Raw genomic sequence first — 144179 nt, 5'->3', positions numbered from 1 at the left:
AAAGAGAACACTTACTGAATACTTTTATTTTCAGGTATTTTATATTTTTCTCTTTCTAAATTTTATCTATAAGGAACACTATAGAATATATACACTGAACAGTATAGTCAGAAAAAATAATCCATTCAAGATGATACAGTTTATAAGAAGAGAGGTGCAAATTCATAATTTCTGTTTTTAAGCTAAGGCTGTTATTCAGTAGTTGGCATTTCTCAAACATTAGTAGGCTGCTGTAACAACTACAGACCAGTTAAAGCACAGATTCCAGAGCAGTGACATCAGCATAATGGTGGAGCAGATTACTCCCAAGTCTTATACTCACACAGAAACATCAGAAGAAAAGAAAAGAGAAAAAACAGAAATGTCAGAACCAACTTTGATGGAACCCTGGAAAACAGTTAAAAGTTTGTCACAACCAAGTGAATGCTGAATCAAAAAAAAGGCAACTTGAAAACATAAGGAAAGTTTTCTGGTGTTTTAATTTGCCCTTGCCTCACTCCTTCCCTGAAGCATGCCAGTCCTAAATCAGAGGCAGCCCTCTTCTCAGTGTGGGATGCTAGTTTCAGGTACCAGAGTGAGGAGTGCAGATCTCATTTGCAGATTATTGAGTTTGCCAGTTCTGCACTGTCTGGGGCTACTGGAAGGAATGTGCAAGTGCTCGTATCTATTTTGCCTACATCAGAACTCGAGCCATAGAAGTGGTAAGAGTGGCTGGAAAACTCTGCAAGGTGAACTAACAAAACTGCAGATGCCTGGGGCAAGAGATTATGTATAAAACACGCAATTGACCATCAAAAGCATAGGAGGAAAAGCTGGGTGAGATTATGTCAGAAATTAGGACATTCAAAAGCACTTGTGTATACAGAGTGTTTAGAAAGCCACGTGCAACAAACAACAGAACACCAAAAATATATAACACAAAAAATGACAGAATTGTAGGGGGAATAGACCTACAATAATAGAGACTTCAGTATACCACTTTTTAATAAAAGAACACTTATATAAAAGATCAGTAAGGAAATAGAGTATAATATAATAATTTATAATATAATATAATATAATATAATCAGTAAGGAAATACTATAAACAAACTAGACCTAACAATGTACAGAATGCTCCCCACAACAGGAGCGGAACTCCTTCTCAAGTGCACGTGAGACATTTCCAAGATAAATCATATGTCATACCACACACAAGCCTCAATGAATTTATAAAGAATGAAATCGTACAAAGTATCCTCTCCAACAATAAAGGAATGGAGCTGGAAATCAAGAACAGAAGGAAAACTAGAGAATTCACAAATATGGGGAAATTAAACTACACTCTCTTAAACAACCAATAGGTCAAAGAAGAAATCACAAGGGAAATTAGAAGATAGAGACAAATTAAAAAGAAACACAACATACCAAACTAATGGGATGTAGTAAAGATAGTGCTGAAGAGAAACTGGTAGCTATAAATGCCTGCATTAAAAAGGATCGCAAATCAATAACTAACTGTACATCTTTAGGAAATAGAAAAGATGGGGGCACCTGGGTGGCTCAGTCGTTAAGCATCTGCCTTTGGCTCAGGTCATGATCCCAGAGGCCTGGGATCGAGCCCCGCATCAGGCTCCCTGCTCTTTGGGAAGCCTGCTTCTCCTCTCCCTCTGCTGCTCCCCCTGTTTGTGTTCCCTCTCTCATTGTCTCTCTCTCTCTCAAATAAATAAAATCTTTAAAAAAAAAAGGGAAATAGAAAAGATGAACAAACTAAAACCAAACAGTAGCTGAAGAAGAGATATAATATAGCCTAGAGAAGAATTAAAAAAAAAAAAAGGGAATAGAAAAACAATACCAAAAAACAATAAAACCAAAATTGGTTTTTAAAAAAATCAACACAGAGAAAGGAAGAAAGGAAAAATTAATTTGCAAGTATTAAATAATCAGAAGCATGAAACAGGCTTCTGCAGGACTAAGTTTGATAAAATGTGTGTAGTTTAATATAATGTAAGACCTATATCATTTCACACTTATATCCTTGGTGAATATCTTAGAAAAGATCACCATGAGCATCAGTGGAGGAGATGGACTATCTTAAATGGCAGAACCTTGGAAATTTAAGACCAAACTAACATTTCATTGTTTATCTTTGATCCATAAAATTATTTGGAGCAAGTAAAACAATATCTTAGCATGGGTTGGATAGGGCATAATATTTCTCTGCTGAGTTCCCAGTACCTTAATTTCAAACTTCTGAAGACATATGTTATGACCTTTAGAAGAGGATGTAAATTCCTTATGAAACTAGTAAAACTGAAGGGAAAATTGTTTAAATCTTTATCTTTATAGAACCTTTCCTCAATTACATGTGCAATATAAAATATATGTCTTCTGGGGCGCCTGGGTGGCTCAGTCGGTTAAGTGTCTGCCTTCGGCTCAGGTCATGATCTCAGGGTCCTGGGATCGAGCCCCTCATCGGGCTCCCTGCTCGGCAGGAAGCCTGCTTCTCCCTCTCCTACTCCCCCTGCTTGTGTTCCCTCTCTCGCTGTGTCTCTCTCTGTCAAATAAATAAATAAATAAAATATTTTATAAAATAAATAAGTTAATTAATTAAATATATGTCTTCTTAACCCATTCAGGCTCTCTAAAGTAACCTGTCTTTGTTTATCTATGATATTATTTACCTCTTTAAAATGTTTCTGTTAAAATCTTCATGATACCTCCTGAAATTGAAATTATTTATTTATGTATCAACTGTGTATCCAATATATGTTTTCTCATTAAGTGTAAACTGCTTGAGGATTTGGGCCTCTTCTACATCACCAGCTCCTGTAACAGGGTTTATTTATTTATTTATTTATTTTAAAGATTTTTTTTATTTATTTGACAGAGAGAGACACAGCGAGAGAGGGAACACAAGCAGGGGGAGTGGGAGAGGGAGAAGCAGGCCTCCCGCGGAGCAAGGAGCCCGATGCGGGGCTCCATCCCAGGACCCTGGGATCATGATCCGAGCCGAAGGCAGACGCTAAACGACTGAGCCACTCAGGCGCCCCTGTAACAGGGTTTATAACATAGCAAGAGCTCAAGAAATATTTTTTCAATGAGTGCTAAAGGAAAATGTTATTATCCTCTTTACCCTAAATACGGAGACTTTTCTTCCAACAAACCTATTTCCTCGTCCACACTTACTGACTATTCTCTTTGTCCTCTTTTTGTTCTGCCTGTTCCAGGATTTTTAGACACTTTCCATCTGATTTTTGTCACTAATCTTTTACCTATTCTAGGTAGATGCCAGATGTTCCCAGTGACTACACTTTAAGCACCTACGTGACCATACCATTGCTATGCTCAAAATTAAACCAATAAAGTATTCAAGGCCTCCACACTTCAACTCTATCCTCAGTTTCTGAACACACCAATTTCCTATCAACTCTGGCTCACATGCACCAAAGTTCTCACTCTTTCTTAACTCCGGCAAGAATGACAGCTCTAGTCCATAGTTCCTTGCACACCAGGAACTACGTTAAGCGCTAAAATTCATTATCTCATATAATCTTCACAACACGCCTGTAATTTATATGCCACTGTTACATTCATTGTTATTTGCATGGGACAGGAACTTTGTCACAGGGTGCAGAGGGTCAGAGCTGGGATTCTAGTTGCTATTGCTCTGGCAGAAGATCTGCCCTCCCTGCCACTGTTCTTCATGCTGCCCCTGTTTCCTGCTCAGAGAGGTGTTTGTATGCTTGCTCCCCAGGTATTTACAATGGATCTCTCAGCTTCAAGGTGCAATTCAAATGCCACATCCAACTTGATGCTCTGAGTTGTAATTAAATTCTTGTTTTTCTACATTTTCTTATCCTTTTTATACTTATATAGCAACCTTTGTGTTTTTTGCTGTGCTATAGTCAGGCATATGGAAGTCTACTTTTATAATCCCAAACATATTTTTATACTCATTCATGCCTGGCCTCCAAATGCATTCATTAAAAAATTTCTGAAATGTTTTTCTTAACAATCTGAACAAAAAATGTAAACAACAACAACAAAACTCCCAAACATTTCCATGATATTTTTCTTGGTTGTGTTTGTTAAAACAAAACAAAACAAAAAATCAAAGAGGCATATAATGAAATGTCAGAACTTAAGGAGAATAACAAGAGGTAATTGTTCAACTCTACTTCTAATAGATTTAGCTGAATCCCAGGAAGGCAAAAAGGCAATTTGCAAGTTAAATTGCTAATAAACCCAAACCCAATTTTGTAATCACTTTTCCTGAGCTGATAAGCTGCGGGTTCATGAGGGAACACTGACTATTTCCTAGAAGGCACCAGAGAACACCCGAGCTCCTGTCACTTCCTCTTCCAGTTTATCTCCTCCTGCTTAAATAAGCTAGAATCAGTAAAACAGGTTTATCTTTTCCAAAAAGGAAAGAAGGGAGAGAGGAAGGGAGGGAGGAAGGAAGGAGAAAAAAGGGAGGGATATTTGGAATATAAGGATCAACATCAGAAAAATGAGGGAAGAATTAACTTATATTTTAAAAATATTTCTTCTTTCTTAACATAGTTCTTTTCTGAATATGTTAAATTCCAGTAAATCACACAGCATGTTATAAACTTACAGCGGTTATCAAAATACATAAAACCTGGTCTCTACATGTGTGAACAAGTCTAAACAAGTATTTTCTAAAATGTATTGTGTGGACTATCACTAATCCCAAGTGATAGACATTGAAAAAAGATATCTCCAAGAAGAATCCATAATGGCATTTTATAATGTACACGTGTTCTTGATGAAGGACATTAAATATTTTAATAATTCTAGAAGTAAAGTACTTGTTTAATTCTGGCTGACCATGAATTTCTCAAATTAATTTGAGCAAGTTACCCATCCCCTTTAACATCTTTTTACATTTGAAAAGAACCTATGTAAAAGACTCTCTTAGCACCCCAGGTTATTGCTACATGACCCATGGAGAAAAGCCTGTCACAGAGTATTTTAAGTGAGTTTTATTAATGTTTGGGAAAAAGTCTGAGTATTACAAATGTCATAGGACACCTCAAATAAAATTGTTATAAAATCCATACCTTGATTTTGCCCTACCTATTTAGGGTTATACTACTGGACAATAAACTAAACACAGAATCTCTCATTTTAATGTTCAGATAAATTATTTGGCCTTCTATTACTTGTAAAGAATTCCATCCTGGAGAAAAAAGACTATTTAATGATTTTTAAGTGTCATTTACCCTACCAGTGCCCAGAAAATATTGCATTATCATGGGTCCATATAATTGAGTTAAAGATTGCCTGTTAACTAGCTAATTCTTTCCTGTGTAATCAGTGAATACAGGGTTGGATGATTGCCCAAGAATTATTTGCACTATTTTCCTATAGAGGGAGAGAAAGGCATAAAAAGAGGTAGGGGTCTTTTTTGGTATATCTTGGGGTCACTCTCCTGTGAGTTTTGACACTGGGATATGAGAGTATAATCAGTTACATGCTGATGTTACCTAAGGAAAGAAATCCATCTCCATTTTGAGGAAAATGTCTATATTAGCGTAATGTCATTCTTTTCTTAATGATAGATTGTTTGCAGTACAGTAAAGATGTAGCTGTCTTTCTAGTTTGCTTAAACATTATCAGTATTAGGTGTTGAGCTTTATTCAAGGCCTTATCGGCATTCGATTTTCTGATATAGTATTTGATATATTGAATGCTCTTTCATTCCTGAGATAAACCTACTTAATCATGTTATTATGTTGCAATTATTCTGTGGAATTCAAATCGGTAGTATTTCATGAAGTATTTGTACATCCGTATCAATAAATAAGATTGTTTATGACTTTATACTCCTCTTCCACATTAAGTATATGCTTGTTGTACGATTAACATAGAAATGATTTTCCTTTCTTTTGCTTTCTGAAGGAGTTCCTCAGTTTAGATAATTTGCTGATAAAAATATCTGCACCCAGATTCACTTTGGGAGATAATATTGTAATATTTTATTAACCTCTCATTTGGATATTGATGAATTTTACTATTCTTGGTCTTCTCTGATTAATTTTGGTTGCTTATATTTTTTAAATAAGCTACTGCACAGAGATTTTTCAAAATAAGCAGACTTCTGCAATACTCAATGTCTTTGTTAGTATTCTTTATTTTTATCTCTTTTTTTGGTTCAACTTTCCAAATTTGTATGTATATTTATTGCCATTTTAAAAAGAAATACATCTAGTATTTATTAAGTCTAGCTTTTTTTCTCATTTCCAGTTCATTCATATTGACCTTTTTCTTTATTATAGCTCTTTGTGAAGATCTATTTCTTAAAATGAATATATGGCTCTTTTTTTTTATTCATATAATACTCCATGAATTTAATGTTATATGTTTGCTAACAAATGTATCTAGAATATACACTGTAGATTTTCATTACATGATTGTCATCTTATTAGTTAATAAAGAATTGGCAACTTGAGTGTATATTTCTTCTTTAACCCAAGAATTATATAAGCTATTATTTCTCAAATTAAAAAGTAACTTTGTCTTGCTTATTAAAATTTGCACATATTATCAATATCAATAAGCCTTTTAGAATTCTTATGTTGACACGTTAATTTGTCATTCTACTTCTTGTTCTTTTTCATGTGTATATATATATACATATATATACACACACACAAAAATATATGTTATATTAAATGATTACTATAATGTATGCCTGATGACTATAAAATATAAAATTATATGGATATTAACTTTAATTCAAACCTTAAATTTTTCCCATTTTACTGGTGATTTTAGCCCATTTACAATTTTAGGATATGAAGACGTTTTTGAAATTTAAATCACATTTCATGTTTTATATCTTTGTTCATTATAATTCGTTATTATCCCTTTTGCTTACTCAATTTTTAAAATTTTCCTAGAAATATGGTGTTTGCATATTAGACATTTTTAATAGAGTGTTTTACTTAGAAACTTTTGACAAATTATTTTGAAAAATGCTTCCTCATTTCTGTAAAAAAAGTACATATTGTTTTGTTCACAACGTAAAATGAAAAATGTATATTTATTTTTCTCGACATCTTGCAACACAGTTCTGTTTTCTGTAGTCTAAAATTGAAGAATAAAATTTTAGAAATACAATCAAACTTTGTAAATAGGTATAGTCATGAACAATGTGGTCTTAAAAATTAAATATTTATAATATATTTATATAAGGTTTATAATGTTAACAATCATATGTATGTGTTAACATACCTGTGTGTGTTTTTGTATGCATGTGTGTTTCTAATACTACTACTTATGGATTATTGACCTATCTTAATTTTTAAATTATAAATATGAGTGTTGTATAGTCTAAATTAGTTAATTGTGGTCAAATATAAATTAATGAATATGTTTTATATGTTTATATTTCATTAAACTATTAATTATAATTATGACATAAGCACAATCTTAATAGGTTATTTTAGTTTTTAAAATAGTTACATTTATAGAAAAAATCTGCAATTTTCCCATCACAATATCACAGAGTATTTTGCATGTCCATATGTCTAGTTAATTATTTTAGTTGCTATGAAGTATATTTCCAGTGTGGAATGGATATAGCATATTTAATTTAGTTAAGCCCTGCAAGTAGGTATAAAGGGTTTTAATGTACAATTTAAAAATAATATGAAATGGATATTCTTGCATAATCTTCCTGCGTATGCACAACTATTCTTGAGGCTAGAACAGAACTAATAGATTGCAGGGTGTGTGCATTTTTAATTTTCATAAGGTTACTAAATGGACCTGTGATTAGCTTTGCCCTTTTATATACTTGTCAACAAGTATGAAAATACCCATATCTTCACATTCTAGCTAACTTAATAACATGAATCTTTCTAAAAACATTTTTAATCTAATAAAATATAAATTCAGAAAAAGGCATGGTTGTAAATTGTTACTAATTAGGAGGAATTTTTCAACTCTTTTTACCATTTATCAAACTCCCAGTTCACTAGCCATTTCCAATACAGATAGACACTAATCTAATTCTAAAAGCATAAATTAGTATTCCCTATATTTTTACTTTATATAAATGGAATTACATAATGTTAACCCCTCTGCTTGCTTCTTTTGCTCAATCTTATGTTTTTGAAATAATTTCCACTGTCTGGGAAGTTGTAGTTTATTTACTCTCACTACTTTGTAGTGTACCCACTGTGTTACTATGCCTCAGTATATTTACCTATTGCACTGCTGATTGGCATTTGAATAGTTTCCAGGTTAAGGTTGTTGTGAATAGTGCTGCAATGACCATTCTAGTGTATATATATATACATACATATATATTTATATTTTTATCTTATATTTATTTATTTATGTTGAAAATATATCTAGTAATTAACTTGCTATGTCATAGGCATGGGTATATTTAACTGTAGTAGATACTGTCGAACACTTTTTCCAAAGTGGTTTTACAAATTTACTATTCATACACTAGGTAGAATAAATGTAGACTAGAGAAAACAGAAGAACAGATCAGCAACCTGGAGGACAGAGTAATAGAAAGCACTCAAACTGAACAGAAGAAAGAAAAAAACATAATAATGATAAATGAAAATGGACTAAGAGAACTCAATAACACCATCAAGGATAATAACATTTCCATTATAGGGATCCCAGAAGGAGAAGAGAGAGAAAGAGGGGCAGAACATTTACTTGAAGAAATGATAGCTAAAAACTTACTAAATCTGGGGAAGGAAACAGAAATCCATATCTAAGAGGCACAGAGAGCCCCCAACAAAACTGACCCAAGGAGGTCCATACCAAGACACATAGAAATTAAAATGGCGAAAAGTAGTGATGAAGAGAGAATATGTAAAGCCACAAGAGAAAAGAAAACGGTTACATACAAGAGAAACCCCATAAGGCTATCAGCTCATTTTTCAGCAGAAACTTTGCAGGGAATGACATGATATATTCAGAACACTGAAATAAAAAAACAAAAACAAACAAAAAACCTGTAACCAAGAATACTCTATCCAGCAAAGCTATTATTCAGAATAGAAGGAGAGATAAAATTTCCCAAACAAAACTTAAAAGAATTCATCACCACTAAAGCAGCCCTACAGAAAATGTTAAGGGCGCTCATTGAGTGGAAACGAAAGACCATAAGTGGGAATAAGAAAAGTAAGAGGCACAAAAACAGTAAAATCAAGTATATCTATAAAAATGAGACAAGGGATTTACAAAATAAAAGGATGCAAAGTATGATACCACATACATAAAAGGTGGGGAGGAGATGAATAAAACTTTACTACTTTTAGAATGGGTTCAAATTTAAGTGACCATCAACTTAATATAAGCTGCTATATGCAGAAGGTGTTATATATAAACCTAATGGTAACCACAAATCAAAAACCAGTAATAGATATGCAAAAAATACAAGAGAAAGGATTCCAAGTGTATCACTAAAGAAAGTCAGCAAACCATGAGAGAAGAGAGCAAGAGAAGAAAGGAACAAAGAACTACAAAACCAGCCATAAAATAAGTAACAAAATGTCAATAAGTACCTGCCTACCTAGAATTACCTTGAATGTAAATGGACTAAACACTCTAATCAAAAGACATAGGGTGATGGAATGGATAAAAAAGCAAGACCCATCTATATGCTGCCTACAAGTGACTCATTTTAGACCTAAGGACCCATGCAGATTGAAAGTAAAGGACTGGGAAAGCATTTATCATGTAAATGAAAGTGAAAAGAATGCCAGATAGCAGTACTTATATGAGACAAAACAGACTTATTTTTATTTTATTTTTTTTAAAGATTTTATTTATTTATTTAACAGAGTGAGACACACAGCGAGAGAGGGAACACAAGCAGGGGGAGTGGGAGAGGGAGAAGCAGGCTCCCCGCTGAGCAGGGAGCCCGATGTGGAACTCGATCCCAGGACCCTGGGATCATGACCTGAGCCGAAGGCAGACGCTTAACGACTGAGCCACCCAGGTGCCCCCAAAACAGACTTTAAAACAAAGATGGGAATAATAGACAAAGAAGGACACTATGGAATCATAAAGGGAACAATCCAATAAGAAGATATTACAGTTGTAAATGTTGTAAATATTTATGCACCCATCATGGGAGCATCCAAATACATAAAGCAGCTAATAACAAACATAAAGGAAGTAATTGATAGTAATATAATGATAGTGGGAGACTTTAACACCTCATTTAAAAAAAATTACCATTCAATCGATTTCTTCACACCTTTGCCAACAGTTGGTATTTTCTGTCTTTTTATTTGAGTATTATTGTGGGTGTGTAGTGACATCAACTAGTTTTGATATGCTTTTCCCTGATGACTAACATTCATCTTTAGTTATGTTTAGTGGCCATTAGGAAAACTTTTGCTCATTTTTCTACTGAACTGTCTGATTTGTTCTTGTTGTTAGTTTGCAGTTTTAAGGAAGAGTCTTTAGTAGGATGCAAGTAGAGCAAATAATTTCTCTTACTCCCCTGATTTTATTATATGATTAAATGATAGCTTTCTGGGCGCCTGGGTGGCTCAGTTGGTTAAATGATAGCTTTCTTTCTCAATGGCTATGCTAATTTGCATTTTAATTTGCATTTTCTTAGTTACTTCTTGGGAGAAGTATTTTTACGTTTATTGGCCATGTTATATTCTCTCCAGTGAAATGTCTTGTAATGTCAGAGTGATTATTTTGAGTCATTGTCTTTTTCTTATTTATTTTTGGTAATTTAAAAATTGTCCCTGGATATTAGGTTTCTTTTATTTTTTTCAGTCACAAGCATTTTCCAGGTTATGCTTGTTATTTAACTTAGTTTAATTTGCATATAGCAAAGGTATAAATTCTTATTTTCCCAGCTTTATTGAGATATATTTGACATATAACATTAAGGTATGCATTGTGATGATTTGACACATGAATATATTGCAAAAGGTTAGTTAAAATCTTTATCACCTCACATAATTACCTTTTTTAATGTGGTGACAACATCTAAAATCTAGTATCTTATTATATTCAAATATAATAATACAGTATTGTTAACTATAGTCACCCTACTATACATTAGATTCCCAAAACATTCATTTCATAATTGGAAGTTGGTATCCTTCAACCAACATCATTCCATCATCCCTTACCTCAAACACTTGGAAACCACCATTCAACTCTCCGTATCTATGAGTTTGACTTTTTTACATTCCACATATAAGTGGGGAGATCATACAGTACTTGACTTTCTGTCTGACTTATTTCACCTGACGTAATGCCTTCAAGGTTCATCTATATTGTCACAAATGGCAGGATGTCCTTCTTTTTTATGCCTGAATATTATGTCAATATATGTGTGTGTGTATATATGTACATAATAATATATATAGTGCATATATAATATATATACAATATACATATATACAAACATAATATATACACATATAATGTATATATAATATTTATATATATGTATATATATATATATATATATATATATATATAAAATCACATTTTCTTCATTCAGTCATCCATTGATGGATACTTAGAATATTTCCATGTCTTGGCTATTATGATTAATGCTGTCATGAATATGGTGGTGTAGATAACCCATTAAGATAACAATTTTATTTCCTTTGGATATATACAAAGAAGAGGTTTACTAGATCATATGGTAATTCTATTTTTATTTTTATTTTTTAGTAATGTTCGTAATAGTTCCCTTAGTGTCTGTAAAAATTTACATTCCCACCAGTAATGTACAGGATTAGTTTTTCTCTACACCTTTACCAACATTTCTTATCCATTCTTTTTGATAATAGTCATTTTAACAGCTGTGAGGGAATACCTCATTTTGGTTTTGATTTGCTGTTTCCTGAAGATTAGTGATGTTGAGCATCTTTTCATTTACCTGTGGGCCATTTTTATGACTTCTTTGAAAAAATATCTATTCAGGTCCTCTGCTCATTTTTCAATTAGGTATGAGTTATTTTATATTTTGGATATTTTCCCCTTATCTGATATATGATTTACAGATATTTTCTCCCATTCCATAGGTTGCCTTTTCATTTTGTTGTTTTCTTCTTTCTGCTAATCCTGGAGTAGTTTTTTTCTTCTTTCTCTAGCTCCTTGAGGTATAAAGTTAGGTTGTTTATTTGAGATCTTTTTTTTTTTTTCTTAAAGACATTTATCTCTATCAACTTTCCTCTTCCAGCTGCTTTTGCTGTATTCTGTAAGCTTGGTATGTTGTGTTTCCATTTTCATTTGCTTCAAGATGTTTTTTATTTCCCTTTTGAATTTTTCTTTGACACATTTGTTGTTCAGGAGTGTGTTGTTTAACTTCCATATATTTTTTAATTTTTCAGTCCTCCTCCTATTATTGATTTCTAGTTTCATACCATTATGGTCAGAAAAGATACTTGGTATGATTTCACTCATCTAAAATTTGATAAGGCTTGTTTATGACTTAATATATGATATATTCTGAAGAATGCTCTGTGTGTACCTAAAAAGAATGTGTGTTCTGTTGCTGTTCAAAGGCATGCTCTGTTTATGTCTGCTGGAACCATTTGGTACAAAGTATAGTTTAAGTCCAATGTTTGATGATTTTCTCTCATTTAATCTATCCATTGTAGAAAGTGGAATGTTGAAGTCCCTGCTAGTATTATATTGTCTATTTCTTCCTTCAGATCACTTAATATTTGCTTATATATTTTGGTGCTCCAGTGTTGGGTATATATATATTTATAATTGTATTGACATAAAGCCCACCCAAATATTTCATTATTTGTTTCAGTTATGGTATTTTAAATACAATGATTTTTGTGATGTAATAATGCCCTTTAAAATATGGAGCTTAAGAAACCTCTTGACCTATAATTTAACCTCTTTGATATTATTTGAGTGCATCTTCCCCTCTCAATCATAAATGTCACTGCCTTTGTTCAAGCTCTAGTAATATCCTTCCTGAATTATTGAAAATGACCATAATATAAAAGTTTCAGCCTTTTTGTTTGTTTGTTTAGGTACAATTCAAATCCAGCTATACAGTTTCGTTATTTAAATTTTTATTTCCGTTCTCACTGGATCTAACTTATCTGTCTCTCCACTTTTTGTGTGTTAGCCTTCTTCCATTCTACGCTTCCACATAACAGACTATCTTCAATATCTCAAAGGTACCATGCATTTTCATGTTATGTGTGACTTTAACTTGAAAAAATTCTGACATTTCCCCTCCCCACCACACTTTTTTTCTTTATCTAGGTAATTGTGTTTTGTTTTTCTTTTTTCCCAAAACTTGTTTAGCCATAGCACTTACAATCCAAATGGGAAGTTTGACATTAACAAGTAAGGACAAAAAGCATGTACCAGGACTTTCCCAAGAAAACCAGGTATATGGTGGTATTATTTCTATAAAGACTTACACCTTCTTTATGTTTACCCCCATATAATATCTTTTCCTTCATCTTGTTTTGTGTAATTTTTTGTTCATATCCTCTAACAAACGTCAGTCTCAACCAGAGTAAAATCTTACATGTGCACTGCTTAATTCAGATATTACCACATAATTAGTATTTGTCACATTTTTAATATTAGATGGCTCTAGACAATTCTTGGCATATGCTACCTTTACATGACTTCAAGCTTATTTTCTTATTCTTTGATTGATGCTACTTCTGTTCTACTTACCTGTCTATATCTTAGTTTATTAATCTTAAACTCTGTCACAGGTGAATTTACAACACAGAAAGCCTACCAGGTTCTGTAGAAATATTTTTAAGAAACATAATATCTTCAGTTTGAAGTAAAAATATCTAAAATGGAAAATATTTTCCAGAAGCCTGTGGTAGAACCATTTTTAATTTATCTCAAAGAAATGTGGAACTGCCCTTGCTGGTATGAAATGTAAAATCCTTGGCTATGACCAGGGCATTTCACTATATTTGAACATACATTGAGGTTTCAAATTCTCTAGTGATCAAAATGAAGAATAAGCAAAGATTGAAAGCAAAGCCTCTTAAATGAGGGAGATTTGAACTTCATTATGTAGTTCTATTAAGATCTGTGTGCCTAGGAAAGATTAAGAAGGGTGCTTACCACTAAAAAGAGAAAATGTACATTCCCTGTCATTCAAGAATATACCTTCACTAGACAATTAAGAAATGAATGATAGCGCCTGCCTTCTTCTCCATCAGTAAATTGCATTTTGGGTGTAAAAAGCACCTAATTGAACTAAATGTCCCATTTTAACCTCTTTTCTAACCAGATTTAGTAGAAATTCTCTAATAAGTTTAACTCCACATGTCAACTTCACAGATTTCTGAGCACATGTTCTTATTTTATATAGTTGCATTGTTTTGAATTTGATGTCATTTGCTAACAGTGCAAAAAAGACACACAGACTTGGAGGACATTTAGCAATCCATCAATTCCTTATAAATCATAGGAATAAAGCAGATAGAGCACAGTTATGAATGAATTCCAAACTTGGTAAAATTCCATAAGCCTTATCTCCAAGTGAAGCAGTTAACATTTGAGGAATGGATTTGATCTCAGTTATGATTTACCTGGAAAATAACCTAGCCATTTTAAAAGTTACATTATCACTTACCTGAATTTGTGCAGTCAGCAGTTATATGTGAGGTGGAGATGGTCGATTTTATACACATGAACTAAGACTTTACAGGGAGATAACATAGGCTGGAAGAACCCTTGTTGGTAGAGTAAGATTTCTCTAATTTGAAAAGAATTAATATCTCAAGTCAAATAATGTGGATTTATTCATCTACAGGGAAGATAATTTATGCTTAAGATCTAAGAAATAATTTCTCTAATGTTCTGAAATTAACACAAATCCTTATTTCAAGATTGTTATATTTATAATGGCAATAACCATTCAAATAAAGTATTAATTTTTAAGCCATTAAATCTCAAATCCTATAAAAAGAAAGATAATTAGAACAACAGATTTCTGGTCTTCTTCTCATATTTCCTTTCATGACAATCAAATTCTTTCAACATGGGCAATTCCAGGATATATGGAGTGGAGAGGTGAAAGAACTATCAGGCAGGAAACCTACCTATTCTGTGACTTCCATTTCCAGCTTAAATCTTTGAACTTTAGCTTCCTCATCTGTAATATGAGCTGCATGGCTCTAACATTTATTCTAGCTCAGGCATTCTGTGATTACAGGGCATTCTTGTTGCAATTTGCTTGGGCTATATTCCATTAATTCCAGAGTTCCTGTACCACCAACACATTATTTCTGCCTGATGCCTTCTTCTCATAGGTTAATGTCTTTTTAGAATATAGGCTTAAAGATTCTTAGATCTCGTTTTTATTTTTAATGGAGCTGATATAAGAAGTCCAGGGACGCTTAGAAAAAGTCACTCTGAAAGAAATAGGTTTAGTATATACAATCCTGAAACATACTGATAACTTAGTCTTGATACCACTTTGAGCACAAGCAGTCGAATTGTTTCCATGGAGTGGTTCATTACAACAGCAAATCAAAATGGCAAAATGGCAATAATCAAAATACAAGGATTTCTTCTGATCATCCAGGTAAGATTTTGTGCAATATTATCATTAATAAATACTTATAGCACACTAGTTGTATTATGCAACCTAACATCTATAACCTTGGTATATGGGAGTATATATTAGAGCAGTGGTTAATAGATACAGAGCCCTTTCATCCCAAAAGGGTCAGAATAATGTTCTTCACTCAGGAATTATCTCCTCAATTTCCATATCACCTTTGCAGGTTGGAAGAAAAAATTTTAATAAAATTGTGTAGAAAATTATCTATGTATATTCATGCCTGGGAAAATAAATCCAGAGAATTAAATGATTTCCTAAAGATCCTATAGAAACTAAAAAGGAATAGCTGATATATATTAAGGGTTTTCTGTTTGTCAGACCCTCGTTTAAGCCATTCACACACAGTATTTCACTTGCTACTGAAGACAGCCCTCATGTTAGATACTATTACATACATTATAAAAATGAGAAAATTGAGTCACAGACCATTTGTATAACTTGTGAAACTTAGATTGCACTGCGGGCAAGACTTTATCTTAGTGTTGTTTTAGTTTACCAAGTGTTCTGCCATCCTAATGATAAGAAGTATTATTGTTTATCACTTTATATAACATTCTACTACAATATGATGTTTAATTTCTTAACTTCATTATAATGTTTTCCTTATTCTTCCATCTGTATTACTTCTCCTAATTTCCACATATCTTCCACCAACATCGAAGGCCTATATATTTATATCTTAACATGTTTCTGAGTTGTAAGAATAAGAATTTTTCTTACAAGACCTAACACCCTAGATTTCTATGTAGCAGAAGGATTCCAAAATTTAAGTATAATCAGAGAGAGCAAACAAAGCAATGACCAGGAATGGAAATTAAATATTAGCTGAACAGGGTGCCTGGGTGGCTCAGTTAAGTGTCTGCCTTTGGCTCAAGTCATGATCCCAGGGTCCTGGGATCAAGTCCCGTCCCGCATCAGGCTGCCTTCTCAGCAGGGAGTCTGCTTCTCCCTCTGCCTCTCACCCTGCTCATGCTCTCTCTTTCACCCTCTCTCTCCTTCTCTCTCTCAAACAAGTAAAATCTTTAAAAAAGAATATTAGCTAAACAATAGGTATCTAAACCTGAATAAAGGAGATAATGATGCTCTTTCCTGATGATCTTTCTCCAAATTCACCTCCTACCTCAAATATTTTTTCATATTACTATATGTTAATGTATATAACTTTCTAATTATAAATCAAGATAAAAGGAGGCCAAGGAGAGAGTGATGTGCAATTCTCTTTGACTATTTGTCAAATGGCCGTCTGTATTCTTACTAAGACAACAAATACTTATGTAGGACTGACGTCCACAATGCAGGTCATACTATAGCTATCACAGGACTACCACTAAGCAGGAGTTTGATTAGAGAATAAATTATTCATGCTAAGGATCACTTTAATTCTTAGGTGGAATGATAGATGTGTGTACACATTTTATTAATAGAATGTAAGATTACATATATGTTACATATATACTCTTGCATATATCAGATACTATATTTAGAAAAATATATTTATAAAAATGAATAATCCATTAAAGCCTGAGGCCAGACTATCATTTTATAAGTCATGGTGGAGAAGCCAAAATTGTCAAGTATCTGTAGATTTTTTAGATTGAAAACGTAAGCATTTCTTTCTAAGATACTCAGAAGAGTCAGAATGATTTGAATAAAGGGATTTCTTCTTTTTCCCTAACTTCCATTCATGAATTGACAACAATCCAATCCATGATGATCTCTCTTCACATCAGCTATCTGTGACTAGAACGGGGAGGAACACTTGAAATACTGCTTGTCTTGGAAGAGCCCTCTTCTATGGAAAGAGGCTACATGATTTTCCTCTACTTAAGACACCAAGCTCTACTTTCTCACCCCGTTGTCCTGGTCACAATCCATTAAACTCAAATCTGCAACTGACACAAAGATATTTATAGACCTGATATAAGGAAGTACAGCAGGCTATGAGTTTTGTATAAAGACTGTGCTCTGAAAGAACATTTCATGTTAAATTGTGACTCAAGTAGATCTTAACTCATGAAGAAATTTAAAATAAAGCAGTTTATGGGTAGTGGAAACAGAGAGAGGGTACCTATAGAAATGTCAGGGATCATATCAGAAAAATAAGTAAACAATGAAGACTATATACAGACAGGTACAAACAAAGAGAAGATAGGCCGTGAGTGGTCCATCATTGGAAAAGAGAGAAGTGGAAGCTCACTTTGTAGTGAACACTAGAATATTGACTTGAGAGCTGCCATAAAATCTTAAAAATAAATAAAATAAAATAAAATAAAATAATAAAATAAAATAAAATAAAATAAAATAAAATAAAATAAAATAACATAAAATAAAATAAAATAATAAAATAAAATAAACAACCCTTGATAGGGGTTCATGGCTGGCTCAGTCGGTTAAGTGTCTGACTTCAGCTCAGGTCATGATCACAGGGTCCTGGGATCTAGGCCCGAGGCCCTCGTGAGGCCCCCATTGTCAGGCTTCCTGCTCAGTAGGGAGTCTGCTTTCCCTCTCCCTCCACCCCTCCCCCTTTACCCCCACTTGTGTGCATGTGCCATCTCTCTCTCTCTAGCTCTCTCTCTCAAATAAATAAATAAAATATTAAAAAAAATAAAATAAAATGACCCTTGATAAATTTCATATCATTAGGTTTGGTTTATTTTTCTGTCTGACAAGTTCATTTTGGATGCTAATACCCATTTGCTCCTTAATTGGGTGTGGGACATAGCTTTGTTTTGTTATTTTTTTTCATATATATTTTTATGTAAGTCCTCATGTGGCTTATAGCTGTAACTAGTTTATAAACTTCGTCCACTATGGCTCCTAATACAGTATTGCGTATCTTGCATATTTTTAAAATACACTTATCAGTTAATCAATAACATTGAATATATGACTTGCTTTTCTAAATTTTAAATACAGCTTGATATTTTCGGTAAAATTCAGGTGAAGTTTTATTTTATCATCTATTTATCACTTTACCAAAGGAAAGCCCAACCATGGTGCATTTGGATATGAGTTTGCATGTTAATAATAACATGCAGTAATTTGTCAGATTGGTTAAAATGCATATCCAGTTGGAAGATGGCCAGTTTTCATGTACTCTCTAATTGATGTTGAGCCTTATCATAAACCAATTTCCTGATTAGACAAAATGACAGGTTTCTGACCAAATCTGTATCTACAATGACACAAGATATCTTTGTCTGTTTAACTTTACCTCTTACCTCATTGCTCCTGCCATCTGATCAGCATTAAGATGTCAATAAATGCCAGAACTAATTGTTTCCACTTCCAAGGCTTCATGGACACCACATTCATCCTGTGTTCAATTAGTATTTGTCTGATCACTAAAAATATATAATTTGACATTCAAATTATTTCAAATCCATGGTAATGGAGAGAATATAGACTTGGCATAGCATATCTTTTTCTGATTTAAATAAAACTAAATTACTATTTAAATAGTTTTTAATATTTACAAACATGATTATTACATTCTCTTGAAAACATTTAAATTTTTTTTTTTTAATTTATTTATTTGACAGAGAGAAACAGCGAGAGAGGGAACACAAGCAGGAGGAGTGGGAGAGGGAGGAGCAGGCTTCCTGCGGAGCAAGGAACCCGATGTGGGGCTTGATCCCAGGGCCCTGGGATCATGACCTGAGCCAAAGGCAGATGCTTAATGACTGAACCACCCAGGCACCCCTATTAAAAACATTATTGTTAAATTATTCAGTCATGGCTTCCATAATAACCTGTACTGACACATAAACTACACTCAGCTGCATTGAGGTCTTGGTCAGTCTAAACCTAGAATTCCCTGTAATTTCATCTTTGACCCTTAGAGACAGTCCTGGGAACGCTTCACAGAAATAGAGCATTGAAGTATAGGATGGAAAGATTGTTAATATGATGTAATTTTATGTAAAAGGATCTGGTTTACAGAGGTACATAACACTAAGTATACCATTCTATTTAACATAAGACCTTTTCAAAATGCTATCATTTCTTCAGCTATAATATTTTAAAGGAAAAATACAAGTAAATCCTATATACTTATCAGTTTGTTTGTTGTTACTGTTTTTATAAAATAAACTATTCTTAAGAAGTTTTTATAATCAGGAATTTGCAACACTAAAGCCAGAAACACTATTTCACTGTATTAACAAAAACTTCAAAGGAATGGCCACCATCTTACTTCTGCCTTTCAAATTTCACAGGGTGCTTCTAACTGGATATGTAAGTCTGGAAAGTGGATGTTCTGCTTCCAGACTCTACCCAGAAGAAAGATATCCAAATGTTTGCTAACTACCAATCCACTAAAACCATCACATTTTCTTGAAAGGCCCTTAGTATAGGGTATAGTATATAGAAGGAAACCAACAGTAACTTTTTTTTTTAAAGATTTTATTTATTTATTTGTGTGAGAGAGAATGAGAGAGAGCACATGAGAGGGGGGAGGGTCAGAGGGAGAAGCAGACTCCCTGCCGAGCAGGGAGCCCGATGTGGGACTCAATCCAGGGACTCCGGGATCATGACCTGAGCCGAAAGCAGTCGCTTAACCAACTGAGCCACCCAGGCGCCCCCAACAGTAACTTTTATCATTACAATGTAATAATATGTAAAATGCCTAAAAAAAATGAAGAGATGGAATTATACAGAAATGGAAATATTTTTACAATATATGATGAACTGAGAAAAATTTGGAAAATACCATTGGTGAAACAAAACTTAATATGAAAAAAAAATGATATATGTATATGTTGTAGAAGTGTCAGACATTCAAACACTAGAATGTTAACACTGATTATCTCTGGTAAATGAGGAGTGATAATAGATATCTTTAGTTATTAGCTCATACATTACAAAAATACAAAAGCCAACACAATATGTTAAATAAATATATACCTTTTTTAGAGCCATCTTGAACAATTTGGTACACTATCCCCTGTGATACTGCAGAATAAGAATCAGTTTGATTCTTTTCTTTTTCTTCTTCTTCTTCTTTTTTTTATTTCTTGGTGAGAAAAAAAAAATAAATCATTTTTTAAATTAAGAAGGATTTAAAATGAAAACAGGAATGAAAAACTAAAAACAATTAATTAGATACTGGACATCCCAGAAGACTACTTTTAAAGTTCTTCCCCAAGATAATTTAGGCTTCAATTTAGAATCACAAATTTGATAGTGGTGATTTTTGACAATTGTTAAATTTAGAGTCATACTTATATAGATCAATTTTATTCAAAAAAGGAAACATTATAATTCTGTCAATCCTCTCTGTACCTCAGATTGCTTTGCATATACAATTTATGCAATTTAGCATCTTGATGGTAGTTGTTGCAATAGCTTAGAGAGAAGTATGTTGATCAGGGAAAGATGTAATACAATCATTTTTCATCCATGCTAATTTTTATTTTTTTTCCCTTATACTTAATTTCCTCAGCTATCCAAAGAACAGAGGCTATGAAACTGTCATGTGTTCTTACATACATTGAACTTAAAAAATAATGTAGATTTGATAAGTGGAATCCATATTTGGCTGCCCTCAATGTGACATGTTCATTGTATGATTCATTTAAAATGCTGCAACACTATTCACATTAGAGACATTTTCATTCATTTTGAAGTTATAATGGCTAATTTATTAGGTAATGCCATTCAGATATTTTAGAAAAACCTTTGTAACTATGTTTTCATAAGACTTCCACTTTTATTTTTCCTTCTCAAAATTTGACTTTTATTTCCCTTATTTTACAGTCTGGCTAAGCTTAAGTATGCCACTAAAATGTGATATATGGAACCTACATTAATAATGATCATGATGGTATCTTTCCTCATAGCTGTACTAAATATATTTTCTTCTTGACTTTTTGTTGTTGTTTACTCACAATTTTAGTTCTTCTTAACCTTTTGTCATTGTTGGTATTACATGTTCTGAGTATCAAATAATGGGAAATTAAAAGTGAGGAAAAAGGAGGGGTGGGAGTAGTCAGAGTTGCTGGAGCCCTAAAAATTTCACTGAAAAGTAACAGACTCTTGAATTTTTGTGGGTTTTACTTTCTATCCTTTTGCCCACAATTTTCCTCCCAATATGTCTTGAGTAATTGCAAATTCCTACTCAACAGGTCCAATCAGTGTAATATATTCAATGATACAGATTGGCATTATGTCCTGTTGAAGGGAAAGGCAAAGTCCCTGCTATCCAGATGTGACATAGGACTGAAAAGAGGATATTTTTCAAGATAGACTATGAAGGTATATTGTAGGCCTGGTCATTTGAAAGCAAATTGCTCCTGATAGTCTTTACTATCAATTATATGAGAAAATGAAAACATCTCCTAGATCAATGGCTGTATACCAGTTACTAGGGGATTTCTTGATTTTTATTCAATAAAAAAGTTCTAATTCAAACAGTTGTAATTGGAGTCTGTAAATGAATTCTATGATAATCCATTGTCATTCTCCTAGATCCATTTATCTTTTGCCATGGTCAAAGTATGAGTTGAAAGGGATGTGATAGGAACCACCACCCCTGCATATTCCAAGTGATTGATGGTGGCAGTAATCTGCAATTCTCTTAGTATGCAGGACTGGTTTTGGTCTACTATTTTCATATGTAGAGGCAGTACTACTGGTTTCCATTTATCTTCTCTTAACATAGTAGTCCTCACTTCAAGGGTCAGGGAGGTAATGTGAGGATTCTGCTAGTTGTTGGGTCTGTCTATTTAAATTGTGCATTTCAGAGTTGGAGAAATAACCATAGGGTGATTTTACAGAATTGTGTGCTCACTGTGAGATATACCTCAGCTGAAACTCCGTTGATCATCTGACCTCAAAACCTCCTACTCAAACTAGTGGACTACAGTGAAGTTTTGGGTCTCCAGATATTTGAGTCCATTGAAAGACAATGTTTAGTTACCTTCTAAAATTATTTTTCTTTTCCCCAATACACAGTCATATTGAGTGAGACTAGCAGTATACATATTTGGCAGTGTAGCTCTTCTTTTCTGAAGATGACTCAGTTTCATTCAAAGCACTCAAGATCTGTTAACTGACTAAATTCTTGGACTTTGTAGATGGTCACCAACTCTATTTTAGTGGTTCAAGTTAGACTTCTATTCTCCAGATCTAGGGCTTTTCTTCTTATACAGATCAAATAAGACTACAGTAAGATTTCCATCTATTTTAGTTGTAGAGACACTATGATCAACTAACCAATGCTAAAAATATCTAACTCAGATATTTTAAATAATCTTTTGGCCCCACTCTTCATTATAGTAAATACTCCATTACAGAAACCACACCCACCTTTTTTTTTTTTGAAATTAAATGCTACCATTTGAGCCTTAATGGCTCAAGACCCCATCATTCCCCTTGAGTTTATAGATCCCAGGTTGATAGCATTAATCTCCACTGTGATTCTGACCTATATAGAGAATAGGTCAAAAAAGAAAAAAAAAAAAAAAGGAAGAAAGCAAGCAAACAAGAAAGAAAGCAAGAAAGCTCTTGAAAAACTATGGAGTTCTGGGGTGCCTGGGTGGCTCAGTGGGGTAAGCATCTGACTTCAGCTCAGGTCATGATCACAGGGCCTTGAGATCAAGCCCCTTGTGGGGCTCTGTGCTCAGTGGGGAGTCTGCTTCTCCCTCTCCCTCCCCCCCACTCTCTCTTGGTCTCTCTCAAATAAATAAAATCTTTAAAAAATATATAGAATTCTGCTTGAAATTTATTTGTCAAAGTTGTGATTAAAAGAGTCTTCTTGATGCAGCGCCTGGGTGGCTCAGTTGTTAAGCATCTGCCTTCAGCTCAGGTCATGATCCCAGGGTGCTGGGATTGAGCCCCACATTGGGCTCCCTGCTCCGCGGAAGTCTGCTTCTCCCTCTCCCACTCCCCCTGCTGGGATTGAGCCCCACATTGGGCTCCCTGCTCCGCGGGAAGCCTGCTTCTCCCTCTCCCACTCCCCCTGCTTGTGTTCCCTCTCTCACTGTCTCTCTCTCTGTCAAATAAATAAAATCTTTTTAAAAAAAAGTCTTCTTGAACCTACTGGAGTGTGTAAACATGTCTTACAAGCTAAATCCACTCTATCATTTCAATCTCCGTAAGCTTTTGGAGAGCTACCTGTACAACACACCACGGAAATTCTGACATTTAAGATATATTTAGTATAAGTCACTATTGAATGCATGTTCCAATTAACCCAGAAGAAAACTATTAGGACCATCCTTAACCATGATCTGAAACATTGAATCTTGAATCTCTGCTTAGTGAACTCACATCAATAAATTTGGTGTGATCCCACTCGAAATTCTTTTCCACATGGTCTCTTGATTGTAAGATCTATTTCCACAATATTTCCTAGGTTTCTGTCAATATAAATGGGCAAAATAAAGTAATTATTTTAGTGTACATTACCTCTCCTCATGGGTAACACTTGTACATTACCCTGGGACATGAGTCTGGTTATGTCTAGAAGCAAGATTGTGGAGTAGGTCCTAAGGCGGATCAGACAGTACCATGCAAGACAGCTATTTCAGGGGAGCCCATTATAAGTTCTTCATGAAGGAAAAGCTAACCTCTTAGGCAGGAGTAGAAATGTTTCAATTGGCAAAGATGGCTGGGTGGGAAAATAGAAATTCAGAGCCTCCAGCTTTATAAGAATCTGCTATATTCACAGCACCTAGGTAACTCCCAGAGAGTAAGTTATGCCCCCTTGGAAGTTGCATTAACAATTTCAGGCATCATAAATTTTATTTTCCAGAGAGTTATTAACAAGAACAATACTGTTTTATTGACTTGGCAAGTTACTCATCAAAACTGCCTGAATTCAATCAAACTATTAGATATTTCCCAAAAGTACTTGGACTCTGGATTTATATATTTATATAGTGGGTAAAATTAGTGAAAATTATTTTTTTTTGCTGTTACTGAGTCTATAACAAATGAAACTATCACTACATTTACTATAAGATGTCAGAACTAAGTTTTAAAGGAATAATAATTTAGTCAACAGTTTTTAAGGATAAAATGGATAATATAGAATAATAGACAAATTTCAAATTTTAAATATGCTTATCTTGAAAATATTGGAATAGAAAGTTTTAATTACATTGAAATTATGAGATAGTCCTCACCCATCTAAAAGCCCCCTATCCCCCATGGATACACATGCTTCCTACCCTAAATAATTTGTCAGGAAGCCAATGTTCTTGTCTATCTAGCTAGGCAAAATTCTAGCCTATCATGGTCATCTCAGAAGTACAGAGGGGAAAACAATCAATAGAAAAGCCTCATAATAAATTCAAGAAAATATAATGCAAAATAACATTGAACATACTAAAATTTCCAATTTATATACTTAAACAAGTTCTATGATTTCATCTTTGTTGTCACTTCATTAAAAATGCTTTCTTCTTAATGTGACATCGAATTAGCATCAATCACATCATCAAGACATCATCATGTCTTGCGGATGGTAGTTAAGGCACCATAAGGCTGTTCACCAGCAGAGATTCAAGGTCATGGACCATAGTGATACCCCAGCAAATTTCATAATTCTCTAAAGTATCAAGGAGATTTTTTTTTCTAGTAAAGACTTTCAGAACTTAAAAATGTGTATTTGTTACTCTAAAAAGGTATATAATGGTATTCTTATTGTTAATAAGCTTAGCCAAGAGATTTATTAAATAAACACTTTGAAAGCGTTTACTCCTTTTCCAAAGGAGCATATGAAAAAAAGGCTGTTGTTAAAGTTACACTTTGGACATTGTTCATGAAGGAAGTTTTTTAAGAAACAAATGGCTGAGGAACTGTCCCTTAGCACTTCAATTGTGTTTTATTGTATTACCTTTGATTAATTGATTGATTGATTTAAAGATTTTATTTATTTATTTGAGGGAGAGGGAGAGAGAGCTCAAGTGGGGGGAGGGACAGAGGGAGTGGAAGAGGGATAAGCAGACTCCTTGCTGAGTGAGGAGGCTGACATGGGGCTCAATACCACAACACTGAGATCATGACCTGAGCCGAAATCAAGAGGCAGATGCTTAACCAACTGAGCCACCCAGGTGCCCTTTATTGTATTTTAAATCTCTCAATGTCAATTTCATAAATAGGAAGAATTATCCCATTAAATAAGGTAAAATGTTTTCAAGAGTGAATATAGTAAGGAAATGCATTTTTTTTTTTTTTAGAGTGAGGGAGAGAGGAATGGGGGAGGGGCAGAGAGAATCCTAAACAGGCTCCATACCAAGCGCCCAACACTGGCCTTGATCTCACAGCCATGGGATCATGACCTGAGCTGAAATCAAGAGTTGGATGCTTAACCAACTAAAACACCCAGGTGCCCCAGAAAATGCAATATTTAAGGCAATCTTGGGAGTCGTTAGTAAGACAACAACTGTCTCTTTCAGAATTGGCAGAACATGAGAATAGAGTCAAAGATTTCAAGAATTTAAAAATTAAATGGACTGTTATTTGATTCAACCTCATCAATATTTTAGGTGTAATGGACCATCTACTATTTCTCTTCTTTTTCTCTGTCACACCAACTCTCTAGACCAGGGTTTGGCAAACTTTAGCCCACAGCCCAGCCACTTGCATTTCTAAGGAAAGTTTTATTGAAACATATTCACACCCATTTACTTATTTTCTCTCTGCTTTAGCACTGAAAGGGCAGAGTTAAGTGGTTCAACAGAGATCATATGATTTGCAAAGCCTAAACCATTTATTATCTGACCCTTTAAGAAAGTGTTGGGTGATCTATGCTCTACATTCAAGATATGCTGGGCTTTTATATTTGGACTATTGATCTATTACTAGAGTTCATGACTACTGACTTCACTAGTCTTCCAAACCAAATGATCAACAGCTAGTACATTCATTCAAAAACTATCTGGTCAGAGACATCTCAACAATGCATCACAGCAAAGGATCCATAGTCTCATTAATGAAATTATATGTGAGTTAAATGTGCTATATCTTTGACTTCATGAAAAATTTAAATATGTACACTAATTAGCTGCTAAGTTTTATTTATTGGTCACCTCATCACAAACTGATTAAATAGTCTAGATTTTTCTTGAAAGTTTGAGAAGCTCAGGGCCCTTGAGTGGCTCAGATGGTTAAGCATCTGCCTTCGGCTCACGTCATGATCCCAGGGTCCTGGGATCAAACCCCAGGTCTGGCTCTCCACCCAGTGGGGAGTCTGCTTGGTATTCTCTCTCTCTCCCTCTCTCCTTGCCTCTCCCATTGCTTGTGCTCTCTCTCTCAAATGAATAAATAAAATCTTTTTTTAAAAAAAAGGAAGTTTAAGAAGCTTAATTATTTCCTATGTGGTCATATGCATGATTAATACTTATTGAGAAATCTCTTTTTATCCCATATTATTCAAAGCAACCTTTGCACTGCCTTCTAAATTAAAGGTAATTTAGAAATCAGGTTTGCTTGGTTTCTATTAATGAATATTTCTTATAATATTCACTGTGTTGTTTTTCTTCCAAGGATCTTAGAATGTTTATATATTCATGTAGGTCTTTGTCATAATCTCACACTTTCTCTGTGTTGGTCAAGTTCCTCTGTTTTAACATATCATCAAGGATGCAAAAGTTTAAAGTTAAGATTAAGGTCAAATAATATGCAGTAGAGCTTAGGGCAGGACAAATTCAGTTCTCCAAGATGGTAACATCTGTTTTGTCAGTACAACTCTTATTCTTCTGTACAAGGTAAAATTCAGCATTTTAGAGAATAATTGAAATTGCCAAGAATATAGCATCATTTCTAAAATTTTACCAGCAGCTCATCATTTACTGTATATTAAAATGTTTTGCAATCTTTATTTCCTGGAATTCAGTCACTGCTCATACACTAGTTTAGGGCAGATAGAATTTATGATATCACTTGCCCAAACACAAGTGGCAGCTAATCACTAAACCACCAGCCACTAACCTCCAGTCAGAGAATAGACTAAAAAAGTAAAATAGGGACTGTGTGGCTGGTCTGTTAAGCATCTTCCTTGGTCTCAGGTCATGATCCCAGGATCCTGGAATAGAGCCCTCATCAGGTTCCTTGTTCAGCAGGGGGTCTGCTTCTCTCTCTCCCTCTGCCCTTCCTCCCTGCTTGTGTTCTCTCTTTCTCTCTCAAATAAATAAATAAATAAATAAATAAATAAATAAATCTTTTTTTTTAAAGTAAAATAATTCCAAGATAAACTATTGAGTAACAGCATTAAAATAAATTTGCCTGATTCTAATTTTCTTAAGATGCACATATCACTTACAGGTGGACATTTTCTTTCCCAGGACACAAACATGGAATAGTGCATGTATTGCATCCTTTTAAAGTTTGTTAAAATTCTAATTATGCTTAGTAAAAGTATTTCATTGGATTAAGTCAAGATACAGCTTTTCTAATATGTCCTTACCAGGGTGTGGGATAGGAAAGTTGATATTTAGGATCCTGATTGCAAAAAATCAGCAGCAATAATAGCATAATCTAAAAAGGTATTGTAAACTCTTTTCAATTTAGTGGAATTTTCAGTCAGACCAGGTCCTGTGAATTTAAGTTCCATATGTTTACTACCTACTGTGCAAAATAAGTGGTTACTCTATAGAGTTACAAAACCTCTACTTTCAGTTCCAGGAGGTCCTTTCTAATATTATGGACTTAATGAAAAATAGAAGTTTACTGTAACCTTTCATTCATATGTCACATTTCAGAGCTAAAAGTACATTGAGAAAACACAGAATTAAATTATCTTATTTTTCAGGAGAAATTTAGCCTTATAAAATACTTTGTCTAAGTATCAGAGAATAGTGATGTATGTATCCTCTAATAAAATATCCTTATAACTCTCTAGCCTACCCATTCCTATCTTATTTTGCTTCTCAATGATTTCCTTACCTCACCAGGTATTCAAAAACAAATATTTGTAAATATTTGTTGAAAATATAGTAGTTGCCCTTTTAAAGTCTACATTAGTCGGGAAGAAGAAATAACAAACTATAAAACCAATAAATACATAAATTATATAGTATGTAAAGATATGATAAATTCTACAGAAAAATTATAGGGCTAGAATGATGTAGTGTGGAATTTTAATAAAATAGTGATAGTAAGCTTCATTAACAAAATGACTTTTGAAAAAAGATTCGAAGGAGTTGAGAGAATTAACAATGCAGATATCTATGCCACAATGCAGATGGCAGAGGGGGTCAGGGGAGGAATTCAGCTTACTTGAGCATCAACAGGAGACCAGTATGGTTGGAGTAAACTGAAGAAAAAATCCAGAGAAGTTATGAAAATTCAGATAATGGGGAGTCCAGTAGGCCATTGTAAGAAGTTTGGTTATTATGCTCTAGGAATGGAAAACCACTGCATGAGTTTGAGCAGAGTAAAATTATCTGACTAATATATTAAAGGCTTGCTCTGGCTATGATATTGAGAATAGACTATAGACCACAGAAAGCGAATTATAAAGAAGGAAGACCTTTTAGGAGGTTATTGCAGTAGTGTAGGTAAGAGATGATGGTGACCAGGGCTGTAGAAATATTTAAAAGACTTTTAAAATATATATTGTTTAAGAACAGATAGAGTCAAGAACAATTTATTCACTCATTCAGGTGATACTTCAGTCTCTATGAGCATAGCTTATTGGTCATGATGGTTAAGATTTGAATTCAAGAATCAGACATGCTTGAGTTCACTGCCACTTAATGATTGCTAACTTTGGACAAGTTAATTGACTTCTCTAGATCTTAATTTCCCCATTCCTGAAGTTGGTAGTAGATATAAATTTATAAATTTATCTTTTCATTTCTGATCTCTCCTTCAAGTTCTATTTCTATATTTCTAAATGTCTTATTAACCTTTCAACTGATTATACCACAAAAGTTGAAGTTTGATGTGAATTTAAAAAAAATCATGTATTATGAAAACTAGAGGAAAAGGTAGACAAAATATCCTAATGGGGGGAACAATGGAATCATAAATAAATAATTGTATAGCCCACAAGAAGGCAAGAAAGTATTATGATAAAAGACAAAATCCTACTTTCTTTGGCAATATTAGAGCTACAGATACAGATGGATAATAGGATGATTATATTACCAGGGAAATAAAAGGATAGTGACAGGAAAGCTTGAAACACACTTTTTTCACTGTACAGTCAATGGCAAAAGAATACTTGGTGAGGGAGGTAGTAAAGTGATCAAAGAAATAGAAGAAGAAACAAGATACTCGTATGATTGAGAACAAGGAAGCGATATGTCAAAAAAATGAGTAACTAAATGTATTGAGTGAGTCAGAAACATTAGTGAATAGAAAAAAATATTTTGTATTTAATGATTTTTCTAGACAATATTCTCTATTAAAAAGAAGTTGGAAAGAAGCCAGCTGCATGAAAATATGTTAGGGGAGATGGGTTTATATGTGTTCTGGGAAGGGTGTTGTTTTAAGTTATAGAATATAAATAGAAAATGGTGATTCTATTTTGAATTTTCATAGTGCCTTTTCAAAGCATTATCCCACCAGCTATATTTTCTTCACAATAATCCCAAGAGGCCAGTAAAGCAAAGAGAGAAATAAAACAGTGAGAAAAAAAGTACATATCTAGTAATACAGGGTTGATTAGTAGAAGAGCTGAACTAAATCTACGTGTCTGGAACCTTAGTTGAAAGTATTTATCACTAGATCCTATAGTTAATGGCCTTAAAGAGGGAAAATATGTTACTCAAAACATTTATATCATTGCTTTAATAAGAATATAGAGATAAATATTTTCAGCAGCAAAAATGTGCCCCATTCTAAATAATTTTCAGCCTTGGATTGGGACCACAGTGACTATATCTGACAAAATCCTAACACAATAAAAACAACTTTCAGGATGGGTCTATTCAGGCTCCCCAAGGATTTATAACACATAATTTCAGAGAGCTGGGAAGTTCAAAGGGTCCCCAAGAAAGAAGTAAATGGACTAATGATGTAATATACAGTGGCTAACTGAACATAAAAAAAAAAGAAGAAGAAGAAGTAAACGAAGAACACTGAAAACTACAAGGACAAACCAACCACCAGCATGGTTCTCAGTGGGGACTGTGGTAGTCAGGGTGTTCTCCAGAGAGGGGAAGATAGATGTTTACATAACACATTACCTTAACTCCACTCATAGAAACCAAGTGTGCATGATGGGTTTAGGTGGGGAACAGTTTTAGGAGGTCTCTAAACATTATCTCTATACAGAAGCTTATTTGCATAATAACATTAGGTAACACTTCCCCATGGGCAGAAGGACCTGTGCATTAAGTGAATAAACTTTTTTTCAGATGTCAATTTATAATGTATTCTGAGTATTATTTGCTGCCAGGAGTGGTGTAAGTGAATGTGTACAGGTTACCCAACCATTGCTTACCAGAATACTGATAAAGGATATATAAAGATGGCAAGTTTATTACTCATGCTGGCATGAACAATTTACTAGTACCTGGAGGTAAAATGTCAAAGTCTACCGAAACTATCTTGCCAAAATTGAAGTGGTAGAGCATTCCCTTGAAATCTTGCTAAACTCACTCATATTATTTATTTAATTTCAAGTAGGGGACAAAAGGAGAGAAATCCTAAGGCTAAACCAATTTCTGTGCAGAGTGAGGCTTCCGCAAGTATAAATATGGTGAAAATTGTTATTAAAAGGGACTGGCAAATGAAACTATCTTGCTAAAAATTAATAATAAACAAACAATCTTTCAGATGAAGAAATAAGATTAAAGTTTTGGAATGCCAATTAGGCAAGCTTTGAAAGGAGTCCTCCCCTGTTTTTTTTTTTTTTTTTTTTTTTTTTTTTTTAACTCAGAGATACCACATTCAGCTTCCAGTTTTTTCCTTCCAGAGACTGCCTTTGGCTTAGAGGTATCATGGGAAACAAAGTCTGGTCAGTTCAGGGAAGACTGGCCTACACTGTATGAGCCTGGTGCTGGGTCAGTTTCCCTACCTTTATGATGTATTCAGGAGGGACCAGTAAAGAAGTAACAAATGCCGAACAGAGCAGACCTGACAGTGTGTTCTCATGGAGAATGTTGTAGTGAAACCTCTGTCAAATAAAAGACTTGGAGTGGTTTTGTCATAACAATGTTTCTTGCATGGTGAAGGGTGATGGAACTTAAGTCTACTAACCTTTATTAAGTGACCCCTATGGGTATGCCATTATTAAAGAGGTGAGATTGAATTCTAGCACCAAAGCAAGTAAACCAACAACCAAGTATAACCTACTTATCAAAATCTAAGTTTGGGTACTTCTTTCCACCAAACTGGATTTTCCTCAGAACTCCCCATCTCAATAAATATTTCTAGCCCCTAGACAAAATCCAGGTGTCATTCTTGACATCCTGACAATGACATTAAACAATATCTACAGTTTGTAAAGATGGGTGGGTGCAATGAAATTCCCACCAAGGTACCTTAAAAAGCTACTTAACGGAGAATTCCCAATAAGGTTCTTAAAAGGGTTGTGCTGCCCCGATGTTTATAGCAGCAATGTCCACAATAGCCAAACTGTGGAAAGAGCCAAGATGTCCATCGACAGATGAATGGATAAAGAAGATGTGGTATATATATATACAATGGAATATTATGCAGCCATCAAAAGGAATGAGATCTTGCCATTTGCAACGATGTGGATGGAACTGGAGGGTATTATTTTGAGTGAAATAAGTCAAACAGAGAAAGACATGTATCATATGATCTCACTGATATGAGGAATTCTTAATCGCAGGAAACAAACTGAGGGTTGCTGGAGTGGGGGGTGGGTGGGAGGGATGGGGTGCCTGGGTGATAGACACTGGGGAGGGTATGTGCTCTGGTAAGCGCTGTGAATTGTGTCAGACTGTTGAATCTCAGATCTGTACCTCTGAAACAAATAATGCAATATATGTTAAGAAAAAAAAAAGAAGAAGGTAGCGGGAGGGGAAGAATCAAGGGGGGAAATCGGAGGGGTAGACGAACCATGAGAGACGAAGGACTCTGAAAAACAAACTGAGGGTTCTAGAGGGGAGGGGGGTGGGAGGATGGGTTAGCCTGGTGGTGGGTATTGAGGAGGGCACATTCTGCATGGAGCACTGGGTGTTAGGCACAAACAATGAATCATGGAACACTTCATCTAAAACTAATGATGTAATGTATGGGGATTAACATAAGAATAAAAAAAAGGGTTGTGCTGTCCTATATCACTAAAAATTTTTCTATTATATATGTTGTATTCATAAAGATAATAAAATAGATGAAATTGTTCATTAAGGGGCTCTACTTTGATTGGAACAGATCTGAGATATCCAGAATGTCTTAAAGAAAACACAAAGCCCGCTCTTCTGGAGTTGAAATCAGACTACCCCTATTTCCTCAACTACATTTTTTGCATTGTTTCAAATACACATCTTTAAAATGGTGAGGGTAGGTTCATAACTTTGGTGGCTGTGTGAAACAGTCTAAATTCTTAATGGAAAAGGTAGTTGGAAGTGGCAACTGATATTCTAGTATTGAACTTGAAGCATCTGTAAGTCGTATTTTTCCATTCATGTAATCTAATAATTGACTGCTGTATCAGTGAGTAAAATAAAATTTGGTGTTGATGGTACTCCACTAGCTACACTGTAAATTCTGTAAAGTCAGAGATATTGTCAGTTATGTTTATAGCTGTATCCTGCAATAGTTGTACCCAACACATAACTTCAAAAAGAATGAAAGAACTCCCATCTCCAAATCATCACCCAGTGTTGTTTATCTTATCTACTAAATAATTGTTAGTCTTGATAAATATATGTATTTATCTTGTCCTGAAAGCAAACACTAGGTCTTCAACTGAGAGGCAGAGTTAGTATTACTTACAGCAATAATCAGATTGGTTCCCCACACCCCATTCTCCCCTTTCAGGGTTGTGTGGTGACAGCCAGATGTCACCCTGCACATATAAAAGGGATTTTTTTTTTCACTGAAGAAAGGAACCCTGAAATTATGACCCTGGGAGCTTATATGGGAGCTAGACGGCTGCTACTCCTCTCCCTCTGTGAGTGAGAGAGAGAGAGAGAGAGAAATTTGGCTTTCTAACATCTTATCATCCTTTGGAATGGAAATGGCTCATCTGAGTTTCATTGCCCTTTGAAATATAAAGATATAGCTCTAGGGAGATAAATCTCTAAAATCTCTCAGGTGGTTTCTCACTCTCTCAGCCTTGCTATTCAGTTACCTTTAACTTCTAAGGATTCTCTTTTAACTGAGATTCTTTGCTCAGAAAACCCAACCATGGAGAAACATGAAAACATGCATATTGCTTACCAGAAGTCTACAGATTTCTACCCTTCTACCCTGTCTTCACTACCATGTTGTCTTATTTTCTTACCTAGACTGCTGCAATAGCCTTCTCCCCATCTTCCCTCAGCCCATATTGATTTTTTCCCTCACCCAGCATCTGGAAAGTAATTTTGCAAATGCAAAATGGATTATATCATACTTTAAATGGAACTTAGGTTATGAACCCTCTGATTCAGTTTTTGGTCTCACTTGCCCCTTTAGCTTGGGTCACCTGCCATGCTTCCCTGCTAGAATAATCACCACTTTCCCAAGGTCCTGATGCCATCATTGCTCATCTCAGCACCACTGTTGGTCTCAGCAGCCCTTTGGGGTGAACACCAGTGTTCTGCATGGCCACCATCCTGGCCCTTGTTGAGAGGCACTGCACTACCAGCTCCCAGTTCTCCTATCAGATCCAGGGAAACTTTGTCTTCTCTGGAGGCTGCATGGGGCAAGGTGGGGGGCTGGGGGGAGGCAGGTAGAGAGTCACTGACATGTGCAACAAATGTTAACAAATGAGATTCAGGATATCACATGAATCCAGGAGATAAATTGATTATTTCTTATTCCAGAGAGAAGAGAATACTCCTAGACTTAGTGACTCCATATGGCCTCTTGGGAAAAGTCTTGTGTGACCAAGAAATTGGAGGTGTTTTCTTTCAAACCTGGGGCCAAATCACTTACATACATCTTGTATTGACTTTTGTGGTTTTCTTCCCTTGCTTATCTTTTTCCTTTCCCCTTGCTTCTTTTGGATTGAAACCCAAAGGAAATATTGGCAGATAAACTTGTTTCAGACTCTGGGAAATTCAGACTATGATACACTGCTCTTTAAAATATTTCATTATTTATTATTTTAATAAGAGAAAACACTGGGATCTTTCACATGGCCTTTATGGTCATGCAAGGCCTGGTGCTTTCTTCTCTTGAGACATTCTTTTCCTTGCTTTTGAAACTCTGTTTTTTGTTGTGTTGTTGTTATTGTTTTGTTTTTTTGTTTTGTTTTGTTTTTTTCACTTCATTCACTGTATTAAGATCTTTAAAACCCCAGGCTTCATATGCACCTGCCCTTTCCAAAATGGCTTACCCCACTCTTACTCTTGCCCTTTGTACTGTAATTTATATTTATCTGTCAGGTCTCAGATAAAATATTACTTCTTCATTTTTTCCCTTTTCTTACTAGATCTAGATGAAGTTTCTTTGATGTATGATTATATTTCCCTCTAAATATTTTTCAAAATTTCCACTCAATGTTAAATAATCTGTGATGCAAATATTTGTCTGTTTAATATTTGACACCCAGTTCATTCCTCCCACTGTAAATTCTATGAAGGCAGAAATTATGTTTTTTTTTTTTCCATTGTAAACACAGTGCTACACAGAGTCTGGCAAGTAGTATGCATTCAATTAATATTTATTGAATAGGTGAACAAATAAGTGGATAACTCAAAAAAGCCAAAAACATTTTCCCCACATTTTGAAAGTGACATGAGTTGACCAGTTGTTTAATTACAAGAGTGCTTGATATACTGTAAAATAAAAAAGCACAAAGAAAGTAGAGCTTTGTAAGAATTGTAGCATAAATTGGAGAAAATGTCTGCTTAAAGGTCTGTTAATGCTTTGATAATAGGGCCCAATGGGGTAGTACTCTATTTGTTTTACCATTTCTTAATTAGAAGATAAAGTTTTCCATTCCAAACTCATTAAAGCAAGAATACATTTATGTATCTGAGCTGAACTTGTGAAAGAAACACACATATATATACATTTAAAATGTGTCTTGACTTTCTTTTCATATGCCAAATCCCAAATTTTTATTCATTCAATTATTGTGAAAGACATAGTGAGTATGCAACAGTCAGGAGTTAGGAAATAATTTTTTCAGGTTAGCAACAAATTTTGTTTGGATTTCATTTGATTATCAAAAAGAAGAAAGAAAGGCAAAATAAGCAACATTAATGATTAAAGGTATGGGAAATTGAACATTTAAGAAAAAAAGGTGATTATTTATATTCCAGATTTTGGCTTCTGTTTTCAACTTTGATTTCATTTTGATAGGCAAGTTTCTGTCTTGTCTCAGACTCAGCATTTGGATGAGAATGCAGACATTACTTGGCAGGGCAAATGTTGCTGTAGACAGGAAAATAAATAATTATCATAAAAGTATGTGACTCAATATACAATAGAAAAATAGTTTGGTAGGCAGACTATTAAGATTATCCCCAATGGCATTCACCTTTTTGTAAGCCTGCCTCTTGAATGTATACAGAAACTTCGAGTATGCTATGACCACCATGATTAGATGGCAAGGGGATTTTTCAGATGTAATTAATGTAGTAGATCATCTGACTTTGAGGAAAGAAAAAGGGGATGAGGATATATCATGAATAGTAGATTGGGCCAGATTTAATCGCCTTTTAAAAGCAGAGATTTTGTTTGTTTCTTTGTTTCTTTTTTTCCCATTTAGTCTAGAGGAAGAAAACAGTCATATTGCAGACTATATAGAGATGTGGCATCTAGAAGCTGAGAGAAGTCTCCAGTGAACAGTTAGCAAGAAAACAAAGATCTCAGTTATATAATCATAAGGAACTAAACTTGGCAGGTGCCTGGCTGGCTCAATCGGTAGAGCACATGACTCTTGATCTTGGAGGTGTGAGTTTGAGCTCCATGTTGGGTATGGAGATCACTAAAAGAATAAATAAACTTTAAGAAAAAAAACAAACAAACAAGAAGGCACTGAATTTAGCTAACAACTTTAAATGAATTTGTAAAATGACCTCAGCCCTGAGATGAAAACTGTGACCCCAGCTAACTTCTTGATTACAGCCTTGTGAGATTTGAAGGAAAAACCCAGCTAAGCAGACTGTAGACTCCTAACTCATAGAAATTATGAGATAATAATTTAATGTTGTTTTAAGTTCCTAAGTTTATGGTAATTGTTACACATCAATTGAAAACTAATATAAGGAGCACAGTCCGTTTTATTTATTTTTTATATTTTTTTTTCCCCACAGGCAAGAAAGAATATGTCAATTTTAAGAAGTAGTGGCTGCTACCCTCAAGGAACTTATAGTTCAATTAAAAAAAAAGTTTTTTTTAATTAATCAGGATTACACAAAGCCTTGCAGATTAACTTGATAAAATCCTCCTTAACCACCTACATGATTCAACTGAATTGAACATTGAAAAGTTTAAGTATTTTATAGAAGACAGTCCTCTGATATTATAGACAAACACAGAAATAAGAAATTAGTCCATCATCCTATCTTTCACTCCTTCTTCCCAAATGTCACACATTGTCAAAAGCTGAGTTCGGGATAAGTATGACTGGTGGTGAATATGATGTTAACTATTCATCTTGGTCTATGACTAGGCCTCTGAGTATTGAGTTTTGAAACTTTGGATTATTCTTAAGGGGGGCTGGTGGTTAGGGGTATAGCCATATCTTAAAATTTCACATGAGGACTCCCAGAAGGCCCACCCACAAGAAAAGGCCAACCTTTTCTCTACTACTCAGCAAAAGGAAACCCATTTTCAACTCATTCATTCTCCTGCAAGCTCTTACATTAGCTAGAGAATTATCTGGCAAAGAGTTGGTTCCCCGAGTATATGCCATTAACAGTAGTTAGGAGTTTAATCATTGCTTAGTCATGTTAATTAGTACTGTTGAACATTTTTGAGGCCATATTTTGCTGTCCCATCAGGCTATCTCAGATTTATTGCACATTTAATACAAAACATGGGACATACCATATACAGCCAGATCTTTTTTTTTTTTCTTTCATCTATTCATAATATCTGACAGAAGTGGTTAAAGAAGTAGATGGAAGGGGTGCATGGGTGGCCCAATCGGTTAAGCATCTGACTTCAGCTCAAGTCATGATCTCAGGGTCCTAGGATGGAGCCCTGAATTGGGCTCCCCACTCAGCGGGGAGTCTACTTGTCCCTCTCCCTCTCCCTCTTCCTCTGCCCCTGCTCATGCTCTCTCCCCCTTTCAAAATAAATAAATAAATAGATACTTCTTAAAAAGTAAAAGGAAAATTACATGGGATTGTCATGTCCATAAGGGCCCTAATTTGAGTGAAACAGCACTCCCCCTCCCCTCTGTAATGAACTTTAAAGTAGATGGTTCACCTATGGAAAAGAGCAACGCACAATTTTCTTATCAGATTCCATTCACTAGGGCTCAAGACTTGGCTATTGAAAAGAATGTGGTCTGGATTTCAGGACACATGAGCTAGTCTCATTGGGAGCCCTGCAGAGAAAGAACACCAGGGGCATGTCACAGAGGAGGTGATATTTGAATTTATTCCTGAAAGCTAAATAGAAATATGGATGAGGGAGATGGGAAATCTGTGTATGTCTAGATAAAGAAAAAATATCCAAGCTTTAGGATATTTGAAAGAGTTAATCACACTCCTGAACGTGGGGAAATGCAAGTAGTTGACTATGGCTAGAACAATTTTTTTTTTCCCCTGGGATAATAGTAAGGTATGATGCAAAAGACATGTAGGAAAGGCATAGTTTATGCAAATCTGTCATTTGAGATTTATACATATCAGTGACCATCAGATGTTCTAGATAGTAATTCAGTAGGGGCTGATTTGTATATAAAAGCAGAATCTCTCCTTAGAGAGGAGGAGAAGGAACAGTAAGGAAAGAGAGAATTCTAAGTATTGGTTCCAACAATCAAAGTGGAAAGACACTTTTTAATGGAATATAGTAATAGCCACACTAATTGTTCATGCCTGAAATTATGATACAGAACATGAAAAAGCTGAACTATCCATGTATGGTATTAGTAGACTCAGTACCAGTGGCATTTGTAGCAATAGAATATCATAATCTATATTAACAGCCTTTAGAATAATTATCACAACATAGAAGAAGAGAAACGTGCTTATTAAATTACAGATTTCTGCTTCACAAATCAGCCTTAGTGAATTAGAATTTGGGGGGATAATTTCAGGAAATCTTATTTTTAACTGTCACCTCAAATGATTTTTTATAATTGCAAACCATAGCTCTATACTACAAATTTTATGAAAGTTGGAGAGTGTCATGTCTAACAGGTTTACTAGTATTTCCCCAAAGACTAACACATGCTATCTATTCAAACATATTTACTGAGGAAATTGGTGAAATCTGTATCTTCTTATCTAGATTATTACCAAATGTGCAAAGTTAAGACTGGTAAGAGAAAATTTTTTAATGATAGGAGTTTTTGATAAGTTTGTGAGAAAATCATTCTTTCATAGGTAGCCATTTCAAAGAACAATCTGGAGATATTAATAAAAAGTGAAAAATGGATATCCTTTGAATTACTCAATCCACTTACAAGAATTAAACCTAAATGAATAAGTATGAAAATATATAAACATAAGGGTGTCCATTGCATTACTGCCTATAGTAGAAAAAAAATCAGTAATAACCTAGATTCCCACTAAGTGTATATTTGGGAAATGAATTATGATGCATTTATACTTTTGAAACTTAGCAGCTATTATGAGAGTAATAGATAAATGTAGTCTGATGTAGATAGATAATAATAATATCTATTTTTTGAAAATATTAATTAACAGTGTATATATAACATAATACCATGTATAAAGTGCATTTTTAAAATGTATAAGATCTTGGGGCGCCAGGGTGGCTCAGTTGGTTAAGCGTCTGCCTTCGGCTCAGGTCATGGTCCCAGGGTCCTGGGATCGAGCCCTGCATCGGGCTCCCTGCTCAGCAGGAAGCCTGCTTTTCCCTCTCCCTCTCCCACTCCCCTTGCTTGTGTTCCCTCTTTCGCTGTGTCTCTCTCTCAAATAAAGAAATAAAATCTTTAAAAAAAATGTATAAGATCTTTATACTCATAGAAAATACCTGGAAACTTGCAAATAAAGTTGTCAGTAACAATGAGATAGGAAAAAACCTCAGTTTCCCATCCTGTGTTTTTTTGTTTTTTTTTTTTTTTTACTCTCACATTACTACCACATTCACAACACTTGTGACACCAGATGTGTGGAGTTTTTCTCCCACTGAGTAATTCTCTGACAGTGGCTGAGTGTCCTGTAATTTAACTCAATCTGACACCATCTTCAGGTAACCCATAGGTTAAGGGATCAGTGCCATGAAATGACCTACTTCAGATGCCAATCACAAGTACTGTCCCAGGTTGCCCTTGCCCACAATTTCTGTCCAACTTGGCTACAAATTGGAGGTTCCCATAATTCCTTCCTCAGGTTCAATTATTTGCTAGAGTGGCTCACAAAACTTAGGGAAACACTTATGTATACCAGTTTATTAAAAGCTATGTAAAGGATATAGATGAACATCCAGATGAATAAATACATAGGGGGAAGTCTGATAGATTCCTGAGTGCAGGAGCTTCTGTGTCTGTGGAGTTGGGGTGCATCACCTTCCTAGTGTGATGCATTTACCAACCTGGAAGCTCTCCAAATATTATACACTTGGGATTTTATGGAGGTTTCCTCACTTAACCATAATCAATTATTTACTCCATTTCTAATGCCTCTCCCCTCTGTAGGGAAGTCGGGGGTGGGGCTGAAAATTCCAAGTTTCTAACAATGGCTTGGTCTTTCTGGTGACCAGCTCCCATCCAGAAGCCATCCAGGAGCCCACTCAGAGTTACCTCATTTGAACAAAAGACACTCCTATCACCCAGGAGATTCCAAGGAATTTAGGAGCCATGTGTCAGGAACCAGGGTCAAAGACCAGATATTAAAACATAAGATACACTTAGCACTCTCTTACCACTTAGGAAATTACAAAGGTTTCAAGGGATCTGTGCTAGAAACTGGGGGCAGAGACTAAGAAATATATTTCCTATAATCTCAGTTATTTCTTTAAATGTGATTGGTAGGGGGCAAGTAAAGTATATACCTCTTACTCTTTAGAATTATTTAATTTTCCTATTTTCAACCACATATTGCTTGTATAATATCAAATTGATACAGATTTTTAGATGATCTAGACCCACATGTACAGGAATTCTAACATTTTATCATTGATATCTTCTCAGACATGGACAGATGGTTATGATAAAAACAATTCAATGTATAACTTAGAGAAAAAAGGTAAAAAACAGCATTTTCCCCATATGTGAATACCTGTTGTAGTATAGAAATAAATGGATAAATATACAAAATATTAATTTTGGGTAATGGGATGCTGGTAATTTTCATTTATGTATATTTTGTTGTGTGTCTGAATCTATGGAAACAAATTAGAAAGAAGATATTTTCATTTTGTTTTAAATAATTGATTTATATTAGTTATGTTTTTAGAATACTCTTGTAAGTCGATCTAACCTGTTTTCATATAAAAAAAGTTCAGCTGCTGATCTATTTTATTTATTTTTATTTTTTTATGTCATGTTAATCACCATGCATTACATCATTAGTTTTTGATGTAGGGTTCCATGATTCATTATTTGCATATAACACCCAGTGCTCCATTCAATATGTTCCCTTTTTAATACCCATCACCAGGCTACCCATCCCCCACCCCCTGCCCCTCTAGAACCCTCAGTTTGTTTCTCAGAGTCCATAGTCTCTCATGGTTGGTCTCCCCCTCTGATTTTCTCCCCTTCATTTTTCCCTTCCTACTATCTTCTTCTTTTTTTTTTTTTAACATATAATGTATTATTTGTTTCAGAGGTATAGGTCTATGATTCAACAGTCTTACACAGTTCACAGCACTCACCATAGCACATACCCTCCCCAATGTCTATCACCCAGCCACCCCATCCCTCCCACCCCCACCACTCCAGCAACCGTCAGTTTGTTTCCTGACATTAAGAATTCCTCATATCAGTGAAATCATATGATACATGCTGATCTATTTTTAAACTCTAGTTATAGTTAGATGAATATTAAATTTACATCAATTAACACTTAAGCTATTAATTGAAATCCACTTAAATTTACTTCAGTTATTTTTAGAAATTGAATACAGTTCATATAATTTTATCCTAAATTTAATGTGTTAATGAAAATGCATAACATCTTCTATTACTCCTTTGATATTAGGTTAATTATTTGTCAATTAGATTTATTCATGTCATAATCATTAAAAGTTAATGTATTTCAATATTCTAAAAGGATTTTGTTTCAAGTCAATGCTGAAACACACAATTGATTCTCTCTGTTTTTTTCATCTTCCAGTGAGTCAAATAGCCAACTAGGGTGGAATCACCCTTAACTGCTATCATTTATCAGTAGTTAACCCACCCACATTTTCCAAAACTATTGTTAGATTTCTGAATTAAAAGAGAACATCAGTGACTAATCACTTATTGTTCAATCACCTAATATTTTAAGAGAGGAAGAATCATATAATATAGGAAACAAAATTTAAAAAATCATGTGTTTTTGCCCATGTGACATAATTTTCATAATGCTAACCGTTAGAATATTAAGTACACCATTAGCAATAGAGAATACGTATAGCTCATATTAATTCCAATAAATAAGCATTATTGGACTTATGTATATAGTTATTATATTTCTCTGTCAAAAATACCTATTCACAGATATAGTAAATGTTTTGTCATTTGAATATTTTACAGTAAAGGAAAATATCGGGACAGTGTTTTAAATCTTTCAAATTGTGAGGCTGTCTCCCTGCTTTAAAATCATATGAGGGGCACCTGGGTGGCTCAGTCGTTAAGTGTCTGCCTTCGGCTCAGGTCATGATCCCAGGGTCCTGGGATCAAGCTTTGCATCGGGCTCCCTGCTCAGTGGGAAGCCTACTTCTCCCTCTCCCACTCCCTCTGCTTGTGTTCCCTCTCTCACTGTGTCTCTCTCTGTCAAATAAAATCTTTAAAAAAAAAACAAAAAACATATCATGAATCCTTTAACTACAGAGATATGCAATTTTCAAGAACAAAGAGAAGACCAATGAAAGATTTTATGCTTTTCTTTTTTTGTCTTTCAAGACACCATTTTAGCAACCTAAGATTCTTTTTTTTTCTTTAAAGATTTTATTTATTTATTTGATAGAGAGAGAGACAGCGAGAGAGGGAACATAAGCAGGGGGAGTGGGAGAGGGAGAAGCAGGCTTCCCGCGGTGCAGGGAGCCCGATGCTGGGCTCGATGTGGAGCTTGATGCAGGGCTCAATGCGGGGCTCGATGCGGGGCTCGATGCGGGGCTCGATGCGGGGCTCAATCCCAGGACCCTGAGATCATGACCTGAGCATCGAAGGCAGACGCTTAATGACTGAGCCACCCAGGCGCCCTGCAACCTAAGATTCTTTAAAAGCTGCTATACTCACCTCTGCAAAGAGGCAGAGGCTGGGATCTCACAGTCAAATTCTCAAAGCGTGTTTGAGTAAATGCTTCAACGGATGGGGCATTCTGGCCTTATTCTGACTACCCCACTGGATATTCACTCATAGTTCTCTTACATCATGCAAAGTATATGCAAGAATGACAACTCTCTAACCTCATTTGGTTACCAAGAAATAGATGACTGTTCTCTCATGGAATCATTAAATATGAGATAAAGATAATTTTTAGATAAATATAATTTTACAAGCAAAATTTGAAAACATATTTTTTCTTCCCTTTACACAATAGACATAATTTCTCTTTGTGGAAGACAGACATATTTTAGAAAGGTTATTAGGAAAGAAAAGGGGTTTTATTACCGTGAATATGTTAAAAAAAAAACTATTCATAATATGGTATCAGGAAGATCTTTCAACACCATAGAGTTGACTAAGGATCATCTATAGCTGTTAGATATATAGCATATTTTCTTTATTGATAAAATAAAAAAATAATAAATTAATTCATATTATCTGTAAATATTTCAAATATATTTTGACTGTGCACATGGGCAAACAGACTGAGGCTACGAAGAGGTGTAGCTTTTGCTATCTGCCCTTAGAATGTGATGGTTAAGGACAGGACATAGACAATCGAGTCCTATTATATGAATTCAGTTCTCATTTATTATCTGTGTGACCTTGGATAATTTAACATCCCTATCCCTAAATATCCTTACCTAAAGGGCTATTGGATGACTGTGAAGATTCAGTGAATTAATATATATAGTATACTTCACATAATAACTGGTAGTTAAAAGTGCATAGAATGCTTACTATTCAATTAACCTGTTTAGAAGTCTGCAGAAATATATGAAATGATTAGCAATGAATAATAATAGAATCTACTAAGCATCAGTCAAGTGGTATGGATAGGCATTTATATGTGTTCCCAGGGGAATGAAATGGAGCTTCTCATACTATAGGCTTACTATGAATTGCAGAATGGGTGGAATTTCATATAATGCATTTGTTTTCTATTGCTGTGTAACAAATTACCACAATCTTTGTGACTTAAAATATACCCAGTCATTAGTTTCAAAATTCTGTAGGTTAGAAGTCTCTAACCTTAGTTCCCTGTCAGGATATCACAGACTAAAATCAATTGGCTAGGTTGAGTTCTTGTCTGGAGGCCCTGGAGAAAATTTCATTTCCCAGTTTATTCATACTCTGGGGAAAATTCAGGTCCTTGTAGTTGTAGGATTGAGGACCTAGGTGTTATGGGAAAAAGCATGGCCCATGCCCTTAAGAAAATTAGAAGAATACTATAGACATGCATGAAATAATTAGAAACAGTATAGAGTAAAAGCACATGAGAAGCTAAATATGGGCTAATAGGATATAATACTATATGAATGCTGAGAAGAAGGAGCTGAGTTGGTTAAGATTCACCAGTGAGGGTCCCCAGGGTCTTGGGACTTAAATTGGGATCTTAAAGATGAGTAAGAGATAGCTCAATGATCAAGAATAAGACAAAAATCCATGTAGAAAGTAGAAAATTAGTGGCACAAAACTAACACGTTACAGGGATGCCTGGGGGGCTCAGTTGGTTAAGCATCTGAATCGATTTTGGCTCAGGTCATGATCTCAGGGTCCTGAGATTGAGCCCCACATTGGACTCTGTGCTGGGTGTGGAGCCTGCTTAAGATTTTCTCTCTCTCTGTGCCTCACCCTGCCACCCATTCTCTCTCTCTTTCTCTCTCTCTAAAAATAGGAAAAAAAAAATGGGGCACCTGGGTGGCTCAGTCAGTTAAGCGTCTGCCTTTGACTCAGGTCATAATCACAGGGTCCCAGTATCAAGCCCCGTATCAGGCTCCCTGCTCATCTGGGGTCTGCTTCTCCCTCTCCCTCTGTTCTTTCTCTCAAGTAAATAAATAAAATCTTAAGTAAAAACAAACAAAACAAAACAAAAAAAACCCTACTAACACATTACAGAGGATAATATAGTCTGTCTTAATATTAGATGTTTAAGTGGGGCGCCTGGGTGGCTCAGTTGGTTAGGCGACTGCCTTCGGCTCGGGTCATGATCCTGGAGTCCCGGGATCGAGTCCCGCATCGGGCTCCCTGCTCAGCAGGGAGTCTGCTTCTCCCTTGGACCCTCCCCCCTCTCATGTGCTCTCTTTCTCATTCTCTCTGTCTCAAATAAATAAATAAAAATCTTTAAAAAATATATATATATATTAGATGTTTAAGTAAGCATTTTTCATGACTGCCGGATCCAAAAAACAGTGATAGGGCAGTGCCAACCTCAATATTAAAATATAATTCACCTGGATGTTTTTGACAACATTAATTTGGTATGTAGTACATATTAATTCTGTTTCTAGAATACCATGAGAAGTCCTTTCAACAGTTGAATTAAAGAAAGACAAAATTCCAAGAACTATAAAATGAGGGCGCCTGGGTGGCTCAGTTGGTTGGGCGACTGCCTTCGGCTCAGGTCATGATCCTGGAGTCCCGGGATGGAGTCCCACATCGGGCTCCCTGCTCAGCAGGGGGTCTGCTTCTCCCTCTGACCCTCTTCCCTCTCTTGCTATCTGTCTCTCATTCTCTCTCTCTCAAATAAATAAATAAAATATTTTAAAAAAAAGAACTATAAAATGAATGTAATAGCTATAATCATTCTTATAATTTTATTTTTAGTATTCTTGTGAGCTTTCACCCAGACTGCTAGTTTATGTCCTGTAAAATCATATCTTCATGAAAGAATTTATTTTCAGGAAAACAGTTGTGGAAATACAGGTGACATTGTTCTCTTTGTAAAAATGTAGTGAAATAAAATTTATTCTGGGAATATTTGGAGATTGTTTTTAAGTGTTTATTTGTCTTGGGAAAAATTCAACAACAAAAAAGTATATATAAGAGTAAAAATTCAAGTAGGCTTTAAATTTCACATAGCATAAGAGACTCTTAATCTCAGGAAACAAACTGAGGGTTGCTGGAGTGGAGGGAGGTGGGAGGGATGGGGTGGCTGGGTGATGGACATTGGGGAGGGTATGTGCTATGGTGAGTGCTATGAATTGTGTAAGACTGATGAATCACAGATCTGTACCCCTGAAACAAATAATACATTATGTTCATACAATAAAAAAAAATTTCACATAGCAGCATTTCATGGTTAAAAAAATGGTATGTAAACATCATGAAGTCTTTTAGTGGAAAATGATCTAAAGAATCTAATAACTGTACAACTGAGTTGTTAAAATTTTAGAAACAAAATTAAAAGTACATGAATTTCAGGGAAAATATACTTTAAAAATTTTTTTTTAATTATTGGATGTCAAAATTCTACATACCAAAATATCACTAAAGAAGTCATAACAGTCATTGAATACTTTTATTTATAGATAAGGCTAAAAACTGTGAAGATTAGGAATATAGAAAAGTATAAATGTTAAAAATCTTGATAATGTAGATATTTGAATAAATGGGAGGGAGAAGGAAGAAATATGAGGCAAATGTAACGATGCTGGTTTCCTCATTACATATAATTGAAGTCTCAAGATATTTCTATGTTAAAAATCTAGCATTAGTACTTTATACACATAAAGATTTAGAAGTAACCAGTAGTATAAATATAATGTTCTATCTACCTATCTATCCATCCATCCATCTATTCAACTATCTCTCATCTATCTGTACAAAAATCTGAACAATGATAGGAAACTTTATTTTATCTATTTTAAACCATGAACAATCAAACAGATAAAAAAAGTTGAAGGTATGGATTGACTATAAGTAAATTAAATGATAATATATAATCATAATGTAGAGAATGTATCTTCTATTTTAATTTCATGAAATATTTACAAGAATGCATGGAAAGAAAAAATAAATTAAAAATAAGCATTTTATAGACCATATTACTTGTTGACACTGAAATAAAATAAGAAATTAGCAACAATTACTAAAGGGTGACTTTTTATTAAATTATTTTAATAAAAAACACACAAATCTTATTCTTTAAGTGATCAGTAGCATAAAAAGGTATAAAGATATAGTAAATCGAAGGAAAAAAATATAGCTACAGATGGCATACAATGCAATAGAATAATAGACACACAACAAGTAAACTTGAAAGTTTTGATGAAATTCATGATTTTTCTTAATAAATAGAAACAAATTCCACAGAGAGTAGTGGAAATTAAATTTTTACTCTCCTAAATGTACACCAATCTCAAATGATTTTGTGTGTGAATACTACCAGGTTTAAAAAAAATAATAATTCCTACAGTATTTAAATTATTCCAGAACATTAAAAAAAACCAAAAGACTTCCAGTTAATCCATACCAAAATCACATGAAGAAAGGACTTATAATATATGTGCAATTTCTATGTATATGCAACCATTCTTAATAGTTTCAAAATCTCACAATAAACATTAGCTTCTCCTTTTCTAACTTGAATTTAATCATCTACAGAATGGAGGGCGCCTGGTTGGCTCAGTTGGTTAAGCGACTGCCTTCAGCTCAGGTCATGATCCTGGAGTCCCAGGATCGAGTCCCGCATTGGGCTCCCTGCTCGGCAAGGAGTTTGCTTCCCCCACTGACCCTCCCACGTCTCATGCTCTCTCTCTCTGTCTCATTCTCTCTCTCAAATAAATAAATAAAATCTTAAAAAAAAAAAAAAGAATTCTATTGGAGTTCCCTGCAAAATATCTTTTGCTCACTCTTTCCTCTTTGGTTTCCACTTTCTAAATCCAAGCCGTACCACTCTGGCCTTACATGATGACCACAGTAATTTTAATAATTGGTCTCTGTGCTTCCAATCTCTCATACCTCCAATCTTTCCTACACATTCCTTTCTTTTTTTTTTTTAAAGATTTTATTTATTTATTTGAGAGAGAGAGAATGAGAGAGAGCACATGAGAGGGGGGAGGGTCAGAGGGAGAAGCAGACTCCCTGCCGAGCAGGGAGCCCGATGCAGGACTCGATCCAGGGAGCCCGATGCGGGATTCGATCCAGGAACTCCAAGATCATGACCTGAGCCGAAAGCAGTCGCTTAACCAACTGAGCCACCCAGGCGCCCCCTACACATTTCTTTCTTGAGATAATTTCTTTACCCCTTTCTTACCCTTGTTCAAAAATTTTCTTGTCTCTTCTCCAATTGGCACTTACAGTGTTCCTCCGTTTGTTACAGCTTGTCCCTACAACTTTATTTCTCAGGTCCCATGCAGACAACTCTAAACAAATTGTTCTTTTTACCATTCTCTAAAATATTCTGAGCTCTATGGATTTGTTTAATTTTGTGGTAATACTTAGAGTACTTTATTTCTCCCATTCTGGCTTTTCAAACCCTTCTATAGGTAAGATTTAACTTAAAATCCTATAATCTATGAGAAAGTTCCCCTACCCCTCAGTTGTATTGTTTATCTCCTCCATTTACACACAGACTTCTTTCTATATTAAGTATGTTTTTATTCCTCTTATATCAAAGTTGTTTTAACATGAAGCTCCTCCCTTAACACTGGGAAGTCCTGAGGAGAAGTGATCATGTCTTAATTATTTCCACAGACTTCACAGCAAAATGATTGCACAGAAAAATGATTAAGGAATGAAAGTATCTATGCTTACCATAAATCAGTCTATAATATTTATCCTTAAAGCTGATAGTTTTTGCATTAGTAGAACTAATGCTAGTAAAAGATGGGTTATTAAGAGGAAGGTAGAATGTAAGATGCCTTAGGGTTTTCTCTTAACATCCATGTTTATCTTGTTAACCCTAAATGTTTTCAAGTGTGTTTGAGGAATGTGATATTGTAATTTTTTAATTAGACAGCTTTACTTAAAATTCACTTACCATTTTCTCCATAGTCAGTGTTAGCCGATTATTTCATTTTATTATATGGTGTTTTCTACATAATACTAGAATACATTCATGTATATTTATTTTATTGAGTTCACTATCAGTTTGTATAGCCATTATGAACCATATGACTCATTTATTCAGCAAATATTTACAGGGCAACTACTAAATGGCAGAGACACTGTGTTCTATTATCCAGAACACTTGAAAACGTGTATTTGGTGCTGGGTGGAAAAATAAGGTTAGTTTAGCTACTTATCCAAGAAGGATGAAAAACCAAAAGCCACAGTAATGAAGTCCAGAAGTAGTTGGTTCAAGGCTGGCATGGCACTCTATGGTTTAAGGTTATCTTGTTGCTGTACCTTCTTTTTTTTTTTTTTTTTAAGATTTTATTTATTTATTTGAGAGAGACAGAGAGAGAGGGAGAGCAGGAGCTAGGGGGAGGGACAGAGGGAGAAGGAAAAGCGAGCTCCCTGCTGAGCAAGGAGCCCGATGCGGGGCTTGATCCCAGGACCCCAGGATCACGACCTGAGCCTAAAGCAGACGCTTAACCAACTGAGCCACCCAGGTGCCCCGTTGCTGTACCTACTTTAGCACTTATATGTCAGACTAAGTCCAATCTGGAGAGAGAAATCACATAGGAATCAAAACAGGGAAAGATGAATATAGTAAATTATTAATTATAACAGGATTGGAATTAAAAGATGTGGGCTAGTAAGAAATTAAGATGGCTCTAAAGAATATTGAATAGCAGATGTGAAATACGTTTAATATAATAGCAGATATGATATGATATATAATATGGTATGATATGTTATAGCCACTGCTGTAGAGCTGAAATAAGGCATTAAAAGAATTCCTCTCGGGGTGCCTGGGTGGCTCAGTTGGTTAAGCGACTGCCTTCGGCTCAGGTCATGATCCTGGAGTCCCTGGATCGAGTCCTGCATCGGGCTCCCTGCTCGGCGGGGAGTCTGCTTCTCCCTCTGACCCTCCCCCCTCTCATGTGCTCTCTCTCATTCTCTCTCTCTCAAATAAATAAATAAAATCTTAAAAAAAAAATAAAAAAAAAAGAAGAAGAATTCCCCTCATCTACCTGCCCCCAATGAGGGATATAATCTGGATTTTGTTGGAGAGAGCAAGAACATAGCTCAGAATGGAGAGGAAGTTGCTGTGAGGCAACACTGGCAGAACATGTTGAAAATATGTTTTCTGTAACTTGCCAGAAATCAACACTCTAGGATTCTGGGGAGGTGTCTCATCAAAGGCTCTTAGTTACAAAACTGTCTGAAGGAGGTTCCCAGGGAATTATATGGCCACTGGGTGGTGCAAGATGCTGGATACTATATCTGGAGAAGCTGCAAACACCGCAAGGAGACTGAGCCTGGAGTTGTTGCTCATATTGGAGGAACTCAGTGCTAAGCAAACCATGCTCTGCAGGAACCTGCATAGGATACTTCAAAAGGATTCTGGAACAAGATCAAACTCTTTCTTTCTGCAGTGTACTAACTTTCTTCCTCCAGCACTGTACTAACTAAGCTTAAGAAAAAAGGAAAAATATTTAAAAGGAACTGATCTAATTTTACAGAGCAGGCAAAAAGGGTGAATTTGGAGCTAAGAGGCATTAAATGGGAAACCAGCACACCCTGTGATCCAAAGTTGCAACTAGAGGAAGTATCACAATTCCAGATTTCAAGATAAACTACAAAGTTGTAGTAATCAAAACAATATGGTACTGGTACAAAAATAGACACATAGATCAATAGAACAGGACAGAGAGCCCAGAAATGAACCCACATTTACGTGATCAATTAATCTATGACAAAGCAGGCAAGAATATACAATGGGGAAAATGCAGTCTTTTCAATAAGTGGTGCTGGGAAAATTGGGTGATACATGCAAAAGATTTAAACTGGACCATTTTCTAACACCATGCTCAAAAATAAACTCAAAATGGGTTAAAGACTTAAATGTGAGACCTGAAACCACAAAAATCCTAGAAGAGAACACAGGCAATTATTTCTCTAACATTGGCCATAGCAACATTTTTCTAGATATGACTTCTGAAGCAAAGGAAACAAAAGCAAAACTAAACAATTGGCACTGCATCAAAATATAAAGCTTTTGCACGGTGAAGAAACTATCAACAAAATGGAAAGGCAATTTACTGAATGGGAGAATATATTTGCAATGATATATCTGATAAAGGATTAATATCCAAAATATGTAACAAACATGTACAACTCAACACCAAAAAAAAAAAAAAAAAAGACAGTCTGATTAAAAAATGTGCAGAGCATCTGAATAGACATTTTTCCAAAGAAGACTGATACAGATGATAAATAAACACATGAAAAAAATGCTCAACATCATTAATCATTATGGAAATGCAAATCAAAACCACACTGAAATATTACATTCTTCAGAATGGCTAAAATAAAAAAGACAAGAAATAACAAGTTCTGATAAGGATGTGGAGAAAAAGGAACCCATGCACACTGTTGATGGAAATGCAAATTGGGTCAGTCAATGTGGAAAACAATATAGAGGTTCCTCAAAAAATTAAAAATAGAAATATCAGATGATGCAGTAATTCCATTACTGGGTATTTACCCAAAGAAAATGAAAACACTAATACAAAAATATATATGCACCTCTACCATTATTTGTAATAGCCAAGATATGGAAGCAACCCAACTGAACATTTATAAACAAATAGATAAGGAAGGTGTATATATACATGATGGAATATCATGTAGCCATTAAAAAGGACGAGATTATGCCATTTATGACAATATGGATGGACCTAGAAAATCATTATGTTAAGTGGCTAACTGACATAAATCAGACTGAGAAAAACAAATACCATAAGGTTTTACCCATATGGGTTACCAAAAAAATAAAAAATCCAAATGAAAAGCAGAATTGGACCTATAAATAAAGAGAATAAACTGATGGTTGCCAGAGTGGGGGGGAGAGTGAGGGGATGGGCAAAATGGGTGAAGGACAATGGTAGATAGGGGCTTGCAGTTATGGAATGAATAAATCATGAAAATAAAAGGTACAGCATAAGCAATATAGTCAACAATATTTTAATAGCATTGTATGGTGACAGATGGTAGCTATACTTGTAATGAGCATAGCATAATGTATAAAACTGTCCAATCACTATGTTGTACACCTGAAACTAATGTAACATTGTGTGTCAACTATATTCAAATAAGCTATGAAGCTATGAAGAAGAATAAAAATGCACTTAAAACTAGAAAGCCCAATGGGGAAGGGGGTTTCTATTTATTTAAGGAGATAAATATATGTGATATATGTGCCTAAATATAGGAAAGGAGTAGGCCATTCTTCCAGAAACATGGAAGAATATTTGCAAATGCTGTGAGGTGGGGGGCATCTTGCTATATTTAAGGTCCAGTAAAGAAATCAATGTTGGTGGAGAAATTAGTGGCAACATAGTAGAAGATGAGGTTTGGGAGACAACCAAGACCAGATCATAGAGCCTCGTCAGCCATGGGAAGAAGGAATCTTTCTGATACACACAAAAAACATACAGTAACAGGAATGATTCTCATTTTTCCAGATCTTTGCTCATTATTTAAAATCCATCCTCTCTTAAGTGTCTGCCTTTCATATTCATGAACTCTGGTAAATATTTCAGAGAATAGGACTAGATTTACAAGGCGAGGTGGGTTGACCATCAAATAGGGAAAGAAATATATCCTGAATCTCCAAGCTGCTGTCTGAAAGTATCTGACCCAACAAGTGGCACTCTTAGATATTTGACTGATAAGCTCTACTAAATTTGGATATTTAGGTAGAAGGATGATATTTCACTTGTAACTTTTAATCTGAAGAAACCATTAAACATAGTGTTCCTCTTTCTCCACAGTCCTTGCATAAAGTTTTTGGGGGTTTTTTTTGTTTTTTTTTTTTACATCTTTAAGGTTTTGAGATATACATTTTGTTGCATTTTAACCTGATAAAGATAGTGAAGTGACATATATTTAGTCTTACAGTTTATGAAATATAGAAATTTGATTAAGAACTACAAGGATAGATAATCTATGAGATAACATCAGACCAAGAAAGTAACAACCCATTATGAATGGAGATGCTGTAATTTAGCCTTTCTGAACCTTGTGAAGTTGTGCCTCCAATAAGAAAGAATTACACCAAACAGAAAGAAGTTCATACTATTTCTGTTTCATTTTCTGTCATTGTAATTTCGCTGTATACACCTAAAAATATATTTTACCTGAAATTAAATTAAAGTGTTGTTTTCTAATTCTCAGAATGCCATATTATCAACATTTAGGAGTCTAAAAGTCCACAGGAGTAAATTTATGAGCCTAAAAACCTACAGAAGGAAAAACTAAGCCGCAGGGAAAAAAATGCCACCCAACCTACTTCTGTTATCCCCACAGCTGTATCTGAAAAGAAATAACTGTTCTCACAAACCACCAAAATGTGGGACTAGAATGCACTGCTTTGAATTATATTTTATGATGATAATGCCTTGTGGTCTTGTTTATTATTGTGTTTAGAGAGCCCATAATATAAACTTTTTTTAGTGGTTTTCTGCTTTACCTGGCAGCTCCAAGCCACTTTCAGAGATACTACTACAGGGGATAATCAAGATAACTTTTGATACTTCAATTCTTTACTTCCAGGATATGTTTTTCTCCATTTTAGACTACGAACCATCACTTTTTAGCACTAAAGCCTGCTTGTGTGGTGAAAATATTTTTCACAGTTTTGATCTATTCTTAGGTACCAGGATCTACCTGGTAGCTGAGTCCTTTGGGAATCCTCAGAAAAAAATATTACAAAGCCTAGGCACATGACAATGAATGTATTTTCCTCATTTATCTCATCCAGTTCTCTATAATCTCTTATATCCAAGATATATTTAAGATACCTTCTTCACCACTGTATCCCATTATCAAAAGTAGTTCCTGATACATAGTGGCAGTTCAGGAATATATTTTAGTTGCATTATTTTTTTTCATTATATTGTGTTCCAGTGGGAGTTTTTATTATTCTCAGGTAATTAAGAAACATAAAGTAAGCCTTCCTTCCCCCCAATACAACATCATGATTTTCTTGCAATTTCAATACTTCTCATAAACACTGACCATATCTTATTACCAGAAGGGAAGGGAAATGAGTCAAGGGGATAGTGAAGAGAATATTACTTGTAGAGGAACAAAGAATCATCTGCAACTTTGATCCTGTTGATGGGAAACAAGAAAAGAGCTGTGACAACTAATGCAGTTAGCTTTTGGCTGTAAGTGCTAAGATCAGGCTTCATCAGATAAGCAGTTGACTGCATCCTAAGGTAACACTTTTCTCTATTGGCTTCCACCATCACAATATATATCTTTGCATTCTTAGAGATTCCAGTTTCTTTTTGTATGTGCATGGCTCCTCCTTTTCTATGAATCTCATAATATTTGGTTTCCTGAAGATACTTGTCTGAAGTTATTTCTTCCCTCTCTCTCCCTTTGTGTGATATACGCTATGATCCTATTTGAGGATTGCTTTTAAACCTCTATTTCTATGGGTAATTTTCTTCTATCCTTTTGGTCCATTTTTCACCAGCTTCTATTTCTAAATGGATATTATAGAGATTTTAAGGGCAATGTAGTAAAATTCAACTTATCTTCTCTATAATATCTTTCTCTTCCTGATATCTCATAACTTCAGAATGGTAAGTTATTCTATAGTAGGGAGTGCAATGAATTAAAAGGGTGTCTTTTTGGTTAAAACAGTGATGTCCTCTCCAGCTCTGGTTTCCTCTACTGTACTATTCCTCCCCGCTGACCATACTGTCAGAGTCCCCTCGTGCTTGAAATATCATCTAACATGTTAAAATATTGCTTGTTGAATCTTGTGTTGCATATCTAGGGAGTAGGCAAAAAAATCACTAAATGCAGAAGGATTTCTACCTTCTGCACCAGAATTTCTATCCTCCTACTACACCCCACCCCAAAAAAACCCAAAACCAGGTTAAAATGAACAGAAAATTAAGCACATTTTATTTTTTAAATGGAGTATTTTTTTTTAATGGAGATTTTTTATTTTTTAAATGGAGACCTAGAGGTCATGAGTAATTAAAGACATCATTTAAATCACAAATTTGAGGCACTGACCAGTACTTAATATACAAAGGACTGATTTAACTAATCAAACAGCACTATTTAATTTACAATAAAAAATTCCTCATTCTATTAAATGTTTCTGTTTAAGAGTTAACTGTGAACACATTTTGATTTGATATCAGCATCTGGAACAATTCTTAAGTGATTGAAAATTGATCATTGAAGTCCAACACATTGCTTATTAGCTATTCAATAGTTTCCTTTACTAATGGCTCAGTAGTCTCTAGGAATTGAAGAAAATGTTAAACTACTTAGCATTTAATGTTCTGAGATACTATCAGTTTTTCTCCACTGAAAATAAATGGTAAGCATCAAATGCATCCACATAATAATCACTCTGTGTGTATGATATAAGTAAACTATTTTTAGTATACTATTAGAAACATATAATAAACAAATACAGAAGGTAAGTTAGATAAGAAAAATCAGATAGATGCATGTATCATCCATTGTATTTGCTAGATTTACTTGGGTACCTGTTTATCCCAAGATGCTTTTATTAGCCAACAGCAACAATTCAAAAATCCAGTAGTATTGTCTATAGAAATTGCCCATGAATCACAGCATAGTTGCATCTTGTTTACCAGGGTGTCAAGCAGAGTCAAAGCTGTGGTTTTAATTCAAGTGGGGTTAAGAAGCGTTCTTTTTCCCAAGCATGTATTTAAATGAGTTGTATAGGGACTTGGATTTTCTTGATTTACAAAAGGATACAGTGAACCTTGTAAGTGCCCTTTGCCTAGCTTCTGTGTTTTTTGCTTGCAACATATTTCACCTAGGGAGCATTACCCTGTGACTACTGGGGCCATTTTGCCCACATAATTAGAAGTTCCTTGGAATTTACATCATCTTGAGGCAGCTCTTAGCCAATGACTGACTGCTGCAGGAGTATAAAAACCTTCATCCCTTGTTTGTAACCAGGACAAACAGTGAGGCACAATTTATACCCTAGAGCTCCCTGGTGGAATCAGCTTTAACTGAAATCACAGCTTTGCTTGGCTTCCTCCCCTTTCTTCTCTTGGTTCTCTTACACTCTTAAAATTTTCTGTTTGGAATGCATACTAATAAATCCATTGCATACTAACCTTCTTCTCATGACTTGCTTCTGACATGTATCCATTTATGTATTTATTTTATGGCAGAGAGAACCAGGGATGCAGGAAAAGGGAGAGGAGCATAGTATGGCATGGTAATTCTCCCTGTTTACTCTCTTTCACTGATTTGGAATGCCAAAAAACTTCTAGAAGAAAGAGCTATTTTATGAGCTACTTTTTGAGATTCTGAAGTGTCCATGATGATTTAAGACTAAGATGATAAATTATGGGAGCAAAGTTAGCGAGAGGGGCATTCTCCAAATTCTTGTGGCAGGCTCAGTATGTTTGAATACCTCAAGGACTGTTGGCTTTAAAGCAAGAGGAGAGAATAATTTCATTGGCACTTGCAATGGAAGATTTTAGCAGTAAAGACAATGGTCGGGTACCATAAAGAGCAGTTCACAAAGAATATCTTCAGACTTGTAACTGAGCAAATGAAACACCATCTATGAAGAACAGTCAGAGCTTATGGAGAACCACAGAGAGTAAAACTGTTATACCGTTGTGAAGGCATCCTTTTGTATTCTACTAAGAGTTTGGTCGATCTACTTCTATAGTGTCTTAGAAAGATCTCATTAAGTATAACCTTACTTATTAAATAAGGATATCTTCTAAGAAACTTCTATTACATAATGTTAATTCTCATTAAGAACAAAAATAAAGAGATGCTAATTTTTTGGTGGAATTAAAAGGATTTTCCTATCACCCTAATTATAGAACTATGTGAAACTAAATTATTTTTTAAATTCCTCCAGTAAATCTGGTAGGAATATTAAGCATAAATTAGCCTTTCCAATGTAACTCTCTTAGGCCCTTTTTGGAGCAGAAAAGAATAAAGAATTTCAACTCTCTGATGACAGCCATGTACAAAAGGGCTCTGGCTTTAGATCTAAGAATAGGAAGAAGTCATAAGGTCTCAAGACACTTGCCTGAAGGTTAATTAATCAGTATTAGTATTCATTTCACAACTATATTTTTACTTGCTACCAATTGGCTGAGCAGATGGTAAAGGCTAGAAATCTGGCACATCTTAAAAAATAATCAGATCTCATCAAGTCAGTTAGTTTTGGAAACTACATTAGAAATTCTTTGCTGACTTAAGGAGAAACAGTTTCCTAATAATGTTTGTTCTGGGAACAAGATTTGTGCTGAAAACAATTCTTCTCTACTTAATCACCTCCCCGTCCCCCCCACTACACACACACACACACACACACACACTTGTTGATGGAAACAAACAGAAGGAGGCCCCCCCCCCCAAAAAAAATAATAAAGAACATTTTACAAGCTAACCTAGTCTCTGGCTAGGAGAAGGCACCAGAATTTGATTCCTTCCACTTTGGCTTGTACCAATGGCCTAAAACAATTTCTTCTACCTTTAAAGGAACATAAACACATACACAATAAAGAAAAAAGGAGAGAGAGAGAGAGAGAGAGAGAGAGAGAGAAATCCCAAAGCAGCAGAGAAGAATAAGAAAGAAACATAAGGCATATATATAAGGGAGTCAAACAGTCAGTCTCCTGCCAGCAAACCTGAGATGATTAATTGCCAGCTCCACAGAAGGTGTAAAATTTTAAAACAAGAGAAAAGAAGAAATGACCTGAGGAAACATTTAAAACATTAAACAGTTTAGCTTTCTCCAGAACTATTTGATAACCAAGTAAGAAAAGAGTATGAGAGAATTGAATTCTGTAATGCTCCTTTGGTAGCAGATCACAGATACTGATTAAATTATCTCTTAGATGCCTATGAACTGATTGATGTACAAAGGTGCAAAAATACCAAAGGAGGTGATGGTAGATATAATTGATATGCAGGTGATGGTGGCAACTATGGTGGTGGTCTTGGTTATAGTAATAGAGGAGGCTATGGTGGTGGTGGACCAGGATATGAAAAACAAGGAGGCAGATATGAAGGTGGTGGTGGAGGATATGATGGTTACAATGAAGGAGGAAATTCTGGAGGTGGTAACTATGGTGGTGGTGGGAACTATAATGATTTTGGAAATTATACTGGACAACAGCAATCAAATTATGGACCCATGAACGGGGGCAGTTTTGGTGGAAGAAGCTCGGGTAGTCCCTATGGTGGTGGTTATGGATCTCGTGGTAGAAGTAGTGGATGTGGTAACAGAAGGTTCTAAAAAAATTTCAGAAGAAAAGAGCTACAGTTCTTAGTAGGAGAGAGAACGAGGAGTTGTCAGGAAAGCTACAGGTTACTTTGAGACAGTCATCCCAAATGCATTAGAGGACCTGTAAAAATATGCCACAGAAGGAACGATGACCCATAGTCAGAAAAGTTACTGCAGCTTAAACAGGAAACCCTTCTTGTTCAGGACTGTCATAGCCACAGTTTGCAAAAAGTGCAGCTATTGATTAATGCAATGTAGTGTCAATTAGATGTACATTCCTGAGGTCTTTTATCTGTTGTAGCTTTGTCTTTTTTTTTTTTTTTTCTTTTCATTACATCAGGTATATTGCCCTGTAAATTGTGGTAGTGGTACCAGGAATAAAAAATTAAGGAATTTTTAGCTTTTCAAAAAAAAAATACCAAAGAGCATTCAGATAATACCAAAAATGTAAAGATATATAAAATAATATGGAGACCTATGATATATCTTGGCCTCAATTTATTATTGTTGTTTGTTTTAGAGAGTAGTCATTTATATATTCACATATACACACATATACACAATATGTTAGGCAGTGTTATTGGAGTTGTGGGGAAAAAAACTGAACAAAAACAGACTAAAATCTCAACTTTTATAGGGTTTACTTTCTATTAAGATAACAGATATTAAACACTAAATTCAACATATAGTATATTATAATGTGATGACTGCCTTGGAGAAAAATAAAGCAGTGATGATGAATAAGGAGTGTTTGGAAGGGTAGTCTTAACTGTATATAGGTTGGTCAAAGGAGCCCTTATAGAAAAGATGACCTTTGAGGCAAGATCTGAAGGACATAAAGGTGAGAACTATCTGGGGGAGAGGAAAGAGTAGTTGGGAGAACTAAGGCAGCTTATGCCTGCCATTGCTTGAGTTTTAAGAGAGAGATACTACTATAATGTGAGCAAGGGGAGAGTAGGAGGAGATGAAGGGAAAGAAATAAAGGAGACCAGATGATGCAATATTATGTAGATAATAGGACGTGAGATGGAGGACCTTGGAGAATTTTGAGCAAATAAATGACATGCTGTGAGTTATATATATATTTTTTAAGATTTTATTTATTTGCGAGAGAGACAATGAGAGACAGAGAGCATGAGAGGGAGGAGGGTCAGAGGGAGAAGCAGACTCCCTGCTGAGCAGGGAGCCTGATGTGGGACTCGATCCCGGGACTCCAGGATCATGACCTGAGCCGAAGGCAGTCGCTTAACCAACTGAGCCACCCAGGCGCCCGAGTTATATTTTAATGAGAGTATCTCAGTCCTCTTCCTATGAGAATAGATTAATAGGGGCAAAAGCTGAAGCATGAAGGCTGTTGGAAAAGTCTAGGCTCGATACATAAATTGTGGCATCATAAGAAACATATGCATTGATAACACCTGACAATATTTGATGATTAGGTGGGCATCCAGGTAATATATTTCTTTAAATCATCATGAACAATGAGACACACATCCTGATAACTCTTAGAATCTTAAAAATAAGTGAAAATCTCTAAGTCTGTGTTGGAAGTGTGGAGAATATGGATCTGTTGCATGAATTGCAATTATATATTTTTTGTTACTTTAAAACAAAAACTTGAAAATGTTCAATAAGTAATCCCATCTTGGGCATAACCATCACCTGGGACCTTGTTAGGAATGTAGATTCTGGTGCACTGTTCAAGACCTACTGATTTGTATGCATATTAAAGTTTGAGCAGCACTGATCTATTTTATACAATTAAATTTATAGATGAAAAAATAAAGACCACAGATGGCAAGAGAGCACAGATGGCAAGAGAACACAGACTCCCTGGATCCTTTACATTCGTGTCTTTGGTTGTTTCAAAGATGTTTTCTTCCTAACAACATAATAACCACTCTGAGGCAAGTTTCTCATGACTGTAAAATCAATGGAGATAGGGATTTTTGCTTTGCTCATCACTGTGTCCACAGCACCTAGAATGGTGCCTCGAATTGAGTAGGTGTTTACAAACTTTGAATGAATTAATTATACACTGATTGTTATGCATAGTCCTCAAGCTTACTGAAAACTCAAACCACCACACACCAGAACGGACAGGAAAATATAAGACCAAAGGATATCTATCCTGCTTGCTCCAGAAACAGACACACACTTTCTCAAGTCCCTTTTATGGGACATTTGCTAACAATTGGCCAAAGCAACTTAGATGGCCAAACTCAAAAATAAGATACAAGAACATAGATTTCATCTCCTGATTGCAGTAACTGAAGTGTAAGTAAATAAATAATGTAGATAGAACATGAGATAAGAAATTTAAGTTATTGGGGCGCCTGGGTGGCTCAGTTGGTTAGGCGACTGCCTTCGGCTCAGGTCATGATCCTGGAGTCCCTGGATCGAGTCCCGCATTGGGCTCCCTGCTCGGCAGGGAGTCTGCTTCTCCCTCTGACCCTCCCCCCCTCATGTGCTCTCTCTCATTCTCTCTCAAATAAATAAATAAAAAATCTTTAAAAAAAAAAGAAATTTAAGTTATTAGTTCGATTTGATTTATGGCTTTCATGTGCTAGACTCGTACTTGCCTCATACAAAGCTGATTCACACCCATCTCAACCTATAAAGCACCCCACAAGCATTTCACACTCTGTTCAAATAGCCTCTTCATGTAAAATTCCCTAATCTCTCTAGCAACAATTTTTCTCTGTTCTGTATGTGTACATGTTACTTTCTCCAAATCTGTAATTTAGCACTCCTTCTTGTACATTATTCTACTTACTTTGGGCTTCGTTTTGCCTATCATTCCAACCAACCAATACTGAAAAAACTATAAGTTGCCAAAATATAAGAAAATTCTAACTCAAAGAGCTTCTAGGAGAAGGGGATTCTCTGTCTTGTTAAAGGAAGGGGAGGGGGTATATGCTTATAGTTTCTATCCTTCCTCTTCAATTTTAGAAGCCCTTATGGAAATTCTGTTTTCACATATTTACTTTGGAAACAGCCTCTTGAATCAAGGGTTATTACAAACCCATGATGCTCACATAGAGTCTGTATAGTTTCTAATTTTGTCTCACCTTGATTTCCCAGGATGCTACTGTTTGACAGAGTTTGCATTTACCTTCTCCTCCCCTATCAGTTTCCTGGTTTCCCGAGCATACTTAGTATTGGGATGAACTAAAAGTCATTTTCTTGTAATTAAATACACTTGAAATAAAGTTCACCAAGCATAAAAACTCCTCTAATCTTCTGTCAACAAAGCCCAATAATGAAATCTTTAAAAAGAAATTCTTAAGTTTAAACTCCAGAGTTCAAATAAGTGGGCTTTAAAATAATTTTTTAAATCACTAAAGTGGGAGGGGTAATTTACCTACTATTAAGACATAGGAATATTATTTATGAAAGTGAAATTGTATAAAATTTCTGACTGATGGAAACAAGCCATCATTAATGGCAATAGATAAGCATTGAGCACTTATCCCAAGGCTTGGTGCTGAGGTATAGAATAGAAAGCTGAGTATGAGCAGGCATTCAATTAGCCACTTATGCTACTTATGCTCTACATGGTGATGAGAAGTGGAAGCCAGCTTTCTGTTATCACAAAGGTGACTGTAAACATTTATTTGTGTATCTATAACATCCCTCCACTTGTAAAAGTCACTTAAGCCTCTTCTATGACCAGGTATCTTTCTTTTTCGCTGAGGAGAAGCCAAAAGGGATTGATAACAATCTAACTTCATAAAGTAGCCCCTTCTTGAATGATTGGTGTTATTAAGGGTATTCATGAATTAGACCCAAATGGGACAGACCATCGAATTATACCATTTGGATGGAACTAAAACAAATTAATCTGTTTCTGAAATCAACCCTTGCTACTGGTGTGTATCCTGAGATTTAGTTTAAGATTTGAATTTTTTTCTTTTTTAACTAAAGAGATTACCATTTTTTTTCTTTTTTCTTTTTTTAAAGTTTATTTATTTTTTGAGAGAGAGTTAGAGCACCTGATGCAGGCTGCACTAGGGGCTCCACTGGGTTCAATCTTAAGACCCAGAGATCATGACCTGAGCTGAAACTAACAGTAACCCCTTAAGGGACTCAGCCACTCAGGCACCCCACCATTGTTTTTCAAAGAGACACCCTTTATGTTGATACTCATAAGAACATAGACATAAGTGGATGGATACCATGGTAGTGGGTTATCCCCAAATTAAAGATGAGCAGAGGACAATGGTTTATGTGACATGCCTAAGGTCATGATGGCAGACTTGGGAAGAAAGCTCAGCTTTTCTGACTTTATTTTTAATGTGCTTTCCAATAAAAACAACTCTAGTTACCTTTATCAATGCACAATACTTGAAAATCTAGTTATGCATTAAAGGCCTCAGGTAGATGGGTAAGTGCTTTTTTTCTCATATATTGAAGTTAACCCATCTGTCTGAATTTTATGGCAAAATATTAGTATGAAACACTGATAATGTGTATATAATGCATGTATTTTATTTGCTTTGTGGTTAACTTTGTCCCAATATCTTCAGTGAAGATTTGTTTCCACTCCTTAGGCATTTTCACAAATGAATTAGTTGATCCATGGACTGGAAGAAAATAATTTGATGTAGAATAACCAAAACTTATGTCAGACCAAAAAAAGAAAAGAATGCTTATTGTTTAATTATGATGATAAGTTTTAAGATAATGATTTTCTAAGATTAAGGGTAAGGGATGTGGAAATTTTTCAACCTAGGGCTGCTTATTAGCTGTGTATCTTTGGCTAAGTTATTAAACCTACTTTATATATTAATATACTGCTCTACAAAATGAGGACAAAAATAATACCTACCTCATAAGCTTGTAGTGGATTGAATGCACTAATACGTGTAAAGCACTTAGAACCATGTCAGGTACATAAATATGTACTCAATAACATACTTTTATTATGGTCTTAGTTAAAAAGCCTAGGGGAATTAAGTATAGTGATTTTATTTAACTGAGGCTGAGCTGTTCTTTTTCCGTATACTTTTTACTAGCTGTCATAAATCTTTTCATCAATATGTTTTTTTTTTTACTCTTGGAATTTATAAAAATAAAAAAATGTCTGCAAAAATTATATAGTTCTTTATTTTTATGAAATTTTGCTGTGAATAAAAATTTTCCAGACAGATAACTACTATTTAATATAAATGTAAAAGCTTCAAAAATATAATAAACCCAAAACTAGAGCAAGTGGTGTGAGTTGTGATAGCATTATTATTCAATGTGGGACCAAATGTGTTTAAAGATAAAGAGCAGTTGCAGAGCTGTGGAAGTGGTTGATGGATTAATTAGATGTTTATGATAAGTGTTAATACATAGGTCAAGGAAATAGAGGGATTAATGTAAGTGTTTACTAATGGTTCATAATACCCAATCCTTGATTTATCTTTGGTAGTCCTTTCCAAAGGACTTGACTTTCTCATTTCTTCCCCTTTCCTTTATATGTAGGCATCTCAGCCTCCCTTCCTTTGAGTTTCCCTTCCACTTTTATTCCCCATTTTGAATTTCATTCTTTTATATTTTTAGCTCCTTCTACATTCTTTTTTTTTATCCATTAATACACTGAAGAATAACAAAAAGTGGACGTTATTATTTTTAAACAAGTTCATTTCTTGTTCATAATTCTGTAATTTGGATACTATTGTGTATATGTCCCATTACAAATGAGTCCCTATATTTCTGTATGACTTTTCATCACTTCAAAAGGGCCTACCAGTCTATGTCATATATAACTTCCCAAAAAAGGTAAAGTCTAAATTCCCATTTAGGATAAAGGTAATCTTGATTTTACTAGTTTTCTCAGCTTTCTTAATTACTATTCTTACACTCACTTCTAGATTAAAGAACTGCTGTGATGTTCATTTGGCATTTGCTCTTTCCTGGAGAGCCTAGGAGGTAACACTTATAAAGTAAATGATAATTTCCTATATCTCTACTCTTTTTTGATCCTATTCCTTGGGGGTCAATAAAACATATGGTTAAATTGATTTTCTGAGGCCCCTAAACCTAAAGTCTTTGTTTTTCAAAATGATGTGATGCTATTATGGTTTATGAAGGCTAAATGGCATTCTTGATCTATGTCAATATTCATGCCTGGTCAGATTGTCATTAACTTTCACCTTTATTGCAAACTTTCATAGGAAGCCACATGGAGGTGACACATCAATTTGAAAATAGTTAATTTGTGGCCTGCTTCTCCTTGCAGTTCTCTCCAACAAGGGCATACACATCAACAGATTAATATTCCCATAGCACTAAGTCACCATTAAATTTAGTATGACAATTGTATTTCAATATGGGCATTGGTCTTTTCCTTAATGTGTTCAAAATGAAAAATGTGTGTGAGGCGTCAAATATTCAGCACATTAAGTGAATAATAAGGAACATGATTTAGATATTGTGGGGAATATACTAAGAAACACTTTTACTCCTCCTGCAACTAAAGTACAAATTTGGAGAAACATTAATATTCTTATAAAAATGTTAAAACAAACAAACAAAAAAAACAAAAACAAAATTAAAACATCTTATGTAAGGTATATATAAACACATATGTAATATGCTCCCCAAACTGGGTATGGCATGCTATTAAACCTATAAATTATGGTATTTTAAACATAAAAATGTGTACTTGGCCAGGAGAGTGATCTACTTCATGGGAAACTCTATTATGCATTTAGCATGTAAGAGTGTATGAAATCCACATAATTCATATAGACAATAACCAGTAATGTTCTATGTCACCACATATACAACTGTTATTGAAAATGATGACAAAATTGAGGGCGATGCATATATTCTCAAGTGTCTGATGAATTCGTTGTTTTGTTACATAGGAAATATTTTATTCTTTAAAAGTTAAAGTTAGGGCACCTAGGTGGCTCAGTTGGTTAAGCTACTGACTTCAGCTCAGGTCACGATCCCAGGGTCCTGGGATCAAGTCCCACGTCGGGCTCCCGGCTCAGCGGGGAGCCTGCTTCTCCCCCTGACCCTCTCCCCTCTCATGCTGTTTCTCTCCTGCTCACTCTCAAATAAATAAATAAATAAATAAATAAATAATCAATCTTTAAAAAAAAAGTTAAAGTTATTCTTTAAATAGTTAAAAACATCTTACAAGTTTCTCAGAGTTTGGTTAGTCTTTTATTGTGGACTTTTTGTGGGGTGTTTTTGGCACAAAAGGTAGGAGCATGAAATAAATTCATGAACACACCTGTAGAGGAAATTACGAGAAGATGACAGGATGATGGGCACAAATAGCAATAATATGGGGATTATTGCTAAAATCACTCTTTGTGCTGAGACATTATCATTTTAACAATCAGTTGCTGGTGCCAGTTGGAGGTTAGATACAAAAGGAAAATTAAATACTTATTCTTATCTTCAATATTCTTGGTATTTTGTTCAAATAAAAATATACAAGTGAGATCATTTGGTGCTTAATAACTTCTAAATTATATAGTAGTTATTAGAGACAAAATTGGATTACAGAGGAGTAGAGGTTTGGATGAGCCCAGGTAAATTGAATGATTCCTGTGACTGGTGAAACTCTCTAAATAATCGTTAACGTATGGATGTTTGTTTTCAGTGGAGAAATAGAATGATTTTATATGACTGAAAAATAATTATAGGAACAATAAGGAACTGAGAATGAATGCTTTGTGTCCTGGATGTATTATGAGAAGTACCAGTTTCATCCAAGGGAAGCTTTGATATATAGAAGAAAAAGCATGGAATTTGGAATAAAACACTGTTTGAAATTTTTGTTCTGCTACTTAGCAGCTGTGTAATATGGACAAGTTAGTTGACATCCTTTGGTCTTAATTTTCTCATTGGCAAATTAGAGTAAGTGATAAATAATTTAGAAGTATTTTTTGAGGATTGCATGAAGGAACAAATGAAAAAGGCCGGTACAATATCATAGGAATTGCATGAACATTTCCTAAAGATCCCTAAAGTGGTGAAAAAAAAGGTCAAAAAGAGAGGTCATATTATGTTCATAGATTGGAAAAACATAATAAAAATGTCAGTTGTCCTCAAATGAATATTCAAGTTTAATGTAAGAGAGAGAGAGAGATTTTTTTTCTAGATACAGTTTATTCTAAAATGTATATGAAAAAGCAAGGAACTAGCTCAACCAGTACATTCTAAAATGTATATAGAGGGGCACTTGGGTGTATTCAGTAGGTTAAGCATCCAACTCTTGATTTCAACTCAGGTCGTGATCTCAGGGTCCTAAGATCGAACCCTGTGTGGGGTGCTGCACTGGGCATGAAACCTGCTTATGGTTCTCTCTCTCCCTCTTCTTCTGCCCCTCCCCCTTCCCACGCACTTTTTCTCTCTAAAAATAAATGAATAAATAAATAAATACATAATAAAAATAAAATGTATATGGAAAGGCAAAGAAGTAGCTCAAAAGAGTAGCTCAACAAATTTGAAAAAGAAGAATGAAGTGAGAGGAGTCAGTCTAATCTATTCCAAGACTTACTATATACCTTAGTAGTAAAGGTTATGGTATTGATGAAGGGATAAACATATAGATCAGTGGAATAGTATAGAGATTATGGAAACTGACCCACAAAAATATGCCCAACCAATTTTTCAGTTTTGACAAAGGTGGAAAATTGATTCAATGGAAAAAAGAGCATTTTTAACAAATGGTGCTGGAGCAGTTGGCCATTCATAGACAAAAAGTGAACCTTAAGTGTTATGCCTTATACAAAAGTGAACTCAAATGGATAAATGTAAAATGTAAAACTGTGAAAATTTTAGAAAAAAAATCAGAGAAAATCTTCAGGATTATACTAGGAAAAAAGTTAGACTTTATACCCAAAGCATAATTTATATAAGGAAGCATTCATAAATTGGACTTTATAAAAATTTAGGATTTTTGCTCTCCAAAAACCCTATGAAGAGGATAAGAAGACATGCCAGAGGCTGAGACAATGTAGTTGCAAGCCACATATCCAGCAAAAGACTTTATCTAGAATACAGAAAGAATTTTCAAACTCAACAATAAAAAAAAATCAAATAATTCAGTAAGAAAATAGGCAAAAGATGTGCACAGGCATTTCACAGAAATAGATATACAGATAAATATAGGGGAAAATAACACATGAAAAAATATTAAGCATCTTTAGCCATTAAGAAAATTTAAACTAAAATCACAAGGAGATTACTGCACACGTATCAGAAAGGGTAAAATAAAAAAACAATAGTGACAACATCAACTTCTGGCAAAGATATAAAGAAATTGGATCACTCATAAATTGCTGATGAGAATATAAAATAGTATAACTATTATAACTACTAGTATAACTACTCTGAAAAACAGTGTTTCAGTTTCTTAGAGAACTGAACATGGAACTAACCTACAACTCAACAATTGCACTAATGGACATTTATTTCAGAGAAAAAAGGTTATATTCACACAAAAGTATTTACATAGATGTTCATGAAAGTTTAACTCATAATATGACCAAACAAACAAAAAAGTATTTTCTAAATGTGCTATTATTCACATGGCCATATTCTTTTTAAGTGTTCATAGTAGAAGAGAAGCTTCAAAATTGTGGCAGAAATAAAGAAAATGCTGAAATTACATGCTATCAATATAAGGATAAGTTCATAGTTTGACAATAAAAAATAAAGAAGTGAGTGAATGAGAAATGACAAAAATTTTTTAAAAATTAAAGTTTGTATTAAGAATGGTGAGTAATTTGGGAAATAATTTATTGATTTTTATTCTAACAACCAACAAATAACATATTGTGCTGTGTATCTACTTGCCAGAAAAAGCTTTTCAGTGATTAACAAGGAATATATATTAGACAACAGGTGAAGTCAGGCTTTTACACAGCTAAGCTAAAACACTCAAGTCAAACTTAATATAAAAATGAAATTGGCAGAATATATGAAATCCTTTCCCTTTCTATCAAAGGTGCTGCTGACTGTATTAGATGAAAATGCTGAAGGAAGTAGATACAGCCAAATATTATGGGCATAAGGGTACAAGAAAATAAATGCTAGAAACAATATTGCAGCTCAGTTTTTTTTTTTATAGAATATAAGTGGAAAATTATTACCAGGTTATTCTTCAATAGAAGGCAACAAAATCAAATGTATGTAAGACTTTTCAATCAGTCTTGGAATAAATGTCATTTTAAAGGTTGTGACATTTAATTTTCTTAAGAAAAGAGATAAGATTGTTTTTTAAATTTTAGTGAATAGAACAATTTTAAAAATGAATAACAGAGGGTAAATAAAAATGTTTTTGCTTTCTGCCTGCAGCTACTATGCAATACTCAAAAGAGTCTAAAATATCTGAGGCAGAATGAGAAATATTCTCTGAGCATATGAAAAAAAAATACATATACACACACATACACCCACTATAAACACACAAATGAAATGTTCTGTCATGTATTTACTTGCCAGAAATACTTTCAATAGCTGAAGAGAAATAGATGTGTGAGGTCTTTCCTTAGTTTAGAGTTTAGACTAAGTTATTGTTATAATCATCATAAAAGTGGGAGAAACAGGTATTATTATACTGAATAAGTAACTTCATTACAGTGAGAAATACAAGTATAGATGCAATGATACTATTTGTTTAAATAAACAAAATATAGTACACTTAAGTAGAAAAGTCTACTAATAAAATATAGAATCTCATTTCTTAAAAAAGGAATTTCAGAGATAATTATATTAATATTATATTAATATTAATTTTAAGCACAGAGAAAAATATTTTAGAAAATCAGCTCTTAAAATGTTATGAAATATCACAAACTCAAAGGGATCAAAGGTTGATACAGTGCAGTACTCTCTCAAATGTGTTATAGTTGTGAAAACTAATTATAGACTACAATTTAGCTTTAGAATTCAGTCAAATTCAGGATATGTTAACTAAAGATGATATAATATTATATACCTAGTCTTGAATCCGTTACTATCATTTTTTGAAAAATAATATTTTTTGATTGATGAATCAATCAAGATGAATTGATCAAATGAAAGATGAAATTGATCAAATGCAAATGAGAATTCACATTTATGAAGGGCTTTTAAAGGGCAATAAATTCATATCTACAATGTTATGATAAGTACAGAGTGCTAATATTTAATAAATTCCCATATTCCAAAATAAATCTTAATAGAAATGTGAAGTAGGAAGAGTTTTGCATAGCTTAGGAGAAATTCTATTCAACACCAAATATGTTGAGTATCTGCCAGAGTCAGCCTTCATGTTTCTTCTTAAATAATATTGTGGAAGATGAGACCAGATGTATGAAGTAAATTGTTCTGTTTTTTGTTCATTCCTCATTTTTATGTGAAAAAATATCAAATACTTGCTGAGCAAGCATTTGCAGCTTTGCACCAAATGCTACAAATTAAAAATGACTGAAATTTATTTCCAGGCCTCAATTACTTTGTGTATAATAAAAGGCATGAAGATAACACAAATGAAACAAAAATTTTAAGAAAAAGCAAGCATCTCTCTGATGAAGTCAGAGGCCACATCTTTTTCATCTTTGTTTTTTTGACACATGATATGAGTTATTTATACAATATATGGTTGTTGAATGAACTAATAAAAATGTCATCTGGAGATAGACCTTTGATTTCTCAATTATTGAGGGGAAGTAGCTCTGTGGAGTATTTGGAATTTTTCTATAAAGTACTGTTGTCACTTCTCTTCAGTTTATGTATTTATTCATTTGTCTATATAATTATGAACTTGTGTGTACTTATTTAATGCATTGGGTTATAATTGGCTCATATATTATTTATTTTGTTGTTCAGATTTTCCAGCTTTAACAAGTGGGAGTTCTTCCAGTTTGATTTTTGTGTCTCTGTAACATACTCCATTTTTCAGTTTTTAAAGCACTCCTTTCTTTGCATCGGGCTCATCTTACATTTTCCTTTTCCTACCATGGAATAGGTCATCTCTCCAAACAGTCCTTGATTCCTTTAAAAATTCAATAATAAGACCCTTACCCTACTCAAAAAAAAAAAAAATTCACATAGGCAAAATTTTGATCAGATACTTCTCAAAAAAACCCTCACTAGTTATCAGACAAATGCAAATTGAAACCACCATTTAGTACCACTGCATACATATGAGAATAGCTAACATGTAAAAAAGACAGACTATGGTTGTTTAGGATGGGGAACAACTCCAAATCTAGATATATTGCTTGGAGTCAAACACAAAAGACTACATGTTGCATGACTCCACTTATATGAATGAAAAACTGAACAGCTACTTTGGAACAGTATGACAGTGTCTAATGAGATATAATATACACTTACCATACTACTCACAAATCCCATATTTAGGTACTTAACCATGAGAAGTGAAAACAAATATCTACACAAAAATATTTTCTCCAGCTTTATTGAGATATAAATGACATAAAATACTAAGTTTAAGGTGTGAAATGTATTGATTGGATACATTTTCTACTGGGAAATGATTATCACCATGACATTAACTAGCACCTCCCTCTCATCTCATAAGAACATGCCTATATCTGTATATTTATCTTGTTTCCCATTTGAAGTAATCACCTAAGGCATGGCCATAGTAGGTACTCAGTAGAGATCTGTTCAATAGAAAGCTTTAATTAAGTTAAGAAAAAGTATATTTGCTCCTAGACAATCATATAAATCATATATATACACAAATTATATAAATTATATATATACAAATTATATAAACAAGAAATATATAAATAAAATATATAAAAATATTTTATATATGCATATGTATATATATTATATAGAGAGTATATAATATATATATATATACTGCATAGTAACTATTAAGAGTGTTAGAAACATTTTTTTCTAAATATAATAGCAGTTGTGGATATTATGACATGATTATTTTTCTAAAAGAAAATTTAATTTTCTCTTCCAACTTTTATGGATCTAAGGCCTGATTTTTATATTGTATTTGAAGGATTCATGTAAAATCTCCAATATTCTTTGTGAGTGAAGGTGAGGAAAATATAAGTAAGAAGGAAGGGAAGGATGATAAGAAGGAGGAAAGAGAAGGAAATGAAGAGAGAAAGCAGAAGGAATGACATAAAAAAAGGGTGCTAGTTAATTACAGTGTGTCAAAAAGTGAACATTCTTAGAATTAGAGAAATAAAAACTGATCATCCTAAATACAGGTTCTCTGGTGTTAAGTGAATTTTCTCAACATTTTCCCAGTAACCAAAAGAAAACTTGAAAGTAGTGCAAAATTTTAAAAAGAATGATTCTATTTTAGGAAAGGGCAAAGAGAAAAAACTGCTAATGTCGCCATAGTGTTGAGATTCCTTGGCAATGTACCATTTTTTTTTTCTTTTAGAAAGCATAACAGGAAAAGTTACTCATATGCATATAATTCTCCAAAATTCATATGAAATATCTGAAAATAGCACCTAGCTTAGAAAAATTCACTTTTTTCCAGACCAATGGATATGTGATTAAAGCCACCATTATACAAGCTATAATCACATTTCCTTTGCAGCTGATGTGAATTATCCTTAAAGGTTGTTGGCAACACATTCATTTGGAATAGGAATATATTCAGATTTTGAAATGTAGATTTTTCTCTTGGGCATTCAGTTTAGTTCTCCATCATTTGTCTTCCATGCTTTCTTGTATATAGATCAGAAGAGATTCCCAAATCCTATATTTTTTTTTCATATATATGTAAGAATCCTTGTCTGCAAGTGTTTGGAGACTACCCAGAAATAATATTTTTAGAATTGCATTTGTTTGCCTTAGAAGTAAAAAAATAATTTTTGACATGTTTTTCAGATAATAATTAGGAAATAGTGTTACAGGGCTCTTTGCAATATTAGCCAGAGTATATTTTATGAAAGATTATTCATTTTCTTAGATTTACTGGGGTCTAAAATTAGTCCTGTGTTGAAGCACTTACATTTTCCTTACTAATAATTTGAGAATTCATTGAAAATGCTGTTAAATAGTAGTAACCAAGGGGTGCCTGGGTGGCTCAGTTGGTTAAGTGTCTGTCTTCAGCTCAGGTCATGATCCTGGGGTCCTGGGATCAAGCCCCACTTTGGCTCCCTGCCCAGTGAGAAGCCTGCTTCTCCCTCTCCCTGCACTACCCCCACCCCCATCATGCTCTGTCTCTTGCTATCTCTTTCTCAAATAAATAAATAAAATATTTAAAAAAATAGTAGCAACCAGTGTTCACTTGATAATATTTCACTTTTTTAGTATTATCAAAGAATACTGGATTCCACTGAAATTAATTTTTCAAGCAATTAAGGTTTAGCTTTTTAATTATCAAATTTTCATTGAGAATAACATCTTATTTGCAGGTCAATTGTAATTTTTTTATTTTTTGTAATGCTCTTAAATACTGAATTATATCTAATTTATTGGAAATGTGTTTCTATACCAGTATTCCAGCTAGTTTCTGTCAGTCAGTTTTTTTATTCATGTAGTAATGGAGATTTAAAGAATTCGAAACTACCCTAATGTTTATATAAATATGCTTTATAGACTGCTACTATTACATGTAACTAAGAAACCTGTTAAAAATGTTGATACTTATGCCTGTCTCTCATAGATTTTGATTTAGTAGTCTAGGTTATGACCTAAGAATTTATATAATTGACAAATAACTCAACATGACTTTTATGCATTAAAATTAGAGAATTACCTAGCTATATTTCATAAGAAGTGATATTAATGGAAATGAGTGAAGAATGCATTCTCACCATCTCAGAGAACAAATCTGATATGCAATTTTATGTTACAAATGGTAAATAAAAGGTGTTTTAATTTTCTTTTTTTTATTATGTTACGTTAGTAACCATACAGTACATCATTAGTGTTTGATGTAGTGTTCCATGATTCATCGTTTGCGTATAACACCCAGTGCTCCATGCTATACGTGCCCTCCTTAATACCCATCACCGGGCTAACCCATCCCCCCACCCCCTCCCCTCCAAAACCCTCAGTTTGTTTCCCTGAGTCCATAGTCTCTCATGGTTCGTCTCCCCCTCTGATTCCCCCCCTTCATTTTTCCCTTCCTTCTCCTAATGTCCTCCATGCTATTCCTTATGTTCCATAAATAAGTGAAACCATATGATAATTATCTTTCTCTGCTTGACTTATATCACTCAGCATAATTGCCTCCAGTTCCATCTATGTTGATGCAAATGTTGGGTATTCATTCTTTCTGATGGCTGAGTTATATTCCATTGTATATATGAACCACATCTTCTTTATCCATTTGTCTGTTGAAGTGCATCTCGGCTCCTTCCACAGTTTGGCTATCATGGACATTGCTGCTATGAACATTGGGGTGCATATGACCCTTCTTTTCACTACATCTGTATCTTTGGGGTAAATACCTAGTAGTGCAATTGCTGTGTCATAGGATAGCTGTATTTTTAACTTTTTGAGGAACCTCCATACTGTTTTCCAAAGTGGCTGTACCAACTTGCATTCCCACCAACAGTGTAAGAGGGTTCCCCTTTCTTCACACCCTCTCCAACATTTGTTGTTCCTTGCCTTGTCAATTTTTGCCATTCTAATTGGTGTAAGGTGGTATCTCAATCTGGTTTTGATTTGAATTTCCCTGATGGCTAATGATGTTGAACATTTTTTCATGTGTCTGTTAGCCATTTGTATGTCTTCTTTGGAGAAGTGTCTGTTCATGTCTTCTGCCCATTTTTTTGACTTGATTATTTGTTTTTTGGTGTTGAGTTTGAAAATTTCTTTATAGATCTTGGATACCAGCCCTTTATCTGTAGTGTCATTTGCAAGTATCTTCTCCCATTCTGTGGGTTGCCTCTTTGTTTTGTTGACTGTTTCCTTTGCTGTGCAGAAGCTTTTTATCTTGATGAAGTCCCAAAAGTTCATTTTTGCTTTTGTTTCCCTTGCCTTTGGAGACGTGTCTTGAAAGAAGTTGCTGTGGCCAATATCGAAGAGGTTACTGCCTATGTTGTCCTCTAGGATTTTGATGGATTCCTGTCTCACACTGAGGTCTTTCATCCATATCTTTGTGTATGGTGCAAGAGCATAGTGGAGTTTCATTCTTTTGTATATAGCTGTCCAGTTTTCCCAACACCATGTATTGAAGAGACTGTCTTTTTTCTATTGGATATTTTTTCCTGATTTGTCGAAGATTAGTTGACCATAGAGTTGAGGGTCCATATCTGGGCTCTCTATTCTGTTCCATTGACCTATGTGTCTGTTTTTGTGCCAGTACCATGTATTCTTGGTGATCACAGCTTTGTAATATAGCTTGAAATCGGACAATGTGATGCCCCCAGCTTTGTTTTTCTTTTTCAACATTTCCTTGGTGATTCAGGGTCTTTTGTGTTTTAATTTTCTTAAGAAAATTTCCTTTAGAGATTATAGCATAACTCATTTAAATGAAAAATGGATGCTGTTAATTCCAAATTGGTCTTATCTAGTCATCAAAGCTGGCCTGGCTGAATCTCTACATATAAAATACTTGGCAGCACATAACTGAACTGAGCCCCTAAGGAATATAAAATGGTATTTATTTATGACCCAAATTCCTCCAAATAAATAAATAAGTTCTAGTTAGTGAGGTGGTAAAATATGAGATACCCCCCAATATTTTCCCTTTATCTAGAGAGTCCAAGGCAACAAATTTTACATGTAATATATAAAACATATCATATCAATTTTCATATAATGCCTCTATGTACTTCAATTATGCTTCCTCAACATATATCTAAATGTCTTGTACTTTTTCTATGGTAGAAATTCTATTTAAAATTATATTTAATGCATATAAATAAGTTATCCCTGTGGTTTACTAAAAATAATTGAAAAAGCAAACTAGTTATTTCTGAACAATTGTTATATAATATTTTTTTTTCTGACTTGTTTCCTATAAACAGAAAAAAATGGGGAGGAGAGACCTCAAAACCTCAAAATTAGGGTGAATGTATAACAAAATATTTGGTATAACTATTTTGAAAGCTCTCTGTAATTTATTATTGCATTCACATACACAAAATACTCATTACCTGCTGAAATACTGAATTTCTGTGGGAACATTTTAAAAAGTCAGGAAAGAAAGAATGATAGAATAAATTCTTGGGTACATTCAAAGACTTGTGAATTTCTTGTGATCAGATGTTTGTTTCTATAAATTTCTGGTAGGTTCAGTAAAAATTCAGTATGGAAAATAAAAAATATATTAGACTTTTCAACAGAAGCAATTAAAATAAGGAATCCATCATATTCCATTGTGAAATGTGCCTTGGATTTCCATGGTTGGGCTGTATACATAGCAGCTGTATAGCTGCTGCTGGTAACTAGGTGGTGGTCCTGGGTGTAGTCCAAGGATTATTGAAGAGACTTGTTATAGAAATTATAAAAATGGCAGGAGTCTACAGTCAAGTGCCACTGCTGAGTGAAGTCTAGTTTCTGCTAGTGGGGCTAATTCCTCTTGCTGGTGCCATGTTGACAAGAAAGTGAAGATTCTTCTTCCTTCATGCCTTTGAGTCCTTTTAAATTCCCTTTAGGCAAAGCTAACAAGAAATCAGATGGCAAAGGTATCTGGGAAATGTAGTTTGCAGAGTTCTAAGCACAGCTTCATAGCTCACAGAAGAGAATAGTGAATTTAAAGGTACAAGACAAGGTACCTTTATTGTCCTTACAAATGTTCAAAAGGACACTATATATATATTTATAACCTTTGCGTAAGAACCCTGATATGAAAAGAAAGGCTTTTTGTGATAGTTTCAGATGCCGGAGGGGCATGTAGAGGATTGTCCATTTACTGTAAAGGATTAAGAATATATCATTATTATACTACTTACATTTTTCTTAGTTGGTTACCTGACTGGTTTCCCATTAAAACATGATATTTCTATGGGATCTTAATATTTGTGGTGCATAGCATTTTGGGATATGGTAAGTGCTCAGAAATGTTGAATGAATCCATGAGGACATGGATTGACTCAGAATGTTACCTGAGATTTGGAGATAATAACATCATATCAGTTTCATAATGCTGAGGAAATGGAACTTTCTTCTGTTTCTTCACAACTTCTGTGTTTGATTGAAATGAGAAGTCTCTCCTAATTAGATGTTAAGAGAATTCAAAGGAATCATAAGCAATATTTAATCAAAATGAGAAGACTAGGGGTAAAAGAATGTCGTTTTATTTTCTACACATTATTCTTGATTATACAACATTGAAAACCAAATGACTTATTTTAAATTTAGTAGCAGGATTCTTTTATCTGTATATGTCCACCTATATATGAAACTTGGTAAATGTTTATTGTGACAAAAAATTAGTGTTTAGTACCTTTTCTTCAAAGCAGTCAACAGTTTCATTTTTTTTCTCCTTTTATTGTCTCCTTAAATGACTTTGCAAAGGAAATTTCATGCCTACTCCCACATATTCTACATTTAAGTTATCTTCACTGCCACACATTTTCCTTTATTTTTCCTACTGGAAACTGACCCTGTCTAAGCATGAAATCATCAGTCTGAGTTTGAAATCAGGTTACTTATCTTGAACGTTAGGGCCATATGCTCCAACTAGATGTCACAGAGATAACTGGGAATTGTGTCTGTACTATTTTAGACTAAAATTGACATGTATGGAGAAAATAATAATGAAATCATTTGTTTCATTCTCCCCTGTCTTTCTTGCCCTAGTGCTTTGTCTTTCTGATGATGTGGTCAACCACAATCGTGGTTATGTGAAGACATAGCTGTATCGTTTGTAAATACCTTACATATGAGACCATTTCTGATAATTGCTCACATAGGACATTTGAAGTAACACCTAACTCTTTCATTTAATGTATGTGTAATTACTCTAGAACTTAGTAGCATACAATAAAGATTCCTTAGGTTCATAGATCCCACCTTTTAATGAGGAAGTGTCAACCTTATATTTAAAGAGGACATGTAGGATGGAGTATTTATTGGTGTGGCTATCTTTTAAAAATACAGTCTGCCACAGGGACTAATATCTTCTGCTTAGATGAGCCAGATACTACACTAGGACTTAAGATTCGTAGTATATTAAATAATTCTCTAAGAAAGTTTTTAATAACTTTTTATAAATTGGAAAAGAAATGATTTAGAGATGTTAGGAAATCTTCCAGTTATCAATTTATTTATAATGTATTTATTAAGGCATTAATTTAGTTTATTTAGATTACTTGAAAGCCTCTATATGCCACGTGCTTCACAAGGAAAAGCATAAAATAGAGTCCTACTCAACAAGGAACTTAAAATCTGGTTGGAAAGATAAACCCTGGAAGATTGTTGTTATGAAATATAATGCATCTACCATTGAAGAAACAGACAAGGCATTTCAACTGGCTGAATTTCAAAGGTTGAATAGAAGTTAGCCAGTTAGATTAAGGAAAAGATAAGTGTGAAAAAGGAAGGAAAAAGATAAGTAATTCTGAACAGATTGGACTAAACCAAAAAGACATAGTGAAAGGAAATATAAAGTGTGTAGCATTTCAGTAATTCTAGAGAGTAATATGCAATGCAAGAATGAATAGGAAGGGAGCAGGAAAGGAAAGCAAAATTCAGTTCATCAATAGGCACATAAATAAATGGACTTTATCTCTAAAAGTGTGATGAGTTCAGATGTGTAGTTCACACAGATCTCTGTCATATCTATGTGGATAATAAATGTGTTTAAAGAAGAAGGTAATAGAGGCAGAGGGATCACTGACAAGTCAGGAGGAGCATGTGGGATCAGAGTGTGCATTTGAGGGGTGTGTGTGTGTGTGTATCTGTATAAAATGGGAAAATAAATGATAATTACATAAAACATAGAGGAAGCATTGATGATTCAGGAGGAAAGAAACAATTATAGAAATACATTCCTAGCTATTCAGTAGTAAAGAAAGTATTGCCCGAGCCAGGAAAGAGTGGACTCATCAGGAACATTGAAGGACACTTAGTGTAATGGAAGTCCTTCAAATTCTGTTCTGGGGGTCGGAGAAGCCAAGCTTCAGTAGACTGAGTGAGTAGGAAATGAGAAGGAAATTTTGTGACACCTCTTTATAGAATTTTGGATAAAAGGCAGTGTTTTAGTTCTGTGGGTCTGAAAGAACATGCCCCATAATCGTGCCCCTGGGAGGCCAGATATCTGCTTTAGCAGTCCACCAACTCCCCTCCCTCAATGGGTGAGCATTTACCCAGGGTGTTAATTCTCTGGGAGTTTCTGATCTGCCCTATAGAGAAGCAGGTCACACTCCGATTGCCCAGTTGCCTTGAGGCAGGGGGTCTCCTGGAAATTATTTTCTTTCTCTGATTATAAAGATGGCACACATTAATAGACAAGTCAAACAATTTAAAACAGTGGTATAATTTAACTTGTTCCTCTAGGAGTTACGTCTAAAGTTAGATTTATGTTCAATTTTGCAGGCAAGGATAATTTAATGGGGATGCTGCATACTTCCTGTTGCATTGTATTATGAGGCATATAATGCTTTAGAAATGAAATGATTTGGATCTTATCTTTTCCATATGTTTGTCATGTTATATTTTGTATAATCTGAGAACTACAACACTTTCCCTCGGAGTTAAAATAATTCCCCATTGGGATTCTGAGTTATACGGGAGAACCAGTATTTATTTTGTGTTGAATTTTCCTATCAAAACTCCTACTTTACCACATGTTTTCACTAGGAAAGAACTTAAATGTAATCAAGCAACAGGTCATCTGTTAAAATGGCCCTTATCCTTTTATTTCTTGGTATATGTTCTAATAAAAGACTTCCTAAAATGGAGCCATCAGAAATGATAATAATTTGAAAGTAATGCATTATGGTTTTGATTTTAAGAATATGTTCTGCTGTTATTTTAATTAAGATACACATTTCATTTATTTTTATTTCCTTATTTAGTACAATGAGGTCTTGTAAAAATATTCAGAATCCTTTCTTTGCCATAATATACTTTCAATACTAAAGGAATTATCTTCTTATTTGGAGATTTGATATAATTTTCTATGAAATTTATCAGATCTGGAATTTCTTTAAGAAGTAGGTTTTTGACAAACACATCACTGCTTTGTTTTTTTCAAGGTTATGCATCTACTTATTTCTTTCTCTCTTCTTCACCCATGTGGTACCATGGGAACTATAGGGATGCTGTATATCTAGGAAGAATACAGCTGTCATTTACATCACATATTTAGAGAAAGGCAAAGGGAAATTTCATAGAAAGACATGGTGGGGCTAGTGCATTTTTTCAAAAAGATTTAGAAGGAGATTTGTGAGAAAACAAAACAAGCCATTTTTTTCTCAAAGTTTTAAACAAGAATAATCAGGCATATGAATGAATCAACATAGAAACTAGAAATAGAACAAGATATGTGTGGTTATGTCATTTCCACAAGAAATAGTAGAAAGTTCCAAATCATCCTGCCCCCCCCTTGCTGCCACATATCTTCCATGATACGGTATTTCCCGAATATTGACCCCTGTTTTGAAATGCCAGGTCTGAATTTCTTTCATATGGTTCTGGCAGCATTGCATTGCTCTGCCAGGTAGACAATTATAGATAGTTCTTTGCCTGATCATTCTATCTGACAAAATGTTTGCATCCATTTTAGTTGATTTCTGAAAGGGGGTTTGGGCAGCTAGCCATTTATGCCAGCTTTTAGACAGTTAGAGGGGAATCTTTCTACATAGCTTGCAACCCTTGGTTGGGGAGGCAGGAAGATCTCAAGTAGGCTCAGGAAGTATTGACTGTATAGTGAGAGTAAGGGCATGGACAGAGACAAGCTCTCAGAAGCATCCAGATGGATTGGAGTCAAGGGCTAAATGGAAAAGCAGGGAGTAGCCAAGGGTTGGAATGTAGGATACTCTGAAACTAAAATTTAAAAGGTAAAGGTTACCTGTAATATACCATTTTTTTCTTCAAATTAAAAAAATTCTATTTGCTTTTAGGTATCCTCTTTTACATGGGGTCGGAAGTTACCAAAACAAATCCCTACAGGCTGATTTTATATGTTTAACTGTTAGGATATAGTCTAATAGATAGAACTCTAGCTCAGTCATAAATCTGTTGCCTATAATGATGGGGCAATATATTTGATCATTATCCATGTTCTCAATTTTCCACAAAACTGTCAGAAATTTATGTATTTAGAGTGAATGAAGACAGATTGGATGTATAGTTATGATGTCCAGAAATTATCCAGGAGAGCTGGGAAGAAAGCAATGACCAAGAATAGTTTAAAAAATTGTCAGGAACAACTAAAAGCTCCCCTGAATTTGGAGACATTTAATTGGTAACAGTTTCAATCTACTTTTTTGTTTGAATGTTTGTTTGTTATTTTTGGTATTGGTTCAGTGAGCTAATGTTGATAGAAAAAAAAAATGGCAGTAGTTTTGAAGAAGTGGGTTTGCAACGTCAGAAACAACCACAGATAATTTTTGGTATCCTTGAAAAGAGGAGGTCTTAGGAAAACTTTCACCACTGCCATCATTGTTGTCATTATCGTTGTTACTACAATTGTCGTCTTGCTTTGTTTTGTTTCCTGATAAATAAGAATTATATTAAACATAGTTCAGCATTTCACAATTGCATCATGCTTTTAACTGGTTAAAAAGCACAACTGAATTAGTCTGTTATCTATGTGGTTATCTGGTTCTGTAAGTTTAAGTTACCTGGCTAGGGTCACAGTAATAGAAAGCCCCAGATCCAGGACTAGAGCTCCATAGCTTTTGTCTACTACACAAGGACATCTGTCCACTTATTGTCCAAGAGTCCTAGCCATTTAGAGGTCACTCAGAGGCTTGTGCAAGCATTTCCAAAAAACAAGTGAAATAATTTCGTAAATTAGGAGATTCTAATGTGTCTATGAGTTGTAATGAGTAAGCTGATGTAATAGTTCTTCATTGTTATTATTTAATGATCTTGTTATTATGAAAGTTATATATATAAAAATGCAAACATATTTTGTTCACACAAAAAGATTAATAGACATTTTTCTCACTTAATAGTATGTGAAATTCTTTCTATATTAGCATATATTGATGTGCTCCAGCTATTTTAAGGACAGCATAGGAACATACCATATGGAAATACAATGACTAATTTATCACAATTGATTATAGCCTCCTTCTGAAACAATCTCTTCTCCAGGCTTTTGTCACTCTTCTGAATCTACCCTCCTGTCTGCAACTCTGCTAATTAATATGGAAACAATCCTGGGACAGGTCCTCCTTTTTCTCTACTTTATCTATACCCTCTTTCTAAATGATGGTCAGGAGCGCAATGCTTCTAGATATTGTTTATATTCCAATGACTCCCAAAACTATATCAAGACCATATATCAATATTTAATAGGAATCTCAAAAATTTCACAGACAAAACAGAATTCCATACTGCAAACCCCCATCCCACACCATACGGTTTCTCTGCTTCCTCATGTTAGTACTATTATACCATCGTGCATCTTCTTTTGCAAATCGAAACCTAGGAATCCAATTTTAATTCTTGTCATTGCCTCACCTCATACATTCAGTACATCTGTAACTTTCATTAGCTGTCCTCAAAATATATTCTACATCTTTCTACTCTTGACTTTCTCCATAATTAAAGTCACTGTCATTTCTCTCCTGTATATAGCTATAGACTTTTTTCCTTTCTTTTTCCCTCCCTTACAATCCGATCTATACATTGCACCTAAAGAGGTACTTCAAAATATAAACCAGATTACAGATCCTCCCAGCCCCATTTTACAATCCCAGTGTCTTTCTATTGCATGTAGCATAAGATCCAAACTCCTTGCCCCAAATAGCCCTGAGTTGGCCCTTACTTACCTTCTCAGCCTCATCTTATAAAATTTTCTCCCAAAACTGAACTGGCTTGTCCAACTGCAATTTATTCCTTCCTCTAAAGATGAGAGAGCTAAGAACTACTTTTCCTGGGCTTCCCTCCAGCCTTATTTCTGGATGAATATCAGGATTGCTGATTAGATGCTCTTGTGCGAGCATGTGGAAGATAGAAGTGAGACAGTGGGCACCTTTCTGCCCAAATGGCCTTTTCCTTCTGCCAAATGAATTTGAGGATCCAAGGGTTCTCATAGCAATATTCAAGTGTCCATCCTCCAGTTTCCTGGTTGTTGAGAGGCAGGTGTGGTGGAGGCAGTGGCCAGATTTTTCTTTCTAGTGTCTAGTGACCAGCTTTGTGGGTGTGGAATATCAACAGCTGTGTAATTTATCTTGGCTCACTACATAAGAGCTTTTGGTAGCATGTGTGGAACTAAGCAGATCCAGTAGCAGTCTCAAGAGACAGATTCCCTTGCAGGTTGGTTCTCTGGTATGCTGATGGCCATTCCTGGAAACCCAGCTCATTCTTCCAACAATTACAAAGGCCCTAATTCTTAGAAAGTCTGTTCTGGTGAGGTGCCTGGGTAGCTTGGTTGGTTAAGAGTCTGACTATTGATTTCGGCTCAGGTCATGATCTCAGGCTCTGCACTCAGTAGGGAGTCTACTTGGGATTCTCTCTCTCCCTTTTCCTCTACCCCTACAACCCCACTCTAAAAATAAACAAATGAATCTTTAAAAAAAAAAAAAGTCTGTTCTGTTTAAATGACCTGCTGTTGCCTTTTACTAGTACAGAAAATTTACTGAAATATGTACCAAACTAGTCTTGATTATCTTTGTCTTTGAACTGGCTCTTATCTTGAACATGCTACCCTCAAGGTTTGCAGAGCAGCCTTCGATGTATTCTTAAGCTTTCAGCTGAATTATCTCCTCAGATGGTTTTCCCTGAACATCCTATCAAAACTATTCTATGTAGCTTTCACATTGCTCTATTTTTTGTCTCTACAATTATCAACAAAAAAGATGATTTGGGGGGCTTACTTTTTATTGTTTGTCTCTCTCCATCTCCCTCTATGCCCTTAGAATGTAAATTCCATGAGAGCAGTGTCTTTGTCTTCTTTACTATTGATTCTTAGCCCTAGAAGAGAACCTATAATATCAAAAATAAACATTTGTTCATTAAGCAAGTGAATGAATGAGTGAATGAATGAGAACGGCTTGTTCATAGCTTGATGAACAACAAACTTATGAGTTTTTATGGTAATATAAAGAATTTGTGAGTGAGCACCTTGCAAAGACCATCTTTGTATAGTTACGCAAGCATATCTATAAGGTGACATTCTAGAAGTAGGGATTTTGGGGTAAAAGAGCACATTTTAATGTGTATTGCCAAATACACATGCACATGTAATTTTATCATGTATTGCCAAAGTCCTTTCAAAGATGTTACACCAATTTCCACTCCTATTAATGATATACAGTGTCCATTTAACAACATGAGCCACAGCTTAAGTATTGCCAAAATTTTAAACTATTGAAAGATGGAACTGGTTTTCATTATGATATAATTTATATTTCTCAATTATAAGTGAGGTTAAGGGTTTATGTTAATTAATGTTTTGCAGTTATCTTTATAAATTCATGTGTTTGTCTATTTTCTATTTTTTTTGTATGAATTATTTGTTTATTAAGACATTTGTCATGTGTTGCAGATTTTTTAAATTATATTTTTTGTTTTTTTTCAATAAATTATTTTATTTATTTTTCTTTTTTTTATTCTTATGTTAATCCCCATACATTACATCATTAGTTTTAGATGAAGTGTTCCATGATTCATTGTTTGTGCATAACACCCAGTGCTCCATGCAGAATGTGCCCTCCTCAATACCCACCACCAGGCTAACCCATCCTCCCACTCCCCTCCCCTCTAGAACCCTGTTTGTTTTTCAGAGTCCATCGTCTCTCATGGTTCGTCTACCCCTCCGATTTCCCCCGCTTCATTCTTCCCCTCCCGCTACCTTCTTCTTCTTTTTTTTTTTCTTAACATATATTGCATTATTTGTTTCAGAGGTACAGATCTGAGATTCAACAGTCTTGTACAATTCACGGCGCTTACCAGAGCACATACCCTCCCCAGTGTCTATCACCCAGTCACCCCATCCCTCCCACCCCACCCCCCACTCCAGCAACCCTCAGTTTGTTTCCTACAATTAAGAATTCCTCATATCAGTGAGATCATATGATACATGTCTTTCTCTGTTTGACTTATTTCACCCAACATAATACCCTCCAGTTCCATCCACGTTGTTGCAAATGGCAAGATCTCATTCCTTTTGATGGCTGCATAATATTCCATTGTATATATATACCACCTCTTCTTTATCCATTCATCTGTCGATGGACATCTTGGCTCTTTCCACAGTTTGGCTATTGTGTACATTGCTGCTATAAACATCGGGGTGCACGTACCCCTTCGGATCCCTACTTTTGTATCTTTGGGGTAAATACCCAGTAGTGCAATTGCTGGATCATATGGTAGCTCTATTTTCAACTTTTTGTTTTATTTTTGATGATATTCTCAGTGCAGGTGCTCTTCTTTATTTTTTTAGTAATGAAATTGGTTTTATTTCTTTTGTAATTTTTGGTTCAGTTTTCATTCTTCACACCAGTGTTCTGCAGGATTTTATCTCTGTGTCAGATTTTTTTGTTTATTTTTATTTTTTTTATTGTGGAAATTTCAGACTTATGGCAGGCTTGCAGAAAGATATAGCCATGTGCTGTCAGGGATAATATTTTTGATTGCTTATGATAAAGGGAGCTATTGAAGCATAAGCTCCAGATCGACTTTAAATGATTTCCTATTTTCTCTAACTTAATTTTTCCTTTTATTTTCCTTTTCACTTTATAATGTGCATATGACTATTGATTTATATCATTTTGTCATATTCAGCTCTGAGAAATAAAGAATCAAAATAACAGTGGTGTAAACAAAATAAAAATCTATAAGCAGTCTAAGGCTAGTATAGCCTCTACTCTATGAAGTGTTTGGGGAACCCATTTTTTTCTAATTTAATTTTTTTCATATATTCTTAGGGTGATCTTTGGATTGCTCACATGGACCAAGTTGTAGACAGATCAATGTTCATGAAACTAGAATAGAGCAAGGAATGATTGAGGAGGGACAGAGTTTATACATCAGCACTCTCTATTAAGGAATGCTCTGAAAACTGCTGCAGACCATTTTTGCTTTAGATGGTATTAGACAGAATTTAATCATGTGTTCACACATAGTAACGCTAGCAATTGTCCATCTTGGTGGCCATTTTACACGATATAAATAGAGAGTTTTATTATGGAAATAGAGGATAATACTATTTAGGAATATCTAGCAGGGTATTTCTGCTTTAGATGGCATTAGACAGAATTTAGTCATATGTCCACATCTAGTAGTGCTAGGAACTGTCTGTTGTTGACCATTTTACTTGCTATAAATGGAGAGAAGGAAAACAGCTACTTTTGTCTGACAAAATTAACCTTATTCATTTCTTTTTCTTTTTCTTTCTACCTAGCTCTTCTAGGTCTTTTGAATTTTTTTTCCCCAAGAACACAAGAGGTTTAGAGAATAATGTATTTTTAAAAATTTATATAGGCATATTCATCAAATTTAAAAGTAGTCAACACAGGTGAAAGGGTTGCAATTCAACAATACGAGAAGCTTTCATTTTACATTTCAGTACAAATGTCTGTTTTCCAAGACAGTTCCTAAATATAATTAGTATGACACCTAATAATTAAAACAGATTGGGCACCTGGGTGGCTCAGTTGGTTAAGCGACTGCCTTCGGCTCAGGTCATGATCCTGGAGTCCCGGGATCGAGTCCCACATCGGGCTCCCTGCTCAGCAGGGAGTCTGCTTCTCCCTCTGACCCTCCTCCCTCTCGTGCTCTCTCTCATTCTCTCTCTCGCAAAAAAAAAAAACAAAAAAAAAACCAGATTAATAAATTCTATAGAAGAAATTATGCTAGATTATGACCCAATTCAGTATTATAAAAACTGGAATTACATCTTTCATGTGACTTGCTTAATTTCTATCTTGTTGATAGCATTTTTTATTATGTTATGTTAATCACCATACATTACATCATTAGTTTTTGATGTAGTGTTCCATGATTCATTGTTTGCGTATAACACCCAGTGCTCCATTCAGTACGTGCCCTCTTTAATACCCATCACCAGGTTAACCCATCCCCCCACCCCCCTATCCTCTAGAACTCTCAGTTTGTTTCTCAGAGTCCATAGTCTCTCATGGTTCATTTCCCCCTCTTCATTTTTCCCTTCCTGCTATAACATTTCAATATGGTTATAATTTGCTTTATTACATTCATTTAAAAAATGAAGATGAAATAAAAGCTAGTTATTTTTCTCAAATTTATACATAAATTTTTAAATGAGTTTGAATTAGAACTATCAGTATGTGTTTCTATGATTGGAAATTACATAATCTATCTCAGCCTCAGTTGCTTCACTGATATAATGAGGACATTTTACTTTAAACCCTTGAATGTTTGCATTTTAACCAGCTCATATTTTATGTAAATAAAACTTTTGTTTCTGTGGTTTATGAATTCCATTTTGGTATAATTTTCTACAACCATTTTTGCTAATGTTATAAAAGGACTGCATGATTTATTATAACTCATATTTTCATTTTTCTCAACTGAATGATGCAAATATTTACAATTATGTTTATTTTGTTTTCTACAACTGTGCTAAATATTCACCTGTAACATTCTAATTAGAAGATATTATTTCAGGAATGAATACTACCACTCTAAAAATAATCACCACTGTTTTCATTTCTTGTTTGTTCGACTTACAAATCATTCAGAGATATTTGATCAAATAAAATGACATTCTACAAAACTTGTGCTTCTCAGAAACTCAGCTGGAGACAAAGGAAATGTCATCTGTAGGATGGGTGTTGTTTCAGTTTTTTGTTTTTTTTTTAATTTGGTTAACAATTCAGTCAGTGTTATTATGAGGATTAATTCAGGGCTACAACATTAAAAGGAGAAGAAATCTATTTGTATCATCTTAATTTTCCTCGTCTGTGTTAAACATCCCTTGGGTGTGGAATGATCAGACTGCCACTTGCTCATAGGGCTGCCAAGGAAACAGTTTCTTCCCAGGGATCTGTTAACATTCCATCCTTTATCAGAGTCTGGGGCCTCTTCATTAACGGGATGTCTGGGGAAAATTACAGGAAGATCCAGCTGCCTGGATGTGATTTCCTTGTCATCACTTAGTACCCATCCTGAGGATTTTAGATAGATTGTCACTATCTTTTCACATATAAGCTAATTTAGCATGCCTCAGGTATGAACAGTTGTCAGTTATATGTTAGCAATGAGTAAAATATCTGACAGGCTTAGATTTGCTATCCCAGTGTCAAAGAAAATACAATTCAAGATTATAGATATTTATATTTGCAAAATGCTTTGTAAAGCTATAAGTTATAATGTAAAGTTTGCAATTTTTTTTTTAAGATTTTTATTAATTTGACAGAGAAAGAGACAGCGAGAGAGGGAACACAAGCAGGGGGAGTGGGAGAGGGAGAAGCAGGCTTCCCACCGAGCAGGGAGCCGGATGCGGGGCTCGATCCCAGGACGCTGGGATCATGACCTGAGCCGAAGGCAAATGCTTAACAGACTGAGCCACCCAGGCGCCCCTATAATGTAAACTTTGATTTAAAGCTGAATCTAATTAGAATTAACAATTGTTACACGTCAGAAAGAGTCATATACATCAAAATTTCAAACGTAATTCCTTATCTTACCTAATTAACTTTGACATATACTCTTTTAAAAATAAACTCGATCTGGGCACCTCGGTGACTCAGTTGGGTAAGATCTGTCTGCCTTTGGGTCAGGTCATGGTCCCAGGGTCCTGTGATTGAGCCCCGTGTCGGGCTCCCTGCTCAACAGGAAGTATGCTTCACCCTCTCCCTCTGCCCACCCCCCACTCATACTTGCTCTCTCTCTCTCTCTTGCTCTCTCTGTGTCTCAAATAAATAAAAATAAAATCTTAAAACAAAAACGACAACAACAAAAAACTTGATCTGAGTTCTACTCATGCCCAGACTGTCACTATACTACCAAAATTTGTCATTTACTCATTGTAAGCTATCCTTAATAAAAATAAACGCTCAGGGCACTTGGGTGGCTTAATGGGTTAGGAATCTGACTTCTGCTCAAGTCATGATCCCGCTCTCTCTTTCTCTCCCCCTCTCAAATAAATAAATAAAATCTTTAAAAATAAATGCTTTTATTTAAGTGAGGCAGCAAGTTATGGTGGAAACAGCATTGAGTTTACAGCCCAATTCGTTTTAATCTTAACTCTTTTTAAAAAAATTTTTATCTATTTATTTTTAAGAGAGAGAAAGCACACAGAGGGAGAGGGAGAAGCAGACACCCTGCTGAGCAGGGAGCCAGATATAGATAGATAGATAGATAGATAGATAGATAGATAGATAGATAGATAGATGATAGATAGATGATACTCAGCTCCATCCCAGGACCCAAAGACCATGACCTAAGCCCAAGGCAGACACTTAACCAACTAAGCCACCCAGGCTTCCCTCTTAATTCTTTATTTAACAGACTCAATGTCATATTGAGTCTGTTACTTTAATATTCCTGGGGCCATTTTTTTCCATTTGTCAATGGAGACAGTGTTATCTGCTTTAAAACGTTATCTTAAGGATTAAATAGATGAATATATATAAAATATATTAACACAAATTCAATGCTTGCCACATAACAGGCAAATCATCTCCTAAAATTTCATCCTCATTCTCTTAATCCAAATACATAAAATTAATTTCACATTATATTCTCTCTCAACTCAAACCATTTCTTTTTCTTCACTATCTTCACTATCACAGCTATTTCATTTGTGGCATTATTTCTTCATAGTTCCGTCAAACTAACCAATGAAGCTCTACTGAAAGTTGATAGAATCCCTTAAATGCTCACCTTTTTTTTTTCTTTAGAAGAGGAAATATAATACACAATCTATAAATCAATGTTAATTAAGAAGTTAATTAAAATATCTTCTTACTTTAGAGATATGGTAGTTAAAATTTGAGTATAAGGTAATAAATGAAAACTGATTATAATTACATAAAATATAAAAGAGAAAATTGAAATGCTGAACTCAAAAATAGTAGAAATATGAAATCATTGTAAGAGGTATTATTTTTCACTTTCTTTTACTTTATCCCCTGTATGCAGTTTGTTATTAAGTCCTTCTGGTCAGAAAAGATAGGATAGATTTAGTCTCCTAGGATAGTTAGACTCATTTGTGAAGCCTTCACAAGTATAAAGTCAAATTTTTAACAATGTTCTTATTTTTATTAAGCTATAAGCACCAGGATATGGTGAAGAAGAGTACAACTTCCTGAAAGTATGAAGTGTGGTATAAGGCCAACCACAAACCAGGACTTACTTCCATGAATATATAAGGAAATTGAGGACAAACTATATTTTATTCAAAGGTAATATAGCAGTGAAAGTGACCAAGTGAAAAATGCGTGGAATGTCTTTTTCTATCCCTTCACTTTGAGATTGTATATCTTTAAAGCTGAGGTGTGTCTTTTAGCCAGCATATGCTTGGGTCTTGTTTTCCATCCATCCAGCCAATCTATGTCTTTAGATTGGAGAAATCCACCCATTTTTATTTAGAGTATTTATTAATAGGTAAGGGTAATAGGTAAGCTTATTTATGCCATCTTATTCATTGTTTTCTGACTTTTATAATTCCCCTTTTCCTTTCTTTCTTGCTGCCTTTCTTTGTGAATTAATTTTCTAAAGTAATATGCTTTAATTCCTTTCTCTTTATCTTTGTAAATCTACTGTAGGTTTTGCTTTGTGGTTACAAGGAGGTTTACATAAAACATTTTGTATATAGAATGATCTATTTTAAACTGATAACAACTTTGCATATATACCCTTTATTCCCCTCTTTTTTATATTTTTGATGTCATAATTTAGCTATTTTTATATTGTGTATTCCTTAGCAAATTATTGTACCAATAGTTATTTTTAATACTTTATCCTTTAACCTTCATAGGTTAAATGGTTAATACCCTGTTATACTATAGCATTAGAGTATTCTAAATTTGACTATATACTTGCCTTTACTAGCATGTTGTATATTTTCATATATTTTCTTCTTACTAATTAGCATCTGTTCACTTCAGCTTCAAGAACTCCTTTCAGCATTTCTTGTAAGGCAGGTCTCATGGTCATGAACTGTGTCAGCTGTTGTTTGGGAAAGTCTTCATCTCTCCTTCATTTCTGAAGTACAGCTTTGCTGGGTAAAGTTTTCTTGGTTGGTAGTTTTTGTTTTGTTTTGTGTTCTTTGCTTTCAGTACTTTGAATATATCATCCCACTCTTTCATGGTCTATAAGGCTTCTGCTAAGAAATCGGCTGATAGTCTTAAGGGGGTTTTCTTGTAAGTCACTAGCATTTTTCTCTTACTGTTCCTAAGATTCTCTTTTGTCTTTTACTTTTGACACTTTATTATAATATGTCCTGCAGAGGACCTCTTCAAGTTGATTTTGTTTGGTTTCCTATGACCTTGATGGTCTTCAATATCCAAGTGTCCCCAGATTTGTGGAAGTTCTCATTCATTATTTCTTTAAATAAGCTCTCACCCCTTCTTTTCTTCTCCTCTGGTGATGTCATGTCACCTTGACTTTTATGTTCTTTGAGGTTTTAGGTTGCAGTCTTTGCATTTGATGTAGTATTCACCTCCTCCAGTTTTTACTAACTGCCTTTGGGAGAGAAATACCTTCCATCTACCCTGCTAGAGATACTGAGGCTATCTCAGACTTTCTATGGGTACACTTGCTTAATGTGTCTTCCTCCTTCTTGTGGCAGAATTCTTAAGCTTATATGCCTTCTGGGGATCCTGCAAAGCACCAGGCCAAATGCTGACAGACTCTCTTGTTTTCCCAAAGTTAGTACTAAAGCACAGCTTTGTGGTCACTCCCTGGCCCACAGAGTCAGGCCAGCATTCTGCAAATGCTCATTAGCCACATGCCAAAGCTAGCTCTTACTGCTGCTGTCAGGAGCACATACAGCGATCCAGCCACAAGATGAGGGTGTGTGGGGTTGAGACACAGAGAGGGCTTGGGATGCCCCTGGGCCACTGGGGGATCTGTGGGTGAAGTGTTCCCAGTGGTTCATGGATGGGCTTTTTGATGGAGTCTACAATGTGCTTAGTAGAAGCTGTGTCATTTTCATACCCTCCAAGTATTCTATTTACCACTTTTCTGGTTTCTTCATACTCCCCAGTCATATACCTTAAGATTCAGTTCCCTGGATAAGATGAGAGAGAAACGAGCTCCTTTGGTTGGGGCTCATAAAGTTGGGGAAGCTGAGTGCTTATTCACATGCTCTCCCTTTCCCTGACAGGGGAAATCACAGGTCAAGAAAATATCTCTTGGCCCTGAACTGTGCTGGCTTGGTAGAGGAGTGAACAGGTAAAATCAAGCTGTTCCTCTTACCCACTTCAGTGCATTCAGACACTTATTCTTTTGCTTAACCATTGTGCTGGAAATTTGCCTGTGGAAACTAGGACTTCCACAAAGGCTCTCTCATCCATGGGTGATTGTCTAAGACAGTGTTTCTTAGAGGCCCCCAGACTATTCCAAGAGAAGTTAGAGCTGGATCACAGGCCACTGCAGGATCCCACAGCCAGGACCAGGGTCTGTCTGCCTATTATTTTATGTAGAAGTAAACAATACCTTTTCCCAGCCCTTTGACATATGATGCTAGATCCCACAGTTCCCTCAAAGGCACTTTTGTTCATGGGTGGATGCCAAATTTTTGCTGTTGAAGGAGGGTTCAAAAACAAGAGCAAGGGACATCTTATGCTACCATGTCCCTTATGCTGATCTCACTCTTTATATATATATATATATATATATATATTATATATATATTTAAGTATGGTCTCTGGATAAAAGTGCAGGACACCATTTTTATTTGATATCACATAAATTTAACAAATAACTTTTTAGTATAATTATATTCCAAATATGGCTGGAGACATATTTATACTAAAAGCTGTTTTCTGAAATTCAAACTTAACTGGGTATCTTCCATTTTTGCATACCACATCTGTCAAACCTGCATTTAGGTACTTATTCCCCATCTGTGTGTGTGTGTGTGTGTGTAAGAGTTTCACTTTCACTTTCATTTCATATTATTTTTTATGTTTTATTTGTCATCAGTTTTCTATCCTCACTTACCTGCCATGCTAAATTTGAAGTATATATTAAGTCCTTATTATACTTTATTTAAGAGTACAAAGGTAGGTTGTCTAGGCTGGTAAGGAGGCATTATCATCCTCAATTCTTGTTTTCATATTTGTGTCCAAACAGCTATTCCAACTCTTTCATAAAGACTACATATAGCATGGCAGGAAAGAAGAAAAGAAAGAGGAGTAAGACCACCTTAATTTAAAGGACATACACTGGAAGTGAAACATATAATTTCTATTAACATCCTGCTGTCCAGAATTTAAATATATGGTCACATGTGGATAGAGAGAAGGCTTTAGAGCATTTAGCTGGACAATCACTCCTTATTCAACTCTATCATATAGGGTTGATAGGGAAAATGAGAAAGCTAGTAATCTCTGTCACAATATTCTTTATGCAGTATCTTCTGAGACACCAGGGAACAACTGTAAAACCATATTTCAGGTTGAAATCTATTAGCTAGAAATCAGGAAATACACCTTCATTTCACCATAACATACCTTTTAACCTTTAGACTAGTCGTTTTATAAACATTTTACATCTGAAGTTAATTGAGGTCAGAAGAAGTACCCCTTTTCTGGTCCTTGAAACCATACAAGCATGTTTCTCCCTAGTATTTTACCTAATACATTTTTTTAATAATCTTTCCAGATCAGACACACTCCAATGCCAACTGATAATTAGATTTCTAAATACTTTCATTCCATCTCTTGCTGAGCTCTATCAGTCTATCTTAACAATGTAAATTATTTGCAAAGCTTGTATACCTAATCTCATTAAATAAAAAGCTTCTTTATTATTGAAGCAACAGAAAAGTTAGATGTCTATAAAAGCTCTCTCATAGGGTTTCAAACAAATACAACTCAGAGGTAACCTACTTTAATGTGTTCATTCTATTGCCAAAATCATTCCCTGTAATCAGAGGTTTTCCCTCTGTGGTTGAATTTATCAACCAATTGGGACTTAAAGAGCACACTAGAATGATTTTTTTCCCCCAACACGTTAATTTGAGGCTTACATGCTCAAAATGAACTAATTTTTTTAAAAAGATTTTATTTATTTATTTGAGAGACAGAGAGAGAGAGCACAAGCCGGGGTGGGGCAGAGGGAGAAGGAGAAGCAGAGTCCCCACTGAGCAGGGACCCCCGCCCCCCAAGGCAGGGCTCAATCCCAGGACCCTGGGATTATGACCTGAGCAGAAGGCAGACACTTAACTGACTGAGCCACCCAGGCGCCCCTCAAAATGAACATATTTTAATCAGCTATCATTTATGTGTTTTAGTATTTACTAAAAATATGACACTGTACTGGACGTTGTGTAGGATACAGAAGTTGACCTTACATAGTGCCAAATATCCACATTATTAATGGGAAATAAACAGGTTTCAGAAGGCAAACTATTATAGAAAGGTACTAATTACAATTAGGGGCAGTGGAGGAAGAGATTATTTCTGTCTAGAGGCATCTGTGAAGGTGCAGGCATGGAAGAAATGGACTTGAAGAGGGCATTGAATGATTAACTGATGCCCAGGATGTGATATAAAAGATGTTTATAACCTTCTAAACAGAGTTTTATAAAATCTCTTCCTTGCCTTACTAATTCAATAGTCAGATAATCCCTAGTTTATCCAAATGAGTTACAGAAATCTTCACCCACCAACCATCATATCATGTGATTAATTTCATTTTGACATTGGAAAAATATTTTATATAGATTTTTAGTATTTATGCAAGGTCTAACTAAATCAGTGTCAAAATGTGTGAGAAAATCAAATATCAAATGGTTCACTTTTTGGATAAGTTTACAAATTTGTTTCATAATTATTGACAATATAATAATATTGAAAGGATGCATTTCTAGAGAAGATGGATCCAGGATCCAAAGAGGCTGAATTCCCAACTATATCAATAAATTTCATGACCATGTTTTTCCTAGGAAATGCTCAGGAATAGACATTTCATTTTTCCTTCAAAACCAGGCAAGTTTTTTCTGGTCATTTTTATTCTACTAACCAAATAATGTAAAGGCAAAGTCTAAAGGATGGCTTGTATGCCAAAAAGCACAAGTAAAAAGCACCTTTATAATGCAGAAATAAATCTTGAGTAAAAAATTTAAAATATCAGAGGGGGCGCAAAATAGAACAATTAAGAGTATAAATTTGACCTTAAACCTCTACAAAACAGTTATTGTCTCTACATTTTCTTCTGCAAAACTAACTTTAGTAAAATATCACTACAATGAACTGCCCTATAAGTGAATTTTGATGATAAGCCAAGGATATATTGACTTTGTTAAGTGTTTCAGTAGGAGTGATGTGCCTTCTCAATGAGACTTATGTTCTGTCCATTCCTTTTCTATATTAGCCTTAGAGAGGTTAAGAGAGACGATAGACTCTGAAAAACAAACTGAGGGTTCTAGAGGGGAGGGGGGTGGGAGGATGGGTTAGCCTGGTGGTGGGTATTGAGGAGGGCACATTCTGCATGGAGCACTGGGTGTTGTGCACAAACAATGAATCATGGAACACTTCATCTAAAACTAATGATGTAACGTATGGGGATTAACATAAGAATAAAATTTAAAAAAATTAAAAAAAAAAAAAGAACCTGTTATATAAAGCTAAGGTTTCATTCTACGTCAGTATTACCAGACTCCAGCCTGATCAGTGAGAGCCAATAGGGAGGAAGAGGAAGAAAATCTAACTTTCTTTGGAAATTCCTTTGGAAGTTATTATAAGGATTTGGAATCCTAAATTGAAATGGAAGAATTAGCTTTAGGAAGAAAGAAAGACATTTTCTATCAGACAAAATGCAAAGAAGTGAGACTGAATGCTGATGCCAATAAGATTTTCACATGGGGATAGGCAGAAAGTATTGGCAAATCCCACCTGACAGTATCTATTTTCTCTGTGAAATAGAGACAAGAATGTCTCAAGCATGAAGGCAGAAAAGATGGAGGAGACAGGACAAGACCTGCTTGCAACAGTCACTGTGGGATGTAAGAGAGAAGTTGAATCATGTAAGATTTCTGGGTGGCATTAAGGGTTCACTCAAGTTAAAGAGTATGATTTGTGTCATCATATTATAGGGTTGAGTGATTTTCCCCAGCCAAAGTGTCAGTATGAGACAGGAAACTATGGCTAACAAGGAGAATGTGTTTTGGAATCTGACTGTCCTGGGTTCAAGCTTCTGCTCTTACCTTCTAGCTATATAACCTTGGGCAAGATACTTAACACGTCTGAACTCTACTTCCCCTGTCTGTAGTAATGGAATAAGGGTGCCTATATCACAGGGTTATATAAGGATTAAATGAAGGAATGCATATAAAGAATTTAGCCAAGTGTTTGGCACAGAGTAAACATTTAATAACAAAAGTCATTATAGTGGGGAAAATAATGGTCACTAGTAATAGTTTGAATTTGCGAGTATTCAAGGGATGTAGTAAAAGGGCAATACAAAATGAGAGTTAAAATATTAGATGAGAATGGATTAGAATAATCCATTTGGAATCAAAGAAATCAGGTCATAGTGGCAAGATAAGAGGAGTAGTAGTTTTTCAAATGAGGCCATAAGAGGCATCAGAAGCCTGATATTGGTAACTGAGTAAAGTGTAGGACTGCCAATGGACTGATGTTCCTAATAGTATTGAGAAGAAATGCATTGTTTTTTCCTTTTGATCCCATAATATGTATCAATAAATTTTTATCATTTATTGTGAATTCATTTTATGCCTCTAAACTTAAATTGTAAGCTATGGTTACTCCAGAATGTGGATAATATATTTTTATATAAGTGCTATGCATCAGCTACAAACATAATAACTACATGTTGAAAAATTTAAAAAGCATATCATAAAATCTTTTTTATTAATTATCCATTCTTAGAACCTGAAATATCTCATTTTACAGTTCAAATGAAAACATCAGATAACAGTTGATTTTATGTCAGTTAATTGCAAGTAAAGCCATAAATATAGTTTAAAAAACATACTTTCCTTTTTAAAGAGCTTTTTATTTGTGAAGTGTGAATACGCAAGTAGAATTTACATCTCACCATTTAAATTTTATATTAAGTAAGAAGTTACAATTTTATTTTCCTTATTTCCAAGCCTCTGTTTGCAGAACTCTAGTGTTTCATTGCAGAAGAAAACTAATTTTCTTGTCACTCCTCACTCTCCTCTTTCAAAGTATATTTCAGCAATGATTCTATTTTCTCCATTTTTATTAAATTAATTTTTTTTTCTTTTGGAATCATCCTCCATTGTGGGTAGGCAGACCACCATATGTAAACCAAATCCAGTTTTTACAAATAAAGTTTTATTGGAAAACAGTCACCCGTGTTTGTTACATGTCATCTATGACTGCTTTTGTGATACAGTGACAGGTTTGAGTAGTTGCAACTAACTACAGATCAAGCCCTGTGTCCACACTCAGTGGGGACTCTGCTTGAAGATTCTTTCCCTCTGCCCTTTGCCTCCCCTCAAATAAATACATAAATCTGAAAGAAAAAAAGAAAGAAAGAAAGAAAGAAAGAAAGAAAGAAAGAAAGAAAGAAAGAAAGAAAGAAAGAAAGAAAGAAAGAAAGAAAGAAAGGAAAAAGAAAGAAAGAGAGAGAGAGAGGAAGGAAGGAAGGAAAGAAGGAAGGAAATTATGAGTGTTTAGGATCTCTGTGCCAGGAACTAGGGTGGGTAGAGACCAAAATATATCTTCTATTATCTCATATATCCCTAACTTTTTGATGCATGGGTCAATGAAGCTTCTATCTTTCTGAGCCACAATAATAGAACTTTACTTTTTTTTTTTTTTATTTGAACCAGATGTAGTCCTAACAAGCAACTAGCCTCTATAATGTGCTACAATTAGTTCCATTAGGCTGGTATTAACTTTCTATGTGAGCATATTTTTCCCCTTAACTAGTGTAAGAACCTTGAACACAGGAGGTTTTTATAAAATAGGTATTTAATACATATCCACAGCTTTAAATACTACTTACATTTCAACAGTTCCAAAATTACTATTTCTAAACTAAAGCTATCTTCTCAGATCAAACCTTATATAACCAACAGATTTTGTTATAGCTCCCCTTGGATGTCTGACACAAATTTCAAATTTAACACATCCAAAACTGAATGCTTAATCTTACCTGCCAAATCTTTCTCTTCCTCCAGACTTCAGAATCTCCACCTATTTTGTTACTCAAACAGCATGTTGGGTCACTTCCTCTTCACACCCATCATTATCAAAATGCAATATGCCACCAATGTCTCTGAAGTATATCTCCAAAATGTTGCTTTCCCGTTCTCTCCACCTCTATTTTAACACCACAGAACATGTCATCATCTCCTACTACTGGCTCTGCAATTCTCTTCTTAAATTAAATGCCCAATTTCCCTTCCACTTCCCTCCAATTGATATTCTATACGAGAGTGATCTTTTAAAAATATAAGTTGAATGTTACTCACTACCTCTCTTAAATACTTTCAAAGTCTGTCTATCATACTATAAAAATGTGGATATAAAAACACCCTATATGCCCAGGTCCTTCCAACTTCTTCATCTTAATCTTGTAATTTCCCTGCTTGTTCATTATGTTCAGGAAATCATGTGGTTTTTCAGTTCCTGAAACACTCCAAGTTCTTTTCTACCCGGGAGACTGTCTATATGTTGCCTCCTTCACTGAATTTCTCCCTAGATAACTATTACTTTTCCGGTAGGTCTCAATTTTAACATTATGTCTTTTTGCAGAGAGTCCCTCACTGATACTCAATCTGAGTTAATAGTTTCTCCTCATTTCTCACCACTTATGTAATTAGTCCCTTTGACAGCTCACAGCAACATTACCTTTTCCTTTATAGCACTTTAGTAAAAAGGCAGAGGCCATCTCCATTTGCTGCAACACCTTAAGTATACACTGTTTTTAGGATAGTGTATGACACATAGTAGGTGTACAATAAAAGTATGGGCAATAATAGATGCATGTGTGACAGAATGAGTTTACTGAAATGCATTGCCTATGGTTGCATGAGGGATTACATAACTGAGAGGGCACAGCAAATACCACCAGGACATTATTCATATTTCTAGAGTATTTTGATACCATAGAATCTGAAGCTTTAAAACTCAATGGAACAGCAGGGTTCAACACTTGATTCTTGCTGCTTTTCTTTTTCTTTCTTAAAAACAAACACTTAAGGGGCACACTAGCAGTTTGGAAATCACCCTGGTTACTGTGAACACTACATCCTATAATCATCTGCTATCAAGTTTATAGATAATGGTAACCACAGGAAATGGGGTTAAGGACATGATGAAATTGTTGGAGACATAGCCCTTGTCCTGAAATTTGCTTGCAAAATAACTTACATTAAACCTTCCAATAGACTTGTATAAAACAAATCAAAATCATGTAGCCAGCATGAAGAGCACCCCATGCTCTTTAAATTCATGAATTTGGCAAGGATGATCCATCTATTAATGCAGAAGGTATAAAAAGAGACTAAAGGAACAGACTCCAATATTGGAGGTTATCACTTAAAATCTGTACATTTTGACAGAATTTTATTATTCATTTGTCTTAATTTTTGAATGGAAAAAGATCTTTTGCTTAGTTTTCACACACATATAGAAAAGTATTTGTTCAAATTTAGTTTATCTTTAATTTATTGAATGTTATTGATGAATATAAACCTTAATGTGATCTAGGTAAATGATTGGCTAGGTTGATTCATTTATGCATTTCAGCATTTGGTGTTGTGTTATAAATCTTAACTCTTGCACATCCTCCATAATGTTATTCTCTTCAATTAGGCACAATTTAATGTATTCAAATTAATTTATTATAGAATGTCATAAAAATGTAATCCCTTCTTTATAGGTTATCCAGAACAATTTAGATTTAAAAAAACCTGCAAAAACATAAATGACATAAAAATGCATGTCAATATCTGAGTCTTACAGTAGAGTGTGTAATATCCACTGGGTCTCTGCTAAAACTTGTTGAAATCAATCACAGCAGATTTTAATCCATAAGTCACTTTTCTCCAGATTTCTTTCCAAACTCTTCATCATTCCAACAAAGTTTTATGGTTCCTAGAATAATTTTCAGCTTAGTCATCTCAAAGTGAATGTACTGCCTGGGAATTATTCACCAATTCTATTATAGACTGGATTACTTCATAAATTTTAGTTACCAGGTTCCCCTATTCAGCACAAATTATTGTAAGGCAGTTCTGCTTTGTTTATTTAATGTTTGGGTGTTAGTTAGATCTTTATTTTGAATTCAGTCTCAAGTATTTTAATGGATATTCTGGGGAAATTGTTTTCTATTCTGAAGGACAATTTACCATATGGAAGATGTTCATGAACAACAACCTGTTTTTAAGTCAATAAATAGGATTGATTTTTTTTTAATTACTAAATGCTCACCACTATAAATGTATTAGAATATTATTGACTATAATCTGTATATTGTACTTTCAATACCTGAATGTTGGTACTTCTTAATCCTCTTCACCCATTTCACCCATTTAACCACCTCCCTGCCCCTTAAGCAACCACTGGTTTGCTTTTTATAATTATGAGTCTGTTTTGCTCTTTGTTTTTCTTGTTTCTTTGTTCATTTGTTCTGTTTTTTTAATTTTTTTAGAGATTTATTATTTTTTGAGGGGGGAGGTGCAGAGGGAGAGAATCTTCAGACTGACTCCCAGCTGAGCAGGGAGCCACATGTGTGGCTCAGTCTCACAACCCATGAGATCACAGCCTGAACCAAAACCAATAGTCAGACATTTAACTGACTGAGACACCCAGGCACACCTGTTTTTTAGTTTTTACATGTAAGTGAAATTATATGGTTTTTATCTTTGTCTGGCTTATTTCATTTAGCATAATACCCTCTAGGTCCATCCATGAGGTCATAAATGGCAAAATTTCATTCTCTTTTATGACTAATATTCCATTGTGTGTATGTACCACAGCTCTTTATTATTTCATCTATCTATGGACACAGGTTACTTCCATATCTTGGCTATTGTAAATAATGCTACAATAAACATGGTAGTGTATATACGTTTCAGAATTAATGTTTTTGTTTGCTTTGGGTAAACACCCAGAAGTGAAATTACTGTATTGTGTGGTACTTCTATTTTTCGGTTTATTTTTTTATTTTTTTATTTTTTTATTTTTTAATGTTATGTTAATCACCATACATTACATCATTGGTTTTTGATGTAGTGTTCCATGATTCATTGTTTCTGCATAACACCCAGTGCTCCATGCAGAACGTGCCCTCCTCAATACCCATCACCAGGCTAACCCATCCTCCCACCCCCCTCCCCTCTAGAACCCTCAGTTTGTTTTTCAGAGTCCATCGTCTCTCATGGTTCGTCTACCCCTCCGATTTCCCCCCCTTCATTCTTCCCCTCCTGCTACCTTCTTCTTTTTTTTTTTTTCTTAACATATATTGCATTATTTGTTTCAGAGGTACAGATCTGAGATTCAACAGTCTTGCACAATTCACAGCGCTTACCAGAGCACATACCCTCCCCAGTGTCTATCACCCAGTCACCCCATCCCTCCCACCCCCCCCCCCACTCCAGCAACCCTCAGTTTGTTTCCTGAGATTAAGAATTCCTCATATCAGTGAGGTCATATGATACATGTCTTTCTCTGTTTGACTTATTTCGCTCAGCATAATACCTTCCAGTTCCATCCACGTCATTGCAAATGGCAAGATCTCATTCCTTTGGATGGCTGCATAATATTCCATTGTATATATATACCACATCTTCTTTAACCATTCATCTGTCGATGGACATCTTGGCTCTTTCCACAGTTTGGCTATTGTGGACATTGCTGCTATAAACATTGGGGTGCACGTACCCTTTCGGATCCCTACTTTTGTATCTTTGGGGTAAATACCCAGTAGTGCAATTGCTGGATCATATGGTAGCTCTATTTTCAACTTTTTGAGGAAACTCCCTACTGTTTTCCATAGTGGCTGCTCCAATTTACATTCCCAACAGTCCACAAGAGTTGCCTTCTCTTCCTATCATTGCTAATACTTGTTATTCCTTGTCTTTTGATAACAGCCATTCTGATTCAGATAGGGTGATATCTCATTGTGGTTTTGACTTTCATTTCCCTAATAATTGGTGATGTTGAGCATCTTTTCAAGTGCCTGTTAGCCATCTGTATATCTTCTTAGAAAAAATGTCTATTCAGGTCCTCTGCTCATTTTTTAATTAGATTACTTGATTTTTGTTGTTGACTTCTATGATTTTTTTATATTTTGAATATTAAGGACCCCTTACAGATATATCATTTGCAAATATCTTCTCCCAACCAGTAGGCTGCCTTTTCATCTCATTGATGGTTTTTTACACTGTACAAAAGCTTTTTAGTTTGCTATAGTCCCAATTGTTTATTTTTGCTTTTGCTTCCCTTACCTGAAGAGACAGAACCTGGAAAATATTGCTAAGGTTGATGTCCAAGAGATTACTGCCTATTTTTCTTTTTTTTTTTTTAGGAATTTTATGGTTTCAGATCTTACATTTAGACCTTTAATTCATTTTAAGTATATTTTTGTGTATGATGTAAGAAATTGGTCCATTTCATTCTTTTGCATGTAGCTGTCCAGTTTTCCCAGGGTTGACAAATTTTGATGTTGTGATAATTTTTATTACACATGTGCAAATTTTTTCAAGTTCCTCCAACTTCCTGATAGCAAGTATCTCGGATTTGATGCTCTCTCTATAATTTTTTGTTGTTATCATCTATCAACTTTTTAAGGAAACAAAATAAAATTATATTACACATAATTTGAAGCATCTTTACACTTAGCCATATAACGAAGAACTCTTTCATTGCTAGGCTCTATTTATCCCATTAGAATATAAAAATACAGGGGCGCCTGGGTGGCTCAGTCGGTTAAGCGTCTGCCTTCGGCTCAGGTCATGATCCCAGGGTCCTGGGATCGAGCCCCGCATCGGGCTCCCTGCTCAGCGGGAAGCCTGCTTCTCCCTCTCCCACTCCCCCTGCTTGTGTTCCCTCTCTCACTGTCTCTCTCTCTCTGTCAAATAAATAAATAAAATCTTAAAAAAAAAAAAAGAATATAAAAATACAGAGCATTCTGAGTGGGTCCACCTTACTTTATTTAATCAATTCCCTATTAATGAAGATTTGTATAATTTTTCTTCCTTTCCTATAAAGCACAATTTTAATGTGAACATAACTGTATAAATAACTTTGCAAACTCAGGTAAGATGCATTCTAGCAAGTGAGAAGTTTACAATAAAAAAAGCTAAAGTGAAATTAAGGTACATTATTAGTAAAAAACTGTGATACATCTGGCATGGATTAATGCAAACAATACAGACTTGGTATCAGCATTCTTTTTTTTAAATTTAATTTTATTATGTTATGTTAGTCATCATACATTACATCATTAGTTTTTGATGTATTGTTCTATGATTCATTGTTTGTATGTAACACCCAGTGCTCCATTCAAAAGTGCCGTCCTTAATACCCATCACCAGGCTAACCCATCCCCCCGCAAAACCTTCAATTTCTGAGTCCATGGTTCGTCTCTTATGGTTCATCTCCCCTTCCGATTCCCCCCCCTTCATTTTTCCCTTCCTACTATCTTCTTCTTTTTTTTTTTTAATATACAATGTATTATTTCTTTCAGAGATACAGGTGGTATCAGCATTCTTTAAGAAAGTCAGAAAACAAATTGCTTTTAACTTATTTTGACTAGTCTAGTTGCAGAAATGTCAATAAGTTATGATCAGTACTTTTAGGTGTTTTCAGTCTAGCTGTGGAGACACTCAAGTTTCCCCAACTGGTATTATATTGATAGGATTTGCAAAGTATTCTGGTATTCTGGGGCACAGGAAAACATGCAAATAACTGTATATAAAAATCGGGGATGTTTCACTGAAGAAATATTAGGTATATTTTTGCTTTTTTAAACAATATTATTGAGGTATAATTTATATATCATAGTATTCAATCATTTTAAATGTACAATTGAGTGATTTTTAAAAAAATAATATTTATATAATTTAATAGCCATTGCACAATTACAATCTTTTTTTGGAAATGTTATATCACCCTAAAAAGATCTCTGTCATTTGTAATATATATAAATACATAGAGTTTTGAGTGTTTCCTCCAGAAAAAAAAAAAAAAAGTGTGTCTTTATTTACCTCATTTTTAAGGATTATTTTGCTCTATATAGACTTCTTAGTTGACATTTTTTTCTTTTAGCACTTTATTTGTATCCTTCACACCTTAAATAAAATGTTACATTTTCAAACTACTCTTTCTAAATTCACTCCGTTTCTGACATCAACGTTCTATCTCATTCCCGTTTAGTTTCCTGAATGAATTTTGCATGATTTTTCTATTTAAAAGTCAACATATTTATCATGTATTTCTTTCACAGATAAGATCCATGAAAGTAGAAATCTAAGCCTCTTGTTTCTAGCTGTATCCCCAGATCTTATGATATCGCTTGCAACGTAAGAAGTAATTGATATATATTTGAATTAATATAAATACTTTACTATCATGTTTTAATGTTTACATTGAGGAAATAACCTGGTTGAAAATGAGAATATACCTGGTATCAGTAGTCATTTATTTAATCACACCTTTATTCAAGAAACATTTATTAAACATTAGGTCCAAGCACTATTTAGTTTTTAAGAGCATAACAAATAATAAAAAGACTTAGTCCCAGACCTCATAGATTTTGTTTGTTAATAATTACAATACAGTGTGAGAAATATTCTCTTTTAGAAAGCCCAGAACAATATATTGGAGGGTCAACTAAAAAGCATGCCTGAGAGTCTTCTCACTTTGGATGATCACAGGGAGCCCCATTTTGAATATTAGGACAAGGACCTTCATTTTTTTTTCTCTTCGGCTCTATTATGTTTCTCGATTAAGAGTATTTACTTTCTTATGTTTCAAAAGGAAATACATATATCCTTAGCATATGATGGCAATTGAGCCAAGGGAGTAGATGAGATCATTCAAGAGTGTTATAATTTAAAAAATGATTTTAAAATAACAATTATATTAGTTTTATTGCATGTGGACAGAGTCCCTAAAACAAAACCGTCTGGGTAATTTCCAAACCCACTGTCTTATGAGTAGAAAAGGAACATATATAGCTAGATCTGCTATAATAGGAGTGTGTAGCCTTTCTGAACCTCAGACTGAAGGGAAACAACACCCACTGAAAAAAATTATTGTATTAAGTGAAAAAAACACTAGTTAACATGGAAACTAGAATGTTGTAAGCTCTCAAAGAATTATGTTTTTAAATTAATTTTCAACTAACACTCTCAAAACATTTTAAATGTGATTCCAGATCTTATAGTAAATATTCAGTAATGTTCCCATGCCCATTAAGGTAAAAACAAAGTTCACATATAGACATACAAATTTCTTTACAATATGGGTAGAGATATTCTCCAATTTCTTAATTTTTAATATGTTTCCAGTCTCTTTATGATTTTTGCTTGTGCCAGGCTTTTCTAAAGTATACCTTGATATTTTTGCCTGAAAAAAAAAATCCACCTGATTTTTTGCAGCATTCCTGAACTCTGTAACTACGGGATATGTCACCATCCTCTAAATCTCTGTCCCTCATCTGTTATTTTAACTATTTCCTCTGTTATCATCTGTTAGATTTCTCACTGAAATAGACTAAACAAATTGAAAGCAGGAAATTATTTCTAAAATCTCAGTTACTTACCTGCAGCACGTAGCAGAGTGCCTGTTACAGAGATGACTCTTTTTTCCATCCCCCCCTCCACCACATACACATACACACACAGACATGCACACACACACATACATAATGTTTAAAGATAATTTTTGTAGTTCAATTAGTGTCTCTAAATTATATTGCCCCATTGATTAACATCCATTCTATAGAATCATAGAAAGAGAAACATTAGAGTTAGAAAGAACATCAAGGATTCATCTGCTCCAGAGGTGTTCAGAACTATCACTTGTGGAATTTGAATATGCACTTATGTGGTTCCAGCCACAGAGGCTCTAATTCAGTAGGTTTGTGGTGAAGGTCCAATACTTGCATTTGATTTAATTTCAAAAAGTGATGCTGATGTGTACTTCTTGTTGGGAAATATTGACCATCTCCTTCCCATCCTTCTTATAAAAGCAACTGACACCCTAAGAGGTAATCTTTCATAGGTCACAGAAGAATCTGATGACAGAGGTAAGAGTAGAAATCAACTGTCTTGTGACACTGCAGTGATCTTTCTTTCCCCTCTACTGACACTGGCTTCCAAGTAAGGGAAAAGAACAGCATTCGGATTTTTCCTCTTTTCTTCTTATTTTGCTACCATCTCTGTATTTTTCCACAAATACTATCTTTAAAAAAAGAAACACAGAAACAAAACCTGCAGCATTGACTTATGTAGCTGTCAACATCATCAGGGAAGCACAGTGGCTCTGTGGCAAAAATTTTTCTAAAGATGATGTTCCTGATCAAACCTAAGGAACACTCAGGTTTTTGTGTTTGTTTTTTTCATTGAGTTATGGGATTATACTGGCTTTTTCCTCAATCCTAACTCAGATGAAAAGATGGAGCCAAACTAGGTTACCTCATTGTTGCACAAATAGAACATACTGTGTCTTCTTAAATAGGTACTTAACCCATGGGAAAAAGAAAACATCATATTAAAAACCATAGTATAGCTGGAATGAGTCCAATCCCATTAGATATTGCCACTGTTGATAAATTTTCCTCATTTGCTAAAATTATTGAATATATAAATTATTCCATAAAACCATTTTAACAGAATCAGGGTAATATCTGCTTAATTAATAATGATTATAATACATTTTAGAAATAGACTCTGTAATGTTCTTAAAAATATTTGTGAAGTGTTTATTTTGAAATGGCTAATCGTAAGAAATAGCTAATTCTACTGATGCCTTCTTCAAATCTCTGAAAGTGAGTATTGTCAACGTAGTTTTGGCAAAATCAGACATCTACATACCAGATCTGGGCACCTCCGGAGGTACCTTGAACATAGTGGTAGGGCACAATTTATTATATACAACCTCAACATTTTCAAGGATATCACACTTCTCGTATAAAGTTAACAATACCTGGAAGGAGACAAATCCAAAATAGAAAAGTTGCAAGAAAATATTTATCAACCTTCATTTTAAAGTTTAAATTCACCATGAGTCTTTGAAAATTTTATACAAAAATAGAAGGGGGTATTAATCTCACTATTACTAAATTATTATTAAACATGGGGCAATCAATGATTTAAATCAAGCTGGGATAAATGAGAGTGAATTATCATTATCCACTGTGAGAATATTGCTCATAAATTACCTCTGAAGTCCAAAGGATTATTATGCATTTATTCTTATAAATTATGGCTCCATGGTAAACTGGATGAGATTTTAATATTTTAGCATTCATTAAGTTGTGAAGGCTTAGAGCCAGCATAGTGATCAGCAAGCCTGGTTTGTCCTCTAATGAGAATAATTCTGCTACAGTTAATTACCATAATTATCATAAATTTATATAAATTCAGGTTAACCTATAGAATTAACATTAATATTTGTATTTTGCCTATTTTATTTTGGAATTAAAGGATATAGGTTTAGTTTCTACTCTAAAACACTTAATATAAGAACTTTAACATACGCAATGTGGGTAATCATTTTATTTTACATGTAGCATGCAAAATGCACAATTAAAAGGTAACTTACATAAGCTTATTGAAGCTTATCTGAACTCTTCCTTAGTCTGTGTCATTACATGCTCATTCATATTTTCATGCCTGTAGCCAGTGATGGATTGTGCTGAGTGACTGAAGCATCTGGGAAGAGGGCAGCTTCTCTGGAAGTACACAGACTTCATAAGGATGGAAAAGAACTCTAAATAAAAACCAGGGTATTGCTGTCCAAAAACAAGAGAAAATGGATAAATGACATTCTAAAATACAAATATCGGGGCGCCTGGGTGGCTCAGTCGTTAAGCGTCTGCCTTCGGCTCAGGTCATGATCCCAGGGTCCTGGGATCGAGCCCTGCATCGGGCTCCCTGCTCAGCGGGAGGCCTGCTTCTCCCTCTCCCACTCCTCCTGCTTGTGTTCCCTCTCTCACTGTGTCTCTCTCTGTCAAATAAATAAATAAAATCTTAAAAAAAATAAAAAATAAAAAATAAAATAAAATACAAATATCTACCACAAAAAAAAAAAAATCCAGAAAAAATAATAGAAGGGAAAGTCAAGTTGGGTCCAAAACAATCCTAAGTGAAGCCTCTCAGAAAATGAATCAGACTAATTTTACATATTAATAAACTGCATATAGCTCATTCCATGATATGAGTTGAGTTCTTCCCCAGTATTTTGTTTGTTTGTTTGTCTGGTTAGATAAATCTGTAGATTTGGGGAGGGCATTCAACTGCTGTCATCACTGGCCACTTTGCTGGCTTTATAATGTCAGTATGTAAGCAGCTATATATTAATATATAGCTTACTAATGTATTAAGGGACTTAATGATTCTCGATGATATTGCTGTGAGTAAATAGATTACTAAATTTATTAAATTCTGTAAACTTGGGGCCAAAAATAAAATACCCATAAAAGCACACTTTTATTCTTTAACAAATACCAAGATTACTCTGAGAACTAAAAAGTTACACATCTAGTATGAACAACTTGACTTGGAAAAGGCTTTTTTTAAGTAGATTGTAGCTATTCACTTCATTCTCATGAGGTACCTGAAAATAAGAAATGTAATAATAAATATTTTAGAAGATAATCAGTCTAAAACATTTATAAACAATAAAATTTTGAGTACTTTTATTTTTTTATCTCAAATGTATTTTCCACTCTTACAATAAAACCAGCCCAATTGTTTCAAACACTGAAAATAGTTGTCTGCTTCTGCTTGATAGTAAAAAACTATTATTTGTGCTTCCATTAACTGTTTAACTACATGACAGCTTTCTGTCAGAAAGTAATCAAGCAGGCCAGATATGGCAGAGAGGTTTTTTTTTTTTATGCTATGTTAATCACCATACATTACATCATCAGTTTTTGATGTAGTGTTCCATGATTCATTGTTTGCGTATAACACCCAGTGCTCCAAGCAGTACGTTCCCTCTTTAATACCCATCACCAGGTTAACCCATCCCCCCACCCCTCTCCCCTCTAGAACCCTCAGTTTGTTTCTCAGGGTCCATAGTCTCTCATGGTTCATCTCCCCCTCCAGTGTCCCCCCCCCCTTCATTTTTCCCTTCCTTCTATCTTCTTCTTCTTCTTCTTTTTTTAACATATAATGTATTATTTGTTTCACAGGTATAGCTCTGTGATTCAACAGTCTTACACAATTCACAGTGTTCACCATAGCACATACCCTCCCCAATGTCTATCACCCGGCCACCCCACCCCTCCCACCCCCCACCACTCCAGCAACCCTCAGTTTGTTCCTGAGATTAAGAATTCCTCATATCAGTGAGATCATATGATACATGTCTTTCTCTGATTGACTTATTTCACTCAGCATAATACCCTCCAGTTCCATCCACATCGTTGCAAATGGCAAGATTTCATTCCTTTTGATGGCTGCATAATATTCCATGGTATATATATATACCACCTCTTCTTTATCCATTCATCTGTCGATGGACATCTTGGCTCTTTCCATAGTTTGGCTATTGTGGACATTGCTGCTATAAACATCAGGGTGCATGTACCCCTTCGGATCCCTACATTTGTATCTTTGGGGTAAATACCTAGTAGTGCAATTGCTGGGTCGTAGGGTAGCTCTATTTTCAACTTTTTGAGGAACCTCCATACTGGTTTCCAGAGTAGTTGCACCAGCTTACATTCCCACCAACAGTGTAGGAGGGTTCCCCTTTCTCCATATCCCCGCCAACATCTGTCATTTCCTGACTTGTTAATTTTAGCCATTCTGACTGGTGTGAGGTAGTATCTCGTTGAGGTTTTGATTTGGATTTCCTTGATGCTGAGCGATGTTGAGCACTTTTTCATGTGTCTGTTGACCATTTGGATGTCTTCTTTGGAAAAATATCTGTTCATGTCTTCTGCCACTGACAGAATGGGAGAAGATATTTGCAAATGACATATCAGATAAAGGGCTAGTATCCAAAATCTATAAAGAACTTATTAAACTCAACAGCCAAAGAAAAAATGATCCAATCAAGGCAGAGAGTTTTTTAAAAAGAACATCTAGTCTATTTTTCCTAGTTTACATCTGTCTTCTATCTTTACTATACTAGATTTTGTCTCAAAATAATTATAAAATATATGATATAGACAATAGAAATTTCTACAATGAGAATGTTGCCAAAAACCTCAAGTCAGATGATATTTGGATTCCAAAACTTTTTATATATGTTCTAATTCATTAACTAGCCCCCCATATCCTCATTAATATGATCTGGGATACTCAGATTTTGTTTTGTTTTGTTTTGTTTTCTTATTGAAGCAAAGATAAAATGAAGACTTGTCTGTAATTTATTCCACAAGTCATTCATTTACTTACTTAACAAGTTATTAATCACCTACTATTTTGTAAGTATTGCCAAACCAATGGATGAAGAAGATTGACATTATTTTCAATACTCAGAGAAAGCCTAGTCTAGGAGGGATTATTTCTAATCAATATTGTTTTTACAATTATTTGTTTAAAAATGTCTATTGTAAAATTTATATGTGCATTATGTATAGTATTATATATAATATACAGTATCATATAGAGAGAAGTAAATATTAAACTTTCATTTGTGGGATAGTGAATAGGCATTATCTATATGGAGAGAAATGGGGAGAGTATTTATCCCACACAGAGTAGCAATCATTTGACTGGAGGGATCTTATCACTTTTGAAGATCTGAATAATGGCCATTATGTCAGAGGAACAAAGAGAATGAAGAATATCCTGTGCGCAAAGGTGGCAATGGTTGGAGAGCATAGAATTTTGCTGATCATGTTAAGGATTTGACACATTATTCCCATAGGAGAAAGTAATTAAAAAGTTACAAGCAAAGTGGCACCATGATACATTTTGCATTTTATATGTAATTATTTTTATTACAGTACTATCAATTTCTTGGAAAGAGCCACAGGAGTGGGGAGAAAAGAAAACTGAAGTAGATCGCATGAGAGATGATGGTGGCTAAGACTGTGGTAGAGACAGTGGAACTGAAGAGCATGTTGGATGTTTTGGAATATTAATAGTATACAAAATGGATGGAATTTAGTGACCTTTTACTTAATTCTTACAAAAACCCAGTGTGACAATTATGAGAGCTTATGGAATTTGTTCCAATTCCTTCACTATGTCTCAGAGTAAAAATTAAAACCTTGAGTTCAAACTCGAGGGGGTATGTATGTGTGTGCACATGCACCAAATATGGTATAAGGATACATGATTGAGAAATTTTAAATATATACTGGATTCAGTACCATGAAAGTTATTGGCCTTTGAGAATATATTGTTTTGTTTTGCCTATTGATGTGTATAGGTTAATATGTATACACAAGAGTCAGTCTTTTTGGATTTGAATCCTAGCTTTGTCACCTAGCAGCTCTTTGACCTAAGGGATATAATTTAACATCCTTGTGTCTTCATCTGTAAAATGGTATAATAATATTGCCTCAGTCATTGGGAAGTTGAAATTATTAGTGAGTTAGTAATTCGCTGTCTGGTTCAGTATGTATTGTTATGATAATTATAATTATGGTGATGATGATGAAGAATGACAAGCTATATTTTATAAGTTTGATGAGTCAAAGACAGGTGAATAGTGAAGATAATAAGTATAGATAATTCTTTTGAAAAGTAAATTTTTACACTTGATCTTAGCCAAAAGGCCGAGAAGCGAATAAAAAGTAAATTTTTAAAGTGAGGCATAAGATAGGGCTCCGTGCAGTAAAGAATTTTGACTTTCCCCCAAGAGAGATCTGATCTTTGTCCTCATCTTCTTAGAGGTAATCTTTATTTGCCTGGGAATCTTGTGGTAGCCCCACAGTAACAATGTGATTTAGGATGAGGGTTGACCCCACCTGATAGTCTTAGGGTGGGCCTGGCCAAGTCAGAAAAAACTAACCATGTGATTTAGGGTGGGGACTCTAAGTCACATGTTATCAGTTGATCTGAAGTTCAGCCAAGTGAGCAATTAATTATGCCTATGAAATAAAGCCTCAATAAAAACTCTGGACATTGACGCTTGTACGCTCCCTATGGTTGATAACATTTTATGCATACTGTCACACATTAATTCCAGGAGGTGGAAGCTTTTAAACTGAGTGTGATTTTGGTCTTCTCCCCTCCCCCCACCGAGTTTGCATTTGTCAGAAGTGAGGGTGTTCTTCTGGGGACTCTTCCTTTCAACCTTGTAATTGGACGTTAACCTCTTAAAGATTGTGTCTGAAGCCTTATGTGACTGTGCCTACAAACTATACAGTTTAGCTAACTTGAGATAGGCTCTAGCTAAAGGAAATTTTGTGGTTTAGGAATGTACTTTAATTATGTTAATGAAAGTACTCCATGACAGTTATTTAAAATGTAAAACACTAAAACACTACAGGAAAAAAAAAAGAAAAAGGAAAAGAAACATGAACCCCAAACTGAGTACTGAGGGACAGTAGTAGTCATAATGTGTGGCATATCTGATTTCAGAAATCAATCAACATCTCTCGCTTTATCAGTGTACTGATATAGCTAGAAAAATGAATGGGGAGAGATTGTTTTTATTTAGATCATCTGTATATGTAGTCTAAGGATGTAATATATTAAGTAAATATTGTCGTGAATTTAAAGAAAGAAAAATAAACTTAAAGAATTGGTGAATTGCAAATAATTTAATAGTAAATCATCTTTTTATTTCTCAAGAAAGAATTTAATAAATTTAGGAAAAATTATGACAATTAAGGATTGGAGTATTAAATAAAGTTTTAATATAGTTAATATTGATAGATACTCTACTTTGAATGACAAAGAGATTCCAAACATCCTGCCCTCACATCTTGATTATGTGTGCTTATGTTCTTTGCTTTTTACAGGTATTCTATTGTGCAACCATAATTTTCTAAATTGCTGAACTCAGTTCCAAATCTAAGTGATTTTGCCTCTTAAGATTATTCATTTACAACGGCTTTTTCATTTCTGAATTTCTTATTTTGTTTCACTTCTTGGTTGGGTGAATTTATCATTGACTTTTTTCAATAACATTTAATAAAGGCAACATTCTATGAGAATATCTTTCTATCCATTTGATTCATGACTTGCCAGTATAATCACCTCTGATCATAATTTATTTTTCCACAACTTTGGTGATAACATTTTTATCTATCCTTTATGTTGTTGTGTTAAGAGACCAGTCTTATTTTCTCCTCTTATGTAGAAAGTTGTTTGATAGACAAACAGGTATTTTTTAAAAAGAGGGAACTTAGTACAAAGAGAACAATATTAGGTAATTTTCAGGCTCTAAAAAAATGTAGTTGAACTCAATGCTCCTAGTCCATCTGATTTTCTAGCTACTGATTTTCAGAATTACAAATAGCAGAATTAAAGTAAAACAAATCTACTAAAAGAAAATTAAAATTTATTTGCAATACAAATTAGAAATGACAGCTGCAGAGAGAACAAAGTTTTTCTATTTTTCCACTTAGTCAGCTGTGTCAGCAATCAAGTATATAGAGTTGGGCAATTTTGAGTTTAAGGTGTGTGTCAGCCAGAGTATTGTCAGCTAACTACAGGTCTCAAAGCTGAGGGAGAACTTGCATGGGAAAAGAGCAACAGAAAATTCTAAAACATGAAATGTTTTTACTCTACTTTCTTTTCAAACAGTCTTATAATTTTGATGTAAGAAAGACGTTAGGGTTTGAAGCCAACGGCCGAGAAAGAATTCTTGAGATGTCTTTGGTGCAAAAGAATAGTTTTATTAAAGCACAGGGACAGGACCCATAGGCAGAAAGAGCTGCAATGGGGTCAAGAGGAGTGGCCCATTATATACTTTCAAGTTGGGAGGGGGTTAGGGATAGTGTAAGTCTCTAAGGAATTTTGGAAGCAAGGTTTCCAGGACCTTGAGGGGGCTAGCTATTGTTGGGAAAAAATCATTTATTACCGTCTAGTAAAACCTTAGTCGTGAGACTCTTCAGATGTATATTGGTGGACCATATGCTTGGGAGATAATTGCCAACACGTATCTTGGGGGGTTTAGTGATAAAGGAAATTTCCTCCAAAGGAATTTTTATACGTTAAAGTAGACTTCAGGATCCTGGGGAAGGGAAGGGCTCAGGCTAGGATTGCTTTTTGCCCTGGGCAAAGTGTTAGCATGGAGGTAGTTGAGTCCCTAGAGGAATGTCCCTGCCTGTTTCAAGGACTTGTCAATGGGCTGTAGGTAGTAAGGAAATTTAATAATTTTTCTTCTGCCTTTGTTTCCCATATCAATTTCAGTTACTCCAAATAACCTCATAGTCATTGCATCTCAGAAAAGAAACTTTAAAGGAATCACAGTTATGGCCAATAAAACAAAAACCAAACAAAGACATGAAGGCACTTCTTAACATTCTTTAATAAACCACAATCAAGAGTTAGATGTCTTACCTTTAATTTCCAGCTCTATTAGTAAATAGCCCTGCTAATTTAGGTCACTTAAATCTTTTCTCTACTGCTCAGTTTCTTATTTACAACACAACAGATTCAATGTTTTTTGAATTGCATTCTACTTACAGTTAAGTGTTTTGCTGACTCATCTGAGTGCTGGGGTAGGGAAAAGTGGGTAATAAGAAGCTAAATGAATAGGGATTCAATACGACTCTCCACTTTTGTTTCTTTTGTAATCTGATTCCTGCTTATTATTTTATTTGAGGGGAAATAAGCTCTGATAATAAAAATGAAAGGTGAAATTCATTTTAGCTTTATAATTCAGTTATATAAGATTTTTCCTTGCTGTATATGATATAGTGTTGTCAGAGAAAAGGTATAGAATACTAGCTATTTATTTTCAAATGATCAGTCATCCATAATAAATTTTCATTTACACTCTTCATGCTTTTCATTTTTACTGTCTCAAATCCATTATTCTTTAATAATACAATATTTTCAAGAGATGTCATGACTTCATCAACTTCTTTTAATAATGTAGTGGTCTCAGTGAGAAGGCTTCCAAGATGAAGCATCACATCTGCTTTTTATGTTATTAAATTCATGAACATAGTTGGTGAAAGTATTGAGGTCAGTCACTGAGTAAGAAGTAAGATGGAGAAAGGTCATGTACTCATGTCCACTGGGTACACATGATAATATGATGCAAATAATAAGAATCAACAATACATTCCTAAATGAAAACTTGAGCTGAGAATTATGTGAGTAAAAGACACAGTATTGAAAAATATTGTACTGACTCCTTTGCTTCCCAATTATTACTTATTTCTGTATTATTAGTAGTAAAAACTATTTCTTTTATGTACTTAATGGACCAAGAGGATGAGAAATTAAACTTTATTAGTTCAAAACAAGAAGATTAATGTTAATTAGATTACAAAAATATAACCAGGAGATGTACCAGAAGTGTTTCAATAGCTAAAAAAGTTTAATAATTCATTTTTAAGCTTAAGATTACAGAAAAGCTCTTCTCAAGTTGTGAGTGATTGCACTGATGGTCCCAATGTTTGATCTGTCCTGTATCCATCATTTTTACCATGTAACCTCATACTCTCTTACCACTGAGATCAGAGTGACCTACTCCATCTATTGACACTGAGTTCAACCATGTGATTTGCTTTTTAGAACGGTATGTTACCTTGTGCACTGAATTGTGCTCTCTTGAACCTTTGCCATCATCAGAAGAGCATGCCCGGACTAATCTGCTGAAAGATGAAAGACTCATGGAGCACAGCCAAATCACCAAAGTGCTCCCAGCCAAGACCAACCTAAATCAGCCAACATCTAGCTGTTGTGAGTGAACATACAACATAAGAGACCACAGTATGTGAGTGAGCACAGCCAACACCAGAAACACTGACTAGCTGATCACAGCCTAAATTGTAAGCATTCAGACTAGTGGGATAAATAAATATTGAATATATTAAGCCACTGATTTTGGGGAATAGATAATTGGTAAAGAAGTCCTAATGTTTAATTACAAATCTATGCATAGAGTGGGATTTATTTATTTTCTAAAATCTTGCGTCTGTATCTTAGGATATGATTATATTATTTGCTGTAGAACTCAGAGAAAGATTATAATTTAAAGTATGAAATCAGTATTCCCTTGAAATAAAAGACACTCAAAATATATACTTAAGAGTATTTCTTGTACTGATACCAAAGGCAATTTATTTATTTATTTTAAAGATTTTATTTATTCTACAAAGAGAGACACAGCGAGAGAGGGAACACAAGCAGGGGGAGTGGGAGAGGGAGAGGCAGGCTTCCCATGGAGCAGGGAGCCCAATGCAGGGCTCGATCCCGGGACCCTGGGAGCATGACCCGAGCAGAAGGCAGACGCTTAACCCACTGAGCCACTCAGGTGCCCCCCAAAGGCAATTTAATTTTTTAAGGCCATCTATTACATTACGGTGAGAATGGAGTAAAAAGTCAGGAGTCTAGGAATCTAACAATCTTACTCAATTGTCATACTAATTTTTTATTATATATATATATATATATATGTGTGTATATATATATATATATATAACATCAACAAGATGGTGAACTAAGAAGTGCCAGGCCTTTGTTCCCCCACAGAGATATCAAGTAAACAAGTACGGATAATTTTATAGGATCTCTGGAAACCAATCAAAGATCTACAGCAATTAAGCAAATGCTTAATCAAGATAAAGCCACATTCAAATGGTAGGAAATTTCATAACAGTTTTATCTACACTTTGCACACTTTCCACAGTGTGACATGGAGTGGTCTGATTGAAGTAGCTTAATTCCCGATTACCTCCCTCAAGAAGGAAGGAGCAGAACGGAACTTGTTTAAAATGTCTAGATGTCGGGCGCCTGGGTGGCTCAGTTGGTTAAGCGACTGCCTTGGGCTCAGGTCATGATCCCGGAGTCCCGGGATCGAGTCCCTCATCAGGCTCCCTGCTCAGCGAGGAGCCTGCTTCTCCCTCTGACTCTCCCCCCTCTCATGTACTCTCTCTCTCTCTTTCTCGCTCTCTCAAATAAATAATCTTTAAAATAAATAAATAAAATGTCTAGATGTCTGTGGAATTCCCTGGGGACTGTTTTATCGTTTGTTTGTTTCACTTGACTAGAGCTTAGACAGTGAACAGAAGTATAGTTTGGATTGCAAGCTGGGAACTGCAGAAGGTATGGTGGGCACTGAGGTATTTGAACACTGTAGCAGGGCTGCAGAGCCATGGACACACTGTGGGGGTGGGCAAGAGATTATGGGAAGAGGAATACAACAGAGCATTTAAGTCCATGAGAAGAAGCTGGGGTGATACTCTTTAGGAAATTAAGACATTTAAAAGTAGCTGAGGAAATTTAAACTGAATGTGTAAGTAAATATATAAAGCACACACTCAGGCCCAAACAAGACCCATACCCAGAAGACTGAGAAGACCTTAAGCCTTTACTCCAGGCTGATCTCTAGGCTCAGGAGTTTGCTAATCAGTGAAGGTCTTCTATACCAGTCTTCAAAGACTAGGAGAGGTGATTGGTTTTTCAAATGTCTGATTTTCAACAGAAGACCATAGGCACACAAAGAAAGTGGGAAACTTGGTCCATCCAAAGCAACTAAATCTCCAGAAGCAGTCCCCAAAGAAACATATGTTTCATAGTTACTAGAAAAAGACTTAAAAATAACAATCTTATAATATGGTCAAAGAGCTAAAAGCAACATGAAAACCTAAAGAAATTCCTGAAAACAGTACATGTACAAAGTGAGAATATCAAGGAAGATATAATAATTACAAAAAATAAATTTCAGCAGAAATGCCAGAGCTAAAAGATACAGTAATTGAAAAATTTACTAGAGGGACTCAACAGAAGACATGTGCCATTATAAAAACAAAAACAAAAACACACACACATAAATGAATGCAGTAAGGGAGGAAATGGGGTATAAAAAGGTTTTAATATGTACAGAAAACAACAGAATGTCAAGGTATATACTTTTCTATTAGTAGTTATTCTAAATGTATATGGATTAAATTTCCCAAAGAAATGTTATAGATTGGCATGATGGATAATAAAAAAAGGATTCAACTCTGTAATATTTACAAGAAGTTCATTTTGTATCTATGGAGATGCATAGATTGAAAATGAAAGGATGAAAAAAAATATTTAATGCAGATAGTATCCAGAAGAGAGAAGTAGCTATACTAGTAATGGAAAATAGGCTGTAAGCCAAAAACTGTTACAAGACACAAAGAAGGACACTATATAAAGTTAAAAGAACCAATTCACCAAGAAGATATAAAAATTATAAATATATGTACACCAACAAACATCAAAGCTCCAAAATCTATAAAGCAAATAATGACAAAATTGAGGGATAGGTAATTCTACAATCCTAGTACTACAGTAGATAATTCTATAGTACTCCAATTTCAATAATAGATAGAACAACCAGAAAGAAGATTAATAAAGAAATAAAGGACTTGAACAACACTACAGACCAGTTGGACCCAAAGGCATGTATCGAACATACTACCCAGTAACAACAGAATATGAATTTTCCTTAAGTGCTATATGGAACATCTCCAGGATAGACCACATATTAGGCAACAAAATCAGTATTAATAAATTTCAAAAGATTTAAATCGTACAAAATATCTTTTTAGGATTATAATGGAATGTGAGTGGAAATTGATGGCAAAAGGAAAGCTGGAAAATTCACAAATACTTGCAAATTAAATAGCACATTTCTGAATAATGAATGGATAAAAGAAGGCATCAGAAGGGAAATTAGAAAATACTTTGCAACAATTGAAAATGAAAACACAAGATAACAGCTTAAAAAATTAGAGGAGGGAACACTCAAAAACATTCTGAGGCCAGCATTACTCTGTTACAAAAGCCAGAAACACTGGAAGAAAAAACTACTAATATCCCTGATTAACATTGATGAAAATTTTCAACAACTTACTAGCAAATCAAATTCAAAAGCATATTAAAAGTATTATACATCATGACCAAGTGGGATTTACTCCAGAAATGCAAAGATGATTCAACCAAACATTGCTGAAAGAAATTAAAGAAGGTAATAATAATTGGAAGGACATCTGATAAACATTGATTGGAAGACATAATATTGTTAAGATGCCGGACTATCCAAAGTGATCTACAGATTCAATAACATATCTATCAAAATCCCTATGAAATCTTTTGCAGAAAAATAGAATTCTAAAATTCAGATGGTATCTTATGTGACCCAAATAGCCAAACCAATCTTGGAAATGAATAACAAAGGTGGAGGTATCACACTTCCTGGATAAATAGGCAGAGCACAGAATTTTTAGGACAGTGAAAATACACCACATGATCCTGTAATGATGGATACATCATTATATATTTGTCCAAACTCATAGAAAGTACAACACCAAGAGTTAGCCCTCATGGAAACTATGTACTTCAGATAATATGATGTATCAGTTTAGGGTCATCATTGTAACAAATGTACACTCTGGTGGGGTGGGAGAAAATGGGGAAAGCTATGCATGTGTTGGGGGCAGGTATATGGGAAATCTCTGTCCCTTCCTCTCAATTTTGCTGTGAAACTAAAACTGCTCTAAAAATAGTCTTCCTTTAAAAAAATTAAAATTAAAAAAATTAAAGGTTAAAAAAAAAAAAGCAACCAAAACAAAACAAAAAAGAAACACCTAGAGGGTTAGTGAAGTTGTACATGCAGAATTTCTGGGATTCTGGATGGATGTGATTAAAGAAATATACTTTGTTTCATATAATTACAAAAGATTATTCAATGCCCTTTATAGTCAGAGCAGCCAGAAGGCATCTAAGAGAAATTAGAACAGAATTTGAACTCAAATATGGGTTAATTAAAGTAGAGAAAGGGGAAAGGAGAGAGACAGAAGACCAGCTTTGTGTCTATAATTCCCTTTCAGCTTAGTTGGTTTCCTCTCAGTTTTTGGAGTGACCAAGGCTTGTTGAAAAGCCTCCTTGAGAATATGGACTCAAATGGTCTAATTAGGAGGGGAAGAACACAACTGGGTGAAGGGAACACCAGAGGGAAGACAAAGAGAGCACCCAAGAGCAATTTCCTTATGTTTATTAGAGGGGGACAAACTCTCCCAAGCAGTGTTTTTATGGAAACATTGTTCCCCAGGCCGTGGTTTTAAAAAGGAAAACTTTTCCCTTATAACTGAATGTCTTTGGTCACACTATTTAAAGGTACATATTTTTTCATTGAGCCTTGGACTGTTGAGTCATATCATAGAAATTTATGATGTCCCCTTATAGTGTTTCCCTCTCAGAAGAGGTCAAAACAAGAGGTTTTAGCTCTTCCTATTAATTTACTAATACATCAATAAATACAATTCAAAGTCATTTTAACCTTTGAAATACAGAAGCTCTAAATATTTCTTAAAAAATTAAAATGGAGAGACCTATCAAAAGAAATCAGAAGCTTTTTAAAATAAGTGTTACATTTCCTTTTGTTAGGGAAATATTTTCAGAACACTCAAGAATCAAAAGGAATGGATACACAATGCTTTGTTTCTCTTGGTCTCTCTATTTCCATATTTGTGTATGTGTGTGTATGTGTGTGTGTATGTTCCTTTGTTTAGAATTTAAACCACTAAATCTGCCATTAATGCTTATATTCATGGATGACCATTAAATTTCTTAGGCATAGTCAGGGATATTAAGAACAGTAATCACATTCTTACCTATCATGATTTGACTACTTTTTCACTAAAATACTACCATAGATGTCTATTGAGGAAAAAAAGCTTCCAGAAACATATACTGAGCCGAACTCTCCCTATAACCAGGTAGTTACTGCTCTGATATGCTGAATGGTCTCTGGAATACCAAAAAATCAGGAGCACCCAAAGTATTTAACTTAGTCTCAACTAGCAAACACTGGGAGAAACTGTGCATACACACAAAAAACCCACATATGAAATAATTTTCTAGGTTAGATAAAGAAGATTAATTAGAGTGAATTATTTGTTTACAATCTAACTTAATCCTTAAATTATTTAAGATACATATTCTATACCCTAATAATTTATTCATATATCATTGAATAAGGTGAGGTAAAGAAAAACTTATTACAAGAGAAATATGCTATAGCCAAGACTTAAATGAATACACAAAATACATGTACTAAGGTTTAAACAAATATTTTTAGAATATAGAGTATGGGCCTGGAAGGAAGTCTATATTGCTGAATTACTGACTGCAAGAAGAGGCAGGTTCCTGTACAAATGTTAAGGTTTGGGCTTTATGCTCAAAGCAGCATGGCTACATTGATAAAATTAGCATGAGAGTGATAAAATTAGATACAAATTTAAAAATTTCTTTGTACATGATCTGAGTAAAGATTAAAGAGACTAAAGTTTGAAAGGAAGAAGTAACTGAGGTCACAAAACATGGGGAGGTCCTATTACTTTTAGCAGAAAAGCAATGTGGATTTGTTATTGATTGGTTGGGAGGGGAGAATGAGACATTGGGGCTGGATCACAGCTTTTTGGCTTTATACATATTACATATGTATTTGTGTAAAGAAAGAATGAAACTAGCTTGTTAAAAATTAAGTGGGAAACGGAAATTTAAGCATGTGTTTCTGTTAGTAAGAAATCGAATTTTTTTTTTCCCTTTTTGCCCTTATATAAACTCTCCAGCTGTTAAGTCCCTTAAACTTGGAAACAACAAACCTTGAAAGCCTCTATCCTCTGCCTCCCTCCACCCCCAATCTTACTCCTCACTCCTACTTACTGTCAGGGGCTAGGCAAGCACATATCATAGAGAACCACACCTCTTTCAGAAGATGGCCCTTGCCCTTGAAATCATTAGCATGCAACATTAGTTCATTCATTAAGGCCATCCATTCATTCAACAATAATCTGTTGAGTGTTACTATGTCCCAGGCACAGTTCTAGGAACTGGAGTAAAGCATTTAATGAAACAGACAAAATCCTGCCCTGATTGTGGTTATACATTCTACAGGAAGGAGACAAAATATCCTAAAGAAGCAAAATGCACACTGTGTTAGGATCATGTTTAATATTAAGGAGAATAATAATAATACAGTGAAAAAAGATAGGAATTTTGGGTTTGTTGTTGTTTATCATTACATAAAATGGTTAGGGAAACTAAGAAGGTAACATGTAAATAAGACATGAGGGCAATGAAACAACAACCATGTTGCTCCACCTGAGAGAAAGAGATCTGAGGACGCAGCAGGGACATGCCCATGCTCCTCAAGATCTTCCCAGTTGCTTCCACTGCTCAGTTCCAAAGTCATTCTTCGCATTTTTCGGGTTTGTTAAAGGAGCATCCTACTACTAGATACCAAAATTTGTATTATATCTATTGCTATTGGATAAATTATCCCACATATTAGTGTCATAAAACAAGATATATTAATTATCTTTCAAAATTTGTGTGGGTTGGGTCGCCTGGGTGGGTTGGGTCGCCTGGGTGGCCCGGAGTCCCAGGATCGAGTCCCACATTGGGCTCCCTGCTCGGCAGGGAGTCTGCTTCTCCCTCTGACCCTCCTCCCTCTCATGCTCTCTGTCTCTCATTCTCTCTCTTGCAAATAAATAAAATCTTAAAAAAAAAAAAAAGAAAAAAATGTGTGGGTTAATGATTAAGAAAAACCCCTGGACAGCTGTGTCACAGGTTTTCTCTGAGATTGCAGACAAGGTATCTGCAGGGGCTGCAGTCGTTGGAAGGGTTGACCCGCACTGGAGGATCTGATTGCAAGATGGCCAATATACATAGCTAGGAGCTGGTTACTGGTGGGAGATCTCAGTTTCTCTCTAAATGAACCTTTCCACAGGCCTTCTTAGGTATCCTTCTGATAGAGCAACTCATTTCCCCCACAATGAGCTACCTAAGAGAAAAACAAGAAGTTATTCATTTCTGACCTAGTCTCCGAGGTCACATATAACATGTTTACTCTATTTGTTCGAACCAAGTAACTAAGTCTAAGCCACATTTAAAGTGAGGAGTGTCAGAGATTCCTAGCTCTATTTTAACACTGTTGTAATGAGAGAATAACAGGTGCAAAGTTTCAGGAGCAGGCAAATTAAAGCAAATTTGTGACTGGCAAATTAAAAGTAACAATAATGAGGCTGGGTGGGCTGATTAGATTATTTGTCAGAGAAGATGACAAATCTCTCTTTGAAAATGATCTTCAACTCCATTTAGGAAACTTAGCAGTAGTGAGAAATCAAATGAACAGTTTTGCAAATGCTCTGCTACTGGAAGAGCATGCATTAGTAAACTGCATCATGGTTTAAGATATTTTAATTTGAATTTTATGCCCTAAGGTCTAATTTTCCTCATGGCTGCAGCTTTTTATCTGTCAGAGGTAGTATGGCTTATACACTATGAGTCACATTAACGTTAGTGCAATTTCAAAGAGCCTGCATGTAGCTTTGGCTGCAATAGACATTGCCTTGTCATAAGCATTAGTATATCTATACATAATACCGAGATCTGGGGCAAAAATGTATAAAGTCAAAGACAAAGCATATGAGAAAAGATGCTTTCAATTAACAAGTGATTTGATTATTTTCTAAAAAGCAAACCATATTCCAGTGATTGGAAAAGGGATATTAGCAAAGCTTTGATTGACCAGAAATGGACATGTGCCACTATGCAGTGGTCAATAATCCCTCATGCTTTTGGTTACATATATACCTCAAGGAGCAGAAATAATCTTTAACTGAATGGCACATGTTAAAATGTAGGCCCATGGCTTCTCCAATTAAAAAAAAAAAGTATAATGTTTCCAGTTGCTTAGAAATCTCTTCTTGCAGGGATGCCTGGGTGGCTCAGTCAGTGAAGCATCTTCCTTCAGCTCAGATCATGATCCCAGAGTCTTGGGATTGAGCCCAGCCTCAGGCTAAGTGGGGCATCTGCTTCTCCTGCTCCCTCTGCGTGCCGCTCCCCCTGCTTGTGCACTCTCTTTCTCTGTCAAATAAATGAAGAAAATCTTTAAAAGAAATCTGTTCTTGCAAATTGTACTCTTTAGCACTTGTTGTCAGACCATGGGTACACCTCATACTCTTGGTTCATGTTAATATTCTCTTTATTAGAAGTCTGTAATTTAAGGGAACCTATATTTGCTTATGATGACTTGTTGATGCTCACAAAAACTCCAGAGAAGTAAAATATATATAAGATAACTTTAATGTCCTAGCTCCTTATCTTGTGATCATTTTCCATGAAAAGACTAATTTTATTAAATGGTGAATTTTGACTCATGTTGAACTTGTGAATTTTATTTTTGCTGTGACTTTGGTTAAAAATTAGAAACACTTTTGAGGTGGCTCTGTTGGTTAATTGTCTGACACTTAGTTTTGGCTCATGCCATGGTCTCAGGGTTGTGAGATCAAGCCCTGCATTGGGCTCTGTGCTGGGCATGGAGCCTGCTTAAGATTCTCTCTCTGCCCTTCTCTCGGCCCCTCCCATCCCTGCGTCTGCTAGAAATAAATAAATAAATAAATAATAGTAGAAATACTTTTTGGTGCCTGGGTAGCTCAGTCAGTTAAGTGTCCAACTCTTGATCTTGACTCAGGTCTTGATCTCATGGTTGTGAGTTCAAGCCCTGCAAAAAAAATAAAAAAAGCAATACTTTTTGTTGTCATATGTTTTAACATTCATAAGGAAGAGGACTCATAGAATTAAAATAAAAATTTGAAAAAGTATTGTGGTGGTTCATGATTTTGCACATCTATCAACACCCATAGAAATATACACTAAAAATGGTCAACTTGTAACACATTTAAATTTTACTTCAGTTAAAAATAACTAAACAAACAGATAAGAAACAAATTCTGGAATAATTTAGTGTATATTAAGACAGATGGCCAATTTCATGTTCAAAATATGTTTCACCATATATATGGATGTGTGTTTGTGAGTTTTGTGTCTATTGTTACATTTGAAAATAACAATTAGACTCCATATAACTTAATAATATATGGAAAGTTTTTATGGAGACTGATCTATACCCATATACTCCATTACTACCAGGCTCCAGTGGACTAGTTGACTGCCATCTGCCTTGTATTCCTCCTCATTTTATAAAAAAACTATCCATAAATGAATAATTGTTCTTTTAAGCTTTCACTACAAGCTCCTTGATGGAAAGGACCCTGTATTTAAACCCTGGTTTCCTAGGATCTGACACTATGCCTGTGAGTAGATGCTTAATATATGTTTGATAAATTAATGCACAAATGAAAGAAAAGGATATAAAGTTATTAAGAATGTTAAAAATCTCATCATTTTCCCCTTTTTTGATTAACCTCAATTTGCACTTACAAACTTTATTATGGCAAGTTGATAATCTTAATGGTTAGGATAGCATAGTTATTGCAAGGAAGTACTTTTAGAATTATACAAAATCAAGTTTGTATTTAAAAAATTTTTTTAAAGATTTTATTTATTTATTTGAGAGAGAGAGAATGAGAGAGAGCACATGAGAGGGGGGAGGGTCGGAGGGAGAAGCAGACTCCCCGCCGAGCAGGGAGCCCGATGCGGGACTCGATCCCGGGACTCCAGGATCATGACCTGAGCCGAAGGCAGTCGCTTAACCAACTGAGCCACCCAGGCGCCCAAGTTTGTATTTTAGATATGTCAGAGAATCTCTTGCACACAAGCTATTTAAAGTTTATGAACATTGGTTTCCTCACCTGTAAAATGGAAATAATTATTGTCATAAAAGTAAAAGTATTCATTAATATGAAGTCCCTGAGCACACTGCCAGGCACTTAGTAAATGCTTGATTCTAGGCAGACATTATTATTTCTACTATTAAATCTACTAGAGCACATATGCCCATATAATTAAAGGTTATAAAAATAGCATGTAGCATATTGGATTTTCACTTCACATTTTTTTTCTGTGGTCGCTTACATTTTCATTCAAACTTTTAACACAAAAGTTAATATTCACAGAAAGAAGAGTTATCAGCAATCTGGTGTTTGACATATAGATATTTTAACTGTGGTGACTATCTGCCATTTATTTCAATCACTATATGTTTAAAATTAAATACATTTTGAATTAGATTTTCAAGCCTCAGGCCAGCATTAGTTGCTAATCATTTCATTCATTTATTTCGATATAATCAATTCTTGAAAAGTGTAATTGAAATCCAAAGAGTAGATAGATCCTTTTCTATTAAAAAAAGTGGACTATGTTTCTTCTTTATCTCAGATGCCTTGAGAGAAAAATGCATAGCAAGAAGTCTGCTTTAGGATAAAGCAAATGAGGAATGCAAGAGCAAGAGCATCTGGATAAAAGGTTCAGAGCTTTTGACACTTCACTTGAATATGTAAATTAGACCTTTAGCTTTATACTAAGCATTTAATATTCTCATACAACGCACGTCATGCTGAGAGAGGAAATTCAGAAATTGTAGCATCAGTTTTTAATCTTAGGTGCATATTGGAATCATTTAGGAAACTTTAAAATCTACTGGTTTTTATGTTTTATCTCTAGAGATTTTTATTTAATTCACATGAGGTGTGGCATTAAGATTTTTATAAGTTCCCTGGGTGATTTTTATTTATATTAAAGTTTGAAAATCACTGACCTAAAATGAAAGGGAGTGAGGTAAATGAAGTTCAAATAAATACTGCAGAGCTTCTTCCCCAATATCTAATTAGAAATAAGGAAAAAAAATTGCAAAATATGTTGATTTCCAAGTCAATAGCTATCTGTGGTTTACATATTATCTTCCCTGAGTCAATTTCAAAACATATATAACTTAACAATAAACAAAATAAATAAACAAAATCATGACAAATTGTTCAAATAGCTTATTTTCCTTATTTACCAGATTTTCTTTTCCAAATTAACTTATTCCAAAATATATTGGTTTTTTGTTTTTTTATTTTATTTTATTTATTTATTTGACAGAGAGGGACAGCAAGAGAGGGAACACAAGCAGGGGGAGTGGGAGAGAGAAAAGCAGGCTACCCATGGAGCAGGGAGACCGGCGTGCGTGGCTCCATCCCAGGATTCTGGGATCATGACATGAGCCGAAGGCAGATGCTTAACTACTAAGCCACCCAGGTGCCCCCAAAATATATTAGTTTTTAATGTTACTAAAATTTGAGCAAATTAAAGAACACTTTTTCTCTGCTATAACTACTGGATATCAGAGAGGAATTTATATTTAATCTTAACTTGATCTATACAACAAAATGGTATAGCCAGTCTAACTTTGTTTGCCATAAAAATTCTAATATTCTTGACAACACAGTAAACAATATGGTGTAAAGTGGATCTATTTATATTTCTTTCCTGATACAAGGGAAAAAGATCTATTTAATATATGATATTCATAATTAAAAATTCTGAATATATGGGAAACTATTGCAATTCTTACTCTCTGCACACTCAGTTCCTGTGTTCAAATCTATTAAAAAGCAACAAGGTGATGTATAGTATGCCCTCACAGTTTTCAGAGTGAATAATACCCAGCTTTTCTGGTGTTCAACATACTGCCTAGTGATAATGATAATGATGAATACCCATGCAGACTCCCTTAGATATTAAGAAAATGGTTTCCTTTAACTCATATTGATACTCAAGTTTTACATCAGTCGACTGTCTTTGGAAAATACTCTTTAAAAGCCAAAAATATTACTTCACTTAAACAACTCTAGGTATTTTGTAAACAACACACTATGTCCAGGAATTACAAATATAGAGTGAAATAAGTAAATGTGTTCCTTGAAAGTCTGGGCTTTCTGTTAGGTAGGGAAATACTAACATGAATTAAACTAGAACTATATCTCAACTTTGCATGCACCTGATTTTATAGCCCCAATAAATTAAGAATTTGTATCCACATTACCAACAAAAATATTCCAGAGTGAGACCTTGCCTGAAAAAGAGTCTTTGGGAACTTCAGAGTAAAGATGTGATGAACAAAGTAAGTTCGTTGTAGTACAATGCCCAAAGAACAGCAAAATAATTGCACTGTGATCAATGTATCTAACAACTAGTAGCTCAAATTGTTATTTTCCTCAGTAATGTGTAAGCCACACAAAGATTCTATATGTCTGCCAATTTTATAATGTATTTATGACTTTTATTTTCCATTCTCACTGAAGTGATCTTGGTTAAGATTCTTAACACTTTCACACCCAAAATACTATCATAAAGATCTAATTATTTTTTCTGCCTTTCTATTCACATTCATCTTATATGCTATTGTCAGATTTTAAATCTTATTGTATTTGAAATCTTTCATTTATTTCATTTATTTGTTTCATTTATTTAACTTAAAATACTTTTATTGAATATTTACTAAGTTTCAGGCACTATGTTAAACCACTGGATACAATAGTGAAAAAAAAAAAACAGTTTTGCTACCTTTAAAGTCTTAACAGTTCCAACATGAAAACCTGATTTAAAAAAAAAAAACAAAAACCCACACCTAATTTAAAAATTTAACTTATAAACTCTGCTACTTACTGTTTATGAGAACTATTCATTTTTATATTGTCCAGTTACTTTGGCATTAGGAAATATGAACAATAATACTTTTCCAATAGGATTAATTAGAGGATTAAAAAGAAAATCAATGGAAATTGCTTGGCACATAGACGTTTTCAAAAAATAGCAGTTGATTTCTATGTAAATCTCCAGGTACAATCAGAGTTGGTGGTTTTATTTTTTACTTACAAAAGCCCTTCTATTAATTCTCAATAGAACTGATACATGAATTTATTGTAGGCAAATCTGTATAGGAATTAAATAATTGTTTTGTCTTTAGTGTTTCTCCTTAAGCATTTAAGAAAACGAATCACTTCTTAAAACAGACTATTTCAATCATAATCAAAGCAAAAGTCAAAGTATAAAAGAGCGAAGACTTTTTTTTTTTTTAAATCATGTATGTTTTTCAAGGCCCTAGGCAAGGTTTGAGAAAGGACATCATTTCATTATTGATCCAAACATATCTTTAGAAAGAGATACAAGGTAAAACCCAAGGGGTAAGTTCCAACAGTGAAAGTCTCAGGAAACAATTGCCACATGTTTCAGCATAGCCGAATCTGAACTTACTCATTAAATGCTAGTTCATTACCATGAACTCCAAAATAGCTAATAAAGCTTATAGATTGACTTATTAAATTAGTCCCCAAATATGCCAGACCTGGTCCTTTAATACATATAAAGCATTATAAAGAATGAAATCCAAAATAAGATATGGGAGGTAGACTTTTCATGTTGAGAGCTTGCAACAGAGTGAGAAATTTTACTGAGAAAGAATTATAGGTCTCTCTTGTGAAAGGTGTCAGAAAGCCTCAAAATAATTACTGAATGAAGAAGACTTTATGGAAGATAAGTTAGATATCAGAAATATTTGAGGCCTTATATATGTTGTCTTTTATGTTCATGAACTAAACTATTATCCAATAGAAATGCATGCCAATATGCCGCAGAGGACATGCACAAAATGTTCACAGTAGAATTACTCATGTATCCACTTGAAATTTGTTATTTTTGGTCAGTGAATTGTTTGTTAGTCTAATGCAGATCATTATGGTTACCTTTATATCATTTCTTATCACTCATATGTTGAATTCTTTCTATAAATGTGTATATACTATAGTTTTATATATAAGTATATATGTCATATATAGTATGAGTATGTACTACATACAATATTATATATTATATATATTATAGTAAATGTACTATACTATATATATTTTAATACAATTATTTTATATACTATATATTATGAGTTTAGCAGGGCCCTCATGAATGGGATTCGTGCCTTTATAAAAGAGCCCCCAGAGAGATTCCTTGCCCCTTCTTCTTTGTGAGGTTACAGTCAGAATGATGGCCATTAACAAGAAGCTGGTCTCAGCAGACATGCGCTGTGACCTTAGACTTTCCAGTCTCCATCTCTGTGAAAAATAAATGTTTGTTGTTTATAAGGCACCAAGTTTGAGGTATTTTTGTTATAGCAGCCCAAACAGATTGACAGTCCCTCCTTTCTTGTGAATAGAGTTATGTTCTTAAAAGGCTATTGGCTGTATTTTACTCATTTTCCTAGGGTTAATTTTTACCTTGAAGATATTTTGGAATATCCGTTATCCTTTAAGACTAGTGGAAGACATTCCCTGGTTTATGATGCACAGATATTCCTGAAATCCAGTTGCTGACCTTATATCCTCATTCACTTTAACTTCAATTCCCAGAAACATTGCAGATTTAACTTCTCTCACCCTTACTTTGACTTACTTTTGGCTTCTCTCTGGTCTCTACAATTTCCAATAGATTTCAAATTGACACGGCAGGCACCAGGTCTAAGGGTCCTCTGTTTCCTCCATGCAATCTACTCAGTATAATGACTTGACTAGAGTACAGCTCTCAAGACATATTAATTGATTGGTATGAAAATATACATCCAAGGGTTCAGCTAAAACAAGACAATTTGTATTTTAAATGTAATTAGGTGAACTAGATTAGGTATTTTTAATGTAACTAGTATGTATATATTCACACTGCCAATAGGTAGACCCTACATGTCACATGAAGACCATTTTCTTTTTAGATTCTCTCTTTTTTTTTGTTATATTACTTTCTATTCATATTCTGCACTTCTTTTTTTAAAAATTTTATTTTCATATTCTGCACTTCTTTGCTCTATGAATTATAGGATTGTCTTAGTTTAGCAGACTGCTTATAGAAAGAAATATCAAGACCGGGTGGCCTATAAGCAACAGAAATTTATTTCTCATAGATCTGGAGAGTATGAAGTCCAAGATCAAGGTGCTGGCAGATTTGGTGTCTAGTGAAAGCCTGCTTCCTGGTTCAAATGCTGCTGTCTTGTTGTGTCCTCACATGGCAAATAGGGGTGAGAGAGCTTTGTGGGGTCTGTTTTATAAGGGCATTATTGTCCCGCCCCAAAATAAGGACACTAAGCCCATTCATGTAGCCTCCATTTTCATAACCAAATCACCCCCGAAAGGTTCCACCTACAAATACACATTGGGGATTAGGTTTCGGCATATGAATTATGGTGGAACACAAACATTCAGCCTATAGCAAGGGCATTATCACTAGCTCTCTCTTAATTTAAGCATTAATAATGTTGTTATGTAACTGGAAAGTACTACATGATGTGAAAGAATTTTCTTTTTTAATGCGGGCTCTGGGTAGAGGGGGTTGAATTTTGAGTTAAATGCAGAGACATTGAAAATACCAAACAAATAACCACTGTTATTTTTCACAAATGTGCTGGGCTGACAGGTTGTTTAATATAAACAGAATAATGTGTGTCCTGACATTTTCAAATTGTCTAGGAACTTTTAGAACTGAATACTTCATCATGCCTTTAGTTCTTTGGTGTTCTTTTCAGAAAATTCTTCCTGCCTGAAATAAAGTGTATGGCATTAAATCTTCTCCTAAGAAGACCACAAACAAACCTACCTTTTAAAGAAGCATTTCCACTGTTCAAATCAGATAGAAATTTCAGGCAGACCTGCAAATATACATTTATACTTATACCAATTTAACTTTTATATGTATCAAATAATTGCTTTGATAAGGTGCGAATGGAGGTTAACTAAATTTTGGAGGGGATAGAAAAAAAGTTTTATTTCTAACAACCATCTTGCTCTTTCCTGATGTTTGGTTTCAGAGAACCATATGCATCAAATATACAGAAAAGCCCTACCTTAGGAAACCAAATGAATAAGCTTCCTTGAAAGAAAGAGAAAGCAAGCAAGCAAGCAAGCAAGCAAGCAAGAAAGAAAGAAAGAAAGAAAAAAGAGAGAAAGAGGGAGGGAGGGAGGGAGGAGAGGGGAGGAGGGAAATGAGAAGGAAGGGAGGAAGGAAGGTAGAACAATTTTAAAAAATGAATAGTGTCTCTTCTACTGTTTTATAAAAGAACTGAACACAGCCATCATTACTGTTTATAGATAATAAAATTGAATGTAATCATACACACACACACAAAGGCATTTTTAAATATCCCTTCTTCCATTCTGCCTATAGTCTCTCATGGCTTCCTATATTGCATCTGCAACAATCAGAGATTTAATTTCTCAGCAATTCAGTTGCATTACATTAGCTGGACATCTGTTTAAAGATGGTGAAAATATAAAAATATTCATGGCAACATCAAAGCAGTGATTTGTATGTTTGATTTTTCATGATATGTATAATTACCAGGTACTTACTGGAAATAGATTTGAGACATTTAAATTTTTAGTCTTCCTGGGCCATTGGTGCTAAAGGAAATATTAAAGATGAGCAATGCAAAATCACCTATTAAGCTTTCATTCCTCCAATTCCGAACAAAAAAAATGTGCCCAGTCTTCATGGATTTTTAAAAATATTTCATTTAAATTCAATTTAGGTAACATATATTGTATTATTAGTTTCAGGGGTAGAATTTAGTGATTTCATCAGTTGCATATAACACCCAGTGCTCATCACGCTACATCAAGTGCCCTCCTTAATGCCCATTACCCAATTACCAGTCTCCCCCGCCACCTTCCCTCCAGCAACCCTCAGTTTGTTCTCTATAGTTGTCTCTTATGTTTTTCCTCCCGCTCTGTTTTTATCTTATTTTATTTTCCTTCCCTTCTCCTATGTTCAGCTGTTTTATTTCTTAAATTCCACAGATGAGTGAAATCATATGGTATGTGTCTTCCTCTGGCTGACTTATTTCGCTTAGCATAATACAGATTAGTTCCATCCTTGTTGCAAATGGCAAGATTTCATTATCTCTCTCTTTTTTTAAGATTTTATTTATTTGTCAGAGAGAGAGCGCTTGCAAACAGGGGAAGCAGCAGACAGAGGGAGAAGCAGGCTCCCTGCTGAGCAAGGAACCCAATGCAGGACTTGATCTCAGGACTCTGGGATCATGACCTGAGCCGAAGGCAGACACTTAACTGACTGAGCCACCCAGTCGTCCCTAGATTTCATTCCTTTTGATGACTGAGTAATATTCCATTGTATGTGTATACCATTTATTCTTTATCCATTCATCAATCAGTGGACATCTGGGCTTTTCCATCTTTTGGCTATTGCTGCCATAAACCTTGGGGTGCATGTGGCCCTTTGAATCACTATGTTTGTATCCTTTGGATAAATAACTAGTAGTGCAATTGCTCTGTCATAGGGTATTTCTATTTTTAACTTTTTGAGAAACCTCCATACTGATTTCCAGAGTGGCTGTATCAGTTCGCACTCCCACCAACAATGCAAAAGAGTTCCCCTTTCTCTGCATCCTCACCACCATCTGTCGTTTTCCTGAGTTGTTAATTTTAGCCATTCTGACAGGTGTGAGGTGGTATCATGGTGGGTCTGTATGTTTTTTAGAGAGGGAGAGAGAGGGAGGGCTGGAAGGGACAGAGTGAGAGAATCTTAAGCAGGCTCCTGGAGCCCAATGTAGGGCTTCATCTCACAATCCTGAAATCATGACCTGAACTAAAATCAAGAGTCGGATGCTTAACCAACTCAGCCATCCAGACACCCTTCATTGTGGTTTTGATTTTTATTTCCCTGATAATGAGTGATGTTGAGCATTTTTTTCATGTGTCTGTTAACCATTTGTATGTCTTATTCGGAGAAATATCTGTTCATGTCTTCTTCCCGTTTCTTTACTGGATTATTTATTTTTGGGGTGTAGATTTTGATGAGTTCTTTATATTCTGGATACAAGCCCTTTATCTGGTATGTCATTTGCAAATATCTTCTCCCATACCATAGGTTGCCTGTTAGTTCTGTTGATTGTTTCCTTCACTGTGCAGAAGCTTTTTATCTTGATGAAGTTCCAATAGTTCATTTTTGCTTTTGTTTCCCTTGCCTCTAGAGATATGTCTAATAATAAGTTGCTGTCGCTGAGGTCAAAGCGGTTGCTTCCTGTGTTCTCCTCTAGGATTTTGATGGATTTCTGCCTCACATTTAGGTCTTTCATTCATTTTGAATTTATATTTGTGTATGGTGGAAGAGAGTAGTCTAGTTTCATTCTTTTGCATGTGGCTGTCCAATTTTCTCAGCACCATTTGTTGAAGAGACTGTCTTTTTTCCACTGGATATTCTTTCTTGCTTTATCAAAGATTAGTTGACATAGAGTTGAGAATCCATTTCTTGGTTCTCCATTCTGTTCCATTGATCTATGTGTCTGTGTTTGTGCTAGTACTATACTGTCTTGATGATTAGCTTTGTAATATAGCTTGAAGTCCGGAATTGTGATGCCTCCGGCTTTGGTTTTCTTTTTCAACATTCCTCTGGCTATTTGGAGTCTTTTCAGGTTCCATACAAATTTTAGGATTGTTTGTTCCAGTTCCGTGAAAAAAGTTGATGGTATTTTGGTAGGAATTGCTTTGAATGTGTAGATTGCTTTGGCTAGAATAGACATTTTAACAGTATCTGTTCTTCCAATCCATGAGCATGGAATATTTTTCCATTTCTTTGTGTCTTCCTCAATTTTTTTATGAGTGTTCTATAGTTTTCAGAGTACAGATCCTTTACCTGTTTGGTTAGGTTTATTCCTAGGTATCTTATGGTTTTTGGTGCAATTGTAAATGGGATTGATTCTTTGATTTCTCTTTCTTCTGCTTCATTGTTAGTGTATAGAAATGTAACTGATTTCTGTGCATTGATTTTATATCCTGTAACTTTGCTGAATTCCTGTATTAGTTCTAGCAATTTTTTGGTGGAGTCTTTCGGGTTTTCTACATAGACTATTATGTCATCTGTGAAGAGTGAAAGTTTGACTTCTTCTTTGTGGATTTGGATGCCTTTTATTTCTTTTTGTTGTCTGATTGCTGAGGCTAGAACTTCTAGTACTATGTTGAACAACAGTGGTGAGAGTGGACATCCCTGTCATGTTGCTGGCCTTAGGGGAAAAGTTCTCAGTTTTTCCCCATTGAGGATGATATTTGCTGTGGGCTTTTCATAAATGGCTTTTATGATATTGAGGTATGTTCCCTCTATCCCTACATGGAGAGTGTTAATCAAAAAAGCATTTTGTCAAATGCTTTTTCTGCATTTATTGAAAGGATCTTATGATTCTTGTCCTTTCTTTTATTAATATGGTGTATCACACTAATTGATTTGTGGATGCTAACCCACCCTTGCAGCCCAGGAATAAATCCCACTTGGTCATGGTGAATAATCCTTTCAATGTACTGTTGGATCCTATTGGCTAGTATCTTGGTGATAATGTTTGCACTCATTTTCATCAGGGATATTGGTCTGTAATTCTCCTTTTTGGTAGGATCTTTGTTTTGGGGATCAAGGTAACGCTGGCATCAAAGAATGAGTTTGGAAATGTTCCTCCCATTTCTATTTTTTGGAAAAACAGAATAATCTTCTGTTAAGATTCAGCTCATTCTTTAAATGTTTGGTAGAATTCCCCTGGGAGGACATTGAGCCCTGGAATTTTTCTGTTGAGAGATTTTTGATTACTGATTTAATTTCTTTGCTGGTTATGGGTCTGTTCAAGTTTTCTATTTCTTCCTGTTTCGGGTTTGGTAGTTTATATGTTTCTAGGAATGCATCCATTTCTTCCAGATTGCCTAATTTGTTGGCATTTAACTGCTCATAATATTCTCTTAGAATTGTATTTTTGCAGTGTTGGTTGTGATTTCTCCTCTTACATTTATGATTTTATTTATTTTGGTCATTTCTCTTTTCTTTTGGCTAAGTCTAGCTAGGGGTTTGTCAATCTTATTAATTTGTAAGTTTACTGAGACATAATTTTGTCCTGTGCCAATTACAAAGCTCATGAGCCAGAGCAAGTCACTGAACTGGCAAGTGAGGGAACAGAAAAGATGGAGGGTGTTCTGTACTTGGAAGAAGCAGGAGAAAGGCAGAGAGGTCTATATTTTATAAGCACCCACATTGCTTATATCTTAGATTTGATGAAAAGGTGAAGAATAAAATGTGGGAAGCTGAAGATTCATAATAGAGAAATGGGGTTCCCTACACTATAAAAATATATGCTAGAGGCCTCAGGGATCAAGGAGCATGGAGCTGGTGTAAGGGGACCTTGGTGCTTGGCAATGGCTGAAACGTACTATTAAGATTATTAAATTGTCTGTTAACTTGCCCAGCAAGCCCTCCCTTACCCTTCAACCATCTGAAGTTTTAATGTACCACAAGGGACAGGCTACAGAACTTCTGCCCAATACAAGTTCACTGAGGTAATTTGCTGCCCCTGGAAAGAATGTCTATACTAATAAGTTGCCTTAAAATTCCTGCATTAGTCTCATCAGCACCCGCATACTAAGGATCAAAAAATCCCAACCTCCAGCCCCACCTTCACTCTTGAGCTTCAGACTTATAGTCAACCACTAGCTAGACATTTCTTCCTCAATATCCTACCTCAGACTCAAAATGTCAAAACTGAAATCCTCCCTCTGTAGTCTGTACCAAAGTTTCTGCCAACATAACTTCTTCATTCTGAACAGAAACTTGGAAGTCTATCTTTCACTCCTTCTTTTCCCTCACTCTGCTCAAATCCAAGCAACAAGTCCTGCAGTTTTGCTTCTTAAATATTTCTCTGACTCAGTGCCTCTGTGCCATCCTTAATGCCACCAACCTGGGTCAGATTCTCTTTATTTCTTGACTGAGATGTCCTCATTTCCTCTCTCATCCCCCTTTTATTTTGTTCCCTTTCCATCTCTCCTCTAAAGAGCTGCCAGGATTATCTCTGTGGCCAAAATCCTTTCAAAGTCCTCCCTCTACAACTGGTCCCCACTGCCAGCTCCATCCTCACCTGGCTTTACACCATGAATTCTAAGAACAGTAGTTCCCAGCAGGTTATCTATACCTCCTCTGCTCCTATACCTGCCTCCCATCTACCTGGATGGATTCCTACTTCTACCTCTTCTGCATCTGGTTAATGTCTACTTCTCTTCTGTTAAGATTCAGCTCAGATCAGTTCTTTGAGGATCCCTCCCCTAGGAGTTGGCTTAGGCAGTCCTAAGGCCCCAGAAAAATCAGTGTGGTGTCAACATTATTTCATGATTTTGAATCATGGCCCCCCACAAGACTATGAGCTCCTAATCAGCTATCTCTTATTCATCTTTTATCCTAGATTCTAGCACACTGCCTTTCATGAAACAGAAAAACTGCTTAGTGTAATGATTATTAGAATGGTCTTTGAAGTAAAAAAATCATATATTGAATATTAGTTTAGCCATTTCCTAAATTTTGACTGAACAAGTTGATTCCAACTCTCAGTCTCAGGTCTCGTGATCAGTAAACTGGGGATATTATCAATCAACTTTCCAGGTTTTCCAAAAATTAAATGAAATAAGTATATCTTAGTTGTGGGTCTGGCCCATAATAAGAGCTCAATAAATGGTTGTGTGTGTGTGTGTGTGTGTGTGTTTAAGCTGTTTTTGTTAATAATGTTATCAATGCCATTATATCATTACTCCTTGCTTAATGAATGCTTGCGAATAGATGAATGAATGAAAAGATGTTTCTGTGGGACTGATCAGAGCCATGCCATAAATGGTATTAGCCCCCCACTCTTCAGTGAGCCCCCACAGAAAAACAATCAATCATGATTATTTCCCCAGTTTCCGTCAGAACTCTGTGTTCACTCAGCCTGTGACTGAACATTTTTATCTCAGGCACTGGACTGAGTTTCAGAACTCTAAATTTTAAGGACTCCTATGGAGCAGACTTGTACTGTTCCTACTTGGGGGAGGCAGGGGGTCTTGCCATGCTTCTGCCTTTTGCTGGACCCCTTCCAGGAAAGCAGTTGCATGAGTGTGCAGTGGTTTGCAGTTTATGGCCACACAGGGCAGAAAGCTGGAACCTCAACTCGCTGTTTTCAGACCACTTCCCCACTCCTGTGCCTGGGACCTCTGCTGCACTCAGGCACCACCCATTCTTCTTGTGACCCCAGGGATCTGAAGATCACACTGTCACACCTGAGATTTCACCCTGTTTCACCACCTGAGCACTTTTAAGCCAGCAATGTCCCTGCACTGTAGCAGATTTCTAAAAGTTCCAATTTTGCACTCCTTTGCTTATAATACTTTGCACTAGACTCCTTAAGCAGACTCCCTACCTTCTGCTGTATCTTTAGCTATATCACACTGGATTCAAGTCTCTGCACTTCCTACCTTCCAAATGGTGGTCATTTTCCTACTGGGAGGCTTGCAGCATTTTATTTTCTCAAATATCTGATTGATTTCTCAGGTGTTCAGAATGATTTGATAACTCTCTAGTTGTATTCAAGGGATGAGACAAACTTAAGGGTCCCCCTACCTACTCCTCCATCATCTTAACTCCTCCACCCAGTCTTAATGGATTTTGACAAAGTTCTATCATGACTATAAGGTTAAACATCACACAGTGAAATGTATGCTACTCGACTGGACAAATTTTCCATACATTCTCTGTAGAACTGACTTAGTGTTTCACTTATACTGGTTTAGTTGTTAGGAAATGTTACATCTGCAAAGTTTTGCTCCCACATTGGCCTATGAATTCCACTGTGACAAGACTTTTATTTCTTTGTGATCTCCACAGTACATAAAATATTTAACATAATGTTTTTAGTAAATATTTTTTGTTTGTCTTTATGTTTTTGTACAGCAGAGAAATATATCATATAGTAGAATCTCTAGGACATGTAGGGATAAACATCTTTGGAGTAAAAAATTAAGTTTCAGCAATTTTGATCCACAGTGTAATAGTCATTCTGAGAAATGAACACAAGAAGATTCTATCAACACATTAGCCTCAAAAAGAGAATGGCAGAGGGCAGAGGGAGGGATTCAGCTATACATAAGGAACTCTAAAACATTAAGATCAGTACTAATTATGGTACTTTTGTGCTTACTCCACTCTTGAGTTGGCTTTGCTGAAGAAATAATGAAATTTAGTGGGACTTTGATACCAAAGGGCTTCCAAAAAAGAATGGTTTCATTTTTGAGTTGATAGGAGTGTCCATAACTATTCATGGGAGTTAACATTATAAAAAAACAATAACAACAAAACCCAACAACAGCACCAGAGGTTCATTGCGGAATTATATAAATGAAAACACAATAATATAGTTAACAAATTCATATTTGCTTAACTTTTTTCAGGAACTGTGAAGATATTGGCATTGCCTCAGATATTGTTCCTGATGAGCAGAGATTGGCAAAAGTTTCCTGGAAAGGACCATATAGTGAATGTTTTATATTTTCTAGTCATATATGGTCACTGTCATATATTCTTCTTTGTCTTTTTTTTTAAGCCCTTTAATAATGTTTAAAAAACATTCTTAACTTGAAGGCCGTAAAAATACAAGCCTTGAAGTAGATTTGACTCCCAAGATGTGGTTTGCTAACCCTTGCTGATTACCATGGTCAACTGCAGAGCATGTATATTAAAGTGTTTTATTCCTCTAAGTATGTATGATAGCCAGCCTCCAAGATGGTCCCAATGATCTCTGGCCTTTCAGGTATTTACACCTTTATGTGGCCCCTTCCTTTTGAGTATGGACTGGGCTTGGTGACTCACTTGTAATTAATAAATAAAGCAATAATGACAGTATGTGACAAGGATATTAGGCCATATAAAGCAGTATGGTTTTGCTTTCTATCTCTTAGACCACATGCCCTGGGGGAAGCCAGCTGCCAAATCTTGAGCAATCATATGGAGAGGCCCCCATGTAGCAAGGAACCCAAGTTTCCAGTCATAGCAGATCCAGTGAACTTAAAATCAGAACCTCCACACCCAAACTCAAATGATTGCAGCCTTGACTATCATCCCGATTGCAGTTTTATGGAAGATCTAAACCAGAACCAGCCAGGTAAGTTGCTTCCAGATTCTTAATTCACAGAAATTGTACGACATTAAATATTCATGGCTATGTTTTGGCGTAAGTGGCTGTGAAGCAATAGGTAACTAATAGGAAATAATTCTACTATGTTATTTTGTAAAAGTTTAACCTGGTTATCATAGAACTGCAGATGACTTTATCCTTAGCTAGTAGTCAAGGTTCTCCAGAGCAATAGAACTATATATATATATATATAGAGAGAGAGAGAGAGAGAGAGAGACTTATTTTAAGGTATTGGCTCGCACAATTAAGGAGACTTGGTGAGTCCAAAATCTAATGGAGGAGGCCAGCAGGCTAAAGACTGGGGCAAGAGTTGCAGTTTTAATCCAAAGACAGTGGGCAGAATTTCCTCTCCCTCAGGGGAGGCCAGAGTTTTGTTCTATTCAAGGCTTCAGTTGACTGGATTCCTTTAGAGGCTCATCCACATTATGGTGGGCAATCTGCTTTATTCAAAGTCTATGAATTTAAAAGTTAGTCTCATCCAAAAACCTCCTACAGAAACATGTAGAATAATGTTTGACCAAATATCTGGGCACTGTGACCCAAGCTATTTGACACATAAAATTAACCATCACAGCTAAGGATAGCTAAAATGATTAGCTTAAATTTGAATTCATCCAGTATTAATGAGTAATTCAGTTTCCTTATATTAATATTAATAAGCATTAAGTAAGCAGATAAATGGTACAATCACACAACAAGGCAATGATTATGAAAATCAAAGAATAAGGTTGGAAACATCATGTTTTTCTTTTTTCTTTTTTTTTTAAGATTTTATTTATTTATTTGAGACAGAGAGAATGAGAGACAGAGAGCATGAGAAGGAGGAAGGTCAGAGGGAGAAGCAGACTCCCTGCTGAGCAGGGAGCCTGATGCGGGACTTGATCCCGGGACTCCAGGATCATGACCTGAGCCGAAGGCAGTCGCTTAACCAACTGAGCCACCCAGGCGCCCATGTTTTTCTTAATATTTCAGGACACAGAGCTATAAGCTCCATGGAAATAAATATATAAAATATAAAAGCAACAACTTGTGAGAAAAAAATTAAAAATTAATCCATCATTCAAATTTTTCAGAATAATTTCAGATAGTGTGATATTTAAGAAAAATATTTAGATATCTGGACTTTTCATCTGCATGTTATATAATACATAATAGGTTATCAACTTACAAATGAGTGAGTCACCCTAATATAAATAGACATTGTGATAGGCAGAATAATAGCTTCTCAAAGATGTCTAAATATTTATGCATAACCTGCAAATATGCCACTTTACATGGCAAAAGAGACGTTCCAGTTGTGACTAAATTAAGTTTTTGAGATCAGGAGACTAGTCTGAATTATCCTGGTGGGACCAAGGTAATCACAAAGGCACTTGTAAGAGGAGGCAAGAGGGTCAAAGTCAGAACAGAAGATGTGACAATAGAAGCCGAGATGGGGGGGGGGGGAGAAAGAGAGAGTAATTTGAAAATGTTGTATTGCTCTGATTTTGAAAATGGAGGAAGAAGGTCACAAGCCAAACAACAAGGAGTATAGCCTGCCTCTAGAAACTGAAAAAGGCAAGAAAACAGATTTTTCCCTTGAGTGTGCAGAATGGACACAGCACATTGACACCTTGATTTTAGGACTTCTGACCTCCAGAACTGTAAGATAAATGTGTGTTGTTTTATGCCACTAAATTTGTGTAATTTATTAAAGCAGCAATAGAAAAGTTATAAAGAAATAAATCCCTACTCATTTAGAAAGTAACGAGACTATAGTCATATTTAGAGAAATGACATTCAATGAATTTCAAATTGCATTTAGTAACCATGGTAGACTGTGAGACTGAATACAAGTTCCAGGAGGAAGGACAGATGTCATATATTTTGTTTACCATTGTATCTCCTGGGCATAGTACATAAATAACACATAGCAGATTTAAAAGAAATAGTTTTGAGAAGCATGCCCTAATAATAGATCTTTATGACACTCATTTCATATATCATATGTCTCTGTTTTAGTGACTCCTAAATTTATAAAGATTTATTCCCTCAGGCCAATAATATTACTTTTCATGGAACCTTAACACCAGTTTTTTTTTCAGTAAATATTTGAAATAATTTAGTGTAATGCTCATGTTTGGCTTATTGCTTCTCTATTTATCAAAGTCTAACACTGATGTCTTATAGTATTTATATTATCATTACATGATATCAATCTACTGTATCTTGGCTGATTCTATTCTTCATAGTGCTATTTAACAGAATGATGTAAACAGATGTGAGCCAATTTTAAGGAACCAAAAGATAAAAAGGACCCACAACAAACATCTGTATGCATCAGACACAGCTGGAATAGAAGTCCTAACCTCAAAATAACTTTCCAAAACAGTTTGAGGAATCAAAAGACAAAGGATAAAAGAAGTTACCAAATTATTGCTAAAAAGTAGTTACAAATCAGCCATTTTTTATAAATAATATTTTAACTTTAAATATATAACTTAGCCCCTAAGGGGAAAAACAGCATGTTTATAGAAACCTTCCCACTAGCTAATTGAAATAGCAAATGTTTACCTTGGATCAACTTATGATGGTGCCACAGTTTAACAGATTAAGATTTACAGAATGTCACTAAGGGCACACAATGGTGCAGCTGCACTGTTGTGGTGATCCAGGAAGTGTGCTTGGCTAAGCAAGCACTGCATCTGCATGCTTGATGTTAACACTCGGGTCTTTTATAACTCTAATAAAGTTGACAATTTATGCATAGACATGCCAGAATCTAGAGCCAAGCAAGACAAAATCACTGAGGTTGAGGGAATAAATTTAAACTGCCTGCCAGAAACATGTGCAGCTGTGTTAGGAACAGGAAGTAGATTCTACTGACACACCTGCTACAGATGCCTGGTTTGCAAGTATCTCTACCTCTTTCCTCCTGTAGACACATGCAGCACTTGGTTCGTTATGGCTTACCCATGACAGAGGATGAGAATCAGAGTCAAGATTGTGCCATTCGTTCAATTTATTCAAGAAGAGAAGTGGTCCCCTTGAAATTAAATTATCTTTTCCCCCAGGAAAAGTTGGATGTGTAGTGTATAATCTTTCTTTTTTTCAAGCCTACTTCAGAAAGCTGAACTTTACCTCTGGGTAGTCAGTCCAAACCTGGAGCTAATAGCCATTCTTACCTTTAAGTGTCTGCATCAGTCATTGCTAGTTCTGAAACTTCTGTCCTGTGCTACCTTGTGAGAAATTAGTCTGTGTTATTGCACTGTTACGTTGTCCAAGAAAAAGCCCCAGTGTTTTAGTGTGAGAAATGCTAGAGTCCTTAATTGACGCTATCATGCTAGATCCAAGTAAGTCAGTCCAATCTCAGTAGTTACAAAATGTGATGGTGCAGGTGGAAATTTCTTTATCAGGAAAATGGCCTCTCCCTGTGACTTTATCTCTCTGTCTAAAATCAGGAAGGAGAAAAGATTGATATCGGTTAGCTTTCTCAAACTTCAATAGTTGTTGAGAGGTTGAGAGTTTGGAGCAAGAATAGGCATGTATTAAGAAACAGAACTGAATTTTGTTCAAAATAAAATTTGAGCATTATGGATTTGATCACATTTTAATTTCTAATCACATGCCCTAATATGAGGCAACTATGCCAGAGAACAATATTGGGAGTAAAACAGGAAAACAATTTCCTATATTATTAAGATCAGAGTGGATCATTTCTTTTTTTTCTTTTTTTTATTATTATGTTAATCACCATACATTACATCATCAGTTTTTGATGTAGTGTTCCATGATTCATCGTTTGAGTATAACACCCAGTGCTCCATGCAGAACGTGCCCTCTTTAATACCCATCACCAGGCCAACCCATCCTCCCACCCCCCTCCCCTCTAGAACCCTCAGTTTGTTTTTCAGAGTCCATCGTCTCTCATGGTTCGTCAGAGTGGATCATTTCTAAAGGCACTGTGTATTCAGACCTTAGCAAGGAAACCAGTCTGTTATTTTTTAAATGACCCAGGAGTTCTAATGATAAGGTGGTCTTAGAAAATAAAGAGAGGCAAGGCTTGGGGAAGGAAGCAAGAAAAACTCAGGTGTTTCCTGGGTCATGCAGTATGATTTGTGCCAAGGGCAACATGGTACAGAATCAGTAAAGGAGGTACATGAGGCTCTAATGAGGCCCAACATGTCAGCCAGTGCTTCAAATAAGCAACTTTACATAGAAAAATAAGTCTGAAAAATCGAAGGTATCCTGAGATTATATTTCTAAGGATTTCAGATACAGCTAGATGCAGTGATTCCTATTATTGAAACTACTGTATCCATTCTTATTCATTCATAATAAAATTATCCTTATTTTATGTATGATGGATAAATGTATGATGTATGATATATAAAACATCAATGTTTTATTCTCTATACATGATGAAACAACCTCCTGTAGAACATTGTATTCTTCTTCTATAACCAATCACATATTATTTTAATTAACTAAATTAACATCTCCATGACTTCTGAAAATTTGATAGGCA

This window comes from Mirounga leonina, unplaced genomic scaffold, assembly GCF_011800145.1.
Source record: "Mirounga leonina isolate KUSES-001 unplaced genomic scaffold, KU_Mleo_1.0 Mir_125, whole genome shotgun sequence".
NCBI classification, from domain to species: domain Eukaryota; kingdom Metazoa; phylum Chordata; class Mammalia; order Carnivora; family Phocidae; genus Mirounga; species Mirounga leonina.
Note: the sequence above shows the minus strand (reverse complement) of the source record.